The following is a 130,829-nucleotide window of genomic DNA, read 5'->3' as shown; positions in this document are numbered from 1 at the left end:
CCTCCATTTCCCCCTCTCCTTCCTCTCCTTCCTCCACTTCCCCCTCTCCCTCCTCTTCCTCTCCTTCTTTCCCCTCTCCTTGTCCTTCCGCCTCTTTCCTTTCCCCCTCTTCCTTCTCTTCCTCTTCCTCATCTTCCTCCCCTCCGCCCTCTCCCTCCCCTTCCTTCTCACCTCTGTGCTCCTCCCCTTCCCCTTCCTCCATCCTTTCGTTTCTTCCTTCCTGATGGCCTCGTTCCTGTTCCCCCTCCCTTCGCTCCTGGGCCTCCTCCTCTTCTGGGTCTTTCTCTCCCTTACCTAAGCCCTCCATCTCTCCTCCTCCCTTGTCTTTCCCCTCCCCGCCCCCCTCACTCTGCCTCTGTTCCGCTCCTGAACTTCCCTCCCTCTGGACTCGCTCACCTCCACCTCCTGCCTTGCCCTTGCCTCCACTCACCTCCGCTCTGTCTGTCAGGTCATCGGACAGGATCTCTATCTCCTCCTGCTTTCGTGCGGGCACTTGCACATGTTTCCCACTCGCCTCTACCTCTGGCTCCTCTACTCCACTTCCTTCTGAATCCTCTGCTCCTTCCTGCTCTTCAGGGATCTCTGACAAGTGGTCACATTTAAAATCGTATTTTGCCAGGAATTTGGACAGTTTGTGTTCAGTCTCCTCCTCCTGTCCTTGTTCGATAAATTTGCGACTATACCACAAGTTTGGGTCCACTTCCACTTCGTCATCCTCTTTCTCTCCACTACTAAATTCTACTGACTCCGGCTGCTCGAAGCCGTCAGTGGTGCCTTGCTGACTTGCACTTTCGCCTTCCAAGAAACTGTCTGGCTCGTCTAGAGAGTCTCTCTCGCTGTCAAAAATCATATCTCGCTTGTTCCTCTTAGCATCCTCAACAAAATCTTTACTGTCTTCATCATCAATATTTATGTCTCTATTTGGTAAGTTGTCAAAGAACATATTAATATCTCTTAAATTCTCTTCGATTTGTCTCCTAGCCTTCAGACCTGCCATTTCGGCCAGCTCAGTTTCCTTCTCAGAGACTATTTCTTCTGCATCTGGATCCTTCTGCCACTGGCCTGCATCGCTTGCCTTTGCTATGGCCTTACTGTCAGGTGGATAAAGACCATGCTTACTCTCACATCTGAACAGCCCTCTTTGCACACCCTCTGCACGGGTGTCAGCTCGAGGGCCAGGCTGGCCTGGGTCACTACCTATGTCCTCATCTGAAAATGCTTCCGTAGTCATAGCTGCTTGCATCACGTACATTCCTTTTGCCAAAAGTTGTTTATAGACTCTCCCTTCATTCACTGTTTTGGACATCTCTTCACTTGCAAATCCTTTACTATCATCGTTTTCAGAGTGAGCTGTATGCTGCTTCAGTTGCTCAATTGTTTCTTGTTTCTGTAAATTTTTGAAGTAATCGTCATACTACTATTAGTTGACAAAGGGGACTTATCTACTTCAAAACACTGCCCAGATTTTGCATTACTCTAAGTTTCGCTAGCAGAATAAAAATGTCCAATTTTCCCAGACATTTTGCTCAGACTGGCCTCTTGTTGGCGAGGACCGCCACCACTCTCTGAGTCTGCGGCACATGGGACTCCGCCGTGGCACACAGGTAAGCATCTCACTCGCACGCACTCACTACCTACCCTCATGTTGTCTCTATTCACACAAGTCAACTCATGTCAGGATGTCTTCACCCCTTAATTGGAATCAAGTCTCAAAGAGAATACATGTCCATACAGATTGTGCAAAATACCGATAAAAAAAAATGTACACTTCTCTTATGTGAAATCAGGTTCGGTTTCTTTTTTTCCTACCTTCCCTGTTATTTTAATTGTTAGACTTTGATTGCTCTTTGAATTCCGTGAAATTCACAGAATTAAAGAAAATTAATGAAAATATGAAATTGTTTAATATTGGAAAAAATGAATATGCCTTCTTATGCCTAGAAGGAAAATCTGAGATGAAAACTACAAAACTTTTAATCAGTATACTAAAAAATACGTTTCTTTTCAAAACAAATCTTTGAGTTTTCAAATTTTTGACCCTCTTCCTTTTATCTATTGTATTCTTTAATTATAATAACTTACATACATGAAACTAACCACTATGTGGAAAAAATACCTACGGTAAAATGTAAGACTTTTATAAAAACTACGAAATTAAAGACTGCGATTTGAATGATACATTACGAATATGAAATTCATTTCCTGCTGGACAAAATAAGGCAAAAATCAAATCATTGACCTAAATTCTGTAAGCTAATGAACTGAAATATTTGATAAATTTGGGTCTCTGGAGAGTAAAATCTCACTAAATCAAGTGCTACAAATTGTCATGAGTGCTAGGCTTAGGAAGAAGTCATTTTTTGCTCCCCCCAAAATTAAAACAGCACAAGTTAAACATTAATATATGGAAATACTACAATAAATCATTTTTTTAATTCACTAAAATAGGTCTGGTTGAGCCTCTACTTAAAAGGACTATGTCAAGTATAAAATATCAGTTTAAAAGGAAGTGCTTTCCTTCTGCTTGTTCTAGGTCCTACTTTTTAAAAAGTCACAATTCTTTCAAGAGCCCTAAAGAGAGGCAGAGGCCCAGCTGCCAGAAATGATTTCTAAGTGTATGTGCCTTCACTTCCCTAGCATAATCAAACAGCATAGAAGAGGCAGAGCCCTGAGTCTAAGAGAAGAGGAAGGAGAGACAGAGGAACAGATGTCTGCTTGGAAGTGCAGTCAGTCAGTAAAGTCAGTCAACCTTCGCTGAGCTTCCCCCCTGGGTTAGGAGAAGAGTTCTCCCATATTCAAAATGAATGCAGTTACTCACCACGCCTCTGCCTCTCAATAAAACAGAGGTAAGACTTAAAAAAGACTGGCACAAATTTTTAAAAGTCAGCAAGATCCTCTTGCATTTCAGTGACTTTGACTTTGAGGATTTTTTAGTTTAATAATGTGACAAAGGCACTGGAAATATAAATTAAATATTGTCTATAAGCCTTCTTCCTTCAATTTCTATTTCTCCAATTTACTTTTCTAATCTTCAAACCCCTCCTTTCTTTCACCCCACTGGTCCTTAAAGCCAGGAGAAGCAAAGGATTTCAGGTCAGGCCTTTGTCTCTCCAGGGTTGTGAAAACCACCAACTATTCCTTTCTCCTGCTACTCATTTGTTATTCATTAAAAACCTCTCTTTATCACCCATGCATGGTTTCTGATTGATTTCCAAATGTTTAATTTTGTTTTTATGCTATCAATTCCATGACAGATTAAAGCCTATTCCGCACACTGGAAAAGCAATTATCAAATATTTTGACTAAAACCACCAAATTTTAGAGCTCAAGAAGATGTTAATATCATCTTTGAGAACAACATGGTAACTCAACCAAAGTCATGCTTAGCCCAAGTCTGAGAACCATTCTGATAAACAGTAGTAGCTTCTTCCAATGCTTTTGAACTGCCATAATAATCCTTTGCTTTGGTGGTAAGAAAATGTGACTACTACGACTTGTTAGTGACAACAAAAAGCAAATTTCAGCAATGAAATCCTGCCATATATCTGAAATACATACCAACAGAACAAACCCAAATTGAGGCCATCTACAATGTATTCCTCTTTCAAAATCTAAAGTAAACGAATACTTACCTTTCACGTATTCTTTTCAGAAAGCTTTCAAGAAAAAAATATAAACTGTTCTTACCCACCACAGTGAAAAGAACTCTCTATATTATACCTTTTGTTTCTGAATTGGTGATAATTTTAATGACTTCTCATTGGAATTCAGGCTCATCATATGTGTCTGCAAGAAATAAAAAATATGTTCTAAAAAGAATAAAGAGTATATATAATATTATATATTTACGTATTCTTATATAACAGTTCAGACAGTAATATAATCTACACTCAACTGCATAATAATGATACGAAGATCATAATTAATTGTACTGTATGTCATCTATACTTCAATAAAATAATAAACATATAGCATATAAAAATAAACAAAATGGAAGCAAACCCTTTTTAATGCAAGGAACATCACATGTATTCAACACACAAATATGAATACACGATGAACTAAAATCCAAACATATCTATATCGATAAATGAGCAAACCAATACCATATTTAAGACATCAGTAGTTTCTCCAAGGCTTTCTGAATCTCCGGCTGAAGAATTGTCTGCTTCTTTCCCTTTGGCCATTTTATCATGAAAATAATCTGATTAAAAGGGAAAAGAGAAAACCAGCTTTCAGTGGAAAATTGAAAGACACCTGGACAATAAGTTATTCTCTAATATAAAGTGAAGGCATAATTTTACTGAAGTCCTTTAACCTCATGTTAAGGGAACTGAACAGAATTCATTCACAGTGATAAGAGGTTTTAAAGTCTCTTTCTGAAAGTTTAAAGACTTCAGTGCTGGTGAGATAGGAACTGCTTTGTTCATATGAACAGGCAAACCTTTGGGAGAACTGCTACCCAGGTATCAACCACTGTAACAGTGAGTCCCCAAAAAGGGCCCTGGTGACCCACATCCTCCCGAAATGGGGCCCCTTATGTCGTTCCTTTCCACATTTTACCAGGTAGTTCTATATGGCCAACAAAACAAAGCAGCCATAATTGTGATGTTACCACAGTTTATATGTCTGTCTTTCTTGCATCACTTTCTCTGGGGGGAAGCCATGCTAGGAGCATTCCTAGGGAGAAGCCCACGTGCTGAGGAAGTAAAACCTCCTGCCAATGGCCATGCGGGGCAGCACAGAAGAGCATCCTATAGCCCCAGTGGAGCCTTCGGGTGACTCCAGCCCCAACTGACAGCATGATTGCACCTGCATGAAATGCTCTGGGTCAGAACCCCTCAGCTAGGCTGCTCCTCAATTCTTGACCCTCACAAACTCTGTGAGATGAGTTTTAAGGCCACTTGTTACGTGAAAAATCAGATAACTAGTAAAAGCACCTAGAAATGTTCATGGAAAACTACAAGGTTATTATGTCATCGAGCAGGTAACTAAAACTTAACGAGCTCTCCTTGATCTTACATTTTTCTCAATTACTACAACCCCGTTTAGCACCCATATATTTGAGAGGAGCTCCTAAACGAAGTCCTTGCTAAAAATGCCAGTCCCCACTGATCTTGCCGTTGTAAATTCATTCAGTGCAAAGGAGCAAATAATCCATTTGTGCTTATTTCGTGTGCGGCGCTATGTGCAAGATAATCAACTTAATTAACGGCTCACTCTGAATGAGCTTATCATCTAAAGGGAATACACTGGCATGAAAAATCACATCCAAATGCTGCGAATCAGGAAATGTTTCACTAAAGAGGTGCGCGGAAGAGTGAGTAGAATCCTGGGAGGTGGAGGTGGACAGAGAAGAAAGTGAAGCCCCATGCTAACAGAAGCAGCAGCAATGGCTTGTACTAAAGGCTGGCCATGTGCTGGGAATACATGCTTTCGCACATGTCACGTGACCTCCATGACAACAAGAGAGGTAAGCAGAGTGTCCCCATACTTCATAAAGGAATAAATGAAGTGCCAAGTGTCGGTCTCGACACTTGACTTGACTTTACAGCCTTTTCTACCAAGTCTGACTGTGAAGACCTCTGTTTGATCAAAATCAAGAGTTGGGAAACTTTCCCTGTAAGAGGCCATCTAGTAAATATTTCAGGCTTTGTGGCCACACAGTCTCCATCCTAATGACTCAAACTCTGCTGTTGTCGTGTAAGAGCAGCCAAAGGCACTACATAAAGGAATGGCCCGATGGGGCTCCAATAAAACTTTGTATACAAAAACAAGTGGCTGGCTAGACGTGGCTCACTTTACAGACCGGTGACCTGCATTAAGGTTATAAGAAAAAGATTACTATCAAAACCACAATGAGATATCACCTCACACCAGTCAGAATGGCTAAAATAAACAAGTCAGGAAATGACAGATGCTGGCGAGGATGCGGAGAAAGGGGAACCCTCCTACACTGTTGGTGGGAATGCAAGCTGGTGAAGCCACTTTGGAAAACAGCATGGAGGTTCCTCAAAATGTTGAAAATAGAACTGCCCTATGACCCAGCAATTACACTACTGGGTATTTACCCTAAAGATACAAACGTAGTGATCCAAAGGGGCACGTGCACCCGAATGTTTATAGCAGCAATGTCCACAATAGCCAAACTATGGAAAGAACCTAGATGTCCATCAACAGATGAATGGATCAAGAAGATGTGGTATATATACACAATGGAATACTATGCAGCCATCAAAAGAAATGAAATCTTGCCATTTGCGACAACATGGATGGAACTAGAGCGTATCATGCTTAGCGAAATAAGTCAAGCAGAGAAAGACAACTATCATATGATCTCCCTGATATGAGGAAGTGGTGATGCAACATGGGGGCTTAAGTGGGTAGGAGAAGAATAAATGAAACACGATGGGATTGGGAGGGAGACAAACCATAAGTGACTCTTAATCTCACAAAACAAACTGAGGGTTGCTGGGGGGAGGGGGTTTGGGAGAAGGGGGTGGGATTATGGACATTGGGGAGGGTATGTGCTTTGGTGAGTGCTGTGAAGTGTGTAAACCTGGTGATTCACAGACCTGTACCCCTGGGGATAAAAATATATGTTTATAAAAAATAAAAAATTAAAAAAAAAAAAGAAAAAGATTACTGAGAGATGGAGCTACAAAAGCAGGTGGCAGTTACATGGGGAAATTCACATTTATCTTCACAAATATTATGGATATCAGAAGCCACTGGAGCAGAGGAGAACTAAAACTGTGCCTGAGGAAGATTAATGTAGAAAGTTCTAAATGGGATAGACTGGAGAGGGCAGAGAATGGAGGTTTGGAAAAACTGATAGTAGATCACTGAAGCTCACGGGCCTTGCCTTATACTTGACTAAGGAAACAGAAGTCATCAGACCTGATCTGCCTTATCTTCCCCCCAAGAAATGTACACATTTACTTCCATTTTCCTGTTGAAATACAGGATGTGTCTTTCCTCTTACCAAAGACTGCTCTGTATGCCAGCACCACTGTGATGTTCATGTTCATTCTCTCTCTCTCTCGGGCTATAGGTCAGTCTGGGACTACTGGCTCACATCCATTAGCATACAAAAATGTTCTACTATTTCTCATTGACCCCGCATCTCCCTCGAGCTGCCAGCCCTTTTCTCTGCTCCTCTTAATGACCAAAATTGGCAAAGGAATTTTCTACATTCATGCCTCAACTCTTTGCCCTCTGGCTTCTGCTCTTATCTCCCCCTGAAGCTACTCTTGTCAAGATCAAGGACACTCTCCACAAAGCCAAATCCATGGGATGCTTCTTTGAGCTTCCTCCTTGACCTCTGACCAGTACTTGGAATTCACGACCCTACTCTCTCCTGGTTCCCTTCCTCTTACCCTTCTAGCTGGTGGGGCTGAGGAAAGTTTCTTTGCCACCAGCTCTTCCTCCCCTACCCTCAAAATGTTAGATGTTCTTCAGGTCAAACCCTGGGCGCTCTTCTCGTGCTACTCTGCTATCTAACAGGTGCTTTCACCAAGTCCCACAGACTGTAAATACCAATTCTGTGTTGTCGGGTTCCAAATGTATCTCCCTGGTTCAGACCTCTCTTCTGAACTTTAGGCTGGCATCTTCAACTGCCTCCTCCATATTTCTGCTTCGATGTTTCGCAGCAAGCTTGATTTTTTTTTTCCCTCAAGCTTGTCAACCATGCTTTTGCCTAGGAATCATTCTGGATTCTTCCCTTTCCTTCACCTCCATGTGTAAATTCAGGTAGTTCTAGGTCTCAAATGCACTTCCAATCTGCCCCCTTCTCTCCATCTTCACAGCAACCTGGACCACACACCATCCTCTCTTGCAATGGGCTCTTGAGTATGCTTCCTACCTTTAGTCCTTCCTCCCTACAATCCACACAGAGGCAAAAGTGAGCATCTTAAAATGTAAACTGGACTGGAGGACATCACTCCACTGATTAAAAACCTTTAATGACTTTGTATTGCACTTAAGAAAACACTCAAACAGGCTTCTCACTGCCTATAAAATCGTGAATACTTTTTTCACTCTTCTCTCCAACATCTTATCTAGCCTTTTCCTGCACTCTCTAGCTCCAACAGTCTTCTTTCCTTTTCTTATAAACTGCCTCCAAACCTTTGCCTCTATTACTTTCTTTGCCTAGAATGCACATAACCTCTCTCTTCATGTGGCTTTCTTATCCTTTACGTGTTAGCTTAAATGTCACCTTCTCAGCAAGGTCTTCCCTGACCTTCCTCCCTCCACGATAAACACTGAAGTCTGCAAGTAATTTAGAAGAGGTCCTGTTATATGTTAGATATAACTTGCAGCATACTTTTAAGACAGTTTCAGCGAACAGTCACAAAAAGATAAGGAATAGCTTTTCCTTTGGCTCTAGCTATAAAACTCTGTATATGTTCATATTCAGATCTCTTGAAGTGAGAAACAACTTCCTCCAAACCACAAACTTCTCTTTTCCTTGTACAAACTGTTGTCAGACTCCACTTTTTCCATGTACAGGCCTGAAAGGTGTCAGTGACGCTTACCTCAAAGCAAAGCATAAAAAAGTTCTCTGTGAGATGCAAGGATCTGGCTCATTATCAGGGGCGCCTGGGCGGCTCCGTCGGTTAAGTCTCTGACTTGGTTTTGGCTCAGGTCATGACCTCAGGGTCCTGGGATCAGCATGGATCATATTTAAGATTCTCTCCCCCTACCCCTCCCCACACTCACACACACACACCCTCTCTCTCTCTCTCTCAAAATAAATAAAATAAACGTTTGGAAAAAATACAGTAAGAAACTGGCTCATGATCAAGGTTCTAGTTGTAGATAATATTCTATTCCCACGGTGCACACCTACTTCAACACCTGCTTTTACTACTTCAACTTTTGATCCCAAAATACTAAAATTTATCTGTGCCATGGTTCTTAATCACAGGTGCCCAGATCATCTTAATTCCAAACCTACTGTTTATTCTAATCTCTTGACCCTGGCTTCTTGTCCTGCCCCTACTATTCAAGCATGTGCCCTGCAATAATACATACACACTCCTAAGATACACAAATGCCTGTAAACAAAATTCTTTCCAAGAGGTGTATAATAATTGAAGAGCTGGGATTACAATTTAAAATACAATGTGTATCTATAAGGCAGTGAGGTAGAAGTGTTAATAATAACCAACTATAAAGAGCTTCCTAGAAGTGCTAGGCTCAATGGTATTTTATATACCTTATCTCATTTAACCTCAATCACTCTAAAGGAGTATTACTATACCCACTTTAAAGATAGGAAAACTAAGGGTTAGACACAGTTAATAAATGTCAGGGATGGCATCTGACCCCAGCTCTACTTAACTCCATGCCCCATGCTCTTTTTTTCTTTTTTGTCTTCTTTTTCTTGAGAGAGAGAGCACGTGTGTGCATGCATGCATACAGGTGAGGGCAGGGGAGGGTTAGGAGCAGAGGGAGAGGGAGAAAATCTTAAGAGGGCTCCATGCTGGGCAGAGCTCAATCCCACAACCCCAAGATCATGACCTGAGCTGAAATCAAGAGTTAGAAGCTTAACCAACTGAGCCACCCAGGTGCCCCCATGTCCCATGTTCTTGACCACTATGGTATACTGCCTAAATTCAAGACTTCACATAGGTCCAGAAGATCCACATTCAAATCTGACTCTCTTCATTTATAGGCTGAGTGACCTTGGCCAAGTCACTCAGTCTTTTCAAGCCTTGCTTCTCTCATCTACCAAAATGAAGAGTTTAGAACTCCCACGGATTTCACAGAGTTGCTTCAGGTTTAAAGGAGATAAGGTAAGAGAAGGTATTACATATTCTATGCATTGCTCTATAAAAATATGCCGCTATTATTATTATGGGGTTTTTAGGGTCACTAGTGATGCTTTATATTTATAAGAGTAATCTGGACTGGAACTCGAACGAGAGATGTCAGCCTCCAACTAGGAAGAAAACAATTTAATTTGCAAGAACATCCTAACATAAATATGACACTAATAGGCATAAAAGGGACCCTTTTCCTGTGAGCAGACAGGATATCAGCTGTTACCTGGTTCCACTAGTTGCACGGGGTCCTCCTTTTCAAGTATCATTTTCCCTGGCCAATTACCTGCAGACATATAGAAAGGATCTGGGGTGGGGGGAAAGCTAACAGGTGGCACAGAAGTTCCTTCAATTGGAGGTAGTGTTCGTGTCATTTGAAAAGCATCAGGCGATCTCTCCTTAAAATAAACAGGTTAAATAAACTGTTACATGATATTATATGTTTAGTATTGACAGAAACTACCCCCCAGCTACTAAAAATATTTAAGAGACTTCAAAGTTGCCCACTGTCCCACATTCATCTTTAAATTATCACCAAGGACTCAAAAATGTTTTGTTCTGTCATCTCTGTATCTAAGTTGCTCTAAATTGTTAATTTAGAAGCCCGTTTTTCACACGATGGGTAAAAGTGTATGTATATTCTCTCTGCTTTCCTTAGGAAACAAAAAATTAGTCACAAGACCTAAAAAACAATAACTACAAAATACTGCTATTTCTCAGTCTTTCCACATGTACTTTTTCATAACCAAAAGCCAAACTTAACCTTTTTACTTCCAAAGGAATATGTTTTGGAACTTCAAGTAACTTTTTAAAAAAGGGATGTCTCCTTTAAATATTATTTGGCATTTTCTTTTTGTTTTTTTAAATACAAGTGCCATCGAAACAATAATTCTAACGCAGAATGAGAACCTCTAAAATTTAAGCGAGAAAGAACATTCCCTATCTTGAACTGCAGTCCTTATTTCTGTTTCCCACATTTCATTGTTTATAGTGTAGAACCTTACACGGCTCACGAGGTGTAACTAAAAGATAAAAAGCAAAGTAAAAGTCAATCCATATAGAGTTGAGAAAATAATTCAGCATTCAACCTGAAGTATGAAGATAGGCCTCTAAAAGGTTGCTTTGTATCTTTGCTTTGTATCCACTCTCTATTAACTCAAGGTTATCCATGATTATTTGAATTTTCTTACTTGTGTGTTGAACACCTTAACTCTGAATTTGCTTTAAGTTTGTAAGCCTCCAACTCTAACCATTTTATTTAGTCAATCTATCTTAAAAGACCCTTTTTGGTTTAAAAAGAAAATGAATTTTTTCCCATTCTGTTTGAAGGGCCATGATATAGAACTGGCCACAAGCCTATACCCTCTCTCTTCGCCGCACACGTGCTGGTAGAGTTCTGTGCAGTACACTGCCTGGGCTCAGATCGCTGAGGAGCAGAGAAGGCGCTGCAGGAAAGTAAGAATCGTTGCTTTCTTCTAACTCCAATTCTTCTGTCCTGCTGGGTCGCGGAGTGGCAAAAACAAGTGTGTGGCATCCACCACAAGCCACCTGTAGCATTAAACCACAGATTGATTAATCAACATTGGTTTCAAACACAAATAGGTTTTTAAGTTTTCAGCTACAAAACATTTACTTAGTGGTAAACTTCCTAGGTAGTCAGCCATCTCCTCTCCTCTCAAATACATACACACACACACTAATGTGTCTTCTTTAAACACTACAATTGAAAATTAGAACAAGTTTACACACCATTTTCCTTCCAATTCTGTTTCTCCTCATAAAGTTGAGAAAATGCTATTTTAATCTGAGAGTAACATGAACACCTTGAAAAAATCACCCAGAGAAGTTCTACTTGGAAAAAAAGTGATCCAAGAGGAAATCAACCTCTTGGGATAATTATATCTCCAAACCTTTTTCTTTACATGAACACTTTTGAAGTTCAATGCTTTAAAGTTCTTAGAGCAAAATGTAACCATGCATGATGGTGGAACATGAAAATTAAACCAACATTCAAAGAATTTTGAGAAATAAGTGATTTTCAATAAAATGCCTAAAAAACCATTGTGTAGTATTTGTAATACACAGATTTTTTAAAGCAACCTTATAGTGTTCTTCACAGTGATTATAAGAACTCATACTCTGAACCTTTCCTTCATAACATTGTGAAATTATTATTACTATTTTAAATAAGCCTCAGTAATATCTAATTCAACAAATATTTATAGGTGATTGTCAGATACTCTGCTGGCTGCTGGAGGAGACAACAAGCTTTCAGGCATGGCACATTTCTGGTTCTCAAGAGACACAGGGGAGCAAAGCAGGAGAGTCAAGATTAGGGTGAAAAGGACAATGTTCAAAGGAGAATTAGGAAAGGGACAGATTTTCTGAGTGGCATGATGTCTGACATTTGGCTTTTAGGAAATGAGTACACTCATTAGATATAGGCATGATATTCTTTCACACAAACATAAAAGTACCTATTTTCTATGAAATACTGCAAGACTCAAATATAGGAATATGACAATGTAAACAGGGAAATGTGATGTCCTTACCAATTGAACTATAAATCTCAAAAAATTGGAGCACAAAGTGGGAATGAACTGATTGGTAAAATTCTCCAGTCCAAGTCCTAATTTTCCATGTCGACCATCCCCAAAAGTATACATGAGACCTAAATCTAAAATGCAAAAAAAAAAAAAAAAAAAAAAGAGAGAGAGAATTATAAAGACTTACTTGTATGGACCTATTTGTAAATAAATATATCTACTTATTTCTTACGTTTCAATTATAATTTCCCCCTCAAATGCTGCACCAAGTTTACTCTGATCCATTGATATTTCCACACTCTCTATGGTCTCTGTGGTCCTGCACGAAACACTAGGCAATAGATACTCTGAGAATAAATCACTAAGCCGTTGGTGGTTTGTGAATTTGAAGCCCAGTCGTGTGAGGACTGTGTGGAACAGCAGCAACCCAGCACTAGCTATCTCTAGATACGCACCATCTTCTCCGGGGGAAGGAGATTTTTGGAGTCTGACCCTCTATGTCCCAATACAATCTAATGGAAAAACACTCAGGTCTCTCAACCTTGGCACCCTGGACATTTAATGCCAGGTAATTCTCGGTTGTGTGGGTCTGTCCTGTGCCCTGCAGGATGTTCAGCAGCATCCTTGGCTCCTACCTACTAAATGTCCATAAAACACCCTGCCTCTGCAGTTGGGACAATCAAAAAACGTCTCCACTGTTGTGTATCTTGGGGCAACAAGATAGCCACTGGTGGAAAACTAGTGGCTTAGATCAATCCAACTGTCTCTTTCACTAAGTCAGCTCTGGGGCTGTGGAAGCTGCTGAGGGAAGTGCCGTAAAACGACCCCGGTGACTAGCCCCCATAGCAATGGCAAGGCCTCTACGGTCCACAATAATGTAAGGGGTCTTCCTGCTGCTCCCCAGTTCACCCCTCTGCCCACTGCCAGAGCAACTATTCCAAACCTTCAGTACTCTTCTCAGGCCCTCCTTCACCCCCACTCTCTCAATTGGCGGAAAGTGCCATGGAAGCAGAAGAAAGGAAAGGGGGCCAGGATGGTTGCCGAAGAGGCCGAGTTTCCTTCTGGTCTGGGGATTAGGGGAGGCTTTTAAACAGACCTGAAGGATGATTAAGGTTTTAGCTGCAGGAAAACACATACAAATGCTTTGAATCAAGAGAGAACATAACACAGTTAAGAAAGGCAACCAGTGTGCTTGGAGCACAAAGGGGACAGTGGTATGAGAGGAGTTTGAAGAGGTAGGAAAGAACCATACCACAGAGGACCCTGTTGGTTCATATTAAGAATTTCTGAACTCTATCTTAATGGCAATACATTGAATGAATGGTTTTAAACCAGGAAATGGTAAGATCACATCTGGGAACTTCTAGTTTAAGATGGTAAAGTAATCTCATACTAATAAAATCCAAGAGAACCAAAGGAAAAATGCTGAGAAATAATAACATAATTCAGTAAGTGTCAAGCTCAGAAATTAATACAGAGGGGTGAATGGGTGACGTGGTCGGATAAGTGTTTGAGTCTTGGTTTCAGCTCAGGTTGTGATCTCAAAGTTAGATGAGATTAATCCCTGTGTTGGGCTCTGTGCTCGGCATGGAGTCTGCTTTAGATTCTCTCTCCCTCTGCCCCTCCTGCTTATGCACTTGTCCCCTCTCACTCACTGCTCTTTTTCAAATAAAGAAATCTTTAAAAAAAACTAATAGGTAGAAAAGATCCCCTATTAATAAACAATAACCATATTTAACCCCCAAATTTAGACTCTTATAATTCTTATCATCAACTACTTATTTCCCTTCTTTATATACATTCCTTATCATTCTTTTCTCTTCTTCTTCCTCTTTGACCCTTGATTTCTTTACCCGAAGTGCTAATTTGTAGGCTTTGTGTTTTAACTTGATTATCTTTACCAGAAAAGATAAACTCTGATCCAAGCTACCTGATTGCACTTCCAACTTGAAAACTTTTGTAAACCACAAGTCACTGGCTACATAACGCGGAACTGGTAAGAACTTACAGATAACTCACTACACACCTCTCATTAGTCCTGGAAAAAAAATTCATAACACCTTTCTCCTGAGAAAGCTTTATGAGCAAAAAGCAAGCAAAAGTAATGTTCAATTGTTTGTACTATAAGTTCTTTCATCAGGGGAAATAGTAGTATGAAAGTTTAACCAAATAATCTAATTGTGTGTTAGATGAGCCATAAAAAGTATGTATTTCCCATCAAAGGCAATTTAGAGTTGATGAAAAATAGCAGTTTAAGGACAGTGAATTGACATTAGGACTTTGCAGTAAGGGATATAGATCAACAATTCTTCTGGGACTATGAATGAATAATAATTCTCTACATTCTATATAGTTCTATTTCATGCTATATTAACATGGACATTGACACTTGAAAATGGGCAGGTAGTTCTCTCTGAAAGGCTCTTTAGGGAAGGAGGAACAGTGTATGGTAGTATACATTGTATTTGTGGATTACTCGTTGTCCCAACTAGATACCATTAGATGAGTTCCATTTAGCAGTAGCTTTTTTAGAAAGAAGGAAACAAATGAAGAAATATAAGTATATAGTTTATTTCAAAATACTCTATAATCTCTACCTTTTTAATGCTTTACTTCATTTGCAGATAGAAATAGTGAATTACAGGGGCTTTTGTTCCAAAGCAATCACAACTGTGGAGTCTAACAATTACCTACAGGGAAGAGAGTTATTTCTAGAGTAGAATCTTTACTGAGTCCGTAGGTTGAGAAGTAGGCCCAAAGCAGTGTCTCCCTGGATAAAGGAGAAAGTACAGAGCAAAGGGTCTAGGGGAGCCAGGTATCTGCCTAGTGCCCTTTGAGGTGCCTTTCTATCCCTGCGGAGGAAGTAGCGAAGAGTCACTCCTGAAAACGCCTCCTAGTGGCAAAAGCTTCACAGGCATTAACTCAGCCTGTACATAGCTGGGTCAGACTGAATATGGACAACATTTTAAAGTTCTTCTCCGAGTTAAGAGCCTTCAAACTCTTGCAGTTTCAAAAAGATTCCAGCCTTCTGCCAAAGTATAATATGATATTACCTCTGACAACACTGACTTGTTTTGAGGTTCTAATCTTTAGATCATTTATACTGATTTGAAATTGAACTAAAATGTTAAAAAAGAGTTTACAATTTTACACTTTGGCATATTAAACAAGAACTTCCATTTTCTCAGTCACTGATTCCTTTGCTTACGCTAGATACATTCATTCCACACAGTTTGTATTTTGTAGTAAAACATACCCCATTCTAGATATATGTAACAGAAATTCTCATCTATACCTGTTATCAGAGCTGTGTGATTTTCTCCACAGGAAATAGAACTTATTTTCTGATCCGTAATATGCTCAATGACTTTGGGTACTGAAGTTTCAAAAAGAAAGGTACCAAGACCCAGCTGACCAAACTGTCCGAGCCCAAAGGTATACACCGCTCTCTCTGAAAGGGAATGAGCAAATATAAGAAAAAGATTGCAGGGAAGCAGAAACTGTCACCATCATATCTAGAAAACTGTGACATTCAAACTTTCTTAATGAAAGTTAGGTGCCTCTGAAATACCCATGTAAGAATACTGAATACTTAGGTATACATTCTCAATGATGAAGGAGAAGAAAAAAGCTATGGCATGGGCCTGATTTTACCTTTTACATATAACCATAAAAAGAGTTGTTAAAGACACATCAGTCAGTGAACTACCTAACATGTCCCTATAAATTACCACTTAGCTCTTTAAAAATAGCATCAGTTGTCATTAAGCTAATTCCTTTCATTACCTTAAAAAAGTGGGGGGGGGGGCAGTGGGGCACCTGGGTGGCTCAGTCGTTAAGCATCTGCCCCTCAGGTCATGATCCCAGAGTCTTAGGATCCAGGATCCCTGTTCAGTGGGAAGCCTGCTTCTCCTTCTCTCACTTCCCCTGCTTGTGTTCCCTCTCTCGCTGTCTCTGTGTGTGTGTGTCAAATAAATGAATAAAATCTAAAAGAAACAAACAGAGTAGTGTTTCCTACAGAAAAACTCCTACTTCTCAAAAATAGTTTAACAGAACAATCTATTTTGTAAAACAATTTCAGAGGAGAATTTGCATGAGAATTGAAACTTACTATAGATATGCTTGATTAACTCACAGGTAAAGCTCTTTTACTAGGAAGTGCAGTAATAATGAAAGGGGGACAAAAGCTTTTCCTTTACATTAACATTTTTTAAGTGACTCCAAAGGACCTCCAATAACTTATTAAACATTAGCTCACATGTTCTCGAGAGATGGAAAAGCACAAAAACAGGATAAGTGAGTGGTGATGAAAGGGTCCCTTTACACAACTCTGGCTGGCCCTGAGTCAGGAAGCATGATCTCTTCTCCAAAGCCCCACACATCACCTTTCCATGCTACAGAAGGAAGAGGAAGAGCTTTGGTTTCAGGGAGGAGTCCACACCTCCATTATTACTAGAGGGGGAAAGCAGGCCAGTTACCTAAACTCTCTGATGTTATAATTCCTAACAGGGTTGCTGGGAGGCTTACATGAAAAAACATTCAGGCAGATTTTAACACACACTAGGAAATTTTTTTATAAGATTTTATTTATTTATTTGACAGAGAAAGATCACAAGTAGGCAGAGAGGCAGGCAGAGAGAGAGAGGGGAAGCAGGCTCCCCGCTGAGCAGAGAGCCTGATGCGGGACTCGATCCCAGGACCCTGAGATCATGACCTGAGCCGAAGGCAGCAGCTTAACCCACTGAGCCACCCAGGTGCCCCAAGACATTTTGTTTTAAGAACATTTTTCTAAAAACTAACTAATCAACTCATCTCATTTCTGACAGTGGAGGATCCTGAGGAAAACATAACTATCTACTGTCATATGGTTTTACATTCTTCCTGTCTAATAACACTTCACAAATAAGCCAGAGAGCTCATACCTCTTAAAGAAAATAGGCTGTGTCAAGGATATGAAGCCACACTGAGGCTATGGCAAAACATCCTTATTTTAATGTAAAAATTAGTATAATAACCGTATGGCATGTCACCAGTTCCGAATGTCAGATTAATAGTAGAATGTTGGGTAAATGAAAACAAGTGTCCATCTCTAGCTGGCCAATAACCACTTTAGGTTACGTGGGCTATCTGAGATGAGCCTGTGAAATGAGGCCATATAGGCAGCCTGAATCACGTGATAAAAGTTTTGATCCTTACCCTGTTGGGTTTGCTTTCAGGTACTGGGCTGACACTTCTAAAAATTTTTTTAATTATTTTTATTATCATATAATGTATTATTTGCCCCAGGGATACAGGTCTGTGAATCGTCAGGCTTACACATTTCACAGCACTCACCATATCACATGCCCTCCCCAATGTCCATAACCCAACCACCCTCTCCATAACCCCCTCCCCCCAGCAACCCTCAGTTTGTCAGATTATGAGTCTCATGGTTTGTCTCCTCTTTTTTTTTTTTTTAATGACCTAACATTCTTTTTTTTTAAACATGTAACAACTAATATAATTTTTGGTCTCATCACCTTTGTAACATTTAACAATGTAATTCGATGCTAACAAATGATACCCTATTAGGAAAACAGGTTTTAGTAGGTGGCTTCATATGAATACTACTCTAGTTTCTCAGAATACATTTGATTTCATGAACAGTAACTTGTTGCCCTGTAGAGATCATGAGTTTGTCCAAATATAATCTAGAGGGGCGCCTGGGTGGCTCAGTGGGTTAAAGCCTCTGCCTTTAGCTCAGGTCATGATCCCAAGGTCCTGAGATCGAGCCCCGCATCAGGCTCTCTGCTCAGCAGGGAGACTGCTTTCCCCCCACCTCTCTCTGCCTACTTGTGATCTCTGTCAAATAAAATCTTTAAAAATATATATAATCTAGAAAAGCTAAGTTCTTATTTTTCCTTGGGATCCAGACTTCACTGTGGACCCTATCTTACAACCAGGACTTTCTTGGCTTTTGCTAACGCTGACGAAGACATACATCTATCACTCTGCCTCACTTACCCTTTCTCAGGAGTCCACTGTTTCCCTGATTCAAAGGAGAAACTAATCATAGCATCGCCACAACCAGTAGTTTAATTTTCTCACCTCTTATGGTCCCATGGAGTATTACATTTTAAATAAATTCACTGGCAATGAACTAATTTAAATTATCTTTGAAGTATTTTAATGAATGGTACCCCTAAATATTTTAAGATCAGAGTTATAGACAAAAGGAAAAACAATGCTAGGGAAGGCCACCCCATAAAATCATCTAATTCAAACCCTTTCCTTTGGTGAAGGGAAAGCTCTAGAACAGATGGTTAGCTATTCTTTCTTTAAGGTCTTCAAAGTATCCTATAACTCTTAGGTATTCCGTTTAGTACTTAGTCAAACTAATAATCAGTATGTGCTTCAGGTCCACTTCTTCATCAGTTAGGACTAACTATTATATCCATACTGTACTCCAGAACACAGCTTTCTCACCAGGGCTGGCTCATAATAAAGCTCTCACAGGTCCATGGGGAAATGTGAAAAATAGGCAAAGCAGTAAACTTTCCATAGAGATAAGTGAATATAATTTAAGAGGGTGTCTTTTACAATAAAATTGAGAGCTCCTTAATTTTTATTTTGAAATGCCCCTTTATTTATGATATAATGGTGAAAAGGTTGCGTTTGGCCTGCAATACCCTCATTTAGTCAAATGCAAATCAGAAGATCGCAACCATCTGCTGGTCTTCATATTTGTGTCACAAGATTAAAAAACTTAAAATACAATAACTTTACTAGTCTGTGAGATCCCAAAGTCTGCAAAAATCTAGAGAGAATAATTTCTGGCAACATAGTTTTTAACCTCAAAATTAAGTCCACAGAAAGCTAAACGTCTATAATATTGCAAAAAACCCCCACACTTCTGTGTATTTTAAACTTCTAAGCATAATTAAAAGTAACATGGATTATTTGGGTGCTCATTTTATGTAACAATACTTTATACTATATAGTTGAGATGTTATTTTTATATAATCGACATTTGTGTTCTTTAGAATAACCTTCAGTCACCTAATAAATGTTTGTTTAAACTAGAGAAATTATAGAACACATAAAGAATAAGTTGAACTTCTGCCTACCGAATGCATTTTCAGATAATTTATAAAGATTAATTTCTAAGTTTAATTCCTAAAATAAATCTTCTTAAAAATATATGAAAATCCTGGGCGCCTGGGTGGCTCAGTGGGTTAAGCCGCTGCCTTCAGCTCAGGTCATGATCTCAGGGTCCTGGGATCGAGTCCCGCATCGGGCTCTCTGCTCAGCAGGGAGCCTGCTTCCTCCTCTCTCTCTCTCTCTGCCTGCCTCTCTGCCTACTTGTGATCTCTCTCTGTCAAATAAATAAATAAAATCTTAAAAAAATATATATGAAAATCCATTTTGTTAACAGAAATTCAAAGAAATCTTAAACCTCAGAATTATTTCCAAATATAGAATGGAGGCCTTGGAAAAAAATTATTTCTAACTTGGAAACAGATTTCATCTGGGAATTGTAATTCTGGGAAATCACCACTTAAAAAGCATGACTTGGATTAGAACAAAAAGTCAAGGAAAAACAATGTAAGAGAGGAAAATGGAAAGATAAAATATCGCACAATCACCTAGCAACATGAAGCATATCATCTGAGAACTGGATATTATTCAAAATTTGCCTGCAACACTGCTAACTTTCGGTTACTGAAGATTAAGTGGTGACTTCAGAAACTTGTTAATTTCTTTTGGACCAAAAAAAAATATAACAATTCACTAGCTGTATTCCCTGTATGCTACTCAAATTAATGCCGAACAAATCTGGAGGCAGCAATTCGGTAAGCATGTTATCAAGTAGTGTGTATATCTTACCATATTGACTGGAATCCTGAAAAATGAAATGTCATACCAAATATAACATACAGAAATCAAAATTGACATTGCTAATAAGTGTCTAACTTTCTTTTATTATTTGTAATTTAAAATCTTAACACTTTTTGCTAAATTACTATAATAGAACATAAAAATGCAAAATAGATTACCAAGTTTTATATTCTGAACATTAGAAAGAGAAGAATTATCAATGATACATAGAAAATAGCATGAACAGGGGAAAGAAGGTATTTCAGGAAAAATTATACCAATTTTAGAGAAATATAGAATACACACACACACACACACACACACACACGAGGAAAACAGTCTATCCTTGAAAACAAGCTAAGAACAATTATCAGCTGCCAAGAAACATGTGAAGATCATGAAAATGTCCATTATGTTGGCAAAAACAATTCCACAAGATTCATTTTTTTCTACTTACAGTTTTCTTCAATAGGCCAAAGATGTGTAGAAACTATGGAAATCAAAGCTAGAGATTTTAATGAAAAGAGATGCAAGGCCAGTTTGTAAGCTCCTAGAAGCACAGACTAGGATGGTGGCGCCAGGGGCTGGGAGGGGGAAAGGGGTGCCCCTAATCAATGAGTATAAGGTTTCAGCTTTGCAAGGTAAGGTCTAGAGGTCTGCTGTACAACACTGTGCCTATAGATAACAATACTGTATTAAAGACTTAAAAATCTTTGAGGAGATTGGATCAGATGTTAAGTATTTTATCCCAAAAGAAGAAAATGAATGTAATTTTTTTTTATTAGCCACCCCAGAAAGCAGGGAATGGAGCAGCAGGAGCCACACGTACCTGTGAGAACCACGGTGTGCCCTCCACCACAAGCTACTTGGACCACCTTCTCAGGAATTCCAGGCACCGGCTGGGGCATTCTGTGATTGACCAGCAGCTGATTGGGAAGACCTAACTTCCCAGACTCTGGTTCTCCAAATGTGTACAGTTCTCCCTCCGCTGTTGAAGGAAAAGAACAATGATCAAGGATGGCATAATTATGGACAAAATACTAGTGTTTGGGGTACACATTCTCATGTTCAATAAAAAATTTAGAAAATGACAACTTGATCAGTTTACACTTAAGATATTTTTACTGGATGGTAAGGAAATCAAGCTAAGATTTTCTTTTCTCCTTGATTATGCTAATCCAATTTCTTTATGAATTCACGACCATCGCTACTAATGAAGTAGAAAATGATTTTAGCTGTTTCACATAGAAACCATCTTACTTCTACTTCCTTTTACAGTAAAGCAAAAATGACTAGACATTAAGCCTCCATTAGGACATGGATTTTGTCTTGTTCACTTGGGTATTCCAAGAACCTAGCAATGTCTGGTATATGAAATATTCAATGAATGCTTGTGAAATAAAAAATTGCTTTTATGAAACTGGTTTTAAGGAAATGCATTTCTGTGTGAATATGTTGACTGAGCCTTAAAATAGCAGATTTTGTACAATTTAATGGCACTTCCTCCAGATTCTCTTTTATCAAGGAACTCGTGATGTTTAATCACTGTCTTGTCCATACCAACACTACTAACTTGCTCTCTTATTATACTTATCACACTATGACTTGAGCTTCTTGAAAGCAGGAACTTCTTAGAATTCATTTCTATGAACTGAATGGAGTTCTATAAGCAAGAATTTAAAAACCTTTGTAGATATATAACCTAATCGGACACAGAACCTGTTGCCATTCATGTCAGGAGAGAGGTAACACAGTAAATCTGGTTGTTTATTATGTATTTGTTATTTGCATGTCTCTAAGAGAACGATGATTGGTCACTGACCAACCCCTGGGAATGTGGCCCTTGGAGTGTTATGTTAGTGACTGATGATTTTGTTTTGTAACCCAAACAGCAAATTATGCCAACTGGGGTTCGTTCTTAGGGTTGCTTTGAACAACCATCAACACTGATGATGTATCAATGTTAAGGGATCAGAGTTTCAGTCACGGTGAGTAGTTGCTAGCAGGGTATCCCTACATAATCAGCACTCCCACACAGAAGCCAAAGACCCTGAGAAGAGTGGGCTTCTCTGGGCAGGGACATGAGGCACACATCCCTGTAGTTCAAAGCATGTCTTGTGCCGCAAAGAGTAAGGACTAGGAAGTGTATGTGAGACTACCCTGGAGGACACAGATCTCCTTCCAGCCGTTTTTGCTCTGTATCCTTTGCTGTGATAAATCTTAGCTGTGAGTAGAACTCAAGCTATTGCAGCTTGAGAGTTCTCCTAGCAAAACAGAACTTAGGGAAGTTGTGGGACATTCAACACACATAGTATGCACCACTGAAAACTTGGTCAAATACTACAAACCCAGCTCTACTGATTTTCTGGAGTGATCTGCACAGAAAATGAAATTTTTTGAACTACAGCTTTCTAAAAAGTATTTAGCACCAGCACAGAAATGCTCTTCTGGCTCCCTTCCTCTTTTTCCCATGCCTCTTGCCTCTGATATGAAAGGAGTTAGTAGGCCAGATGAGTTTCTTTCCACTTTTGTCTATAAATTCCTGCCGCTCCTCACACCTTAACATGGGTGAATTGTATGGTATGTGAGCTATATATGTCAATAAAGCTGGTCTTGTGTATGTTTTTTTTTTAATTTTTAATATTAGTTTCAGGTGTACTATATGGTGAGTCCACACTTCCATGCACCACCAGGTACTCGTCACGACAAGTGCCCTCCTTAATCCCCATCACCTAGTTCACCCACCCCACCTACCTGCCCCCAACCATCAGATTATTCTCTACAGTTAAGAGTCTGATTCTTAATTTCTCTTTTTTCCCCTTTGCTCGTTTGTCTTCTTTCTTAAATTCCACCCCACAAAGCTGTTTTTTTTTAAAGGCATAAATATAAACAAAACAAAAAAGCCCCGTGTAATGCCTGTTGGCTACAATGAGCAATTCCTTGTTTTCCTACTGGCTGAAAGCAGAGTTTAGTCATAAAATTGAATTTGTCAGTTTTGTTAAAATCTAAATAAGACAATGCTCTTGCTTGGGATTTTTGTGTTTTTCCGTTTGTGTTTTTTGTTTGTCTCATAAACAAAGTGAGCACTACACCAACCCCAGGATCCAGAAAGTTGCCAGTTAGTTGGTAGGTAGCACTGCCCCAAGGAACACAGTTAATTGTTCATTCACTTATTCCCTCATTTGACGATATTTATTATTAGTTTGTCCAAGATACAAGCTGATAGAGTGGCAAACAATGGCAGCTGAGTCAGAGTTTGCCCTCTCTTGGTACCATGGTGCTACCAATTCACCAGTAAATCCGAGGGCCACTGGAATGGGTCAGTCAGCACTTTCTAAATCTGAATCTGAGAAGCACAGAATGGAAAACAAAGACTTAGAGATATCTAAAAGGGGCCAGAAAACTATTTCCTCAGGTGTTTTTGCTGTTAAAAAAACCCCACCAATCGAACGATCACACTTCTACCACTCTCTATATAGACACAGACTCAAATAAACATTTCAAATATTTAACTAAGGCAGATAAAGGTTGCCAGGGAGCCCCAGAAAGGGAGAGATTGGGGATGCTAAGCAAAGTTTGGCAAAGGAAATCCTGTCTCATACTGAGCAATCTTCCCTTTCCACCTACTCTACATCCCTGCTCTCACCATGGAAGTGTATGACTCCCTTACTGAACTGATAAAAGCAAATTAGCAGGACAAAAGTAGACAAGGTCTAAGTACAGAGGCAAGTGCACCCAAGGGAAAGTGGCCCATAGATCTCATTTCCAATGTCAAGCAATCCAAGAAGTTGAGAACCAAGGTTTAGAAGTTTCTAACACACACATTTTGCTTTTCTAATATTCACAAAAAAAGTTAACATCTCAGAGAAAGTAAACTCTCATTAAAATGCAGAAAACACTGTGACCCCAAATGGACCACTATTATTTCATGACAGACTGCCATGGCATTATTTCCACAGTATGGTAGAGAATTAGATTTTATTATCAATTGAGTAAACACTTAGAAATAGGAGGTAACATGATGAATCCAAAATGTTCTGTCTTACTTGTTACAAAAGCTGAGTGATAATATCCACAGGAGATCCAGGAGATAGGTTTCCCAACAGTCACTTGTTGAGGGACACACACATTAGTTATATTTTTTAAACCAATTTGCCCTTCGGAATTGTCACCCCACATAAAAAGCTCTCCATCCTCTACAAAGAAAACACAAGGAGGAAAACAAGGTTTTAGGAGGTAGCAAGGCTATCGAGTTATTATATTTCCAACACAGCACTTATTCTTTAATTCAGAAAAACTATGTGTCTTGATAGAAAAGTGCAACTAAGACATTCACACCAGCTAGCTGCATAAGAGTTCAATTTTAACAGAAAAGGCTTCTAGGATAATAAAAGAGGATAACATGATGTAAATCGTGTCCATATTTTTATCTCAACAGCAAAGACAGAATCTTCTTTCCTTTTCTTAGTTTACCATCTCCGAACAGCAAATGTTTCTTCCTCTCAAGCACTCAGACTGCAAACGAACTGAACAACAGCATAAGCAGCCCTGGACCTTTCCTGGGCAAGTCCCTGGTCAAAACGGCCTGGAGGACCTTACTCTTAAGAACACTATATAAACGTTTTAATGTTTTGAAGAAAAACAAAAAAGAAAAAGAAATGCAGTTCAGGGTGGTTTTTGTTTTGTTTTGTTTTGTTTTACAATTTATCCTTGAAAACACACACTGCAGCTTCAGAGATTAGGGAGCCACCTGAGCACACAGAGCATCTCCAGAATGCAGCAGCTTGTGCTCTTTCTGATTAGGGTTTCAAGGGAAGGAGAAATGAAACTAGGCAAAATATTTTAGGAAGGAAATTATCAAGACTTAGGTCTTTTAATTCATTTAAATTTTTTAAAACTTTGAAGTGGTTTAATAATAAGCCAAATTAAAGGAAAATGGAAAATCAGAACCATAAGGACATCGAGAGGCTAAGTGGACAGTGGATGGTACTGCGGGCACGGTGCTGCCATGTGACTCCAGCCCTCCTGGCAGCTGGAGTGGCACCAGGGGCCACTCAGCTCCCCTACTGGAGCGGAGAAGCCCACTGTAGCTCCTTCACAGACACCGTGGGTACCTTGGCTCCCATGTTAAAGACATTTCTCATATGGGCTTAGAGAGGGAGAGCAGAGAGATGCAATGACCAATACAGACTGTGTAATTTATTTTGTTTTTAAAGTGTATTTATTTAAGTAAACTCTATGCCCAAGGTGGAGCTCAAACTCACAACCCAAGATCAGCCACGCGCTCTTCCAATTGAGCCAGCCAGGCACCCCCCAGACCATATTCTGATAACACATATCCAACCGATTTCTCTGTTTCTGATAGCAACTTATTAGAGCTGCAAATATAATGTCCAGAACACAGGATGAATATTTAGTATCTACAGGAGTAGATGGAAGCATGGCAGCTACGTGTGTTTATGTCTAAACCTAGGTAAGCACAAAACTGGACTATATGTCATGATTCAAAGTTCAATTTTTATGTCTTCTGAAAACACATGGTTAAGGAAAGAAAACGAAACAGACCGCTGGGGTCAGGTGACTCAGTTGGCTTATCCTGGTCTAACGGAAAGGAACGATTCCCAGCCTGATGTGGAACAAATTCTCACCAGTTAGTGCAGCTGAAGTGTTGGATCCAGCAGAGAGCTGTTTAATCTTATGCTGGGAAGTAAAAAAACTAATTAGATGAAAAGAGTTTCTCTCGTCAGTGTCACCAAGTCCCAGCTGTCCTTCATTATTTCCTCCAGCTGCATATACTTTGCCTCCTTCTGCACATGGAAAAGGAAAGAAACATCCATATACTACAGTCACCATCTTTACGAGACAGGCCAGTTTCCAGATATTTCCTCTATTAACAGTGAAGGAAGCCGAAAGCTGACATTATCCCACCATTTGGTGAACAACTCCAATTCGTTGTCAAAAATCAAGCAAAACAAGCAAGGTTATACATTTTTGTGAGATTTTCTAAATTGGTCTAGAGCTTAAGTAGCAACTAAAATGCACAGAACGTGCAGAATATATTTCCTCGCTAATGCAGCGCTTTATTAAATCAGAGCAAAAAGAGAAAAGTAATTTCCAAATTAGTTTATAATCCAAATCAAACTATTTTAAAAGAGATGTGGTTCATTAATTTTAACTTCCATACCCATTAAAGTTGAGATATAATATGTAATGAGTAAAATGAGGCAAATCCAGAAAGAATATAATTAGAAACATGAAAATTCTATATGTATTTTAATTTTCTAGCTAAACAAGAAGGCAATATAGTATTGTGTTTTAGGAGAAAGGACTGAAGAGCCAGATTTCCTGGATGCAAATGCTGGCCTGCCATTCATGAGGTGTGTGACCTAGGCAAGCTGTGCGTCACAGTGGCTCTCATATTCCTCATCTGCAAAATGGGGATAAGAATAGTGCCTACTTCACAGAGTTGTTAATGAAGATCACATTAGTCTACGGCCATACCACCCTGAATGCGCCTGATCTCGTATGAAGATCACATTAGCTGACATTTATAAAATTCTTAGAATGGCATATGTTTGTTGTACACACTATATAAATGTGTGTTAATTACTTTATTAATTAAATATGAAGTATATCATGCCTAGATAATAAAAATTGTCAGTAAGCTCAAAAGTAATGAAGATTTTTAAAAACATACACATATTAAAACTTAGTTTTAGGGACGCCTGGGTGGCTCAGTTGGTTGGACGACTGCCTTCGGCTCAGGTCATGATCCCGGAGTCCCGAGATCGAGTCCCGCATCAGGCTCCCAGCTCCATGGGGAGTCTGCTTCGCTCTCTGACCTTCTCCTCGCTCATGCTCTCACTGTCTCTCTCTCAAATAAATAAATAAAATCTTAAAAAAAAAAAAAAACTTAGTTTTATCTGTCATACAGATGCACACAAAGGTAAAGCCTCACTAAATTATAGGGGAAACTGTGAGCAAAACCAGCCTGAGTCAGTAAAAATTTAAGATATTATTTTAGAAAAGATGAAATCTAATTGAGGAACCAAGACCAGCTTTCCAATGGAACATACGACAAGGCCATGGAATTTAACACATATTGGGTGAACCAGAGTTGGTGGAATGCTAAAGCAGTTCAGAGGATGACATGAGTCAAAGTTGAAGAGCCACAGAAAGCTCCATGGAAGAAGACTTAATACTGGATCTTAAAAGACAGGAATCTGTATAAGAGAAAGACATTTTAGCAAGGCAAACGTATGAATGAGGGGAAAGGGCCAAGGAGGAGCCAGAGATGATGAGAATAACCTGAACACAGAAGAGGCTATGGGGGTGGGCGGCAGGAGGTGGGGGGAAGGAGGTAGGAAAGGTAGCTCAGTGATCAGCGCCTGGATGGCCACTTGTTCCAGGAGCATTTGTTGAAAAGACTACTTTTTCTCCATTGAATTGCCTTGGCACTTTTGCCAAACATTAGTTGGGCATGTATGTGTGTGTCTACTTCTGGACTCTGTTTTGTTCTGATAATCTCTGTCTCTCTTTTTGCCAGTAGCCCAATGTCTTGATTACTGTGGCTTTAGAGGTCTTGAAATCAGTAGTGGTGGTCCTCTGCTTTTGTTTTTTATAAAAACTGTTTTGGCTATTCTGGGTCTTGTCCTTTTCCATACAAACTTTAAAAACACCTTTTGAGTTTCTACACACAGACGTATACAGCCCATTTGGATTTTAATTGGAACTATGTTCACATCAATAGCCTTTTGGGGGTAGGTCCCACTCACCCTCAGAAAAGAGGAAAGCGCAAGACCAGGAGCGGGCGGCCCCTGAGGTGTACACATAGGTAAGGATGGGCTGCCCCTTGACATAATCCAAGATTTTCTGCAGGCATGTAACATTTGTCTATGTATTTTCTTTTAAATTTTTTTAATGATTTTATTTATTTATTTGAGAGAGAGAGAGAGAGAGAGAGCACGTGCCAGCATGAGAGGAGAGAGATCAGCGGGAGGGCTCAGCAGGGAGTCTGATGTGGAACTCGATTCCAGGACTCCAGGATCATGACCTGAGCCGAAGGCAGTCGCTTAACCTACTGAGCCACCCAGGCGCTCCTATCTATGTATTTTCAAAGGCAAACAAGTGTGCTAACCATTTATATTTTTAAAAATCCTAATCTTATTATTGCCAAGGTACCATTTCTATTAATTTTACAAAACCATACTGGAGATCTGTTCTCAAGTTGGGAAGGAAGTCACACAGATTGAATACTATACCTGTTGAAACTAGGGTGTGGTTCCGTCCACAGGCAGCAAATTTCACTTTTTCAGGTTTTAAAGCTAAAAATATTTTAAAAATGACAAAAGATTTTATGTTTACAACAGTGATAAATAACACAGGTCAAATGGTAACTAACCAGTAGAAATGAGATTTTAAACCCAAGCCTGTCTGACTCCAAAGTTCTTAATTAATAAGCCAGAAGTTTTTAGAACTAGCTGTGCATCATAATGACCAGTGGAGCTTTGAGAAAAGTACAGATAGCTCAGCCCTACCCCTGGAGAATCTGAGTCAGCAGGTCTGAGGTAAGGCCTAGGCATCTAAGTGTTTTTAAAATGTCCACAGGTAATGATTATGTACTGAGATTCATGGCACTGTTACACTGCCTCCTCACCAAACTAATCACCTAGTCCCTAATCTGCTATCGCCACTGTCAAGCTCACCTTCTATCTCACACAGCGAAACACTACAAGTCCAAGAGTCACAGGTATAACCTATGGTAAAGCTCTTCACTCATTCATTTACATGTTCAAAAGAGATTTAAAGAACACTGCCTAAGTGCTTACCATAGAGGCTGCAAAAATCACTAAGACAGAGTCTCTGGTGTCAAAGATCTCACAGTCTAGACAATCCTGTTACTTCATCTATTAGATATTTGAGAGTAAAGATCATGTGAATAAACCCAGGGTTTAAAAAAAAAACCCCAGGGTTTAGTAGATTGTGCTCAATAAATACTTTTTGACCAAGTGGAATACTTTGAAAATTCCATAACATTATCTATAAATAGCATGGATATGCTAAACTACACTGACATTTTGAGCTGAAATTACAAATTTGGATAGGAAGATTAAGAATATTGCTCTTGTCACATCCCAAGGAATCTCCATCACCTGTTCACAGGTTACAGCAAAATAGAAGCTTTACACATAATGCCAGGAAAGCTTTGTAAAGGTATTATATATCCCATATTTTCTGGGAGAGTCCGGATTTAAAATATTTTGTCCTGTACTTTTAAGGACACTACTAATCAACCCCTAGTCCAAATGTCTCAGTCAGTACATCTACTCACTATATACAGCAGGGTCAAGTATAATTCATAAAGCCAACAGCTACCTAGAACCATGATGCCAACAACTCTAACAAGTAAAACAAAGCTCAAAATTCTTATATATTGTATTGGTTATTCTTTGTATATATAATAACAGTAATATTTAAGCAGGTTAACAAACAGGCAAAATAAAAGGATATTCAAATGTAATACTGAAGAATCATCACTTCCTTTGTGTTCTTTGGGTTTAAAAGCAATGTGATTTTTAGACCCTAACACATAAAAGTAGTTCTGATTATCATATAAAAAATAAAGTCAGACACCAATAATAGCCAAGTAAATAATGGAAAATAAAGAACTAAGGGCTTTATTATTCCTAATATATTAAAGAACATCACAATCAATACAAAGTACTTTATGAGGTTTAAGTATTTAAAGCAATAAAGAAGAAAAGACCCCAAACCTTTGACACACGTTGGCTTGTTAATAGTTGACTTTGATCCTAATCCTAACTGGCCCCAGTTGTTACTGCCAAACATGTAAAGTTTATTATTTCCTGGTGGGAAGGAAAAAGACATAAGAAATCGAAGCATTTTCAACATAAAGTGATGTGAGATCAAGTCATCACAAAGCAATAAAAAAGGCTACACTTAAAAGTTGTATTGCTTTCCCGTGTTCAAACAGGTTACCTTGCCCAGGTTAAAATGAATTATTTTAACTGTCCATTACAGGTTACCAGATTCTGTTAGGTGTAAAAAGTTTCTAAGATTATGCAGTAGTCAGTTTGATTATATAGATATATTAAAATAAATTTATTCCAAGAAAGTAGCATTTATACAAAATCCTATTTAAATATGCCAAGGGGATTTAAAATTTAAAACACTCCCTTGATGCATCACATTGTCAAGAAATCTCTGATGAAAGAAAGAAAAAACATTATTCTGGTAAAGGAAAGTATATTCAACATGTTTGAAACACAGCACATCTATAATATCTAGGATTCTTTCAGGATTACCATCCTCACTTAGGATTTCAGTACTAACCTGTAACAATAGCAGTATGTTCATCTCCACATGAAAGAAATGTAGGTATGTCATTTTTAAACCAAAATTTGCTGGGAATATTTTCAGCAAATTTAGTTTTTCCAAATGTAAACACAGCACCCGAACCTGCAAATATATGATAGTTTCTATTTTACAACTTTTACTATGTTGTCTGTTACCAAAATTTTTTTTTCGGTAATTTATCTGTACAGATTCCTTGTCTCATGGCAGCTCTGCTCCACTCCAGCACTGTTTACATCCTCCTTCTACCTTAATTCAGTCTTACTGCTCAGACTTTATTCTGGTTTTATTTATGAAATCTACTAAATAAGTATTACTTATTTACTGGAGGAAAGTAGGGGAAAAAAAAAAAAAAAAAGGTAAGGCAGTCCTCCGTTACTGAAAGTCTGTTTCCCCCGATGGACCATCTGCTCCCTGGAATGAGCTGATTGATAACAATCCTGCCCTATTAACACTGGTTTACAACACCTCATGGTCTAGCCTGACTGAAGGCTTTTCTCCACACACGGGACTAGGACAGTATTGAGTTTCATTTTTAGCATCATGTCCATAGAGTATGTTGAGATTTAACACTCTTAAGTCATTAAACACTACCTGATATGAGTAGTAGTCACAAACTATTTTGGTCCAGTACCATTTTAGAGAAAGATCAAAAATCCCTACCAGTTCTCTATAACATTTTAAACACACACACACGCACGCACGCACGCACGCACACGAGGCCAGATCCAACTTTTGAGATAATCTCAAGGAGAATAATCACACAGAAAGAAACTAATGGGTGCCATAAAGTAAATATAGGGAACATAAGTATTAATAATAAATGATAATGTACAAGGGACTAGCCACTATGAAAAACACTTTGAGAACAATTGTGAGGTGTGTCAATTGAAACCAATTACTTAGATTGGAAAGGCCAGGTTCTAGAACACACTTTGGGTATTTCTAGAATGAATAATTTCGTTTTGTTCTATTCTGGCTTCCCAGTTAGCCTGCCCTGATACCCTCACCCCAAGCCAAGGTTTGGTGGCTTGCTCTGTCCCCTAGTAGTTATTATCTATTGTGAAATGGTACTATCATTATGCTTACTTTCTAGTATTTCTCACTAGATTGTGAACTCCAGGAGGTCAGGAATCTAATCATGTTAGAGACAAGAACATGGCAGAAAACGCTACACACACACACTTGATACTGCTGTAATCCAGTACTTTTTTTTTTTTTTTAAATTTTTGGTCTTGACCCATTAGTGGGTGAGAAAATCAATTTAGTAAGTCACGACTATCATTTTCAAAGGAATGTACTATACGACAGACCTGAGAGCAACCAAGTGGTTAGAGTAAGCACCACTTCATGAAACTTGTTACACTATATGTGTGGTACAGCGTCACAATGTCAAACGTATTTCTGCAGCTCAGGGTTAAAGTTTTACAAGAGCGCTCGTTAATGGCTCCCACCGCCCCTTTTCTCTAAGTAGCTTTCCCCTCTCGTCTGTTACCCCACGCCCCCTAGTCACCCACTCTTTACTGCAATCAATACATAACTGGGTCTTGGGGACCTCGAAGGGGGTACTTTGGGAAAGTTTATAGGGAGGTAAAAACTGCCCCTGCGTTCGAGAAACTCATCGAAAGCTTATTTCAAAAGAAAGAGAAAATAAAAAACACAAGCACCACTCCCCCGTGCTCCCCCTGCCCTTCCTTTCTGTTCCTCTCAGACTATCGCCCAGACGCGGCCCGAGCTCCAGACCCCGTCCGGCGGCCGTTGCCTGCGCCTTTCCCTCGATGGGGCGGCCCGGAGGCGGGACCTGGCCGCCTGCCCGCCCGCGGACCCTCCCTCCCGGCCCGCCACCAACCCCGCGGACGCGACTCACCGGGCACCACCTCCTCGGGTTCCCCCATGCCAAGGGGGATGCGGGGAGCCTGCGCCTGACCCGGAAAGGTGGCGGGGGCGACTCGGTGGGGCCTATGGCAGGGCCTCAGTCCCGACGCGGGCCGCGGAAGCCCCCCGGGCCCCCATAGCGACACCCCGGACATCGGCTACTACCGCGTCCCCGGAAGTCAACAAACAGCCGCTAGGGGCAACGGAGGCGGAACGTTGGGGCGCGAGGCGGGGCCGACGACGGGGGAGAGGAGCAGTGGGCCGGGCGGCCGGCACGGCGCGGGCGCAGGCGCAGACGCAGCGGGCGGGGCGGTAGAGGCCGCGCGCCCTCTGGTGGCCGGGAGGAGAGGGGCGGCCACGCCGCGCGCAGGGATGCTTCTGAGGCTGCTCGCTGATCGTGGTGGTTTATCTAGGCCTGGCAGGGACCTCGTAAGCGTAATGACAAACGTCACAAATATCACATACTCTGTCACTCAGACTATGTGACATAGGCAACCCTCGACACATAACCATAACAATACTAGTAATAAGTGACCATCTCTAACTATAAATGAAATAGGGACTCTGCTAAATATCCAAAACGCATTTGTATTCCCAGCATGTAACCGGAGACCTTCCGTATACTAGATGCTCATTAAATCTTTTTCGAATGAATGAATCCTACCGCGATCCTGTAAGGTGGTTCATGTTACTCCCTCGTGGATGTGTTGATTATACAAAGGAGGAGAGCTAGGGTCTAGCTTAGCCAGCCCAGCCTGTCCTTTGGACCTCTCCCTCTGTCCTCCCTGAGAAGGCTGAGGTGTGCCACCCACTACTGACAGGAAATGCACAAAGAGATACACAAACAGCAGACCACCATTGCTTTAGAATTCGTCCAGAGATATTTTTCTACAAACTTTAGTTTCCCATACACCATAATACACAGAGGCAAAAAGCCATCTTCCAGGATGAGGAAATGTATGTACATGTGGTAGTTGTGGGCACCAGCTAGAAGCCGGATTCAGGGACCTTGTGTGGAGAAGAGTGTATTATTGACTTTCTAAGGGAGTTTGGTTAAAACCAGAAGGAGAGATTAAATGAGGCAATACACAAATAATCATTTACTTAAAAAGCAAAGTCGGAGGTACTAAGAAAGTGTTTAATGGGGAGCACTGGCCTGGTGTGAGAGGTTAAGAAATGCTTATCTGAAGAAACATCATTAAATCTAAGAACTGGAAGGAGAAGCTGGGAGAGGTGAGAGCTCTGGGCAGAAAGTAAATCGTGGGCAAAGGCTCATAAAGAACAGAGCTCTTTGCAGGAGCTCAAAGAGGTGACACTAGCTCATGGCAAAGTGGCGGGGTTGTGGACCTGTGAAGGACTGAGATTCCACTCTAAGGACAGTGGGGAGCCATTGAGAGGTTTCAGGTAGTGGAGTGACAGGATCAGCTACGTGTATTCCTGGAATCGTCCTGCCTGGCTGATGTGTGGGGAATAATTTGGAGGAAGGAGGAGGGTTCAGAGGCTACTGCAGATATAACGACAACCAGTCAGTATGGCTTAGAACATAGTGTATTGGGGGCGCCTGGGTGGCTCAATGGGTTAAAGCCTCTGCCTTCAGCTCAGGTCATGATCTCAGGGTCCTGGGATCGAGCCCCACGTTGGGCTCTCAACTCAGTGGGGAGCCTGCTTCCTCCTCTCTCTCTGCCTGCCTCTCAGCCTACTTGTGGTCTCTGTCTGTCAAATAAATAAATAAATAAATATATTTAAAAAAAAAAAAAGAATATAGTGTATTGGCCGATCTGGAGGAGGCCAACCTAAAAATGTCTTAGGAAGCAGAATCACCAGGAATTGGTAACCAACTATGGACTCTTGGGCAGTGCAGGACACTGTGGGAAAAGAAGAATTTTTAAAGACTTCCTTTAGTTATGGTATGCTTTAGGGTTTCTTTTTTGAGATTTTATGTATTTATTTATTTAAGATAGAGAGAGCTAGAGAGCAGGAACAGGAGAGGAGAGGGAGAGAGAGAGAGAAGTAGGCTCCTTCCTGAGCAGGGAGCCCCATGTGGGGCTCGTTCCCAGGACCCCAGGATCATGACCTTAGCTGAAGGCAGATGCTTAACCCACTGAGCCACCTGGGTGCCCCAAGTTAGTTTGTTTGTTTTATTTCAAAAAGAGATAGCATATTTTGCTGCTGAGCGCTCCAGAAGGTACTTATGCAGCTCTACTCCAGGGTTTCCAACATAAGCAAATGGGGGACGGCTGGTGCCACTCACTAAGATCAGGAACACCGTGGAAAGGGAAGGAAGGGTGGAGTTAGGTAGGCAGGGGGAAGAGAACATTACAGTTCAGCGTCAATCCCACTAAGGCATCAAAGTGGAAGTGCTGAGTGGAGCAGCCAATTGGCAAGTAGGAGCCGCAGGTGGAGGGACATATTTGGGGGTGGCTGGGTCTAGGTGCCCTCAGGTAACCCTTCTAGGTGAAAGACTGGAAAGTGACTATAGAATGAAAAGGGAAGAGAGACTGGGATGGGTCGTGCTAAAGGTCAACACTTAATGGCCCAGCAAGAGATGATGAAGCTGAAAAGCAGAGAGTAGCCACAGAGGGAGAGTTCCCAGATTAGGGGTTCAATGGAAGGGTGTGGTCAGTTGTGTCACGTGATGCTGAGAAATGTAAGATGGAAACTGCCCCTTGAATTTCACGATGAAAAGATCATTTATAGTGCTGAAAAGAGGTGTTCGGTAGAGTGATGGAAGAAGAAACATTACTTGAGTAGAAAGTGGGAGAAACTGAGAGCAACAAGTGAGGGTGAACCCTTCAGACATCGGAGACTGAAATGGGATAGGAGGGGACAGGAGATAGTATTTGGAAGGGGAAGGGACATGGACGGAGGGCTTCTGCTAAGTTTGGAGAGACTTGAGGGGCACCTGGGTGGCTCAGTGGGTTAAGCCTCTGCCTTCAGCTCAGGTCATGATCTCAGGATCCTGGGATCCAGCCCCACTTCGGGGGTCTCTGCTCAGTAGGGAGCCTGCTCCCCCCCCCCACCTCTGCCTGCCTCTCTGCCTACTTGTGATCTCTGTCTGTCAAATAAATAAATAAATAAATACATACATAAATAAAATCTTTTAAAAAAGGTTTGGGGAGACTTGAGAATGGTGAGGGGCAAAACACGTAGGAGAGAAAACAGATTTAGGAGAATGAAGGAATAACCAATCCTCTAAGGGTGGAAGAGATGGCATCCAGATCTGTGGAGAGACTAGTCTTAGCTAGAAGGGGAGACACTACTTTTAGCATAACAAGAAGAAAGTAAGAAAACCTCCTTGCACATTATACCCATGATATATATATATATGACATATATATATGATATATAGATATATGTCATATATATCTATATATCATATATATATGTCATATATATCTATATATCATATATACATAAAACTGATATATATGATACAGATGCATATTGCATATGTCATATAACATATGATAATACTATTGTCTATCCCAGAAGCTGAGGGACTAGATCATGCCCGTGGAGCTTACAGCATGGTACCTGGGCTAGAGGGTGTCACTCAACGGTGACGAATAAGGTGCTCACGAATAAGGCAGAGTCAGCTCTGCTCACTGTATCCATGTAACCCAGGCTATGCTTCATTGCAAGCGACACTCAAATCTCAGTGGCTTAACACAAACCGAAGCATTCTTTCCCTCACTCATGCTACATGTCCAATGTGGGTCAGCGGGGGGATCTGCTTTACCTGATCACTCCGGGGCCAGGACCACTGATGGAGGTCTGACGATCTTGTAACTGTACTGTTTGTGACTCCTGACCTCTTTGGTGGCTGCAGCAGGTCTGGGGGGGGCGGTGGGGAATGAAATATTTCCGGCTAGAGGTAACATGTTTCTGCTTCTTACCACCCCGTGGCCAGATCCAGTGCTCTGGGCCCCCGTGCGCTGCAGGCAGGCGGGGAAAGGTGGGAGCATTCCTGACAGTCAGTAAGAAGTACGTGTCTCCACCACATCCCCGTAGCCAGATGGTCTCAACCTGCAGAGTCACGTTCCTCGTGTTGGAGAAGGCAGAGAGTGCTAAGGGATAATTTCATGACTCTTGGCTGCAGTGCTGTGCTCTCACCGTGAGTGCTCCCCTTCCTAGCTGGCCAACCTCGGGAAATCATGTTGATATAGAGAAGTCATCACATGTCTGACAACCTGCACAATTCTGGGCAATTTCCCCCATTAATTCTAGTTGTTATTCAGTTCTGGAGCATTCTGTGTCAACTTAAAAATAGAAGCATGTACAAACAAGGAAGACATTTGGTGGATTATGCTTCCTCACTGAACTAGTTCCTTTCTTGGCAGCAGTCAACAAAACTTCCAAGGCTTGCATTTTGAATTACATTACAATGCAACTGCCAACACCATTTCTTTCTTGGCAATCAGAAAAACAGGTGTATCTCCACTTGGAAAACCCTACTACCAAATCTTGTAGACATCCAGACTCACAAATGAGATTCTTTTTTTAAAAAAATAGATTTAGGATTTATTTATCTGAGAGAGAGCGCACGTGCACACTGGGGGGCAGGGGGAGGCGGAATGAGAGAGAATCTTAGCAGACTCTGTGCTGAGCACAGAGCCAGATGCGGGGCTCTATCTCACAACCCGAAGATCAATAAATCCAATTCTAGTAGCTTCTTTGATTTCTGAACTTTTGTGGTACAGCGCCAGGATATATGAACTGAGGACATACCGGTCCAAAGCTGGGGAGTTTCATTTATAAGAAAGTAGCAGAAATTAGGTGGGGACTACTACGCCATTACCCTAAGGAAGAAAATTTTCACTTTTCTTAATCATTTAATCCAGTATTTAAAAATCTTGAACACACATACAGATCATATAGTGGTCTTGTTAAAATTCAGATTCTGATTTAGCAGATCTCGGGTGGGCCCTATGAATTTGCATTTTTAACAAACTCCCAGCTGATGCTGATCCTCCTGGTCCATGGATCATACTTCATGTAGCAGGAGTTTAACTCCCAGAAAAGCCCAAGAAGTACTTTAGAGAAACAATAAATGAACAGGCTGGCAAATGTGACTATAGATAATTGTCGGATAAAGGATCTCGTATTCAGAATACGTATAGAATACTAATTAGTCAAGAAGAAAAAGACAAAAATGAAAGACATACAAAATAATCAAAGGATATTGCATTCACAGAGATAAAAATCCAAATGGCCAATAAACATGTAAAAAGATCATTAACCTTAATGGAAATAACAAAAATGCAAAATAAGCAATCATGAGAAACACATTATTGGCAAAAATAATATTGTTGACTTTAAGTGTGTTTGAGTATTTAGGGATACAGGAAGCTTGCTAGTGAGAATGCAAATTATTACAATCCCATTATTTAAATAATTTGCTAAAATGAAATAAAAGTGAACAGGTAACTGTGCCCAAAGAGGCGTTCATGAAGTTGTTCACAGCAGCATTGTTTATCCTTGAAAAAAGTGGAAATAACCTACATGTCCATCACTAGAGGAGTGGAAAGACTGTTTATTCACATAGGGATGAATATTGTTTAGCAGTTGTAACAAATGAAACAGTTCTACATGTATAAACATGAAGGAGTTTTAAAAATGTAATGTTGAGAAAAATAAAATTACAAAGTGCACTATACGATGCTATTTTATTGAAAATAATGGAAACATGAAAAACAGAATATTTGTAGGGGCACCTGGGTGGCTCAGTCAGTTAAGCGTCTGCCTTTGGCTCAGGTCATGATCCCTGGGTCCCGGGATCAAGCCCAATGTTGGGCTCCCTGCTCAGTGGGGAGCCTGCTTCCCCCTCTCCCTCTGCTGCTCCCCCTGCACGTGCTCTTTCTCACAAATAAATAAAATCTTTTAAAAAATAAGAAAAAAAACTATTTTTTCTTTTTAAGTCAACTTGATTGGACAACCAAAATAAAATAAATGCACCCGTTGAAGTGTATACTTTGGTGAGCCTTGACAGAGGTTTATACCAGTATACCGTGTGACTACCACCCTAAGCCAGGTAAATATTTCCCCCTTCCATTCCCATCTCCTGGGAAAAAAAAACTCATTCTGATTTTTCATCAGTCATAGATTAGTATTGTCTTTTGTATAATTTCTTTCATGTCTAGTTTCTTTCACTCAGCATAGTGGTTTTTTTTTTTTAAAGATTTTATTTATTTATCTGACACAGAGAGAGAGATCACAAGTAGGCAGAGAGAAAGGGGGGGAAGCAGGCTCCCTGCTGAGCAGAGAGCCTGAGGTGGGGCTCGATTCCAGGATCCTGAGACCTGAGCCGAAGGCAGAGGCTTAACCAACTGAGCCACCCAGGCGCCCCGAGCATAGTGTTTTTAAAATGATTTCATGTTGCTGGTTTTATCAGTAATTTGTTTCTTTTTATGCATCTACCTTAATTTATTTATCCATTTACCTGTTGATGGACCATTAGGTCCTTTCCAGTTTAGTATAGTCATAAATAAAGCAGCTATGGCTATTCATGGGTGTGTGTGTGTGTGTGTGTGTGTGTGTGTGTGTGTGTGTACAAATCTCAAACTTCTTCTTTGGGTAGATACTTAGTATTTGCTCCCAGTTTTATGTTTTGCAAATATTTTTTCCCAGCCTATGGCTTGCTTTTTCCAAATCTTGAAGAGGAGAAAAAGGAAAAAATAAATAAAAAGAACCTAACCAAAAAAAAAAATTCAATGCACAAAAATGGGGAGTATGTACAAAAAGAATTAAACTTTAAACATTTGAACAATGAACTCTAGTATTAAAAGTGCAAATTAAATCATAAAACTTATTTATCTTCTCTACTGAACTGGCAAAGATTAAAAAGATTGCCAGAATATAGTTAGTAGGCAAATAAGCACATTCATTCAGTTTGTGGGAATTTAAAAAATATATATGATCTTTTCAAAAGGTCATTTGGCAATATAAATTACAATAGTTTACGAAAGGCATATCATTCTTACTCATTCTAACCATTTCTGTAGATGAGTTCTTTCAGAAATTTTTCTTGCAGAAATATAGAAATTTGCACCAAGACCATGGGCAAGGATGTGACTGTAGCATTGTTTGTTATAGTAAAAAAGGAAAAATAAAGAATCTAAATGACTTCAATAAGCAACTGAATGAATACACTATTGGGCCTCCATACAATGGGTTACCATGCAATCACGTATAATAGTTTTATGTGAACTTAAATGGAAAAATACTTAAGATAGAATTTTAAGTGATAAAAACGCATTGCAAAATAATATGCAGAGTATTATCCCATTTCATAAAAAGTAAATTACCATATGTGCATACATGAATAGGTGTGATAAACACATAGGTAAAATCTGGAGGAACATTTACTATACTGTTTAATAGTACATCCCTCTCGGATGTGGAATTAGAGAGGACTTCGAATTTCTAAGTCATACATATCTGTATGGGTTTAATTTACTTTTTACAATTAACACCATTTGCTTTTTCAATCAAAAGTGTTCAAAACGAAAAATAAGAAATCAAACAACTAACAGAAGTTAGTCAACAAAAATAGTTCACATTTCATGAGCATTTACTGTGTAGCAGGCGCAGTTCTAAATTCTTTACATACATTAACTGAGTGAATCCTCACAAAACTCTCTTGGGTATATTTTACTGAATCTCCTCATTTTACAGGTAAAGACACTGAACAGAGAGGTTAAGTAACTAGCTCTAGGTCAAACAGTAAGAGGTGGAGCCAAGATTTGAACCCATATCTGTCTGGCTACAGAACCCTAGCTCTCAGGACCATATTATCTGCCTATTGAGGAAAAATTAAAATATGTTAGGAATGAAAAAATAAGTTACAAGATCTTAGTTCATACCAATTCTGAACAAACTGGCCATTCACTGATTGTTGTACAAATTTTGGCATGAAGTAGTAATGATTATGTCCTTTTATTGGTTTTATTGCATAGGAGGCCTTTTAACCTACATTATCCCTTTAAATATATGTTCAGAAAGATGTGGCTTCAAAATATATCTGCAAGCCTAGCATAATACCCTCTAGGTCCATCCATGTTGTCACAAATGGCAAGATCCCATCCTTTCTATGGCTGCATAATATTCGTGTGTGTGTGTGTGTGTGTGAGAGAGAGAGAGAGAGAGAGAGAGAGATTTCTTTATCCATTTATCTATCTATGAACACTTAGGTTGCTTCTAAATCTTGGCTACTGTAAATAATGTTGCAATAATCATAGGGGTATATATATCTTTTTGAATCAGTGTTTTCATGTTCTTTGGGTAAATACCCAGTAATGAAATTATTGGATCATATGATATTTCTATTATTTTTCAGATTTTCTATCAATATATTTATTTATCAAAGCATCAAGTGATTTCAAAATCTTCCTAAAATCCAAATTTTAACATTTTTTAGGTATTTCTATTTCTATTTTTAATTTTCAGACTAAGAAGGATAAATACCAATGATTTCACTGATATTTGAGATCTAAAAAACAAAACAGGGGTGCCTGGGTGGCTCCGTGGGTTAAAGCCTCTGCCTTTGGCTTGGGTCATGATCCCAGGGTCCTGGGATGGAGCCCCATATCGGGCTCTCTGCTCAGCAGGGAGCCTGCTTCCTCTTCTCTGCCTGCCTCTCTGCCTACTTGTGATCGCTGTCTGTCAAATAAATAAACAAAATTAAAAAAAAAACAACAAATGAATAAACAAACTAAAAAGCAGAATCAGACCTATAAATACAGCGAACAGACTGATGGTTGCCAGAGAGACGAGGGATGGGGGATGGGCAAAATAGGTGAAGGGAAGTGGGAGGTACAACCTTCCAGTCATGGAATGAGTAAGTCATGGAAATGAAAGGTACAGCGTAGGAGCAGAGGGAGTATAGTCAATGACATTGTAATAACGTTGTATGTGACAGATAGTAGCTACACTTGTGATGAGCATAGAATAAAGTATGAACTTGTCAAAATTTCAAATACCTGAAACTGATGAGCATAGAATAAAGTATGAACTTGTCAAAATTTCAAATACCTGAAACTAATGTAACATGTGTGTCAACTATGCTCAAATAAAAGAATATATATATATATATATGTATGTATATATGCAAGCTCATTATGTCTAATCGCCTCCACTATCACTTCATCACCTCCCTGTCCCAAAACACCTGGACCATTGCCATCACTTCTTTTTCTTTTTTTAATTTTAATTTATTTTTTAAAATTTCTTTTCAGTGTTCCAGAATTCATTGTGTATGCACCACACCCAGTGCTCCATGCAATATGTGCCCTCCACAATATCCACCACCAGGCTCACCCAAACTCCCACCCCCAAAACCCCTCCAAAACCCTCAGATTGTTTCTCAGAGTCCAGTCTCTCATGGTTCATCTCCCCTTCCAATTTCCCCCAACTCCCTTCTCCTCTCCATCTCCCCATGTCCTCCGTGTTATTCCTTATGCTCCACAAATAAGCGAAACCATATGATAATTGACTTTCTCTGCTTGACTTATTTCACTCAGCATAATCACTTCCAGTCCCGCCCATGTTGATACAAAAGCTGGGTATTTATTCTTTTTTTTTTTTTTAAGATTTTATTTGTTTATTTGACAGACAGAGATCACAAGTAGTCAGAGAGGCAGGCAGAGAGAGAGGAAGGGAAGCAAGCCCCCTGCTGAGCAGAGGGCCCAATGTGGGGCTCGATCCCAGGACCCTGGGATCATGAACTGAGCCAAAAGCAGAGGCTTTAACCCACTGAGCCACCCAGGTGCCCCGGGGTGTCCCTGTCTCCATCCTAACAGTCCTCACAACCCAGGAGTCAGATGGATTCTTTTAAGAGCATGACATACCTTCCTCTTCCTCAAGACGCTCTTATGGCTTCCTTGCTCACTGAAAATAAAAGCCATAACAGTATTCCAAAATATCTGACTCTTCACCTCACTGAGCTCATCTCTCACCCCAAACCTGCAGCAAGGAATTTTTATTTATTTATTTATTTTTAATTTTACTTTTATTTTTTCAGTGTTCCAAGATTCATTGTTTATGCACCACACCCAGTGCTCCATGCAATCTGTGCCCTCCTTAATACCCACCACCAGGCTCACCCATCCCCCCACCCCCCTCCCCTCCAAAACCCTCAGTTTGTTTCTCAGAGTGCACAGTTTTTCATGGTTTATCTCCCCCCTCCGATTTCCCCTAATTCACTTATCCTTTCTTTCTCCTAATGTTCTCCGTGTTATTCCTTATGCTCCACAAGTAAGTGAAACCATATGATAATTGACTCTCTCTGCTTGACTGATTTCACTCAGCATAATCTCCTCCAGTCCCGTACATGTTAATACAAAAGTTGGGTATTCATCCTTTCTGATGGAGGCATAATATTCTATTGCATATGTGGACCATAACCTCTTTTTTTTTAAAGATTTTTAGAATTCATTTATTCAACAGAGAGAGAGATCACAAGTAGGCAGAAAGGCAGGCAGAGAAAGAGGGGGAATCAGGCTCCCCGCTGAGCAGAGTGTCTGATGCGGGGCTCGATCCCAGGACCCTGAGATCATGAACTGAGCTGAAGGCAGAGGCTTAAACCATTGAGCCACCCAGGTGCCCCTAGACCATAACCTCTTTATCCACTCATCTGTTGAAGGGCATCTTGGCTCTTTCCACAAGTTGGTGACTGTGACCATTGCTGCTATGAACATTGGGGTACAGATGGCCCTTCTTTTCACTACACCTGTATCTTTGGGGTAAATACCCAGTAGTGCATTTGCAGGGTCATAAGGTAGCTCTATTTTTAATTTTTAAATCACTTTACAGATGTTAATGATCTGTAAGTGATTCTATTAGCAAATACTGAACCAGAAATCAAACTTAGTTTTATTTGACACTGACAATTGAACTCCTGTATTACACCATGCTCTAATAAAATTATATATATTTTTTGCAGTAAAATAACCATTATTTTTGCTAGACAGCCAGATGAGACATATTCCCTTCTTTGGAGAAATGTCTTCTGCTTAAGTCTAACATCACTGAAATTGTTGAGAATGTGCTTTGACCATCTTGGAAGAAACTCCGGAGCTTGAGGTATGTTTCTGTAAAAAGTTACAGAAATGTAAATCCTTAATCTTTGCATTTGTATTGGGGTTTAGAAAGCAGATTTGTCTTGAGATATAATCTGAAACTTAAGTTGATGTAAAGTATAAAAAATTTTCAGGAAGAAAAATATCCTTTGGGGTGACAAAAAGAGTGTGAGTATTAAGAAATGGGCCTGATGATCTCAGGTGGCTCACAGACTAACTCAGGAGCCAGTTCCTAAAGAACTATAAGGCATATAGGACAGTAGTTGTATGGCAAGGTGCTTTCCTGGTTGATGACTTTGAAGGATCATGTAACGTGATGACAATGGTTTATATTATTATATTCTTATTTTTGCCAGATATTGGTCTAAACACTCTATGTATTAATTATTTAAATCTGCATATTGTAGAAGAGAAAACTGAGGCACAGAAAGGTTAAATTATCCAACATCTCTCAGCTAAAATGGGGTAACTGAGGTTTGAACACATGCAGCCTGGTTCCAGAATCCACGCTCCCAACAACTACACTATAGTATCTTTTGAAAGAGCGGAGAGCAGTGGTCTTCGGATTTTTTGGCTCACCCATCACTTACAACCAACAAGAAGGCAGAAGGGACAAGAGCTCATTGATGGGACCCAGGCAAATCAGTTCTCCTGGGTCTATACCTAGATTATCAGCTGGTGTAGAGGATCAGCGAATAGTTTGAGGGATGAGGCTCAGAAAAAATAAAGACAAATATCGACGAAAAGTACCCAGTAGAAACCATACATGTGCATTTACATATTTACCTGCATGTACTACTGTACGAATATATTACGTATATTATGAAACATGCGCACAAAGATTTCAGATAATCTGACAAAAATTAAAATAACGAAAAGTTCTTCATTTAAAAAAAATTAACTAAAAGTTCTAACGTTGGCTTTGCTCCACCAAAATGGATTGTCCTGAGTACCTCCTGGGGGGGCCCTTGCCTCAATTTTGAGAACAGGTTTGACAGCATGGCCCTGAACTGTGGATTTACCACTTGTTATGTGAGTAATCTGGGAGAGTTGCTTACTCTGCCCCTGATTTTTCACCTGTTAAATCAGGAGAATAACTACAAATTGATAAGACTGTACAGTTTAAATGAGATTATGTGTACAAAATCTGTGGTGCCTGGCTTTTCAGTAGGTTCTTCACATATTGTTTACTTTTTCCCATAGCTGTAATTCCTAGTTTTTGTTTCACGGTCCATGTTTTTAGAATTTCATTACTTTGTACATATCCTTCTAATGAAGCTGAAGGCAGCCCTGCAGTTAGGCTTGGTGCATCTAGATGGAGCTAGATTAATAGCTTTTTCATGCTGCATCGCTCCAAACAGGGTGCAGCTGTGTCTCTCTGACAGCGAAGAAAACCGTAGAGACGTGTGGAAGAACCCATGTGCGTTTTCCTTTGTGTAAAACACCACAGGACTTGAGAGAGAGGGAGGGAGGAATTAATGGCTGTCCAGACACTTAAAAATGAATGGCCCAGCTCTTCAGAAATTGTATGTCTGAGAACAGAAGCTTCATTTTACATCAACTGTTAGCCATTGCCCATTATGATTAGGGGTCAGGTTTGAAGACTTTAAGTGGATTTTGAGCTATATTTATTTATGCCTTTCCATGGGCGACTTTTTCCTAACAGACTCCCTTGGCTACATTCAGACTCATTTATCACTCTTCACTGAAAATTTCACCCTTGATCCCAACTCTGGGCTTTTGCTCCTTCTTCATCCTCCTCTCAGAATGCTAAGTCTGTTGGGTTTCTTTGGCACAAAGTTAACCAGAAAATGAAGGCATATCAGTCAGGTCTCTGACAAACAGAAGACACCCTCTTATTAGAATAATTGGAGAAGGGTTTATTTACAAAGGACCTAATTTAAAAGTGTTGGGAGGGGGTTGGGGCAACCACAAGGCATAGGGCAAGGACCCAGGGCAGACAGCTCTGGCCCCAAAAGACGAAGAGATGGTGAGCTTATCAGAACTTGGAAGGAGAGAGAGAGTTGTGTAGAGTGGGCCACCTTGGGAGGAATAGTGAATTTCTCCTGAGGAACTGCCAACCCAAGGTGACCTCCTGAGAAACCAGAAGGATAAATCTTTTGGCTTCACTTCCCTCCCTTCCTGTATTCTCCAGCTGAGGTTCTAATGGCCAAATCCAACCAGAAGCTAGAAGACAAGAGAGCTCTTTGATATAGCCCATGCAAACCAACTTTCTTTGTTGACATCTAGCACTTGAGGCTATCAACTAAAGCAGAGAATCAGTGAGAAGGTTGGGGAATGGGGCTTGTTTAAAAATAAAAAGGCATAGATCAAGGAAAGCTACACAGCAGGAGCAATCTGGCTAGGTAGGACATCACTGCTAGACAAAGCCACTGCTTTCACCATGCTTCTACTCTCATTGTCCATTTGTCTTTTGGTCACATTCTCAAGAGCGAAGACTTGAGTGGAAGCATCCAGTTGGCTGGGGCTAGTTCACCTACTAGTTCACCCTCTTTGTCAAGGGGAGGGAATAAAAGGCAATATTGCTTCCTTTGGCTTCCTTGATGGGCTGCTGCTTTCTTCTAAAACTCACACATTTTGGGATTTCTAGAAATTTGGCAAGAGCTCAAAACCAAGACAGTTCTGTCTCCTCTTTAAAAAAGACAAATCTCGGGGTGCCTGGGTGGCTCAGAGGGTTAAGCCTCTGCCTTCGGCTCAGGTCATGATCTCAGGGTCCTGGGATTGAGCCCCGTCTCGGGCTCTCTGCTCAGCATGGAGTCTGCTTCTCCCTCTCTCTGTCTACTTGTGATTTCTGTCAAATAAATAAATAAAATCTTTAAAAAAAAAAAAAGACAAATCCCCATTACCAAATGACATCCTAGATATCCTTCATTAATCCGCAACAGTAAAGCTATCAGCAAGAGTACACAGATTTGGTTTTGATTTCTAGTTTGCTGCTTGGTCTCTTTCTCTCTCTCATTTTCTTCCTTCCCACATTTCCCCATCTTAGGAAGTTCCTTTTATGTCTCTATATCTTTAATTAAGAGAGTGGCGATTAGATTTTTTTTAAAGATTTTATTTATTTATTTGACAGACAGAGATCTCAAGTAGGCAGAGATGCAGGCAGAGAGAGAGGAGGAAGCAGGCTCCCTGCTGAGCAGAGAGCCCGATGCGGGACTCGATCCCAGGACCCTGGGATCATGACCTGAGCCAAAGGCAGAGGCTTTAACCCACTGAGCCACCCAGGCACCCCAAGCAATAAGATTTTTAAGTCTAATTGGGGGTTCAAATTCTGGGCAATCAAAAGTATATATGTATTAGCCCACCCAATAAAATGTCCTAATCAGTGTTTTCCTGATAGAACACCTAAATCTCTTGGGCTGTTGATACTTAAACTTCATTGAAAATATATTTCTCTCAATACAATGCTGGTGTTTTTTTTTTTTTTTTTTTTTTTTTTTTTTTAGCAGCAATTCATACAGGAAACAAGTCTCTATGTTTAATCTTGTCCCTTCCATGTCCCTAATCATCTGGCCAAACCATTAACAAATGCTTGTGAATTCCTATAGATCTATGCCTCAGGGCTTCTCTCCCTCCAGGCTGAATGTCTGTCAAGGTACTCTACTTGAAGTTTTGCCCACTAGAAGCATTTCCCTTCTTTACTCCTTGGACTCAATATAGTTACCCAATCTACAGTGAATTTTGAACTGTTGGATCCAGACCAACCCCAGATTACATCTGTGATCCTTGATCAAGCATCCTTTTACTCTATTCTCATACACACTTTACAGAGTACTTCCTTCACTATAAACTCTAAATCCAGCACTTCTTTGGGCTTCCTTGGCTTCTGACTTTATCATTGCGATCCCCTTCCCAGAATTATGAGATCTGACAATCTTGGGAATTGGTGGGGGAGGATGAAGAGAACTGTCTTCATCTTACAAGGTAACTCCCTTTGGTTAAAAAAAAAAATCTTCAACCAAGGGAAGAACAGGGTCATTAGACAAGGTAGGAGAGATTTCTTGAGCTGGCAAGGGAGCATCAATGAGAATGAAGGGTTCGGCATGCTTAGGGTTCTCTAAATCCTCTCATATATTTCCATGTGAATTTTCCAGCTTTCAGTCTAACCCAGATAACGCCACAATATGCACCTTTGAAACCAGGGCTGTGAATACCACTGATATTGTAATTCATCAGCACACAGGATCAAAGCAAAGTCTGAGTTTATCTTTGACCTTCTCAGATCTGCTGAGGCAGATGACTTTTTTCACCTTTACGGTATTCACTATAAGAAGCTGCCATCTCATTGGCTGTCACTGAACTCCTCAATACCCTTCACATGCTTCTCCTTAAATTGTACTCTCAGCCAGCATTCCAGGTGACCATAAACAATTGTTTAATCGGCTGTATTGCCACTGTATTTCTTTCTTTTTTTTTTTAAAGATTTTTATTTATTTATTTGACAGAGATCACAAGTAGGCAGAGAGGCAGGCAGAGAAAGAGGAGGAAGCAGGCTCCCTGCTAAGCAGAGAGCCCGATGTGGGACTCGATCCCAGGACCCTGGGATCATGACCTGAGCCGAAGGCAGAGGCTTTAACCCACTGAGCCACCCAGGCGTCCCTGCCACTGTATTTCTAAGGGGAGGTTTTAAAGTCAGTCAACCAATACTGATTTTATCACTTTTCCCTGAGGGTCAGTTGTCTGTGACTCACTTTGTGGAACCATTTTCTGAATCAGCCAGAGTTCCTGTAGGGGAGTAGAGAAGAGGGTTAGTAGGAAATCATCAGGGAACCCAGAGAATTAACAGATGGTCTGGAGAGGAATAGCCTGAGAAAAGGGGAAGATGAGGGAGACAAGGCAGCCAGAGACTGGGGAAGGATGTTGCTGCTGACTTCGCTGTAGTCCACAGCCATCCCTGGGCCTAGTCACCATGGCAAGAGGGTGTTAGCCACTGGACACAGCCAGAAATGCTGGTAGATCATAGCATCGTAAATCTTATCTCCCTGGCTCTTTTTCTTTACTCTTTCAAGATTCAAAGCCGCAGGTGAGAATGTCTACTGGATTTTTTTTATTTATTTGACAGAGATCACAAGTAGGCAGAGAGGCAGGCAGAGAGAGAGGAGGAAGCAGGCTCCCTGCTAAGCAGAGAGCCCGATGCGGGGCTCCATCCCAGGACCCTGAGATCATGACCTGAGCCGAAGGCAGAGGCTCTAACCCACTAAGCCACCCAGGCGCCCCTGTCTGCTGGATTGATTATGTGTCCATGACCTGGCTTTGCAGGGGGTGGAGGGAGGGAGGGAAGACTTTTACGCTAAGACTCCACTAAAATTCACACAATGAGAATTAGAGGGCATTTCAAATGCTGGGCAGAGAAAACCCCTCCTTTATTGTCAATCAGTAATGGAAAGAGCTTTCCTTAACAGTTGAGAAGCCACTTTGTATTTCTCGCTCTCTCACTTGCTTTTTCTCATTCTCCCTCCATTACCCAACTTTGAGAAAGTCGCTATATTTCCCTGGTCCTCTGGAGAAAAGAATTGGATTAAGATATTCAGGGTCCATCTATGTCTAACTCTCCATGATCTCAGACCTCTCAAGGATCTAGTAAGGAAGATATTATGCTTACATTAAATGTTTAATAACTGCATAGCCTAAAACCTTTCCTTTTTTCTAATGAGTAGTCCTAAACGGCCAGTTTGACCCAGTTTCTCATGGTCTTTGAAGCTTCTACATATATCAGCAAATCATAATATTTGTGGAATTCCTCCTATGACATTAGATATTGAAGCATTCTAACTGTACTTGCCTTTTGATATTTCATGTTGATTTTATTAGATTCCCCAGCAACTGCCATCCAAGTTAAGAGGTGTATAAAAATCAAGGTGAACCTTAGGGAGAACAGTGATAAAGCAAGTTAATATTCCAGGAGGCCTTAGGGTCTTATCAAGGTTGATACATCAGTTTTACTTTAAATCTCTTATCTATCTAATTATTTCACCACTTTGATTAAATGAAGCTAAAATTGGTATTGATGAAAAGAGAAAGCACAATCAAAGAAGCAGATAAGCAAATAATTGAACGTAAATAACTTTTAATTATACTACTTAGTAGAGTTAAGGAAGAGTGTCAGGTGCCAATATTACTTTGTTAAATGAAAGGGTAGTATTGGGATGAAAAAGAAAAAACAGCACAAAATGTTCTGAAAATTGTGATCAATTTCAAAATGGTTAAACACTTTTATATGTGTTGGGTTCCAAAACAACCCTGAATCCTGGGTGGTGAATATGTCCAGAGCCTCTAATGGAAACCCAATTCTTTGGATTCTTCACTATGTCTTAGTCATTTGTAGAATCATACTAAAATTTCCAGGCTTCCCCAAACACCAAGAAGTAGGTGGCCTTCTAGGTGTGGCAGTTACACCTGGCGACTTCAAAATATTGTCCCATTTGGAATTACAATAGGAAAACTAGCAAATAGCTTTCACTTTAAGTTGATCAAACAGTTACTTCTAAACTCAGTAGTGCATTTACTCTTTGCCCCCTACCTAATCTAAGGTTACCTGGATTATTTATCCTCTGTATCCAGTGTCCTGCTCTTATGACGCATTGTGCACAAAAACACCCGGTAGTTTTTACCTGGGTGGCTCAGTCGTTTAAGCATCTGCCTTCAGCTCAGGTCATGATCTCAGGGTCCTGGGATTGAGCCCCACATCAGGCTCCCTGCTCCATGAGGAGTCAGCTTCTCCCTTTCAACCTGCCCCTCCCCCCTGCTCATTCTTTCTCTCTCTCTCTCAAATAAAATAAAATAAAATAACATGAAACACCTGGTAGTGATATAAACTAACTCACACAAGACATGAGATGTGAATGGAACATTCATTGCCAAAAAAGGGCTTGTGGGTGGGGGAAGAGTCAGTCATATCATCTGAAACTGAAGGTGATTATGATGTGTTATTCTCATATGAATTTCACAAAATATATTGCTGATGTCTCCAGACTTTTTGCATTCAGCTGATTAGGGACACCTATTTTGGAAAATTTACTGGACTGTTTTCATGTCCCTCACTGCTTTGAACAAACAGGCAACAACTATAAATTTTAACTGGCAAAAAGAGTAGTGGCTGTGGTATCAAAAAGACTTTATGATCTGTTTTTATTACACTGTTTCATTATACTGGAAAGCAACACTGGCTGTTGGCGTTTTCAGAGCCCTTTGTATTTTCAAAGCACTTAATCATTAATTATTTTATCTTATTTCCATCTCAAATGGGATAGGTTGGTTAGCATGGCAGGGTTCCAGAAGGAAAATACTATGAGGTAATAAAAGACTCTGAATATGGAAAGTTAGTGAAGTTCTGAGGGAGAACAAAGTCCCTGGTTTTCCCATCATTGAGGGGGAAGAGAAACAAGAGAGAAGAAAACATATCATAGGTCCTCACTGAGAAACACTGGTTTTATTTCTTCTTGATTTTCATTAGTTTAGAGGACAATGGTGGGGAAAAAAAGCAGGACGCGCCTCTCTTTTATTTTTAGGAGAGTGACTATAATAAACCAACAACTGGGAGGGGGTGTGGGCTCTCACTGCATGGTCTGATGCCTGTAACTACTAAAAGCTAACATTTATTGAACACCAAGCAAAGTAGACTACTGCAATATAGTATGCATAAAGTAGCATATGGAGTATATCCATCAGTCACTATATCCATCAATCATGTTTCATCTTTACAACAAAGTCATGATATAATACCACCAGTTAACAGAGGATGAAACATGTTTAGTGAGGCTGAGTAATTTGCTCACAATAAAAAGCTCAACTGTAACTGACTCTGAAATCTCTGGATTAAATCTCTTTATATGACTTCCCAGATGATTTGCTCATTTCTTAATGGTAATACACTGGGGAACTATAGAGGTTGACCTGGGAATTCATGAACTCCTTGGTTCTTTGGAAGAAATGATGTTGAATTCCAGTTGAAGAATTCTGGAAGATGGAATTGATCATGTTGGGTGCCTAATCCCCTGTCCCAGACTCCAAACAGTCAACAAAGCTCCAGGGAAAGGGCTTGTTCTCTCTCACTTTAGGGACAAGATACTCATAGTTTATCATCTGGGCCCTGGTTAGGTCCCATCTTTATAGGCCACAAAATCGTTACCAGTAGAGCAGGCTTAAAAGATGAAGGCTGTGTTTAATAGTCACTTAAGGTGAGGGCAGAGCTTAGAAGATGTGGTCAAATAAAACAGTTGTGAGGAGATGAACAGGACTTCACAGAGAGGCAGCAACCACAGAGAGAATTTCATCAAGACCCACAAAGGGGTGGGGAAGGCATTCACCAATCAAATGGTGAATTTTTAGGACATCCAGAAATTGTGTCTTGGGCTCAAGGTGAGAATATTGCTATGGTAATTACTTTTGGGACAGTGCTTCTAGACCAAGTGCTGGGCAGCAGGAAGAACTGCCCATAGCCTCGCAGGGCCCCCACAGCACTCAGACTCTACAAGTATCTGGCCATCCTGGGGAGCATCAGGTATGATTGTTGAGGCCTTTGGTGGACTTTGAATCTCTGTGATGTCCCTGTTTGCTTAATGCCTGATAGCCTTTGGTCTGCTAATAAATCTCCTTTATGCACAGATTGACCTCTGTGCTTTGGAGGGGAGGAATTGGAATCAGCCTATTGGGAAAGAGATGGCTCTAGGATTCTGGGTGGGAGCTTACGCAAATAAAAGGGCACCCATAATAGATAACCTCACCTTTTACATCTCATCTGTCTCTGGCACTAAGGTTGGATCATTAACCATATTTATTTGCCCTTTTCCTACCTCATAAATTGTGTGTGCATTTCCTAATATTGCCTTCTAAAGCCAGAATTTACCAGATCACAAAACAAAGAACACCAGGTAGGAAAACTTGAGATTTCTGTCCCTATCTAAGCTCTGAAAAATTCGAGGTCCTGCTTAAAATCACCAACTGCCAGAGTAAATGATTAACAGATGAGTGACTTCAGTGGAAATGTGATTTTATGACAAGAGAGAAAAGAGATTACACTTGAATTTGATAATCAGCATTTCATGCTCTGGTTCAGAATTTGGGTTTTCATGTAGGACTCTGTCTACCTTCTTCACATGCCTCAATTGAAAGGATATGGTGGGAAAAGAAGTGGAGAGGGGATGAGAGATAATCTTCACTGATTTCACAATTTCCCCTAGGGCCTGCATGTTTGAACAAATACTTAGCAGTGATGCAGCAAGAAAACACCCCTGAATCAATATTTTGAAAAAGTCCTATTACTATCTGTTAATTAAAAGGTAATTTTCAAATTCTCTGTAAAGCAGGAGCTCTGTGGGTGATATATATATACGAGAGAGAAAGACAGTAGCCAGTGGATGGGTGATTTATTTTACAATCATAATTCTAATTTATTTTCTATTGTCAATTCCAATGCATATCCAAGCCACATTAAAATACATTCAATACAGGAGCATGGAGGAGGGGGTTTGGGAGAAGGGGGTGGTATTATGGACATTGGGGAGGGTATGTGTTTTGGTGAGTGCTGTGAAGTGTGTAAACCTGGTGATTCACAGACCTGTACCCCTGGGGATAAAAATATATGTTTATAAAAAATAAAAAATTATATTAAAAAAATACACTCAATACAATAGAACACAGATTTACAGTTTGAAAAGCATCCCAGGGACACTAACATACAAGGATTTTTTGGATTCTTCAGCAAATTGAATGTGACCCAGGACATAGAGGGCTTTTACAGAAAGGGAAAACGAATTCCTGTATGTCCACCCCCCAAACCCCTCAACCTAAATTTCATACCTCAGAAAAAATTTAACTCAGAATGGATCATAGATCTAAATGTAATTTGGAAAGTTATAAAACTTTTAGAAGACAGGAGAAAATCATTGTGACCTTGGCTTAGGCAAAGAGCTCATGGATATAGCATTGACAGCATAGTCCATAAAAAGAAAAAAAAAAGAGTGCAACTTGATCAAAATTTAAAACTTTTGCTCTGCAAAAAACATTATCATGAAAATGAGAAGATAAGCTGCAGACTGAAAGAAAATATTTGCAAACTGCATATCCAATAAAGATCTTGTATCAAGAATATATAAAGAACAACTCAAAACTAAGCGGTAAGAAAACAAATGACTCAATTAAAAAATTAAATAGGCTTGCTGTATGAAATGTAGGAAAGTAATAGTTCTCATCACAAAGAGAAAAATTTTCCCTTTTTATTATTTTTAATGTATGTATATGAGAAGATGGATGTTAGCTACACCTATTGTGGTGATCATTTCCCAACACATACAAATCAAACCATCATGCTGTATGCCTTAAACATGTGCAGTGATGTATGTTAATTATTTCTCAATAAGAATAGACAAAAAATAAAGTAGGCAAAAGATTTGACAGATACTTCATCAAAGAAGATATATGGATGGTAAATAAACACATGGAAAAGATGCTTAACATCATTAGCCTTTAGGGAAATGCAAACTTAAACCACAGTTAGAAACTACTACACACCTATCTAAATGGTAACAGTGAAAAATCTGATAGTACCAAGTGCTGACAAGGACACAGAGCAACTGGAGCTCTCATGCATTACTAGGGAAACTGAAAAATGGTATAGCCACTCTGGAAAATAACTGGGCAGTTTCTTCAAAAGTTAAATGTATGCCTACCACATAATCTAGCCACTCTATTCCTAAATATTTACCCTAGAGAAATAAAACCTATATTCATGCAAAAACCTATATACAAATGTTGCAACAACTCTATTTATAAGTTTTAAAACTAGGAAACAATCCAAATGTGTTTTAATGAATAAACAAACTATCACACACACACACACACACACACACACACACAGGAATACTTCTCAGCAATAAAAAGGAACAAACGAGTGATAAACACAGTATACCATGAATCTTAAAGGTACTACACTGAGTAAAAGAAGCTAATATCAGAAGATTACATACTACATGATTCCATTTATGTTACATTCTGTAAATGGGAAAAGCACAGAAGAGAGAGAAAAATCAGTGTGCCAGGGATTGGGGGTGAGAGGAGGGCATGACTACAAACGAATTTAAAGGGGTATTTGGGGGGCAGATGGAACTGTTCCATGTCTGATTGTGATAGTTGTTACTACACTACAACTCACAGCTCTGTGCACCAAAACAAAAAAAGGTTAAGTTTACTGCAGGCTAATTTAATAATTTTAAATTACACACCATAATAAGTATGTTCATTTAATCAAAATAAAAAGAACGAAGGTGGGACACCTGGGTGACACAGTTGGTTAAGCACTGGACTTTTGGTTTCTGCTCAGTTTGTGATCTTAGGGTCATAAGATTGAGCCCTATATGGGGCTCCCCGCTCAGAGGTGAGTTTGCTTGAGATTCTATTTCGTTCTGCCCTTTCCACTCATGCTCTCTCACACAACTCTCTCTCTAAAATAAATAAATATTTTTCAAAAAAAGAAAAAGAGTGTTGCTTTTGCTTGCAGATAAGGAAACTGACTTGCTTGAGGTCATTCAATAAATAAATGATAGATTCTGAATTAGAACCCGTGTCTTTGAAGGACATTATTCTTTCCCTGCTGTTATATGAGAAATAAACCTTCAAAAACCTAAGCCAAATTATGTATTAGTTAACATGAATTTGGTTGTAAGTGACAAAAACCTCAACCCAAAGTGACTTAAATGAAAAGACATTTATTACTTTATATAATAAGGTGTCTAGTGGTAGGGAGGGTCATGAGGTCGGTTGATTCTGCAACTCAATGATGTCATAAATGTCCAAAATTCCTTCCTTCTTACTTTCTGGCAAAGCACAGCTTCATTCTAAGGCTGCTTCTCCTCACAGCCACAGGATTGCCTCTGATCTTGCTTCTCTTCATGGGTATGGGACGGCTTCTGGTCTCAGATAGGAATATGTGCTTTTTGGGTCCTTATCTAGCCTAAGATAGAGCGGCAGCAACAATCCCATAGAGCTTGTAACTGAAGCATGTGCTGCATGCAAATGCTTTGTGTTTCTTAGGATCCTAAAGATTCCAGACAACCAGCTATAAAAAGTATTCATGTAATTAGTAACACTGAAATAAACAGAGTTTCTCACTGCAGTAACAGCCATATGTCTTATTTGTACAGAGCTGAAATTTGCAATAGATCTTTGGCAATAGCCATGCCAAGGCACTTAGACACTGTACTTCATGTTTGGTTAGCATGTTGAAGTTTCCCAAATAGTGTAATAGCTCACTTTATAAAACCTCTATTTATACAGGTGAGGACTCTGAGGGTCTTAAGGCAACCAAGTGATTTGGCCAAATTCAGTATCTGTTAGGAACCCAGCCAGAGGTCACATGTGATCTTCAAGCATCCTTCCCACAATTCCTTATATCACATTGATTCCCCCTTCAGTGCTTGGACTTCACTAGGGAAACAGTAGCAATTTCAAAGGAATATTGCAAGTTCATACATGATGCTTATAAGCTTTAAATGTCAAGAAACTAACATTCTTGATATCCCCCCCAATGGTAACATTTGGCCATTTGGAATTTTAGACTCAAATGTCAAATGACAGGATAAACTTGAAATCCGGGAGTCTCATTAATTTTATCATCTCCCTTCTGTCATCATACTATCAGTTGTTCTGATAGGATGCAATCCTATCAGATAGGTGGAATCCTTCTGATAGGTGGAATCTAATCGCCAAATCCCTCTTGCATCCATCCTGTTTTCTAGTTCCACATCCCCAGTATGTCCTCATGTCCTTGTTAGAGCACAATAACCTTTGTCTCTTTGCCTCAATTTTCTGTCCACCATACTTCTTACACAATGCTGCTGGGTTGATATTTTCAAAATACAATGCAGATAATAACATATGCCCACCTGTCTGCCCCAGCTCTAAAACTGTAGTAATCTTCCTTTGACTACAGATTAAGTTCTTAACCCCATAATCTGGCTTTCAAGGCCCTCAACAATCTGGCTCCAATATTCCTTTCCAGACCTAGATAGGGTTCTCCTTTCAGGGTGGGAGCTGCTGGCAGTGGTGTGCTCACAATGGCTTGCAAGACCCAGTCTTACCCCTCTCTTCCCGACTCCATGTTCAGTGATGTCACTTTGGTAGCCTGAATCTGGCCACGATGGGAGCATTTACACCACACAGATCAGTCAATGCCACGGATCACAAGGTTTTTTCCTATTCTTCTCTTTTTTTAAGAGCTGGTTGTTAAACATTTACTAGCACACTGCCAGTTTCAAGGTAACCAGGGCTCAATCTGAGAGTGAGTGTTCCATATGGCAGGGGAAGAATGATGACACTGAAAGCCCAGGTACCAAATAAGAGATAAGAGGGTCTGTGGGAAGAGAACACGAGACAGCATGGAAAATTACTGAGAAGGTAGATCTGGGCAAATAGTGAGTTCCCAGAGAAGCAGATTTTGAGAAAGGAATTTGAGGTCAAGTGATTTGTCTGGAAGATGATCCCAGGAAGCACTGGTTAGGGGAATAAGGGAAGAGTGACCATGAAGGGACAGCAGCTAATATGGGATACACTGATGAACAGGTTACAACTACGGGTAATCAATGCTCAGTACTACCAGGGCCCTTTAGGGGATTGTGTAAAATATGCCTCATGGTTGCACACAGGGGTGAGGAGTGTCCTTAGGCAGACAGCTGTGGGTGTTCTCATTAACAAGTGGCAGGTACGTAGGGGGAGACTGAATGCAAAGAGGATACAAACAAGAGATGAACACTCATGGTTTTATGTTTTACATAAATTCCTGAGTGGTAGTGGGGTGTCATTTAAATGGCCAGTGATAGGGCACCTGGGTGGCTCAATTGGTTAAGCATCTGCCTTCACTCAGGTCATGATCTCAGGGCTCTGGGATCGAGTCCCACATCAGGCCCCCTGCTCAGCGGGGAGCCTGCTTCTCCCTAAGCCTCTCCCCTACCAAACTTGTGCTCACTCTCACTCAAATAAATAAATAAAATCTTTAAAAAAATAAAAATGAATGGCTAATGATGAGGCGGATTCATCACTGCGAAAGTTGTTGTTACCCCACACACCCTATTTATTCCTTCCTTTGGGTCTACTCTCCGGTTTCTTCCTTTGCTGTAATATCCTTTGTACCTCCTTCCAGTTTTGACAATTCCATAACTCTTCTCAACTCATCAAGAATCGTTGCCACCTCCTCCAGGAACCCCATCTATTCCCTACCCTACCCCCTGATGTTGGAAGCTGGAAGAAGAGCAAGCCAAGCTGGAGGTCCCATGGGGTCTGATATAAAGAAGCAGAGAACAAACCCCTCTCCCCTGGTTAGGATGCCTGGGGTCAGGGAACAGAGACAAAAGTTGTCCTCCAGAGCCCACCTGGTACAGAGACCCAGCCTGCGAAAGCGGCAACAGCTATTGTTGGTGGAAGAGAAAAATGAGTGACTGGAGGACTGGGGGAACAAAGGGAAGGAGGTCGGGAGCCAAACCAGGCAGTTGACGTAGAATTAGAGGAGTCATGGTGTGGGTCAAGAAAAGCCTCTGGATGAATTCTGAGGGCTAATGTCAAATCCTGTAAGGTGCTTTCCCACATGTTACCTGGATATCTTACCTCTTGAGATTCAGTGAAATTGCCCCAACCTCATCCCACTTGCAGTGCAGCTTCTCTATTCCAACCTCCCTAAGGGTTATGGGTTGTTTCAGTTTTCTGAGTCCCCTCTGGGGGTCTGAGCTCCTACCTCCACAGAATTACAAGGGTTTCTGAGTTGCTTTGGCATCTCAGAAGTGCTGCCCGCTTTCTGTACCACAACATGGAAGACACTTCTTGATTTCTCCCCCAGCATTGCTAATAGGAGTTGTTTGTGGAGGTAGCACACTTGACTAAGATACAGGCTTTACGTTAGCATGCCCTTCTAGCAAGTGCTCACCTGGGTTTGCTAAAGTTGTATCAATTGACCAGAAGAGGCAGCCCCTACCCCTTTCGCTCTTTTCCTGCCTCCCACCCTTCCCAGCGTAGAGTACTTTCTCTTCCCTGTGATATGGCAGCACTTTATCTGGACCTCTCCTATGGGTCTGTATTGTGGTATCTATTTACAGATCATGTACCCTTACTGAACGGTAAACTCTGTGAGAGTGAGAGCATCTTCCTTCACTGAAATTCCAGCCTAGTCCAAAATCCAACACAAAACTGATCTTGAAAATATCTGATTTATAATTGTGGATGAACGAATGAATGTAAAGTATTGGAGGACCACTTAGTGATCTGGAGAGGCGATCAGGGGAGGAGGAGCATGTGCTACTCCATCCCCACTTCTACTGATTGTGGGTTCCTGCTAGAATAGGCAACTACTTGTTTATTGAAGACCTACTATGTGCGAGGAACAATGGGAGGTACAGGACTGAGATCTTTTTATTAGACCTCTATCCCCACTCCAGCTTCTTGCCACCAAAAAATAGCTCTAGGGCTCTTCTTTCTATTTGTTTTTGTGGGAAAGATGAGACTTTGAGTTACAAAAGTAATATCCCTGGAAATACTCAGGGCTGTCATGTCTATCTCTGGGGTTTTGCACCGATGACTCACATTTTCTGAAAGTGTTATTTCTATGTATGCTCGCAGCAGCCAGTACTGCAATGCCCTGCATATATCACGTGCTCAATGAGTTGTCAATTGACTTCATACGAGTATGTGACAGTGCAAATATATTATGAAAAATGAGGAGTCTGTACTCCAAAAGAATCAAGATTCCTGCTACACACAGACACACACACACACACAGACACACACACACACACAGAGTGGTGGAGCTTGGCTTAAAGTTCAAGTGTTCCTGTACCCTGCCCTGCGTATCTCTAACTAGGAGAATTTGATAAGGTAGTTGAAGGGTGATAGTACCTTTGCTCTCTCACTGCAATTGAAATCGTTCTTAGCTTTTAAGTGGACCCCACTGTCTACCTTGGTGAGGCGTTTTCAAGAGCAGAGACTCATCTTTTTCATTATCAAAAGAAGATGCTGCTTAATTTGAGGATCCTGTTGAACAATGCAGTTCTTAGAAATGGTCACAGTTTCATGGTTCGAAATTTTCGGTAAGTGATGGCCAGAGGTTGGGGTCTGACTTAGGAACCATAGTGATAACTGAAGTTCTAGTCTGCAAAGGAGTGCAGCCTGAAAAGTCCTCTTTCTGCAGGGTGTAATGCTGGGTTCTACCCTTATTTGAGCCTGCTGTCTCTAATTCCAGCTGAGCTTTCATTTCTCAGTCCTGTATAATCAAATTTCATAGCAGGCTGGTGTGGCGGGGTGGGGGAGGTGTGTGTGCTAACCTCGGCAGGTGAAATGGACTAAATGTTCTTGACATCTTCTGTTTGTGTACATTTTAAATGGACTACTGCCTGAAGAAAATTAGAATTAATTTATACAGGGCCTCCAGCTTGTATTTGGGTTTGCTTGAAAATAATCTATCATTCTAGGGAGTGGGGATTAATTAGTTCTTTTTTTTTTTTTAAATAAAAAGACCCCAAATAACAACTGGATAAATATTTACGAAGCTGCTGCAAAGGGAAGTTAAGTGTGCTGAGGATAATAATATATTTTTTTAACTAAAATTCACATGGGAAATCCATCCTTGAGATTCTTGGTAGCATGTGAAAGGAGGCCATTTCCAGTGAATTCATTATAAAAGCGACATCTTGCTTACCGCTAGTGAACATGCAATGGAAGGAGGCATGGTGTGTGTCTGTGGGGAAGGGGACAAGGATAATAGGTTAACCAAGGAAGGAAGGCCATGAAATGTGCACATCATTGCCAGAAGGCTTCTAGAATAATTATGTGTTAACAATCCCATAGAATTTTTTCAGAGGCTCTTTACAAGGTACCTCAAAACAACCTCACTGACTTCCTAAAGGGAGAAGCTTCTAGTTTGAAGTTCTCTCCCACTGTTAGGAAGCAGACCTGTGACAGTGGCCTTGAGTCCCTCCTCTGGGCCACCTGGAAGCTCTGTGCTTTCTAGACTCTGCCATAAGCACCATTTCTTTGGTGAAGAGAAGACTCTCGGAAGCCAGATGACATTATAGATGATACTGTAAATTAAACCAGTAGTATTAGACCTAGATGGGACCACAGAGCCATAGAATAATATTAGCCTTCTCTTATTTTACAGATAAGGTCAACGAGGCCTAGGCAGATGATGGCGTTTACTGATTAGTACTAGAGTTAGAGCACACAACCCAAGAATGTGGAGGAAAGCTCAGGTTTTGGAGTCTAAACTAGGTTCAAGGCCTGGTACCACCACTTGCTGGTTATATCGACCTTGAGCAAGTCAATAAAGTTTCCGTAATGTTGCTTCACCTATAAAATGGAAAAAGAGTAATATCTGCTCTGCTTACATCACAAGGTGGTTCAATGATTCATTTAATAAATACTGAAAGTCAAGCAGAGAAAGTCAATTATCATATGGTTTCACTTATTTGTGGAACATAAGGAATAGCATGGAAGACATTAGGAGAGGGAAAGGAAAAAGGAAGGGGGGGGTAATCAGAGGGGAAGATGAACCATGAGACACTATGGACTTCGAGAAACAAACTGAGGGTTTTAGAGGGGAAGGGGCAGGGAATGGGCTGGCCCGGTGATGGGTATTAAGGAAGGCATGGACTGCATGGAGCATTGGGTGTTATACACAATGAATCATGGAATACTACAGCAAAAGCTAATGATGTACTGTGTGGTAACTATCATAACACAATAAAAATCAATAAATCATTAAATACTTGTTGAGCGCCTACTTTGTGCCACACTATCTGTAAGGTGTTGGGGATAGAGTGGCAAAGAAGGTAAGGAAAGTCTCTCATACCAGACACATGAAGTCACAGTCTACTGATAATCAGTGAGATAATGAGTGTGAAAACTGTAAAGTGACAGACGAATGTTTATTATTTTATTATTCCATCCCACTGAGTTATATCAGATAAAAGTATGATGAAATTTTTTTCCATGGTTTCTAATAAAGAATCATCACTGAGCTGAAAATAATCGACTGAATGAATAACCAGAGCTTGGAGCTTAAACTTATACTCTTCTTTGAAAAGTACAGTGATGACTGATTTTTAAAATAATGATAACAAGTTCAAGTTTTTAAAGTAAAACCCCTTCCAAAGAATTGGGCTTCTTTGGTATTTACTAATAATCTATCTTCTATATCCAGTAGCCAATCTGTAATTCACAGAGTTTTGGCAAGCCATCTCTCACAGTGAATGGGGGCTGAGGCAAAAACATGTCTAAATTAGCCCAAATCGATACTTGTTATTTGAAAATATGAAAGCCTTGAATCACCCATGTCATTAGAGACTTAAGAGCATAAGCCTTTCGTGAAAATGGGATAATGTTGAAATGGTGTTGCTCTCCTGTGGCATGGATATTTTTTTTCCAGTTCTTTTATTTAGCTATGCTACCTGTCAGCGAGATGAACTCAGAATTGCTGATCTTCAGTAAGACCTCTGGCTTTTGATGACCTCTCAACAACAGAGAAAACTCCCTATCAACTCTGCCTGTATTGTACTTTTACTTTGATTTTCAGCCTTCCACAGAGATTTGAGCTCTTTATTTCCCCCATATCTCTTGAGAAAGGTGAAGAGACCTTGCTACAGAACATATCACGTGATCTTAACACCATCGAATAATAAGAAATGTGTGGTTAGGGTGTGGCAATGCCACAAAATAGGGACTGCAGAGATTTAAAGTGAGCAGCCATATCGCCATGGACAGGATAAAAATAACAGCTTAAGTGAGGCTGAAGCCATTCATGCAGGTTCCTAAATCAATCATTTTTAGTCAATTATTATTTCTTTTTTCCTCCAAAATCGATAGGATCAGACACCAAGACTGCCGAAAACACCCAATCCATATGCTTTTCATCTCACAAACAAGGCTCTAGAGCCTGGCGGTGTTTGGATAATAGACAGTGTCCCATGATTTGTTGCCTATTAGGGAAACTACTTATAGCTTTTAAAGAAACCACTAAAAAAATCTCTTTCTTTATCAGAGAAGACCAATTTGTAAGTGCAGTTCAATTTCATCTCACAAATAGAAATTTCTTCAGAGAATATTGAGCTAAGCCACCCAATTCTGTGGAGGTTATGGACTGGGGTGGAGGTGACTGGTTTTCAGGTATTTCATTCCAGACCTCTCTTAAGGGCTTACATAACTCATTAGGCTCCCGTCATCCCACACTCATATTATCTCTACAAGCATGGACACACAGATGAAGCAATTATAGGCCATCCATGCTCTTGCCTAGAGGAGAGAAAACAGTCCTTTTTGATTCTTCACACCTTCTGTCATAAGTTAAAATGAACGCCTTTTTAAAAACATCTTTCCTGACTTCAGAAAACTGAAGTCAGTTTCTGAGAAACTTGTCATGATATTTCCCTAGGCCAACAGTAAAATTTAGGTCTATTTCCGGTTTGTTATTTTTAGTAATTTAGTGATTTAACTGAAATAGAAGTAGATAGTTTTTCAGAGTCTGAAAAACTATCTGAGGGGTTTGAAGGGGGGTCGGGGGGGGGGGGGGGGGTTGGGGTACCAGGTGGTGGGTATTATAGAGGGCACAGATTGCATGGAGCACTGGGTGTGGTAAAAAAAAATAATGAATACTGTTATGCTGAAAATAAATAAATTAATAAAAAAAATAAAGTATGTTCCTTGGAGCAGCAAAAAAAAAAAAAAAAGAAAGAAAGAAAAATAAGTAGAGGCAGATACATATTTTCAACAGTTTTGGGGTTCTAGCCCTTTTAATAACATCTGCACAAAGCTAACCCTCTTCAATTTTCAGATGATGGGAAGTCACGCCATTTTGGGTTGACAATATCAGGTTTCTTAGAAACCACTAGTCACCCAGTTACAACAGTGACTTATACCACACATGATCATGCAGCAACAGTGAGAAAGGCTGCAGGTCAATTTTTAGTAAGAGACTATTATTATTATTGTTAAAGAAGTAAAGAAATTTTAATCGGTGCTTTTTTTTTCAGATCAGTAGGATGAGATTCAAGAGTTTTGTGAAAATAAAGTCACTGTCCCTTGCATGCACTGCAGTGTGACTTCTTGAGATGGCAATAAAGGGATGAAATTAAAGGCAGGTCACTGAGAATTCAGATAGCTCCAGTATGGCCCATGGAAAATCTTGTGTTTATAAACTTCACGAGTGTTGTGGAAGACAAAGACAAGAAGGATCACTGATTTTGAGTTGATTTTCTTAATTTTTCAGATCAGGAATTGAGGCCAAGGATGGAAAATGATATTCCCAAGGTCATAGTTGAACTAGGACTAGAATTGGAATAATTAAAACCACTGCCCTTTTTCTTCCACTGCTTTGATTACTTTGATCCTTCCAAACTGATCAAATTGGCCATTCTACCCTTGCACAATCTCCTTTTTAAAAATACAGCCCAAATATCTCAGTAAAGAAAAAAAAAATAAGAAAAAATATGCCTTAATGGTTGCGCCAATCTGGAAGATTAAAGAAACACAAAAATCTCAGCCATAAGGCCCACTGACTCCCTCTTAGGCCTCCAGAAGATAAAGTCTTCATCTAAAATTTTCCATGGGGATCAAGATACCATTTAACACTGAATTTTTTCCTATTCTGGTGAAGTCTATTTCTGACTGACCACATTTTACTCAGATCAAGCACTTTTTCTTCCAACAAAATACAATTATACAAAGGAACACATCCAGATCTCCTCCCGTGCTCCAAACAATTTACCAGAGTTGGAAAACGCAGACTCTTGCAATGAAAGGTTTTATTCTGCCAATACAGAATATGCTTCCATTTTCTAGCTAGGAAGATATTTGGGTAAAACTAACACAAAGGTCTACTATTACCTTGGCTTAACTTCTTAGCATTCAGTGATCTGGGGCTGAGAAATCTCTGTAATTATTTTTTAAGGGATAAAATTAATGCAAGGAACTAGTCTGCTTTTTTCAAAAGTTCAGGCTTTAACCAGACTGTAATGACAGTTTGACAGAAAATCTGTACATGGTTCCCATTGTTTTCTCTAATATTATATCCTCCTTATTATGTGTTGGCTGAAGAATGATAATGTGGTTTAGGTCTGGTTTACCAAGGAGACACACTGAAATATAAGAAAACCAAGTATTTTATGGGAACACTAAAATAGTATTCTGGCCCTGGTTCAGGTGCTCCAGAACCAGAGAAGCCTGCCTCCAACTGAGGCTCAGGGTCTCTATAAGAACTTAGAAGCCATTTTTGCCAGTGGTTTTAGCTGGCTAATTCAAGTATGGATTTATCACGAGAAAGCAAGAAATGTCTGATACAGAAAAAAAGGGGGTCTGTGGCAGAGGCATTTCAACATGGTACAGTTGTGGAACTCTTCTACTTTCCTCGAATTTTTAAATAGCTTAGGAAAGAGGTGTGGCAGCTCCATTTCAGAGCCAAGAGTAGGTCTATGAGGAGACAGTAAACAGGATAGGAACTTAAACTTGAACTATTGTGTTTGCTTTCCTTCCAGTGATAAATTTTCCTGGTTAGTTCTCGATATCTATGAAAAACAGCTATTTTTCCTATGCAAACATTTCCTGCCCCACCTCTTGAATAGAATCAAGAAAGGTGGTGACTACTTTAATGATTTTCCAGTGGTGAACAGTACGACTCCCCTTCACTGATTGAGATGCAATTTAAAAAATTTCCAGGATCTACCTCTCTACCCGTTTTGTCCCCAAGAACCCTAGGGACTTATTCTGTACAAGAGGGGCTTATGGAGAGAGGGAACCAAAGTATTGGTACAGTTCACTGTTCCTGCACTTTGGATTTGGCTCTCATGGTGCTATGGGCAAAAGTTTGTCCCACCAGATCCTCTCATCAGTTTTCCAGGGTTATGGACTTGACTCAGACTGGTGTGCCTGAGCCCCAAGGTTATAATGCTCTTGTTTCACATGCATGTGTCCAACTATTTTTCCCAGGAGTGTAAATACTATGTGAGAGTAGTTGAGCCATGGGGAATTTCAGCATTAGCAAAACACTAGTCCACAATTAGTTTTCCTCCCTGACACTCAATCCTTGTGTTCAACCTGGGCCCTTGCTTTCCCTCAACCTTAATTCTGTTCTGGGGGCTCTTGGTATCTTTATTTTTTGTCATCAGACTTTGATCAGAATATTGAAAATTGATCATGGAAAATTTCTCTACCTTCATTCTCAGAAATATGCTGAATTCATTCTTATACAAATTATTCTACTTCTACCCAGAGACATAATTTCATTCATTCATCCTTTTACCTGAGAAATATTTATTGAATACCTACTCTATCCCAGGCATTGCAATAAGTACTGCCTATATATTAATAAATAAACAGGCAGGATCCCTGCCATCAATCATATAGTTCAATGGGAAGGTAAAAAGTAAGTAATATAAACAGACACATGAATATATATTTAAATATTTTGATAAATATCATGAACAAAATGAATGCAAAATAGAGACTACTTAGTACAGTCAGGGAAGGAATCTCCCGAGAGGTGGTATTTATGCTTAATGGTGAGAAGGAGCCAGGATTACTGAGATAATAGTGTTCTGGATAGAAAGAATGGTATGTGAGAGTCCTACAATGAGAAAGCATTTGGAGCACAGGCAGTCCTACCTTTGCAAGGTCCCAATATACAGGAATTTCAATTAGTGCAGTTGAGTCAAATGCCAGTCTTTCAAGTACACAGTTCAAGTTACAGCTGCCATAGTATTTTAATTGTGAATAGTTGCATAAAGTAAAAACCTCATTGCTGGTGTTATTGTACATAAATTGCTATGTAAATAATAGCTGCACATCATGGTCAGTGACCAATCGCATCAAGTTTTGGTGATTGTTCACTGTGTATCTGTTATTCAGTTTACATATGAACAACGAAGTGTAGAGTTGTGCTGCTTTTTCTCCCAGCGACAAAATGATGTGCCATTTGATAAAAATGAATAACTGAAAGGAGGGACTGCCTGACAGAGACCAAAATGCAGCAGAGAAATAAAAAAAATAACATTGGCAGTTACATTTGAATCAAATGGGAATGCATTTATAGAAGAAATATCTGATGGTGGGATTGTTGACGCTGCTACTGTTTGAGAGGCTCTAGCTATGCAGTCAGAGGTCTTGAGCAAAGACAAACTTACCGACATAAATGAGCAAAGTGGTTGTGACACAAAGTGTAAAGATGTAGGAACTGACACCAGCAAAACACTTATACATTCAAGAAATTATCAGAGATATTTTACATATTTTACACTTTCAGTGCAAAGGATAAAATGTTGGAAGTTGATTCAAACTTAGAAAGCCTGGCAATTCACCAAAGCATAGACAAGATGTTTGCTCTGTAACATATGTAATAAGAGAGCATGCATGGTTCAAACTACTCTTGACAGTTTTTACAAAAAATAAAACACTTTAATTCTCAATATTGCTAATGTTCTAAATTACAGTGTAATAAATATATGTTTTACTATTTTTTTCATTTCCCTACACATTTATAACTGACAATATGAGAGTGTTTAATGTCTTGACAAAAAATTAAAAGTCATGGAAAGATTGTGAATTTTCCAACTTATTATTATGGTTGCTATGCATGGTTGCAGGCTTAATGGTCATTTACAGTGCCACACTACCATGTAAACCAGAACGAACTGTATTTTTTTAAAAAAGAAAAGAAAAGAAAAAGCTTATCTGCTAATACCTATTGAAGGTGCCATCCCAGGGCAAAAGGGAAGGTGATATTATCAGTAACTGCCCTGTGGAGACTGGAGTCACAAAGAGGTATTCTTCTGACTAATTATGGTCTAATAAAAATACTTTGAAATAAGGTTTCTGTTGCTACATAAACTTTAAAATGAAAGGTCTGGACAAAATGGGAAGATTCAAGCAGGATGTTTGTATCTTCTTTTATCTTTAAACTTGAATCTGTCAATGGAGAAATAGCAAGAGCCTCACAAGGCAATCCCAATAGCACGACATTAACCTAACCCTAATCTCAATGTCTTAGAGCATAAGAACAAATCTGAGAAACACCCAGAGACATTTTACTTCTCCCATTCTGTCCCCTGCTTATAAGAGCTGGAAGTTGGAGCTTTTGTGAAGTAGCTGAAGGTGGTGTTGGGTCTCCTTTTTCACCATTATTTTCTTGCTTTCTCTCATGTGAAGGGGGGAGAAAAATTAAGTTCCACGCATCCTTTCCTTTCTTTTTCAACACCAAAACCATCAGCAGCACAATTGCAAGGTCCATGCTATTCTCTCTCTCTTTTTTAAAGATTTTATTTATTTATTTGACAGACAGAGATCACAAGTAGGCAGAGAGGCAGGCAGAGAGAGAGAGAGAGAGAGAGAGAGAGAGAGAGAGAGAAGCAGGCTCCCTGCTGAGCAGAGAGCCCGACGTGGGGATCGATCCCAGGACCCGGGGATCCTGACCTGAGCTGAAGGCAGAGGCTTTAACCCACTGAGCCATCCAGGCGCCCCCATGCTATTTTCTTGAATGAAACTTGTAGTCCTGTGAGTGTTTAGAAGGAACTAGATACAACACAATCCTGCAAGGGCTGAGAGTGTGGGAAGGTTCTTAATTCCTTAAAAGGTGCCCTGATGACTCAGCTTTTGTGGGCTCCAAAATTACCAGGAGAAAGATCTTGAGCTCTGGGCAAAAAAATAAGTCCTCAAAATTAGCATATGAGTGGTTTCTCCTGTTGTCAATGGGAGTTTAACAACCATAGCGATGTTTCACAAATATTATATGTTGGCTAACTGAACATTATAAAAAATTTTCTTAAATCCTGGGGAGCAGGGTTTCCAGCAAAGATTTTTCCCCTTTAAAAAATAATACTGGAGGAAGTCTTAAGCTGTGGAATATTAATGTTTTATTTGAGATACAGAGTCAAGAGAGTTTATCCCCTGTGATTTTATCTTAATTGGACCTTGTTCCAGGAAAAAAAATGTTTGTAAACATGCCCTGTGAATTGGGAAAGTATAAGTTGCAATGCCTCCACTTCACGTCAGACATGATAAACCTGTTTACAAATCCCCAAATCCAACTGACTCTAAAAAATACAATATCAGTCTAAGGGTTTACTTCTCAACAGTATCAGTACTTGTATATTCCAAGTGTTGCTTAATATTATCACTAATTAACATTATCAGAACCAAACACATAACCAAAATACATATGTAAAAGTACATTTTCTGCCTAACTGCCATGTCTTTAAATTTTCAAATTTCTGAATAGTATTATCCAAATCTTGGACACAGTTTTGTGATATTTACTAGGGTTCCATTGGAAGGAAGAAAATAAAGGTCTATTCTAGAAACTTGGTTATCCAGTATATTTTTGTATATTTACAAATTTGTTTTTTAAATATTTGATTCTTTTCAGTCTAAACTTCTGCATTTTTTAATGTTTTGTTTTATACACAGTCTATTAGGGTAGTAACACATATATAAATAAGTAAACATACATTGTAGATCCATATCCAAAAATTTTTTTTTTTAATATTTCATTTATTTGACAGAGATCACAAGTAGGCAGAAAGACAGGCAGAGAGAGAGGGGGAAGCAGGCTCCCCGCTGAGCAGAGAGCCCAATGCAGGGCTCGATCCCAGGACCCTAAGATCATGACCTGGTCCGAAGGCAGAGGCTTATAATCCACTGAGCCACCCAGGCGCCCCCCAAAATTTTTTAATGTTAGAGGTCTGTAATAAAAAATAAATTGTGGACCACTGCTTTAAAGAAAATTCCATTTAGAGAGTAGATGAAGGACATATTTTTAAAAGTTATAAGTGATAAATCACTGACTTCTATTTCTAAAACCAATATTGCTCTGTATGTCAACTAAAGTTTAAAGAAAATTTTAAAGAAAAATTTAAAAAATAATAATAAATAAAATAAAAGTTGAAGGCTATGGTACATCTTTGAAATAGGTATGTTAACCAAAACTTTGATCTACATGTAAACTGAAAACACTAATTTCTATTAGAATTGAATGTCATGGGGTGCCTGGGTGGCTCAGTGGGTTAAAGCCGCTGCCTTCAGCTCAGGTCATGATCCCAGGGTCCTGGGATCGAGCCCTGCATCGGGCTCTCTGCTCGGTGGGGAGCCTGCTTCCTCCTCTCTCTCTCTCAGCCTGCCTCTCTGCCTACTTGTGATCTCTCTCTGTCAAATAAATAAATAAAATCTTTTAAAAAAGAATTAAATGTCATTAGTATCTTTTTTAAAAAGATTATTTATTTATTTGAGAGAGAGAGGGGAAGCAAGAGTGTGAGCAAGGGGAGGGTCAGTGGGAGAGGGAGAAGCAGACTCCCCACTGAGCAGAAAGCCTGACACAGGGCTTGATCCCAGGACCCCACGATCATGACCTGAGCTGAAGACAAATGCTTAAGTGACTGAGCCACCCTGGCGCCCCTGTCATTAGTCTTATATTAAATCAATCAATCAATCAACCATCAGCCAACTAACTCACAAACCCTTGATCTTTATGGAAGTTCCTTTCCTTACTAACTAGAATCTCTGAAGGACCTAACATTACAAAATGTTAACTGAAAACGATCTACTCATCTATCAAAGACTAAATGAACCAATCAACTCTGCCAGAAAGTTGGATGTTTAGTAAAATATTCCTTGGTCTAAGTTATTTGACATCATGCAGTGGAAACAACAAATTGAGTGAATTTGTGATTTTTCCTACCTATCCTCTTGTCATCATTGCAAAACATACATAAATCCCACCAAAGGATTTATTCTTCATCTCAGGTAGCCCAAGCTCTTTTGTTAGGCTGAAATGAAGCATGACCATTTTGTGATGTTGTTTTACTTCTAATAAGATTAATGTTTAGTACCTGTGGTGAACCACAATTTGCCCTTCATTATTCATAATTTCTAATTGTATACAATATAATTATTGTTAAATAGAGGTAACACTGGGAAAATGAAAGAATAAATGTTTTCACTTTTAGATTCTTATTATCCCAAATAATAACTATTGTCATCACAATGTAACCAAATGTTAAAATGGGACTCTTTCCATCTCAGTTTCTGCTCAGGCCCAATAGGTGTTGACTCTTCCCTCATTCCAACATAAAATGCTATGCCACTAAAACAGGAGCAAAGGAGATACACAAGAATTAGTTTTGCAACCCACTTTTTTTTGACCACTTCCAGTTTCTAAAATGGACTACAAAAACCAAGAGATGGGTTGTTGATTAGAAGAGGATTTTTAAAGTGCTACCACTGTGTACGACAGGAAGAGGTACTCTCTCCTCACCTTAAACCTAGGGAAAGTGACTCTAATGGCATCGGTATTTTTAATAGGAGAGCTTGAGGACACCATAGGCCAAATCCAGGCCTCTACCTGGGAAATCTAGAGTAAGAGGGAGGGGTTGACTAGCTGTTTTGATGGCAGAACAATAGAGGAGTCTATACTGGAATGAAACGGACTCTCGTCAGAGCATAGAATATGAAGAGTTTCCCATGAACCAATACAGACGGAGAAAGAGACCTAGCATGGTATTGTTTCACATGGTGGCCAAGAGACCTCCTGAAGGATGGGGAGATCTCTGCAAAAGGAGTCAAGATGCATTCCTTTGGATGGCATGAGAAATGTAATTGTCCACCACCAAAGACTACTGTGAGAAATTCCCAGTGATGGCAGAATTCTCCAAAGGAGCCTCAAAAGCACCCTAGAAGAGAAGGAGACAGCCTCAAGCACCTATACCATTGCTAGATTGCTAGAACAGAACCAGACTTTACCTGACTCTTAACTCCTCACCTTCCCGAGGCTTTACTTGGAGGGACTAAAGGCGGGGAAATAAAGGAGACAGCTCGTGGTCCATCCTCCCTCTAGAGTGGTCCAGCTTGAATTAGGCATGAACTGGAAGGAAAGAGGGTGTTAACTTGCAGTACATTTCTTAAAGTTAAAAAAAATCATTATTATTATTACATATTATTTTAATGAGACTCGTTGTGGAGGAATAAAGTAAGCACAGAGGATTTTTTAAACTTTATTTCCTGAAAGTTACCAGAAAAGCCACAAGGCCCACTGTATTTGACCAGGGACAAGTATAGAACAAATCTCCAAGAACAGCTTTGAAAGGCGGTAGGGGAAAAAGAATGCAAATGTTTTCTATTGTATGGACATTGCAAATTCTGTTTGTCTAATCAATCATATATATAACCAATCAATAACGACAGCTAAAATTTATCAAATGCTTATTATATGGCAGACCCTGTATGATCTCCATGTATTAAATCATTTCATCCTCACAGCCCTATAAGATTATTATACTCATTTTCTAGGTGAGCGAGAAATTCAGGTGCAGAGAGAGATTAGGTAACTTGCCCAAAGTTGCCAGTTAGTAAGGGGCGAAGCCACTGATATGGCTACTCCCAGCAAATAAGAATTCAATTCCTTCCTCAAATGTTTCTTTTCTCTCAATATCCAACATATTGGATATCTAAAATGTAAATTAATGCCATATCAATTTTAATGCTTTAATACTTTGCAGAGATACATGAGGCTCCAGGCGATTTGTTGTTTTGTTTCAAGAATAAAACAACAAATCACCATAGGTCATGCGTTTTTTTCCCTTAAATATATATTTCTCTTTATTTTTCTTTCCTTCTTTTTTTTTTGTAGATGTGGACAACCACTACACAATAAAGTACAGCTGAAGGGTCGTGACCTCCTCACTCTAAAGACCTTTACAGGAGAAGAAATTAAGTATATGTTATGGCTATCAGCAGATCTCAAATTTAGGATAAAGCAGAAAGGAGAGGTATGGAGCATTTTCATCTTACTTTCTGATACTACCATCCAGCCTTTTTAAAGACAGCCTTTCCAAAGAAAGAGGGGAAAGAAAATACATTAAAATTCCTAAACAGTAGCTAAGTAATGAAACCACACAGTCAAGGTAATTGATTATCACGGAGTGTACAGACATATAAAAAGCATAAAAATCAGTTATTCAGTGACAAGTCATTGTACTTCTTTCATGTGGAATGTTGAAATTCATTATTAATTGGATCAGGACCTAAGGAATCATTTCTCTGGAAAGATTTTATTTTTCTACCTTCACTCTTTTCTCGGTGCATTTTCTATCAAGTTAAAAATAAGGATGATACTGGTTTTTTTTTTTTTTTCCTGGCAACCAATTTCAATTAATTAATGCAGCAGCTTCATTTAGGCTGCTTAATTATGAAAGCATATTTGTGTTCCAAGCTGATTCAAAAGCACTTTAAAGAGCTGGTTTCAGGTTGAGGAAGTTTTATACAACCTTGGTTCTCTTATCTATTTCACTAGCTCTCCAAGTTCAGAAAACAGGAGAGTTTCCAACTGCTGTGAGTTGATATTCTCATATAAGACCTGAAATTGGAGAAAAGGTCCCCAAGACCCCAGGCCTAGTCTTCATACTTTGTGTATAAAGAAAGTTAGCTGGCAGGAATCTGTTTGTTCCAGAACTCATCCTATTGAGACTCCATCTCTGAGAAGAGGAAGGAGGAAAGCCCCACCCCACACCCAAACTCTGCAGATTGTTTCCAAATGACTTCCAGAAACAAAGCCTTTGCACTCCCAGGAGGATGTATGATGAAAGCGTAGCTGGGGCTTCATGTTTAGGAGTCTTAATGCCCCATGTTGTGACAGAGTAGCATTGCATCTAGTTGAGAAAACACGTCTGAACCAATCGTTGTCAAGGTCCTTGAACATGGATATGGGTTTCCATGAATTTAGGTAAAAAGATGGTTCCAGTCGGAAATATCAGCATAGTTTGGAACAAGTATTCAGGTTGAACCCAGAGCAACTAATATTTTCTAATTACATGTCAACAAGCTGTAGGAGTTTTCCTGTTCCCTTCCTCTACTTGTAAAGAACATGAAAAGAGGAACACTTTAAATTCACTTTTTAAGTAATATTTTGAATGCTCATTTGGAGGCAGTGATTAATTATTCTACATCTCCTCATACTGTAAAGAATAGATTTTGAAACGTAATCTTTGATATTGGATATAAAATATTTTTCATTTTAATTGTATTCTTGTCCTTAATTTTCAGTATTTGCCCTTATTACAAGGGAAGTCCTTAGGCATGATTTTTGAAAAAAGAAGTACTCGAACAAGACTTTCCACAGAAACAGGTGAGTCCACAGCCAAACTTGCGCTTGTGCTGAGGAGGGGGCCAGAGGGTGAGGATCGGGAGGAGTCGCCCAGTGGGGGAATTTGTCTGTCTTGTTAGCAAGCACAAAGGGAAAACACTGTCACTGGGAGTAGCAGTGTGAGCCTCTGGGTGTTCTTTCCAATTCTCAAAGAAGCTGTAAGCTGAAAGATTAGCGTCATCTGTAGGAATTCCATGAAGACTTGATTACGAGTCCCAAAGAGCTTTTCATGTTCAGTACAAAATGTGAGTGGACACAAAATCTCAGTCCTCAAAGTCATGTGCTCAAGAAATGTGTTTTTTCCTAACAGGTAAAGAGTTTTTTCTTGCTTGTTCTAATTTTGCAGGATGGTGGAAACTGAATCTCCTCAATGTTAGGCATCCTCAACCATTTCAGGGTTTCCTTCATCAATGTAGGCTCTCTTCTCTCTTTCCCCACAGTCATGGGTAAGCCCTAGAGAGTACGTGAAGAAGATCCTGGGCATTGGTAATCAGGGTATCATCAACAGATATCCATACTGGGGTCTGCTGGGACTTCTTTTTTTTTTTTTTAAGATTTTATTTATTTATTTGACAGGTAGAGATCACAAGTAGGCAGAGAGGCAGGCAGAGAGAGAGAGGGAAGCAGGCTCCCCATGAAGCAGAGAGCCTGATGCGGGGCTCGATCCCAGGACCCTGGGACCATGACCTGAGCCTAAGGCAGAGGCTTTAACCCACTGAGCCACCAGGCACCCCTCTGCTGGGACTTCTATATCCCCATTGGACCTTGGCTGCAGTTTGCTTCACTCAGATCACAAGACCTGAAATGTTTCTTGGTTTGACTCTCTCAACCCCCTGAAAACTCTCCATGTCATATTGGGTACAGAGATACTGCAAGGCTTTCTCTCTCCTTCTTTCTTTAGGCTGCGTGCCAGGGAGTTCTAGAACATGTGTTGCCTCCTAGAGCTCTGTCTTAAAAGCGAGACATGGGTGTTATTAGCTTTGGGATTCCCCAGACTCATCTGAAATTTCCAGCATGCTTCCCACACTTCAGTAGCAGGCCTGTGGGATAGACCACAGGATACAGTGTCAAAGGTCCATCAGTTTCTGTTTCTGTTGCTGCTCCTCTCCTGCTCCTCATTTTCTGCTCTCAAGTGCCAGTATCAGGGGCTAGGTGATAAAGCAGGAAGAAAAAACTGTCTCTGACTTTCCAAGATTTCTTTCAAATCTACTGTTTGTGCCTGGAATTGTAAGCTATAGAAACTCAGAATTTCTTTTTTCTCAAACTATTAACTCTGTTATGTTTCCAAAAGTCCATTTTGAAACTCAAAAGCCACATATCACCTCTTTTCTTTCTCTGCATTTCTGCTCTGTCAAATCTCCCTGGAATTAATAACATGACTGCTCAAATGGACAAATGGAGAGGATCAAGGAGGAGGCACCACACACACACAAAAAAAAAACACACTACTTGATTCTTCAAATATCTCATCCTGTCTACAAGCATCAGAGCTTTCTAGGGTTAATTAATTAATTAATTAATTTCAGAGAGAGAGACAGACAGAGAGAGAGAGGAGGGGCAGAGAGCGAATCTTAAGCAGGCTCCACATCCAGGGCAAAGCCCAATGCAGGGCTAGATCTCACAACTCTGAGATCACGACCTTAGCTGAAATCAAGAGTCAGATGATGCTTAACCAACTGAGCCACCCAGGTGCCTCATAAGAACTTTCTAGGGTTTAGAAGCAAACAACTACTTCATGCAGTTCTTGCCTTGTAATAATCAGTAATGAGGTTCATCAAATATATAGCAAAATAGAGTTCAGAGGGATTAAGTGACTTGGTAATACAAATAGCACCAGGATTCAGATCTCGAGTTTACTGTTCTTACTAATGCACTCCCCTTGACCCTGGAGAGAAGAAAGGAGGGTGAGGGGAAACACCCATAATGTGTCACCTTGTCTTTTAGTCCCAGGAAGAAAACATGTGAGAACATACTGCCTTTTTAAAAAAAGATTTTATTTATTTATTTGACACACAGAGAGAGAGAGAGAGAGAGAGAGATCTCAAGTAGGCAGAGCAGCAGGCAAAGAGAGAGAGAAGCAGGCTTCCTACTGAGCAGAAAGCCCGATGCAGGGCTCGATCCCAGGATCCTGAGATCAGGGCCTGAGCCGAAGGCAGAGGCTTAACCCACTGAGCCACCCAGGTGCCCCTACATACTGCTTTTTAAAGATGGCTCCTTTAAGAAATCATGTTGACATTTGAGGAAAAATAAATATTGCATAAACCAGGCAGTAATTCGCAAATTCTGCTCCTTTATAACACTGACCTTCTATGAGTTGGGCAGAATTTTCTTTTATCATTAGTACTTAAGAGAGGTGTTGTTGTTCTGAAGTCATCAAAAGGATGGATGAGTACATAGACATGAGTACATACCTCAATTTTAAGGTTTTTAAAATTAATTTTTCTTCGTTGTTGGTGTTTTCTACAACTTTTCTCTGTACAGATGCTATGCTATTTTTGATGTCAAATATCCCTGAATAACTGATCAGTTTTGCCACTCACATATAATGTGGTAGTTAAGCTATTAATAAAACCAAGAGGGAAGACTTAATAAGCCTTCGGGTGCAGACCCTGTGCCAGGTGTTCCACATTAATTATGGGGATTATCTCACTTAATCCTTATGACAGTTCCATGAGGACAAGACCATTGAGGAAAACAGGCAGAAACGGGTTCAGCAAATGGCCCACAGACACATAGCTAATAAATGGCAGACCCGGGACTGGAAGCTATGATTAAATGTATTTTTTAACTATCTAATTTAATTTGAACAGGTCATAGTCATGTTTTATTCCAGTAAAATTGTTTCCACAGATGGCATTAAACATTTTGTTAGACGGTGGTTTTCTATATTGAAGCTCTCTGAAACAGGTACAAAATTGCAAACTGTAACAATAAATACATGAGAAAAGCAACATCTGACCATAAAAAGTTATGGTTCACAGAGTAGTCACCATTATCTCCAATAAATATCCATGAGTCTAATTGTACATGGCACCCAGTCAAACTCAACAGGAGGAGAATCTGTCAGAGTAAGGAGTTGCTTTAAATGTTTACAGAAACAGTAAACCTCAACCAAAACCACAGCAGAGCATTTCTATAAAGCGCATGTGCCTCATCCGTTGTCCTTCGGCACAATTCTTCATCACAACCTGTTATGTTGGTATTCAGAATGGAAGTAGGATGTAATTAAAACTGTCTTTTCTTGCCTCGGATTTGTGCCAGCCTCCTCATAGGAAAGTCCTGGAGGATTCCATCCCCAGCCTGAGTGGCAGAGATACAACCGTATTTCTACTTATCTCAGAGGACAGAATAAAATTCGCCACTCAACTTAAGCCATACAAATTGCTCATGTAATATTTTCATTAAGGTGCAACATGCCTACCGAAAAGTGCACAAATCCTGAAGTATATAGTTCCATGAATTCTTACAGTAAACATATCCTTGCAATTAACACCCAGAGAGAGAGAGAGAAACAGGACATTAAGAGCACCCAGAAGCCCTCCCTTGTATCTCCTTCTAGTTGCTACTCCCCCTACCAAAGGGTAACCATGATCCTGGTTTCTAACACCACAGATTCCTTTTGCCTGTGATGGAGTCATTCAGCATATGATCTTTTGTGTGGGGTATCTTTTGCTCGGCACTATGTTAGTGAGGTGTGGCGACATCGCTGTGTGTAGCTGTAGATCATTTATTCCTCCCCCACTCTGTGTATACGCCTGCCAGGCAAACTGTGCAATTCTCCTGTGTGTCTACCGATGATTATATTCTTTTATTGCAAATTAATTGAGCAGATAGAGGGATACATTTATTAATCTTGGTAAGTGCAGTAGCTGATAGAAAAAATGCACAAGGCATCCTAAGAGAGGGTTCTTTTCATTATTTAACTTTGGCATTTCACTTTCAAGGAGACAGGGAAGCTGATGCTTTCCAAGCTATTTCAAATGTATCATCTTTACGAAGGTGACAATATAAAAAATCGTGATGCTGTTCTGCAGGTATGAAAAAGAAGCACAGGGAGGCTCATGGCTGCCTTAGTTCTACCACCAAGAGCCCTCAGAGCCCTCACATTTCTAGTGCATGAATTCTATTTATACCTCTCCTTCCAAAGCTTGCACAGATCTGTGAGGGAAAGAGCAAAATCAGATGTACACTTATCTTCCCAGGCAGAAACCAAGATATTAACAGAAGAAAATCTTTGTTCAAAAATATCCCCCACAAATGCATAAACAGATGACAGATAAAAGCAGACCTCTATGGATGAAGGGTGAAGAGAGAGGCGAGCCCCATCCCTCTGCCCCCTTCTCCTCGGCCATGGTGGTTCCTGGAGGCTTCTCCAAATCCCTGATGCTCTCCAGAAGCACTTATTACCAGCCAGGTCCGGTAAGCTGGCAAATGCTTGACCTGTGCTTTTAAACTGGGGTCTGAGGCTCCTTTCTGACCAGTGACCACAATTGCAGAGGAAATTCCTTCTCAGAGGCAATGTCCCCCTATCTTATCTCCTTCGAGAACTGCCGAAGTCTTGGACTCCCACTTCTTAACATTTCTATAACTGCTCTCCCTACTCCTATCTCATAAGTCCAGGCTTGATGTGAATCTTCTTTGTAGCTCAAAGAGGAAAGTGAAAAGGCAGCACCCTAATCCTGCATTGTTATAGCAAAATAACTTTTAGTCAAAGAAAGAGTATGACTTGGAGCAGACCTGCCTGCCGAGAGATCTTAAACTGTTTCAAACCTCCCTCCATAGTTTCCAACCCTCAATGACATTCAGTTCTGTACTAGGCATACAGTAGGTGCACAATAAATACTTTCTTGGTAAATGTGCAGTATTCACATTTGTGTAGGTGATGTTCCCCGTTTAGAAACAGATTAAATACTCAAGAGTGATTATGGACTATAATCACTAAATTCCCATCAGTCCACTTCTCACATAATAGAAAATTCTGTTCTTTCTGCTAATAACACTAGGAGACGTTTGCAAGTGAAAAGAATGGGTCCCCTCCCTAGAGTCAAACCCTCCCGCTTTCATTCAATAAGGATTTGTTGAGTCCTTACTATGTACAGTATGTATTCTAGGTTCTTGAGAGTGATAAATCAATGAACAAAACAGAGGAACTTTCCTGCCTTCATTGAGCTTATGTTCTAGTGGGTACACAGACAATAAACAATAGACATAATAAATAAGTGGATGATACAGTATGTTGGAAACAAGGAGAAGAATGTTCCTGGAGCTGAGGGCAAAACATCTACTCCATTATTTGAACTTGGCTTTTGCTCTGAGTGAAATGGAGAATCTTTGGAGGGTTTTTTTTTTTAAAGACTTTATTTATGTATTTGACAAGAGGGAGAGTACAAGCAGGGGGAGAAATCACAGGTAGGCAGAGAGGCAGGCAGAGATGGGGGGATGCAGAGGGACAGAGAGCTAGATGCAGGGCTCAATCCCAGGACCCTGAGATCATGACCTGAGTCAAAGGCAGAGGCTTAACCCACTGAGCCACTCAGGCACCCCTCTTTGGAGGGTTTTGAGCAGAGGGATATGATCTAAGTTCCATTTTAAAAAGCTCTCTAGGACGGCTCTGTTGAAAATAAACTGCAGGGATTGGGGGTGGAGACAAGATAGAAGCAGTGAGATCCATCAGTAGGTAGCATAATACATGGAGGCAAGGGCAGAGTGGTAGCAGTGGGAGGGGGAAGTGAGAGGGGTTGTGGATATGTTTTAAAGGGACAGCCAAAAGATTTCTGATGTATTGGGTAAGAGAAGAGACCTTAAGGATGACTTCAAGGTTTCTACCTGAGCAACTGTAAGCAGGATGGACCAGGTGGAGCAGGATGGAAAGGAAGATCAAGGGTTCAGCTTGGGAAGTATTGAGTTTAAGAAGTCTGTTAGATACACCAGCAAAGATGTTGAGAAGGCAGTTGGCTATTAGTTTGGGGTATGGGAGTGAGATTTATCCTAGAGATATTTGGGAGTCATCACCATATAGATGGCATTTTAGGCCATGAGTCTGGATATGATTAGAAAGGGAATGAGTATGGATGGAGAGAAGAAGATGAAGGACTGGGCCTGGGGGACATCAAAATTATAAAGATTCTCCTGGGCAATGTGTGAGGAAGTGTATCAAGGAGAAGATGGTGAACAGCTTTGTTAAATGCTGCTAACCCAAGAAAACTGAGAACTGAAATGGCCATTAGATGTATCATTGGCAACTGATGAAAGGAGTTTTGGTGCGGTGTTGGGGGTGGGCAAAGTCTTATGGGGATAGGTTTGAGGGAAATGAGAAAAGAATAACTCAAGAGAGAAAGAAAAAACAAGGTTTTGCTGCAGAGGGAGCAAAGAGTTAAAGGGTTACTTAGCAGGGAAAATAGGGACAAGAGAAAATTTGCATTTGTTTTTTATTAATGAGTGAAAAAATGAGAAGAGAATTTTTATGATGAAGGTAATGTAAGGGAGGAAGGAAAAAATTGCTAGAGCAATGTTCTTGAGTATGCAAGGAGGCATGGTTTCTAGTACACACATGGGACATAAAAAGATCATCTATTCTTAATAGGAAGGAAAGCAGACTATATGGGTACTGATGCTGGCAAATGGGGAAATGGGTGGTGGAATCTGGAAGTTCTCTGATGGCTACTGTTTTTTTAGTGCCCCATGAAGCAAGGTCCCCAGCTGAGTGCTGGCTCTACTTTCCAAAACATATCAAGACCCCAATAACTTTGTCATCATTTCAGGGGCTACCATCCTGGTCCAAGCTATCAACTCTCACACAAAGTTTTGCAAATAGGTCTAGGAACTGGTCTCCCTGCTTCTTCCCTTGCCCCACTACAGATGTTGTATTAAAACATAAGTCTACCATGTGACTCTTCTGCTCCAACCCTCTAAGGGCTTTCTGTCTTACTCAGACAAAAGTCAAAGTTGTTGCTTCCTCTCTACCTACCTTCTGCAACCTCACCTCCTAGTACTGTCCTCCTCACATACGCTGCACCTTTTGCCCTACCAATCTTCTTGTGCCTTGAACCCACCAGTCATGTTCCTTTCTAAGGATCTCAGGACATTCTCTTTCCACCATCTGGTATGTTTCAGTGTGGCTTCCTTGACCACATTCAAATTACAACTCATATTCCTGACATTCCCTATCCCCACCCCCCACTCTATTTTTCTTACAGCACCTATCAACATCTAACATACAACATATTTCATTAACTCATGTCTCTCCCCATTGGAATGTAAGTTCTATGTAAGCAGGGACTTGTACCCTGTTGTTTATAATGCTTTCCCCAGTGCATAGAGTATCACCAAACACATGCTTTTAGAATGAATGAATAAATTTCAGAACCATGCTGTGATGCCAAGGCCTATTATGATCACGCTACAGAGATGAAATGTGCCTTCCACCAAATTTTGGTTTGATTGTTGATGGTGAGGATGCTACACATATACCAGAAGGGTATGAACAGGTTTGTTACTCACATAATGTGGCTTCCTGGGTAGGGTAGGACTGTGTCCCATGTTGGCCTTAGAGTGGCATTAGAGAGTGGAGAAATGATATTGGCCTGGATGTGGATAGGAGGTAAGGTTGGGGTGAAGATTCCCATGCTCAGAGCAGGCCTTGTTTAGTTTGAACCTCCTGCTAGTGCCAAAGGAAGGAGCATGTGCACTTTCTTACTAGCTTGCCCAGATACAGGGTAGAAAGAGAAGGAAGTGTGTGATGGTTGGCTTTACAACTGGTAGTAGTTAAACATCATAAATGGACAGACTCTTTACTACAGGACCCATTACAAGTAGGATCATTACTGTGTTTCATGTTGTCTGACTCTACCTGGGATGTAGCACAGCACATCTGCAAGGGATCTTAGGGCTCTAGGCCAGTTGCCTGATTTTCCAGATGAAGACTGAGTCCAGTTCCACTATATTGTCCTGTCTTTGCAAATTCCAATGTAAGTCGGCTCAGGGCATGGCTCCCCTGTGGTAAACCCTAGGGGCTACAAGTTCTTAAAAACAGTCTTGAACAAGGTTTTAAGCTCTTGACTCTCAGAATCCTTGTCTCTAAAATTCTTATATAGAATATCTTCTGTACTTTTGTTAGAGTGAAGATTTCAATGGAAGAATGTTTATTAAGTGTCAGCTTATGGTAGTGTTCTGTTAATAGTCATTGCTAGAGTCGGAACATCGTACCCTCTAGCTAAAAACCATTTGGTTTGGACATATTTAAGCCAACACTCTTAAGCAGTATAAGATAGGTAGGATATAATTATTTCATTCCATTTCAGAAGGAACTACTTACTTCCTCTTTTTTTTTTTTTTTGACCTACAAATTCTATCAAGGTATAAAATAGTCCCATTACCCTAGAAAGTTCACCAATGCTCCTTCCCAGCTACTCACCCTCTCCAGAAGCAACTGAATTTTAAAATTTCTGTCACTGTCTGGCAGTTTTGCCTGTTCTAGAACTTCATATAAATGGAATTATAGGGGTGCCTGGGTAGCTTAGTGGGTTAAAGCCTCTGCCTTCGGCTCAGGTCATGATCTCAGGGTCCTGGGATCGAGCTCCACATCAGGCTCTCTGTTTGGCGGGGAGCCTGCTTCCCCCTCTCTCTCTGCTTGCCTCTCTGCTTACTTGTGATCTCTCTCTGTTAAATAAATAAAATATTTAAAAAAATAAATGGAATTTTACATCATCTACTCTTTTGTATGTAGCTTCTTTCATCTAGCCTAATGTTTGTGAGATTGATCCATCTTGTATGTATTAGTAGCTCATTCCTTTTTATTACTGAGTAGTATTTCACTGTAAGCCACAATATCCCACACTATAGTTTATCTTCCCATTTTCTGGGATGAATATCATCATATATTTTAAAGAACCAAAACCAGGCATGGCCTCCAAAAGAGAATGATGCCCCATTATTGTCAGGTTCTTAACAATAGGGAGAAGTGGGTACATATCTGAAGGAGAGTTGAGGGTACAGAATTCCCTAGCAGAGACAATAGAGAGCTTTAATGATTTTGACTTTTCAATTGAGATAGTGCCAATTCCTCATAATTTTGTTTTCTACTTTGGTTCGTTTTTTTTTTTTTTAAGACTATTTTTTTTCTTTTTATTTTATTACAGGCTTTGCACTTCTGGGAGGACACCCTTGTTTTCTTACCACACAAGACATTCATCTGGGTGTGAATGAAAGTCTCACAGACACAGCCCGGTTGGTAAATCTTCTCTTCAAAGCTTATTTCAGAAGTGGTGAATTTCAAAAAGAAAATATACTTCTCTTTAAATAACTCCCCTCCCCCCCCCCCGCCCTGCTCAGCATTGTTTTGTACTGTTCTCTGTTTCCTCCCTTCTCTCTTTGCCTGATGTTCCGAATGTTTCTCCCTTCATCCTCTGGTCACTTTCCGTGGTTTAAGATAATTTTCTTCTTAGCAATTTGAAGAGATTACTGATTATAAAATTTCAAACTCAGGGAAACTTAGAAAGTGTCAAGTGTAACTCATATTTTACAGTTGAAGAAATAGATGTCCAGGGAAACTGACATGGTCAAAGACTCATAACTAGTTAGCATCAGAGCAAGTAATACTATTAATAGCTAACATTTATTGAGCATTTAATATGTGTTAGGCATTGTTCTAACTCATTTAATCCTATAACAGCCCAAATAGATTGACATAAAGAGGTGAAACAACTTAATTAGGAATGTACTAGCTACTATAATATAAAATCTCGAAATGTTGGTGGCTAACATAGTGTGGATATTCCTGATTGGTAAGACAAAAGAATTTATCTACCCCATTTGAATTGCTAAAGAGATTTGAAATAACTCATCTTTAAGCCTTTTAGTGACATTATTTCAGATGGGACAATGTTAGTATTAAGAAGTGCTGTGTTCATCTTCTGGATGCATGGAACTAAAAGAATAAGTAAACATGAATGAGTTTTTCTTCCAACTATGCTGCCACTGACTGGGATTACATTTGCCTAATAATTCTGGTTCCACGAAAGTAAACTAAACTTTACTCAAAAGCAAATATTACAAGCAGGTTAAGGGATGAAGCCCAGGGCACATCCAGGAGAGAAGTTTTAGTGGAGATTCGCCACAGAGAACCAAGAGAACGATGGTGAATAAGTCCCGTGTGAAGTAGTGGCTGGAAAAGAATAAAGCTAGAGGAATAGCTGAGCATCCAATAAAGGGTTACTGAGTGCAGACTGGCTGTGAGAAAGAGGTCAGGACCCAGAAATCAGTGGAGTGGGCAGGACCCTAAAAACAACAGACAAATAACCAAGCATGGGTTGAAAGCTGAGAATGAGTATAAATGTGTTCTTTCTGTGCTCGCTCTCCACACAATTCCCACTGCAAGTCCTTAGTTAGAGGAGCTCTATGCAGATACTAAGAAAAACAATCTGCTCACAAGTTCCAACATAATTGGAACCTTTTAGTCTATATAATTAGTTCCACTGCTACATGGATATATGGATAAATAAATGTGGATCCATAGAATTAATTCTGATCATTCCATCTTATCCAAGAGTCTGAATAAAAATAATTGCTCTTCTCTAGAAGGTGGATGTCTTGTACTATTATATCAAAATCTTTGTAAAAACCTTAAAAATTACATATTATTGGCCTAGTTTTATCGACAACAAAACCATGACTCAGAAAAGTAATGGAGCTTAGCAACTAAGTCAGCATTTAGATCATGCTCTTTTTTTTCTTTAAGGTGATGCTGTTTTGACTATTCCTACTACCTCTTATGGATAGCCCATAAGAGTGGCAGTGAAATACATTATGGAAAGCATTGGCTTGCATGTCATGAGGCCCCCAAGACCACCCCATGTTTGATGATTCACTAGGAGGATTCATGGATTCATGGACTTAGCATACAGTCATAATATTCACAGCTGTGATTTATTACAGTGAAAGTATACCAAGCACAATCAATGAAGGGAAAAGGCACACGTAGCAAAGGCCAAGGAAAACCAGGTGCAAGATTCCAAGAGTCCTTTCCCGGTAGAGTCATTCAGGACACCTTTAATTCCCTTAGTAACAAGTTGTGACAATGCCTGTGAAATGCTGCCAACCAGGGAAGCTCTTTAGAGACTCAGTACTCAGGGTTTTTATTGGGGGCTGTTCACATAGCATCCTCTGTTTGACATGTACCCAAATGCAGACTCTCAGAAGGAAAGCTGGTGTTCACTTTAAACCATATTTTTTTAAAGATTTTTTTTATTTATTTGACAGAGAGAGATCACAAGTAGATGGAGAGGCAAGCAGAGAGAGAGAGAGAGAGAGAGAAGCAGGCTCCCTGCTGAGCAGAGAGCCCGATGCGGGACTCGATCCCAGGACCCTGAGATCATGACCTGAGCTGAAGGCAGCGGCTTAACCCACTGAGCCACCCAGGTGCCCTAAACCATATTTTTTTAAGAAAAAAAAATTAGGCACAATAAGCCACTGTTATCAGTCCTGGAAACCTTCTTCAAATCAAAGTTCCCAGATGCCATCCAAAGGCCAACATTATATGCAGGCCTTTCTTTTAAAAAAAAAAAAATTTATTTTATTTATTTATTTGAGAGAAAGAGAGTGAGAAGGTGGGAATATCAAGAGGGTCTCAAGCAGGCTCTGCTCCACCCTGAGCACTAAGCCTGACATGGGGATTGATCTCGCAACCCTGAGATCATAACCTGAACCAAAATCAAGAATCATGTGCTTAACCGACTGAGATACCCAGGTACCCCCATGCAGACTTTTAAAAGGCTATCAGTCAGGCATGGCTTGAAAATTATAAGGCTTGAGATCTAGTCCAAGCTTTGCCACTTACCTATCACTGTGACTCATAAGTGAAAACTTCCCTGGATCTTAGTTTCCTTTTCTATAAAATGAGGGCTTCTATAAAATGAGACCCTTAAGGTGCAATTTATACTCTCCATTGCATGTGAATGGATTAGGTATCAAGTGGTGGTGCTTACACAGAGGTGTATCTCAAGGCAGAACTCTAGGCCCCACACTCAGAAATTTTAATTCTGCAGTGAGAGCTCAGATCGTTTTCAGGAATCTATAACAAGCTCTTCAAATGATTCTGTTGCCCGGGTGGCCAGACCATAATTTGCGAAACCCTGAATTAGAAGGCTCTGTAGTAATCTTGGGGTATTGTGCTGTCAATCTATGCTAGAGTGTGAGTGAAGGGAACGGTAAAGAAGGGATAGCTAATAAAATATGTATATGGTTTCAAGATAACTTATTGTGAAGGGTACATTGATAGTGGAGAAAGAATGATTTCAGATTTGTTATTCTTTTTTAAAATATTTTATTTATTTATTTGACAGACAGAGATCACAGGTAGGCAGAGAGGCAGGCAGAGAGAGAGAGAGAGAGAGAGAGAGAGGAGGAGGAAGCAGGCTCCCCACTGAGCAGAGAGCTTGATCCCAGGACCCAGAGATCATGACCTGAGCCAAAGGCAGAGGCTTTAACCCTCTGAGCCACCCAGGCACCCCCAGATTTGTTATTCTTAAAATATATGTGGGTACATTAGCAGAAGCAGAAAACTGAAAGGAGTTTCTGCTTTGGAGAGTAGGTGCTAGATTAGGTATTAGACATATTGCATTAAAGGCTGAACCTCCGATGCAAATGTCCACTAGCCACTGGAGATAGACCTTGGATGAAGCTGAGAGCTGGATAAATAGAACCATAAACTCGGTGGTAGAAAATGAGCTCCAGAATTTCCTTGTGGGAGAATTGCAGAAGGCTGAACCTTAAGGACAGGTGCAGTTAGGGAAGGCAGAAGGAAATACTTAGGGTACAAGGAGAATAAGCATAGTGCACTAACAGAAGAGGCTGAAATGAGCAATGGAGACGTCAGAAAGAGGGGCACAGTAGCTTCTGTGGAATCTGACTTTCTTCTATGTACCCCATTACTGCTTAATCTGCCAAAATATCTGACAAACAAGATATGGCTGAAATTCAGAAATTCAATAAATCTAAATTGAAGAAGGCAAGAGAAATCCACCGCCTTTCACAGAAGCAATTGAATTGGAGAAGCAAGGAAGTGAATCTTAATGACATCTACCCTGCCAATATGCAGCGTACAATCCATAGCAATTGCCTCCTTGCTTTTTGTGGAAATCCAACTTTGTAAGATGCAAAGAGATTGGATGATGTTTAAATGACAGTGCTGGCCTTTTCAAATCAAGAAGATGGTGCACACCTGACACTGATTGATGGTGTTGCTTCTCCATCTGCCTGTCTGGCTACTTTGGGGGTCCGGTGAAATGAAAACAGTAACTGCCCATTGATGAAAGGAGAATGTAAGGGGGAATACAGTGAATATGGCAACAAGAAAAAAAAAAAAAGGCAAAACTGGGCTAGTCTCCTAAAAGCTGTTAAGTGCAATTTCCAAATTGTTAATTATTTAGTCAAATGATTTAATTATTTGTGTATTCAAAAATATTTATTGAATGCCTAGCTTTTCTTCCAGGAATTGTTTTAGCACAGAATAAAATGCTGATCAAATCAAACAAAATCCTTGTTGGAAATTATATTTCAGTGGGAGGAGGCTTTCACTTAACAAAGCATGAATAGAACAGCAGGTTGGGATATGTGCTATGATGCAGCAAAAGCAAGGTGATCTGTGGGTCGGGTGGGGCTGACTTTAGATAGTGTGGTCAGGAAAGGCCTCTCTCCAGGGAGATGACAGTTGAGAACAGACTGAAAAGGCAGAGGCAGGTATGCAAACCTGTGGGAAAAAGCACTACAGATAGGAAAAGCTGCTACAAAAGCTTAAGGCAAGAACAAGTTTAATGTATTCAGGAACAGAAGGACGGCAAGCAGTATTTTAAAATTTGCAAACAAACATATTTTAGATATTCAAATAATTTAAGAGGTACCCTTACAAGTTAGTCCTGTTTCAGCCACCAAAGGAAAGATCAACCAGACCAAGAAGTACCCAAATACACATCCAAAATAAAACGTGTTGCTCTTTCTTGACTACAAGAATAAAACCTGTCCACTCTTCAAAATATCATGGGTAAATTCTCCTTAGCTAAGTCTGAGTTCAGTATTGTGTAATCTGGGGGTGCTAATGGGGAATAGGGGCACACTGAGATGGAACTGTTGGCTGATATTGTGGAAGAGCTGGTGTGTCAGGGTCACCCAAATCACCCGCAGTTTCAAGAATTCATTAGGAGGACTTACTCATAGGACACAACAAATGGTCATACGAATGGCTAAGATCCATAACAAAACAAAACAAAAACAAAAACAAACAAATAAAAACCTATAAAACAAAACCAGCAAAGGGAAATGTACTTGGGGCCAAGTCCAGGGTAGACCAGGCACAAGCTTCCAAGGGTCCTCTCCCTGTAGAGCCACACAGGACATGTTTAATTCCCCCCCAGCAATGAGTTGTGTCAACACATGCTAAATGTTGTGTATCAGGAAAGCTTGTTAGAGACACAGTTCCCAAGACTTTTATTGACAGCTGGTGACCTGGGCACCCTCAGCCTATTATAAACCCAAATTCTAGAATCCCAGAAGGAAGGGAAGTGTTCGGTATAATCCATAGTGTTTATACAATTTAGGCAGTGAGCCATCCTTACTATATCCATGAATGGTGGAAACCCTCCAAAAGTCCAAGTTCCCAGATGCCTGCCAAAGGCCAACCCTGGAAATGGGCATTTCAAAGACAGCCATCTCAGGACTGTTGTGTTAACTCATGTTTTGCACCACTGGGCTCTCATCTCTTATGGATTTTGCTAAATGTCCTTTACCTAGATACACTCTAACTGGTAAGGGAGAATATATTGTACCCATGGAAGGATAGCCTCAAGATTCAAACTGTTTCCTCAGTTCAGTGTGGATCCCTATAGGGCCAAGCTCCCAATAGAATCAATCATCGCTCACTTCCCTCTTTTGAAAAATCTCTCTTAGTAATTCTTTTCCATCCCCTAACATATCACAAGACACACAAAATACATATTCTTTCATCTAAACTTGCTTCAGACTTGAGGGTGTTTTCAGATTTTGTCAATTCTCTGGTACTCTACTGGGGTTAAGAGTTGGGCAGTCTATTTTTGCCTTCACTCTGGCCTTATCCTTTTAGATATAACACCAGAAGTGACACCTTAGCATGACTGAGATCATGGATTCCTTGGAAGTTTAAAATTGGATGGAACTTCACCACGAGAGTAGGACGTTATCTCTCCAGGTTCAAGGCTTTCTGTGTCTTCCATCATGACGACTTGTTGGTGCCTAAACTCTGAGTCCACAGTTGAAAGGAGGCATAATAGCTTTACCCTCATTTTCGCTTTATACAGCACCTAGTGATGCAGCTTCAGGAACGATGTGTATGAAAGGCTCCCCGGAAAACCAGTGTAACCTTGTTCTACTCTAACTACTTTCCCTATAGGTGTAATTTACTTATGGTGGAGATTACTAAAATGTGTTCCACCAATGTAAAACTAGTAGAAAAGAAAATCAGCAGAAACCACTATATTCGTTTCTTAGAGCTGCCATACAAATGACCACAAACTTGGTGGCTTAAAACAATAGAGATTATTTTATTTGCTCACAGTTCTGGAGGCTAGAAGTCCAAAATCAAGGTGTCAGCAAAGACATGCTGTGTCTGAAGGCTCTGGGTAGAATCCTTCCTTGCCTTGCCTAACTTCTGAAGGCTTTTGGCAATCCTTGGTGTTCCTTGGCTTGTAGCTACATCCCTCCAAATTCTGCCTCCATGTTCAACTGGGCATCTTCTCTGTATGTCTGTGTAACCCCTCCCCTTCTTATGAGGACATTGGTTGTTGGATGTAAGGCTCACCCTATTCCAGTGTGACCTCATCTTAACTCATTACTTCTATGAAGACCCTATTTCCAAAAAAGGAACCATTTTGAGTTTCCAAGTGGATATGAATTTAGGGGACACCATTCAACCCACTACACACACATCCACATGCCCCTGCAACAGCATGGAAAGGTCTCAAATCCTTGTCATTCTGACAGCTCAAATAATGGAAGTTACAGAGGGATTTGTGGATGGGACACAGTCCTCAAATAATGGAGTGAACCACTACCATGTTGAAAGGAATGTTTTTAAAAAGCTGGAAAACTCATATTGAAGGTATTTATATGAGTGATATTAAGACCGAAAAAGGCAATCTTTCTTAGGTTTCTTACTAAAATGTTCTAAAATATTACACCAAATTAGGTACTAATAAATTGATGTATTTATAAATTGAAAATATGATATTTCCATGAATCTTTACAGAGGTCACCAAAAAGCTAGCAGTCATGGCTGTTGTATGTCCTTGGGTAAATTGTGACAAAATTCAGTCCTTCACACCATGAAGTATGACTCTTTATAGTATAGAGGCAGTTTGCCACAGTGGAAATTGCAGGGGCTATGAAACAGGGTTGGGGTTCGGTTGAAGTCACAACTCATACCACACTGGACTAGTTGCTTCTGAGTCAGGTTCCTCAGCTGTAGAGTGGAGATACAAATACTTATCTCAATGAATTACATGAGGATTAATGAGATAATGCTTATAAAGCACAGGTACACAGAATAAATTCAAGTAATATTGATTGAACCAAGTTATGGCCTGATTCAATCTCAGGAAAGTTCTGATTTAATTTGAGACATCACTGTGGTCTCCTAGTCAGCTTACAGTGACCCAAGGCTGAAATTCCTATGACACATTTTGAGGAGGTCATTCTCAATGCCATTATGCCCTACCCATTTATCCCCGAGGACCTCAAAACTAGGCACTAATACCCAAGTCAAAGTAATCTGGCCATTATAAAAGCTTTCATGAATAAATCGCATGTAGCAATTATTCAGCATCCCTGGATTTCTTCCAACACCAGCCCATTTGAGAGGAGACCATCTGGCTTTGTTAAAGGTATTGTTTTGTGTCCTCATTATTCTTATATTGATATAACTAAAAAAATCTGGCTGTCACTGATAACAAACTGGAATTTAGGGGGCACACAATCTGATTCAAGGCAGGATAAGGACAAAAGGAAGAATGTGGGGGCAGGACCCCATGAGAATACAAGTTCTGTTTGCCTTTGGCTTTTGCAACACATTCACCACGCTCCAGTAAGTTTAGGAACAACTCAACTTCTAACAGCATCAGGATTATTGTATGATTGTCCATCTCACCAATATCCATGCTTGCTCATAAGATCTGGCCCAGGACACTCCTGGTGTTTTCTTTTCTGTTGTGTTGGTTGTTTTGTTTTGTTTTGTTTTAGCGTCTGTTCACCCAAGCACAAAGACTCTGCAGGGGCTTTCCTGAGACCATGGGGAACTTTGCTTATGGTATTTTTTTGTTTTTGTTTTGTTTTGTTTTGGTCTTCTGAGGGTTTTAATTAATTCCTAAAAAAAAGTTTTGATCTTATACCAAAGGATAAAATATCAACGAATCATAAAAATTCAAGGTTAGAAAGGTCTTTATGGGTTCTTTAGATCATCCATCCTTTTCATGCCTCCTCCACACCATTTCTTCAGAATTGGCCTGAAGTTTGCATGAAATTATCCACTATCAGGGCATGCTACATACCGTGCAATCTTGTTTCATTTTTATGCAGTCTGACTGTTCTGATGAGAGTTTATACAAACTGCCTGAGAGTTCCCTTCTACATTAACTTGAAATTGTTCTTGTTATGACTCTTGTCAATGTTCTTCTGTTCTTTCATCTCTCTATAAACTCGTGTATTTTAACATATTTAAAGGCTTCAATTCATTGCAGTTATTATTCTTATTGTTGTTCAAATTACCCATATTTGGACAGTGTGATCTGTCCTCCAGCTGGCTACTGGGTCGTTTTGACCTAACTCTCTCAGGCTTTGATAACTCCCTTGCTTTTTGATATGGCAAAATGTTCCAGGCTCATCCTGTACATTTTACTTACCAAGACCACGAATTAGCCATTGCTCTAAAGAGCCTTAATTTGTTCTCAATTACTTTCAAAATCATGTTTGGAAGAAATTTCTTTTTTTGAATGGTATGAGGTATTTTTTTCCTGGTTATTACAGTAATCATCTTTTTTGTAGAAAATACTAAAAGAGTTATAAAAATATAGACAGAACCACCAATACTGCCATCATCCTAAAATAATCAATGTTAATATTTTATCTTCTGAACCATCTCTCCACTTAAAGTCCTATGTCTCTTTTCCTAGGGGAAGAAGTGATGGGGGTAATTATAGGGGGAATAGACCACCTTTTAAACATTCAAGTAAAATCAAGTTGAATAAATGTTTTAACTTATGGATTATTTTTTCTAAACCTTAATTGGCCATCAAACATCCAGAAGAAACTGATGCATGTGAGAAACTTTAAATTTGGGTAATTTGGATTTTGTAAAAGTTGTTTTGTTACCATCAGTGACAGAGGCCCAAGATTGTCTACAAAGCTGAAGAAATCCACCAGATGGCAAACAGAATTCTATATATTCAATGGAAATGAAAACTGACAAAAATCAAGTCATTATAGAGCTAGAGAGAGTATTTTAACTTGTCAGTCTTTCATTTGTAGCACATATAACTCGGCTCTTACAATACTTAAAGCTGGGTAAAAATTGATAGAGAGGCATAGAAAGCTCAAATTACTGTTAATGGCTCTGCAAGTCCAGCTCCAGTTACAGCTTTGCCATTGTTTCCAGTGAAAAGGTTATTTTGTTTTGTTTTGTTCTTTAAAGATCTTTAGTAACCTGGAAGAAGAAAAATAAGAGTGGTAATTTCTTTATGATTTATGGCAACTTTAAAACGTTAAGTAGAACGAAGCATTATTGACAAAAAAACAGATAAGTAACTAAAGGTCTTTAATATCTTTGTTTCCATAAGTGATTCCAGTGTGAAAACAGCCTGGAGACTGTTCCTTTCCCCCTTCTATCATTAATTCTACTTCATCTTCAGCTTCTGTGGTAGAAGAATCAAAGTGGCATTTTCTATCAAGCTTCATCATACTCCCTTTTGCCCATAGATGCTTTAATCTCCAAGGGGCTTTCTGAGCCTAAAGCCATAAACCCTAGTTTTTGTACTTTGTTGACATCCCAAAATATTAATCTTATGAATTTATCAAGCACTTAGCATTCCTTTAAACATAAAATAGCTAACATTCCTTGGTGGTTCTCAAAGTGTGGTCCCCAAGCCAGCAGAATAAGCTGTACCTGGGAGTTTGTTGGAAATGCAAGTTCTTTGGGGACCCAACCCACACTTACTAAATCAGAAACCCAACTGACTGTATTTCAACAAGCCCACTTGGTGATTCTGATGTGTGTTCAAATTTCAGAACAACTGCTTTAAACAGTCACATACTACTTAACCAATAAGTCAAATACATATTAACTGAACAAAACAAGTCTCCTCAACCATTTAAACACTGATTGCAAACTTAATTCAAATGCTCTTAAACATTTAACTTAATCACAAGCCTAGTGTTTTGGATTTCCTTGGATGCTCTAAACATTTTGAAAAAGGAAAAGATACAAAAAAAATGGCCCATTGATTTACAGAGCTGATTAATATTTTAACAACAGAACTGGGCACCATGCTATTAATATCATAGATGTTGCTCTACATCTTTTTTTTTTTTTAAAGATTTTATTTATTTATTTGTCAGAGAGAGAGCGAGCGAGAGCAAGCATAGGCAGACACAGTGGAAGGCAGAGTCAGAGGGAGAAGCAGGCTCCCTGCGGAGCAAGGAGCCCGATGTGGGACTCGATCCCAGGACGCTGGGATCATGACCTGAGCTGAAGGCATCTGTTTAACCAACTGAGCCACCCAGGCGTCCCAGTTGCTCTACATCTTTATCCCTACTTTTATTCTTATCTTTTATGACCCTGGAATTGAAACTTCTCTACATTGCTGGTTTGTAAGGAATTCTACAAAAGACTACTTTGATACCTTTTCAGAACTTACCTTTGTAATTCTACCAAATCGGAAAGCCGGGGGGCGGAGGGAAGAGAACCTCAAGAGGCTAGTAATGCAGGTTAAGTGGATTGCTGAACACTCAGTTTTGGTTGGGTTGTGGGAACTGGTTGCTAAGGTCATGATGAACTAAACTCACATGGCTGGCCACTAGGCTGAATATATTTTTAGAACATCACTTTCACTTTTTATCATGGATCTATATTGGTTTCCTATTGGTGCCTTAACAAATTACCATACACTGTGATTTCAAACAACACAAATTTATTATCTTACACTTCCGGAGGTCAGATGTCTAAAATGAGTCCACAGTTGTGTTCCTTTTGGAGGCTCCAGGGGAGAAAGAATCCAAGTCCTCACCCTTTCCAACCTTCCTCCCTTTTCAAGAAGCTAGCATCTTCTCTCTTTCCTGATCTCTTGCCTCTCTTATGAGGACCCTTGTTATTACATTGGGCCCATCCCAGGATAATCTCTCTGTCTCAAGATCCTTAATTAATCCTATCTACAAAATTCCTTTTGCTATCTAAGGTAACTTAATCACAGGTTCTGGGTACCGGGACATGGGCATGTTTGGGCGGGGAGCATTACTGTATATACCATAGGACCCTAATTTTAGTTTTTTCATATAGATTCTGACTTTTTACAGAAATTAAAAGATAAGGTATCTTTTAAGTTTTATTTTCTTTGTTTTTCATATCTGGCAGACCCACTGTAATGTCTTCATGATATATTAACCTGGCCTGGTTTGGATATTTTAAAATATATGACATTGTTTTATAATTAGTCAGGTCATTAAGAAGTTTTATTCCCAGGGAGGCAGGAAGGTGAGGCTGAAAATTTAGATTCTTCTTCAGGACCATTAACTAAGTTATTTTGGAATAAATGGTCATGTCATCTTTCTAATTGGAAATTGTATATGGCAACTGGTGCTAGTTAACTGCTACACTCCTTTTCTACTTCACTTTCTATAAAACCACAAATGCTGACAGCATCTGCCCATTTGTGTTACGGTTTCTACCATTTCTAGGAATTTGGCTTCTAAGTTAATGTAATACTTTGTGATTTATACACATTATAAATGGTATGTATCTATGCTTTATAAACAGAAATATACTAATGAATCATTGAACACTATATAAAAAACTCATGATGTACTATACAGTGGCTAACTGAACATAATAAAAAAGAGAAATATACTTAACAAAAACCCACAAAAGATCTATCTGTAAATGTAGATATATATAAATACTTTCTTACTTAGTAAATAAATTCAAATGTACATGGTAATAGCCATTCTTCACTGATGCTACAATTATGTTTTTATACATTTTCTTTGCATTAACTCTTTCTTTATTAGCATGATGGACTTTTAGAGGCACAAATTATTTTATTTGATGATTTTTGGTACTATAAGTGACCACAACTTGACAAATGGGAGCTCTTCAAGTTGATTTTTTTTTTCCTTTTAGCACTGCCTCTGCCATTTTAAAATCGCTTTTGCTTCCTGGAAACCACAGGGTGTTATAGACCTGTACTGATTTAGTCCAGCCCAAGGACATGGAATCAACAATCCTGTAATAGTTTCTCTTTCCCCCTTCTTTTTAAAAGAAGATTTCATGTATTTATTTGACACAGAGATACAGTGAGAGAGGGAACAGAAGCAGGGGGAGTGGGAGAGGGAGAAGCAGGTTTCCTGCTGAGCGAGGAGCCTGATTAGGTGCTGGATCCCAGGACCCTGGGATAATGACCTGAGCTGAAGGCAGACACTCTTTTTCTTCTTCTTCTTTTTAATATAACAATATTAAGACCAAATGCTGGGCACTCGTTTTCTTCTTCTTCTTTTTAATATAAAAATATTAAGACCAAATTCTGGGTACTAGGGATACTTATAAGTGCTGAAAGGGAAAAGATTAGTTATTGCAGCTGCCATTGAACTGTTCCTGGTAGTGACTGAGCTGAAAGGAAAATAAATATGTCTTCTTTTTTTTTTAAGGTTTTATCCATTTATTTGTTTAGAGAGAAAGAGAGCAAGTTGGGGGGGGGGTATAAAGAGAGAGAATCTCAAGCAGATTCCACACTATGTGTGGAGCCTGAGGCAGGGCTTGATCTCACAACCCCGAGATCACGACCTGACCCAAAATAAAGAGTCAGCCACTCAACCAACTGAGCCACCCATGCACCCCCAAAATGCCTCTTTTATAAGTCTATAAGATCTTGTTCTTTCCAGTATAGCACATCATGTTTTTAGCTCTTATTTTTCTTCTACTATAGGATTCTGAGACTACTGAGACTTTCTGCCTCTCCATTGTTCCATCCCACAGCAGAAGATCCCACTCTCTTCCCACATCCTCTTTCTATTTTTGAGAACAACTGTTCTCAGTCTTGTTGTCTTCATATTGGAATAACTTGGTAAGCTTTAAAAATATCGATGTGAATCTTCCACCATATCTCTGCTTTCATTTTCCAAAGGGCAGAATATGGCATCAGGATTTTTACAGCTCCATAGGTGATCCTAATGGGCAGCCAAGGTCAAGAACCTCTGTCCTAGGAGGTGTTGTGCAATCTCAGTAAAGCAGGCCAGGTACTCTCTCGTTAAGATTCTACCATATAGGTTCCTGAGGCATCAACTTCACATTATAAAAAGGTCAAGTAAATGCATGTTTGTCTTTTGGCTGCTTTGCTTCGAGAGCTCTTGGAATTGTTCAAGGGAGGGAACCACAACTGCCCTTTTTCAAGCATCTTGAAATCTTCATGTCCATAGGGCACTGACTTCTCCAGCTGCTCCCCTCATGTCTCCCTCTTTCAGCTTCATCATTCTTCATTCTTTCTAACCTTGTTCTAATTACTTCAAGGTTTGCAAGGCCTTGGTTTCCTCATCTATGAGGTTAAGATAACATTTATATATAACACACATTAAATCTAGCAAAACTCAACAATACATTGTAAAATTCTTGAAACCTTAAGAGGTTGGAAGGGTGCCTTGGTGGCTCAGTGGATTAAAGCCTCTGCCTTCAGCTCAGGTCACAATCCCTTTGGGCTCTCTGCTCAGCAGGAAGCCTGCTTCCCCCTCTATCTGCCTGCTTCTCTGTCTACTTGTGATCTCTGTCTGTCAAAAAAATAAATAAGATCTAAAAAAAAAAAAAAACCCTTAAGAGGCTGGAGACCTATGGTTCTAGCTCACTAAGATTATTTGAGAAGCTACAATATAAGTAAAATAAGGTCAACTGCAATGGTTAATCCAGATTGTTTTTTTTATCCTATTTGTACACACTTTAGGAAGTGATGCATATTTCAAGAAGTCCTTTCCAGTCAAACACTCCTCCACCTCTCTCTCTCAGAATTTTAGGTATCATAAAATTAACCAGTTCTTCTGAAATAGGAAACTGATAAGTGATTACATTTACAAACCTTAGTGGGATATCTACCTCCATCTAAATGACTTCATCATGATAGAGTTAAAAGCCTGCATTCCATACCATGAAGCATCAGTATATCTGTACTGGGGAGGGAATTTTTATTAAGATCTTGAAGAAAGGAAGAAGATTTAAAATTCTTTTAACATAAAGCTTATGCCTTAGGACAGTGGTTCTCAACATTTGTAAGGTTATCTGAGTTACCTGGGAAACCTGGTAATAGTACAAAGACCCAGATTTCTCCCCTATTTCAGGAGCTTGGGGCTCCGTAGTTTATTAGTTCTTTATTTAGTTCTGATACACACCAAAGTTTGGGAACCATTGCCATAGGTCATCGGATGGCCCAGGGCACCTGGTTATTCTAACAAGGGAGGCCTTAATGGAGTGGATTATTCATTTCTTAGGATTTGAGATGCCTTTTTCCTTCAATTGAACTAGAAAGCACTCTCTGCCAGAGATTATGGACAAAATCCTATTTTGCCAGGTTAGGGTTCTAAGAAATGAATGGATGGTACTTTTAAAAATTTAATGGCCTCAATTATGTCTCTGTTAGTGATCTCAAACTTTAATATGCAAATTAATAACCTGGAAACCTTATTAAAATGCAGCTTCTGATTCAGTAAATTTGAGTAGGGCCTGTGATTTGGAAATTCATCCATCCTTCCTCTCTTTCCCTTTCTTTTTTCCTTTTCTCTTTCTTTCTTTCTTTCTTTCTCTCTCTCTCTTTCTCTTTCTTGAGTTGGTGTGTTTGGTTTTGATTTTAGCCATTTGAATGGGCGTAAATTGATACTTCATTGTGGTTTTAATTTTTTGCATTTCCCTAATGATGAGTGATACTGAGCATCTTTTCATGTGTCTTTTGGCCATCTGTATGTCTTTAGAAAAATGTCTATTCGGGTCCTTTGCCCATTTTTTAATTGGATTCTTTGTTTTTTGTTTTTGTTGTTGTTGTTGTTGAGTTGCAATTTCTTTTGACATGGTAATAATATCTACTACTTACTGATCTCTTACTATGAATAAGACATCATACTATTCCCTTTAAATAGGTAATCTCATGTAATCCTCACAACTCAATAGGATAGATATTACTGTTGTTGTTTTAGAGATGAAGAAAATAAGTCACAGAGAAATCATATAACATTTCCAAGGTCACACAGCTCGTAAGTTACAGAACCAGAACAAGAACCCCAATGGGTACTTTATAATCACAATTATATTTACTCTAACTACTACTATGAGTGGCTTTCCAAATTCATTTGTCATTAAAAAAAAGATTCTTTAAAACCAAAATGGTAGAAGCCTCTATTGTAGAGGTTTCCCTTTAAATAATAAGAAAATGAGATTTTAAACCAAAGGCCATCCTTGCTAGTTTTGTAAGGCTGAAGCTTTAGTTGAGGAAACACCATCACTCTGATTCATGGAAAAAAATTAAAATATGGATCCCAGACTTTCCTTCCAGATATTTACACGTGCAAAGTTGAGGAAATGTGTTTTAACAGTAAGAACATGGACTTTTTAAAAGATTTATTTATTTTTAAAAAAATTATTTTTATTTTTATCAAGTTTAATTAGCCAACATATAGTACATCATTAGTTTTTGATATAGTGTTCAATGATTCATCAGTTGGGTATAACACCCAGTGTTCATCACATCACTAGCCCTCCTTAATACCCATCACCTGGTTACTCCATTCCCCCACCCACCTCCTTTCTGCAATACTGTTTGTTTCCCTGAGTTCAGAGTCTTTCATGGTTGTCTCCCTCTCTGATTTCTTCCCATTCAGCTTTGCCTCCCTAGGAACAACAAATGTTGGCGAGGATGTGGAGAAAGGGGAACACTCTTATACTCTTGGTAGATTGATTTATTTATTAGAGAGAGAGAAAGGGAGAGAAACAAGTGGGGAAGAGTCAGAGGGAGAAAATCTTCAAGCAGACTCCCTGTGGAGCAGAAAACCTAACACAGGGCTCAATCTCATGACCCTGAAATCATGACCTGAAGGGAAAGCAAGAGTCACTCAATCAACTGAGCCACCTAGGGGCCCCAAGAACATGGAGTTTTTTGTTTTTTGTTTTTTTCTTTTCAGCGTAACAGTATTCATTGTTTTTGCACCACACCCAGTGCTCCATGCAATATGTACCCTCCTTAATACCCACCACCTGGCTCCTCTAACCTCCCACCCCACCCCGCCCCTGCAAAACCCTTAGGTTGTTTTTCAGAGTCCATAGTCTCTCGTGGTTCACTTCCCCTTCCAATTTCCCTCAATTCCCTTCTCTCCATCTCTCCACATCCTCCATGTTATTTGTTAAGCTCTGCAAATAAGTAAAACAATATGATAATTGACTCTCTGTTTGATTTATCTCACTCAGCACAAACTCTTCCAGTCCCGTCCATGTTGCTACAAAAGTTGGGTATTCATCCTTTCTGATGGAGGCATAATACTCCATAGTGAACATGGAGTTTTGACTTAAATTGACTTCGGTTTGAATAGGAGCTCCTCCAGCTTACTCAGCTGTGGGGTCTGGGGCAAGTTACTTAACCTCTTTGTGTCTTAGGTCCTTCAGCTATGAAATGAAAATAATAACATTCACCTTTCTCTGTGCTATTCGAATTCATGGCCATGATTTGGTTTGCCTTGCCTTTTTGGTGGATTTTTGTGTTTATGATGTCGAACACTTTCTGTCTTTTTTCAGAGATGCTGATAGCTATGTAGGGTACAGAGACAAGGGCTGAATGCCCTCTCAGGCTCAGCCCCTACAGAAGTTTATTGTGGATTATGTCATTCAAGTTCATGCAGAAGCAGACTCCATAATGAAATTAGACTTGCAAGAGATTGATGGGGGAAACAACTGTGAAGGATGAAGGAAGGAGGAAGCAGAAGTAGGCAGGGAAAGCCTTCAGACCACAGTGCAGGTCCTACCATATTGAAGGAAGAAGAGGGAGGAAGGAATAGGGTAAAAAGAACCTGAGACTGCAGCAGAGGTCTGAGAAAGTCTTGGCCAGGACAATGGGGAACCTCAGAGCAAAGACTGCCCATTGGAGCAGTCCCATGTCAGGCAGACTAACTCAGCTCTCGTGCCCCCACTCTGCTCAGCCATTGGCTGGGAATATAGTACGGAGGCCTTAGTGGAAACACTACAGTGTATCCCAAAAGTGCAGCAGCTGGGGGTTGTCGGCTAATGAGACTCCTCCCAGAAGGTTCTTTCTTGTGCGGCAACCTGGGTGTGCAACCATGGCTGCCACACACGTACTTTCAATTTTACATTGAAAATGTATATATGTCTGTGGGATGACATTAAAGAAAATGAGCCACATGCCAGACCATTAATGTCACTCTGTATACCTTGTTTTGGTCTTGTTCCTTTTAACTTTACCAACTGCCCCTTATCAGTTATAATTCATTGTCATAACTTGCTAGGCCCACAATTGATTTCTTACCCCTGTAAAAAAACAGTAAAATCAGTGGTCACTGGATGAGATCAGTGGAACAACATCTGGCTCCTATAATGACTACATGTTTAATGTTAGCTTTTATTTTTTTAGATTTTATTTATTTATTTGAGAGAGAAAGGGGTGGTATGAGAGAGAGAACATGAGCAGTAGGAGGGGCAGAGGGACAGGGACAAGCAGACTCCCCAGTGAACGGGGAGCCTGAGGTGGGGCTGGATCTCAGGACCCTGGGATCATGACCTTAGCCAAAGGCAGATGCTTAACTGACTGAGCCCCCCAGGTGCCATAATATTAGCTTTAAAATCTGTCATGTTACATAGCTGTAACTTTGTAACAATTCTAATTTATTAGCATTTCTTATTCCTGTTTAAGATCATGTCTAAAGAAGGAATTATTAAGCATAATTAACTTAGATTATCTTTTCTTGGTCTCCTGCAGTGTGTTGTCTAGCATGACAGATGCAGTGCTGGCTCGAGTGTACAAACAATCAGATCTAGATATTCTGGCTAAAGAAGCATCCATCCCAATCATCAATGGGCTGTCAGATTTGTACCATCCTATCCAGATCCTGGCTGATTACCTCACGCTCCAGGTTGGCTTATTTCTTTGCCTTACATAAAAGCAAAATAAATAAATTGTTCCCAACTAGCTCTAAATGGAACCATTTAAATCATGGTATTGGTGTTTTGTTTTCAAATATCACTTTGGCAAAGAACTATAGCATATGTGTGAATGCTAGATCTCCAAAGGAGACAGGGCATTGTTAAAAACAGATCATCAGATCCTTCTATTCTCAACTCAATTCACAACCTCTTTTATTCCCACCCCCCCCCCCATGCCCTCTTCTTTCAATCACTGTTTTCTGGGGACATATTTAACAGAGAGGATGACAGAGAATTTTGGAGCATACAGAATGGAAATGTTTTATGTAATCCTACATACATCCGGCTCTGTGGCTTGGGAATGAAGACTGGTTGAGTATGCTTTGAATATTCAAAATGGTCCACTACCAAATCACTTTCTGAGAGGGAGGCCATTTTCTATCACTTTAATAAACTGACTGCTTGAGACTGGAGTTAAGAACACATAGAATTTATAGAACCGAGGCAAAATTAGCCATGTCCCCTTAAATTAGAAACTTGAATAACTTTGAAAAGATTCATCTCATTTGGCTTGCCACAGCCAATCTACATGGTCTTGCCATCGGGAATCCTGACAATCATGGTTTCTCTGTGGATGGACTGTTCTGGAAGACAGGGAGAAGTGATGGGTCCATATTCCTCCTTATTTCAATAAGCCACACACATATGAATGTGAAGTTAAACTCAAAATGAAATAGAACTCTTTGGTGATGAGGATAGGATTCATGCAGAGAAGATGATACAACAATGTTAGATACCAAGTGGCTGCTGGCAGGTGTGGCTTTACATATATGCCAGATAATTTAATGCCCCCCCTCTGGGGCTTCATCATTACTAGATTACAGATTTATTGAAGGACAATAAAATTTCCTATTCATCATATTGTCTGCTGCATGGCCTGGTGCAATGCCTTCATATAGAAGATACTTAAAGCAGGAGTTGAGTGAATAAATAGCAGCTTATTAAAAACATGGCATTTAAATCAGATGGACTTGGATTTAAATCCTAGATTCACCATGTAGTAGTTCTGCGATCTCAAAGTTGTTTAGCTTTTCTATTTTTAAAATATTATCTTTATGAATATATAAAATCTGTGAAGCCTACAGACACTTCAAGAAAAATAAAACAAATGCCCTGAAGCCTATTACATAGTTTTGTCAAATCTTACTTTAGAAATTTTTTGTTTTTAAATAATAGAAAGAGTTGCAGCCTACTGGGAAACTCTCCCTGATCCCATTTCCTTTCACCCCACAAAGAAATTATTTTCCTCATGTTTGTATTTATAATTCCCAGGCATGTGTTTATATTTTGACTACACATCTATATCTGTAAACAACCAAAAATATTAATGAGCATGTTTTTGAATTTTATATAAATGCAAACATAGACACCATGTTCCACTATTCCAGATGCACTGTGTTTCCCCATTCTAATACCAATGAATGTAAGCTCCATAAAGGTAGTGATTATTTTTTCCTCTCCTTTCTTCGTTGTTCTATCTCCAGGACCAAGGAAAGCCTCTGGACATTGATGGCACTCAATTTGTTGAGTGAATGAATGAATGAACGAACGAATGAATGAATCCAACAAAGATTCAGATTTTAAATGTATGAAACTATGAGTCTCTGTATGAGTTCATATGATGTCATGGTTTAAGACATTAAGTCATTTTGCTATTTATTGTGACTGTACATTCATATTATTGAATTGCTCTATATAATGCAAAAACAAAAAACTAGAAGTTTATTCATTCCAACAAAGCTATAAAAAATGAGGTGAAGGCTGACTCTTTCCTTTATTTTAGCTCTAATAATTGTTTCACACAATGGCTTTCCTCCTGGATGTAATCTCCTCCTCCCTTGGCTTTTAGGAACACTATGGCTCTCTGAAAGGCCTTACCCTCAGCTGGATTGGGGATGGGAACAACATTCTGCATTCCATCATGATGAGTGCTGCAAAATTCGGGATGCACCTTCAGGCAGCTACTCCAACGGTAGGGGAACTTTCTGCCTTGAGACTAAGCCCCTCTTAAATCATCCCAGATACAACTACCAGTGAAAACAAACCAGTCTTCCATTCAAGGAAGGTACAGGTGAGGCCACAAACTTAAGGCTATGTAACTAGGATTACTATTACATTTATGTGGCCTCTTGAGTGCCCATTTCCCATGTACAAGAGACTCATACACAAACCAGTACTGAAGAATCCCCACAGAACCTTTTAAATATTCCATCACTGGGGCACCTGGATGGCTCAGTGGGTTAAGCCTCTGCCTTTGGCTCAGGTCATGATCTCAAGGTCCTGGGATCAAGCCCCACATTGGGGGGGGGGGGGTCTCTGCTCAGCAGGGAGCCTGCTTCCCCCTCACTCTCTGCCTTCCTCTCTGTCTACTTGTGATCTCTGTCTGTCAAATAAATAAATAAAATCTTTTAAACAATCCCATCACTGCTGAATATTTTCCCCATTATGTTTCTGATTGGCTAATGATATCCAATTAGGAGTCTCTTTTTTTAATCGATTTTTTAAAAGATTTATTTATTTATTTGACAGAGAGAGAGATCACAAGTAGGCAGAGAGGCAGGCAGAGAGAGAGGGGGAAGCAGGCTCCCTGCTGAGCAGAGAACCTGATGCAGGGCTCAATCCCAGGACCCTGAGACCATGATCTGAACCAAAGGCAGAGGCTTAACCCACTGAGCCACTCAGGCGCCCCTCCAATCAGGAGTCTTTAAAGGGAAAACTCCCCTAAACAGAGACTGTTTCAGAAACAAAGTGAAAGATAAAATCGGCCCTGTCATTAAGAGCAACTATTCACAATTACTGTGGACTAGTGTGTTTCTGACCAGGCATCTGTTTGCTGCTATTTCAGAAGTGAGTGCGAGGGTTCCCTCTAACAAACTAAGACATCCAGAGGCATCTTAAAATTACTAAGGCCTAAAATTACTCCCTGCTTCTGCTTCTTGAGTTTGAGATGTTTATTTGCCAATCACCAGGAACATGAATTTCACAATATGGGTTAATGACTGAATTTCTCTAATAGGAAATTCCCCAGTCCCCCAGGCTTTCATGCACTCTTCATCCCTTCCTGCACCAGTGTCTCAGGCTGAGTTCCCCACAAGGGATTTAGTGAGGATTTGTGTACAGGTATTAAAGGAGTACTTCTAAGGAAGACCTGTAGGAGAGTAGGAGAAGGACAGAGAGAGGGAAGAACCTAAGCAAGAGGGCCATTTAGAGTCACTAACCATCCCGGTTTGCCTCAGACGGAGGGATTTCCAGGGACATCGGACTATCGGTGCTAAAAGTGGGATACTCCCAGGCAAAGGGCATGATTTGGTCACTCTAGTGCCATGTCAGGCATCATCCTACAGAAGGAAGCTACAGCCTGATCCCACAGGTGAACTCAGAAGTGTAACTTATGCCCCAGAGTTGTCTCAAGCTGAGGCAAGGAAGGTGGGCTTGCTTCCTCTTTTTTTAAGATTTTATTTATTTTAAAGAGAGAGAGAGAGAGAGAGAGAGAGAGAGAAAGCGCACAAGTGAGGGGAGGGGCAGAGAGAGAATCCCAAGAGGACTCCGCACTGGGAGCCAATGCGGGGCTCTGTCCCAGGACTCTGAGATCATGAACTGAGCCAAAATCTAAAGTCGGATGCTTAATCAACTGTGTCAGCCACACACCCCAGTAGGTGGGCTTTCATCCTTTGAACAGTCATTGGTCAAAGGCAGCAAGGGGAGGTGGGGTAGTAAATCCCCTGGCACTTTTGGCAGGAAAAGCAGCTGGGTAGCCAGAGAGCTGTCTTCCCAGGAAGAGCTGTAAGTGCTGTTAAAAGCCCATTGAAATGGGGAGAGGGAGCAAAAGCTGTGAAAAGAAATCCTACGATGGCATCTGTGTAGAGCACCGGCATTGTCCACTGTCTCCTGCCAAAGAAAAAGAAAACAAAATGCTTTTCACTAGTGCTCTTGCTGAACCAGTTTGAGTCAATGTGCCATCTGTTATAACAAAGTACCACACACTGGGTGGCTTCAAATGATAGAAATTTATTATTTACAGTTCTGGAGACTAGAATTCCAAAATCAAGATGGCGGCAGGGCCATGCTCTCTCTGAAATCTCTAGGAAAGAATCCTCATCTCTCTCCACAGCCCCAAGCTTCCTGGGCTTGTGGCTGCAACCTTCCAGTCTCGTCCTCCATATTCTTGCCTTTATGTCTCTGTTTCTCTGTAGGAGAACATCAGTCATGTTAAAAGTAGGCCCGCACTGGGGCGCTTGGGTGGCTCAGTGGTTTAAAGCCTCTGCCTTTGGCTCAGGTCATGATCTCAAGGTCCTGGGATCAAGCCCCACATCAGTCTCTCTGCTCAGCAGGGAGCCTGCTTCCCCCTCTCTCTCTGCCTGCCTCTCTGCCTACTTGTGATCTCTGTCTGTCAAATAAATAAATAAAATCTTTAAAAAAAAAAGTAGGCCCACATTAATCCAGTATGTGATTACATCTTAACTCCTTACATCTGTCAAGACCCTCCTAGATAAGGTTACATTCTGGGGTTCTGGCTGAAAATGAATTTTGGGAGGATACTCTTCTACCTAATACACTTGCCATAGAAGAAATGGCAGACACAGACAACAGCATGTATTAGAAGCCACCCTATTATAGTAAACTGTGGGGACTCAGAGAGAGAATTCTTTTTTTTTTAAGGATTTTATTTATTTATTTGACAGAGAGAAAGAGGTCACAGGTAGGCAGAGAGGCAGGCAGAGAGAGAAAGAGGGGGAAGCAGGCTCCCCGCTGAGCAGAGAGTCTGATGCGGGGCTCAATCCCTGGATCCTAGGATCATGACCTGAGCCGAAGGCAGAGGCTTTAATCCACTGAGCCACCCAGGTGCCCCTCAGAGAGAGAATTCTTACAGCAGATAATTCTCTTTCTTTTAGCATAAATGGAAATGAAGGGTCAGATCCGACTTGTGCTTAAGGTGGTTGTCCTTCACTTTATGGGAAGAGTTAACACACCGTCACCCAAATCTAGTTGGAAGAAAAGCTCTGTATTAATGCAAACTGTGATTGCATTTAGTTTTTACAGTGACAACATTTATTGACAGTAACTGTTCCCTGATAGAAGATGCTCCTGGAGAGGCTTTATTCTGCTGGAAAAAAATAGAGGATTTAAACATTTTATGGTGTATCAGAGATGTTTTATTACCACCAAAGGGAAAAATTTGAATCTTACAAAGTAATTTCAATATTGTTCTTAGGCAAAAACTCATTTAAATGACAGACAGCGTTAAAACTTTGTCAAATCTTGGTGGGAGTGAGAGTTTTAAAAAGTCTTTGGGAAAGCGTGATAGTGCAGAAGTTGTTCAGTTAATTTATAAGTAGGCCTATTTCCTTTCAAGATAAAGCTAGGAGATTTATTGTAAATTTAAGAAGCCCTGAAGTCTCCAAGGCCATAATTAATCTATTTCCCCATTATTCAACTGGGAATAACTTACATGTTCAAGAAAACATAATTTTGTCCTTGATTGTAAAATTGCTCCATAAACTATTGATGGTAATGATTTTAACATTGTTCTAAGTGAATATTTAGACTGAACTGGGTTTGTTAATCACCTTCTTCCTCTGGTTTTAAGATTTATGTAAAAGCCAATGAGTGATTTAGTATTGAAAGCTGAGCTGTGAGTAAAGAATTCCTCTTTGTATTCTCAGTCATGGCCCAGTGCATGCAAGGTTGGGTGATTTTCTAATTTCCAAACCTCTCTGTTGGTTCTCTAAGTACTTATTGATTCCTTCTGTAAGAATGATTATATGTAGGGAGTATAAAACCTGCTCTCTAGAGGGAAGGCTAAATTTTCAGGGCAGGAGGCACATGGGGTAATGGCCAAGCCTCTTCATTTATGTTTACTGGTATGAATGGTCACATTAGTTACTAAATTAGCAAAGCTTTATTAATTACCTTCTCCACATCCCGATAAAAGAGCTCTAGAACTTACGGCTATTTGAGGGCGGTCTAAAATGTCTGTGTCACCATCATCAGCGTCACGTGTAGTTTCTTTCAAGAATTCTGTTATGAGAAGGAACTACGGTAGACACTCATGTGCAAATAGACAGTTTCAAAGGAATGAACCTGAACATGCCTGTGACAGGCTGAGGTTCCTAGGAGTAGACTCTGAGACAGAGTTTGGTGTGCAGGATGCTTATTAGGGCACGCCCTTGAGACCAACACCTGTGGAAGGGAAGGGAGGAAAGCAGGAGTGGGCAGAGGAAGAAGCCGAGCTGCACTGCAGGTCGAACAACAGCCTCGTCTGACCTTACAGAGACTTCTAGATCCGAGATGGCCATTTAGAGCTGTTCCAAGTTGGGAGGAGGGAGTCAAGTTTCCAACCCCTTCTGTCAGTCAGTCATTGAATGTAGGTCGCCCCAGAAGGGGATGTGACCTTGGATGAGTCAGCTCTCTGCAGCTGAGGCAGTGCCCAAAGAGGGCTGGCGGCTGAAAGCCATCTTCTGGCAGCACGCCCAGCAGCTGGGGGAATAAGTTCTTTATTCATGAAGGGGGGATGTGAGTGGCATATCACAGTGTGTATCACAATGCTCCACTGAGAATTTCTAAAACCCAACTTCTAATAAATGCTAAGAATTCGGGAAAATGAGAAGGATGGAGGAAGGTGAGAATAACTGCGCTGTTTGGACTGACAAGACCTCCATATGGAAGGTCCAGAGGTGAGGCTGGGCTAAAGTCTGACAAAAGAAGAGCTGACATGTTCCAACAAAGACCCCCAGGAGGGGACAGGAGGAGGTGTTCAAGGGTAAAAGGCTGAGATGGCAGAAAGGGGCAAGACATAGTACGGAGATAACAAGAAGATTGCCTTTCCTACAGCAAGATGTTGAGAAGAATTAAGAGAGACAGAAACAGGGAATGTGGGGGTAGGGGGAAGCCTTGATACTCTTAATCAGCTTGGACTTAAGGAACAAGTGGTAAACATTGCAGGCTTCAGAGAAAACAATCCTTGCTGCTGTTGACAGAACAGATTGGAGGGGGAGAGGGGAGGTGCAGGGCTACCTGAGGCATCTGGAATAGCTTGGGGGTGGGGGAGGCTTTAGTGCCCTCGAATGTCCCCTCACCCAGAGCTGAGACTCGGCCAAGCAAGCGAGGCCCCTCTGGTGTGCCATTTGTGCTCACAAAGACTCCGACAGTTCTGCTTAAACTGTCTCAGCGCCTCGCTTACTTCACCCAAGCCCTGACCCTGCTCTCACCAAATGATCCCAAACAAATACATTTGAGCGAAAGCAGGGTGCTTGTGGTGTAAATGGCATTTCAAAGCATGAGTCCTGCACTCAGAACACTGGCACGTGGCCTGTGCGTATTTAGCTGGGGTGCTTGGGGAAGGTTCTTCTGCGGAGGAGACATTTGAGCTGAGACTTGAAAACATTAGCCACATGAAGCAAGCGGAGAAAAGCATCCCAGACAAAAACAAAAACAAAAACACAAACAAAACATTGCAAAAAAAAAAAAAAAACCCACACAGCTCGTGGAAAGATGGAGACAAAATGGCATCTGCTTGTAGAATTACGTATGTAATCCTCTTAACACTATTAGAGGAAGGAGAAGGGGCCCTACTGAGAGCTGCAAAGCACCACGCCCTGTTTATCTGATAATTAAAGAGGTCAAGGATAATAAGAGAAAGATGGGGCAGCTGGTTACCTTGTTAAATTCCCAAAAGCCCTATGAAGGTTTGGAATTTAGATGTCAATACCATATCCCACTTGAAGCAGCAAAGGGAAGGATAGCGGGCTTGCTATTGAGAGGAAAATAACGAATATATAAGACAGCCTAATACAAAACAATTGCCTAAATAACAGTTGACTTCTTCCCCCTGCAGGGTTATGAGCCAGATCCCAGTGTGACCAAGGTGGCAGAGCAGTATGCCAAGGAGGTATGCTCCTTATATGTAAACTTACAATGGCCTTTCTCTGTCCCATGAACTTGTTTAACGGCCATGCTTGTGTATGCTAGAACGGCACCAAGCTGTCACTGACAAATGATCCATTGGAAGCGGCTCGTGGAGGCAATGTGTTAATTACAGACACGTGGATAAGCATGGGACAAGAAGAGGAGAAGAAAAAGCGGCTCCAGGCTTTCCAAGGTTACCAGGTTACAATGAAGGTACAAAGTGATGCCTCTCTGAAGGTTCATTAATTCCATTCACAAAGGGCCGAACCATCTGATCACTCATTCGCTTTAGGGACAGTAGACTGTCCTCCCTTCCCTATAAAGGACTCGCTGACTGCATCCTCCAGGGATTTCTCTCCTCCTGAAGCTTAGCTATGGATGTTCTTTGGAAAGACTCTTTTGTCCTGGATGCAGGCATTTGCACTCAGGCAGAAGAGAGAAGCAAGCTTTTCCCTCTCACAGCGATGGAGGCAGGGAGGCATCAGAATGCTTTGCTGTGTGTGTGTCTAGAGACACTGTTACTTCTGTTGCATGCAGTTTCTTCTGATTTCTCCTCTAAGAAAAGCTGCATAATTAGGTTCTTCAGGCTAGTCCTTGCCTCTAGTTGTTCAGGACACTCGAGTCCAGTTTAGCTTTGCTTATGGCTTCCAGGGCATTCCCAGGGGAATCCCATCTACTCTGATGCCTTTCATTAAGATCTGAAGCAAGTCTTCTCAGTGCTGAGCATGCCTCTGAATTGCCTGGAGCTCTTAATACATAGCTGGCAGGACCCCACTCCCCCAGGGTTCTGAATTAGTAGATTAGAGGTGGGACCCAAGAACTGGCATTTATACCAAGTTCCCAGGTGATGCAATGCTGCTGCTCCAGGGTCACACTTTGAGAACTGCTCTTCTGGAAGAATACTCTACCAGGCAAGTATACATTGGGATTTTGTCAGCAGAGCAGCTAGTCTGTTTTGGTGGAGAAAGAGACTGAGCAAACACAACAGATATTTCATTGATAAAGCAATATGTAAATACTAGCTCCTTATTTATCCATGTGAATAGAATGAAGTTTGGAAAATAAAAAGTGGAAGTGTCTTTCCTATATCCTTTCATCAGTGACTATTCCCAGAGGGAGCCATGGTTCGACAATTTGATGCATCTCTTTGCAGACCTTTTCTGTGTATTTATATATGACTTCATACACACACACACACACAACTATTAATGTCTCGTAAATGGCATATCGGACATATTATTCTGACTTACTTTTCCCACTTAACAAATCTTAGATTTTCTTGTCCATTTATTTAGATATTTTTCATTATTTTAAATGGTTGCATAAAATTCCAAGGTCTGGGGGAACTATGATTTATGTTGATAAATCAGGCTTTTTTAATGATCCCAATTACAAAAAATGCCGTGATGAATATCCTTATACGTATTTCTCTGTGCAAGTATTACTGGAGAATAGATCCATGGAAAAAGAAGTTTTGTGTAAAGTGGTATATACTTTTTAAAATAGGTAAATGCTGCTAAATAGCCATCCAAAAAGAATTGATAATTTCTACTCTCTCCATACTCTTTCTACTCTTAGTTGTTATTTACATTTTTAATTTTTAAAATCTGTATCTCATGCTTTTTAAATTTTGCATTTCCTTGATTACTAATGAAGCTAAACATCGTTTCATGTTTACTGGCCATTTCCATGTGTCTTTTTCTAAAATGCTATCGTATCCTTTGCCCATTTTCTATTTTTTTTTTTTTTTGCCATTATTGGTTATAGAAGTTATTTATACATTATGGCTAATCTGTTGGCATATATGTGGAAATACGTTCATGGAGAAATTCTAAATTCCTTGTGGCTTACCTCGTCCTTGCCTTGACCAGCCTTAGGCATTTTTGTGTTGCTAGGACTGCAGGCTTGAAGAACATTCATCACACTGATGTATGACTGACTCGAATGTTATTCCTTTCCCATGTAACTTTGCCATTATTTTAGAAATTCAGAAGTTTCTGAACCTCGAACAAGTACGGGAAGTAAAAATTTTAGTAAAAGGCAGTAATTTTGAGGTAAGAAATTATGAGGTACTGCAGTTTTGACTCTGTAAGCGAACAATGGAAATGGATGGGAAAATGTAGCTTTCAGGACTTAATGGCTGGAGAAAATCACAACTGTTAGGGACTTTTGCATTAAGAGGGAAACCTCTTGTGTATAGTGCCCATAATCCTGTTTAATGCACTCCTATCTCAGCACACTCTCTTTCAAAAGTGTTTTAATTAGTGACGAGGTATGCTTCAACTGCTAAAAACCGTAACTTGTAGATAAGCTCAAAATGTAACATAACCTCATAAAAGCAACTTTTAAAATATATTGGGGCATAATGGGTAACTTTTGCTATCAGCCACGCATTACATCCATGGAACTCTTTACTGAAATATTCACAATCCCTCTAGACAGAGAACCAGAAAACTGAATTAGTGGTTTAATTTGGAGTAACATTCTCCCAAATTAAAAAAAAAAGACTATAAAATTCCATAAGTTGAAAGTACCATTCATGTTTCCTTTTGGTGCCTTGAATTTAAACCACTGCTCTCCCTCATCATCTCTCAATTTGCATTTGGTCTCTGACTCCACACCATATGTGTGTTTTAATATTGAAGAAGACAAAAGTAATAGCCGTATATACTAGCCAAAACACAGATGCATCCTATTTCTTCTTTAGACTGCTAAAGTTGCTGCCTCTGACTGGACATTTTTACACTGCTTGCCCAGAAAGCCAGAAGAAGTGGATGATGAAGTGTTTTATTCTCCACGATCACTAGTATTCCCAGAGGCTGAAAACAGGAAGTGGACAATCATGGTAAGCAAGAAATGGGGAATGGAAGCTAAGAAGAGGTTCTCTGTGTGGTCCTAACTTGGTCATTCATGCCTTTTGGTAAATAATAAGCAACTGAGATTATCTACCTATATGACTTACTCATAAGGCATCTATTTTTTCCCAGAAAGTTCATAATAGAGTATTATTGTTTCTTAGCATTTATATTGTATTTTTAATGGCATAAAATTGATGTCCTTCCAAATATATCTATTTTATTTTATTGCCTTTTTTTTTTTTAAGAAAGAGAAAGAGTGGGTCAGGGGGTGGGGCAGAGGGAGAGGAAGAGAGAATCCCAAGCAGGTCCCATGCCAAGTGTGGAGCCCCAGGCTGGGCTCAGTCTTATGACCCTGAGATCATGACCTGAGCTGAAATCAAGATTTGGGTGCTCATCCGAATGAGCCACCTAGGTGCCCCCAAATATATCTATTTTAATAAAAATTGAGGCTGCTCTTAATCAGCCTGAACACCAGCCACCATTGCCTGCCAACCATTATATTGTATAATTCTTATTTTACAGTCCCCTTGTTAATATTTATAGATTCCAAATTCAGTGCCTGGCACAAAATGAGTATTTAAAGAAATCTTATTTCCTTTCTCTTTTCTTCCTTTTATGACTTACCTAGATCATTGTTTTGGTTCTCTACTTGACTTTGGCTCTATAGATATATCTGCTTTAGGTACTAAACATTTCCAGAACTGCAACAAAACAAATTTAACAAAATACTTCTCCACTTAACATAAGTTTCATCTTTATCACTGCTATTCTAGGAAATATTAACCTTACATCTGTGTGTTACAATAGTCCAAGCATCACCTTCTTCTCTGAAAAACTGAGAATCATGTATCATAATTTAGTACCACTGTGGGTTTTTTGTTTTTGTTTTTGTTTTTAGTTTTTTAGTTTTTAGTGGTTTAACTGATTTCAATTACTGTACCAGCTGGGGTCTTACTAGCAAACAGAGGCCACTCTAGGAAAGATAAAAAGATAATATAAGAATTTATTAAGAGACATTTAGCAGTGCCCAGAATCTCTGGGGAAAGAAGGTGCAGCAAGTCATTCCTGGATACCACATATTCAGAAACAACACACACAGGAAAATCGCCCAACAACATCGTGGTTTTTTAGTAGCCAAACAGCACTGACACAGCTATGCAAAGCCTGGTACCTAAGACCCCTGAAACTAAATGCCAGATACTCCATTATTGCTGCCCCAGCTGAACCAGATACCCCACATCTGCTTAGACCAGAAGATCTAATCTCTCAGACGATGGCTTTCAATGCACATTGTTCGCTTATGACTCTAAGACTTGAGTACCTACAATTGAGTGTCATGTCTGCACTGTAGCTTTTGGGAAAAGTAGTTTATAACTTTCAAATTCTGGAGTACAGAAAAATGAGCTGGAAAGGACTCTGGTAATTTTTTTAATCTAATGGGAATTCATTTTATCTAAATGGGAATAGATAGGGTTATTTTATCTAAATGGGAATAGATAGGGTTATTGTGAGCATTAAAATAATACACGTAAGCATTTAGTATGGTATCTAATACACTGTAAGTATTGTGATAATTATTATCACTGACATCTTCTTCATTGTTGACCTAATACAGTGACCAGGGGGGTTTTGAGCTCCACTATGGCTGCTTGAAAGCCAATCATGGTTTCCTTTCCAATGGAAAGTTATATGTCAGGTCTAAATTTGTCATATATAATAGGAGGGATGGTTTTGTTTTTACTGTACCTTCCAGCTGGCCACCTCAGGACACTAGCTTTGGCCAAAATGGCAACTGCCATGTTATCTAGACCAGTGCTTCCAAAGCTTTTAAAAAAAATTTTTTTTATTATGTTACATTAGTCACCATACAGTACTTCATTAGTTTTTGATGATGTATTGTTACATGATTCATTGTTTGCATATAACACCCAGTGCCCTACCACCATCTCTCCATACCCTACCTTCCTGAAGTGCCCACTATTAATAGGGGAAAAATATTTCAAGGCAAACAAGAGGCATAGCCATGTTAAAATGAAGGTAGAGCATCTAAAATAGAAAGAATATTGCCTGGGAGTGAGAAGACTTGCACCCTAGATGCATTCTTTATATATTGCATACTTTATATACTTTTTTTTAATCTTCAGTTAGCCATCATATACTTTATATATTTTATATAGTCTTTAATGCTCGTCAACTCTGCCACCTTGGATAAGTATTACCTCCCTGGGTCCTGGTTTCCTCACAGATAAGATCAACAGATCAAACTATACAGATGGCAAATGATTTTTAATCATAGGGCCCTCAGTCTCAGCAACAGGCTACTTAAGTTATCTATGTTCAGAAGGTTCTAAGCCTGCCTGTGGTCTCAGAAAGAAAGTGGCATAACTGACTAGTGACACCTGACATGGATTCTGGAAGAGAGGTGGTGACACACATGCTACATTCTTCAATTCTCTGAGTTAGAGACTAGAGGTCCCATTGAGTGAAGTTCATGTTGGCAGTCGTATACTATGCATCTACTGGGTGCTGGTCCCTCTGCCAGGCATTTGGAGATTAAAAAAAAAAAAAAGAACAGTATGTAGTCCCCACTTAGCCTGTACAATTCATAGGAATATGATATTTTCAGGGGAGATGAGACCCTAGAGATTGTCTAGTCTAAATTCCTATTTTACATGGAAAGAAATGATTCTTAGGTAACTTATTTAGAATGGCATTTAGGCTCAACACTACTGAGATACATTTCTCTGGGATGTTCTAAAGGCACAATACTTGTTTTCCTCTAGAAATTCCCTAGCCAGTGCAATAGCTACTAGGCACTTGTGGCTATTTCTATTTAAATTTAAACTATTTAAAATTAAAATATAATGAAATGTAAGAGTGTATTCCTCAGACATACTAAGCACATTTTAAGTGCTCAATAGCTACACATGGCTGGTGGCTACATTATTTGTATCTGACAGCACAGACATAGAACATTTTGATAATTGCAGAATGTTTTACTGGACAGGACTACTGTCTAGAGAACGATTTCCACACATAATTTCATTTAAAATCAGGATGGAAGAAGAAAAGAAAAATACAATCTAGCCTCAAGTTCTAACATGTCCATAATGACTAATGTCAAATACATAACTAAATAGGGTGTGGCTTGCTCCAAAAGCATATAACATTTTTATTAACATATAATGTATTATTTGCTTCAGGGGTACAGGTCTATGATTCATCAGTCTTACACAATTCAAAGGGCTCACCGTAGCACATGCCTTCCCCAGCAAATGCATATTCTTTCAGTACTTAGAGGAGCTTTTCAAGGCCTCCATGTTGGGTGAATTCTAGCTGTGCTCTTTAGAACACTCTAGTAATCATATCATTCTCTCCATAGTGCACAAGGGACAAGCCTTTGGATGCCTTTGTTTTATTTTGTTTTTTTATTTTTTTTCATTTTTTAAAAATTTATTTTCAGCATAAGAGTATTCATTGTTTTTGCACCACACCCAGTTCTCCATGCAATCCGTGCCCTCTCTAATACCCACCACCTGGTACCCCGACCTCCCACCCTCCGCCACTTCAAACCCCTCAGATTGTTTTTCAGAGTCCATAGTCTCTCATGGTTCACTCCCCTTCCAATTTCCCTCAACTCCCTTCTCCTCTCCATCTCCCCTTGTCCTCCATGCTATTTGTTATGCTCCACAAATAAGTGAAACCATATGATAATTGACGCTCTCTGCTTGACTTATTTCACTCAGCATAATCTCTTCCAGTCCCATCCATGTTGCTACAAAAGTTGGATAATCATTCTTTCTGATGGAGGCATAATACTCCATAGTGTATATGGACCACATCTTCCTTATCCATTTGTCCATTGAAGGGCATCTTGGTTCTTTCCACAGTTTGGCGACCGTGGCCATTGCTGCTATAAACAGTGGAATACAGATGGCCCTTCCTTTCACCACATCTATATCTTTGGGGTAAATACCTAGTAGTGCAATTGTAGGGTCATAGGGAAGCTCTATTTTTAGTTTTTTAGGAATCTCCACACTGCTCTCCAAAGTGGCTGCACCAAATTGCATTCCCACCAACAGTGTAAGAGGGTTCCCCTTTCTCCACATCCCCTCCAACACATGTTGTTTCCTGTCTTGCTAATTTTGGCCATTCTAACTGGTGTAAGGTGGTATCTCAATGTGGTTTTAATTTGAATCTCCCTGATGGCTAGTGATGATGAGCATTTTTTCATGTGTCTAATAGCCTCTTCACTGGAGAAGTGTCTGTTCATACCTTAAAGAACTAGAGAATCAACAACAAATCAAACCAACTCCACACATAAGTAGGGAAATTATCAAGATTAGAGCTGAGATCAATGAGGTAGAAACCAGAGATACAGTAGAACGTATCAATGAAACTAGAAGCTGGTTTTTTGAAAGAATCAATAAGATCAATAAACCATTGGCCACACTAATACAAAAGAAAAGAGAGAAAGCCCAAATTCATAAAATTATGAATGAAAAGGGAAAGACCACAACTAACACCAAGGAAGTAGAAACAATCATCAGAAGTTATTATCAACAGTTATATGCCAATAAGCTAAGCAACCTAGATGAAATGGATGCATTCCTGGAAAACTATAAACTCCCAAAATTGAACCAGGAAGAAATTGACAACCTGAATAGACCAATATCTAGTAACGAGATTGAAGCAGTGATCAAAAACCTTCCAAAATTTGGTGAGTGATGTGAAGTGTGTAAACCTGGTGATTCACAGACCTGTACCCCTTGGGAAAAAAATATATGTTTATAAAAAATAAAAAATTTTTAAAAACCCTCCCAAAAAACAAGAGCCCAGGACCTGATGGATTCCCTGGGGAATTTATCAAACTTTCAAAGAAGAAATAACACCTATTCTCTTGAAGCTGTTTCAAAAAATTGAAGCAGATGGAAAATTTCCAGACTCTTTCTATGAAACCAGCATTACTCTGATCCCCAAACCAGGCAAAGACCCTATCAAAAAGAATAATTTCAGGCCAATATCACTGATGAATATGGATGCTAAGATTCTCAACAAGATCCTAGCAAACAGGATCCAATAGCACATTAAGAAGATTATCCACCATGGTGGGATTCATTCCTGGGCTACAAGGATGGTTCAACATTCACAAATCAATCAATGTAATAGAACAAATTAATATGAGAAGAGAGAAGAACCACATGGTCCTCTCAATTGATGCAGAAAAAGCATTTGACAAAATCCAGCATCCGTTCCTGATTAAAACGCTTCAAAGTATAGGGATAGAGGGAACATTCCTGAACTTCATAAAATCTATCTATGAAAGACCCACAACAATTATCATCCTCAATGGGAAAAAGCTTGCAGCCTTCCTGTTGAGATCAGGAACACGACAAGGATGCCCACTCTCACCACTCTTGTTCAACATAGTATTAGAAGTCCTAGCAACAGCAATCAGACAACAAAGAGAAATAAAAGGTATCCAAATTGGCAATGAAGAAGTCAAACTCTCTCTCTTCACAGATGACATGATTCTTTATATGGAAAACGCAAAAGACTCCACCCCCAAACTACTAGAACTCATACAACAATTTATTTTGTTTTTAAAATATACCCTCTCCTCCCCACGAAGTTTGTTTTTGTATTTTTCAGTAATTAGGAAGGCTGTAGAACTCATAAAATGTCAGGTACATTTCTTCCTCTGCCTACAGTTTTTACTGTGGACCTGAAGTAACCTAAAGAGACTGCGCAGTAGAGCTGATACTTCAAAGCACTGCTATCAGAATGGTCCTTAGATATGCAACACCACTGCAAATTTAATTCACAGTATTTTTGTACTTTATTTCTCTCCAAATTAGGGGTGACAGATCAAATACAGGATACCCAGTTAAATTGGAATTTTAGCTAAACAACAAATAATTGTTTAGTATAGGTATGTCCGATGCAATATTTGGAACATACTTACAGTTTAAAAAAAACTGTTGCTTTCTTAAATGCCAATTTAACTGTATTTATTTATTCATTTAACCAAATCTGGCAACTCTACTCCAAGTTGACTTTATAAGACTTAACATTTGAAAATAAATTTGACACTTGCAATGACCATTAACAATAAAAAAAAAAAAAAAACTGAAATGTGATCCTAAAAACCCATAAAGAAGCTTAAAATATTTTACCTGGAAGGTGTTCTTATCCTAGAGTTTGGCCTTCCTAGTTTCTTCTTGTCATTCAAATCTCAAATGTTATTCCTTTAACAAGGCCTTCACTGGCCACCCACTCTTTTTTCTTAAATTTTATTTTATTTTTTCAGTGTTCCAAGATTCATTGTTTATGAATCACACCTAGTGCTCCACGCAATACATGCCCTCCTTGATCCCCAGCACCAGGCTCACCCAACCCCTACCCCCTTTCCCCTCCAAAACCCTCAGTTTGTTTCTCAAAGTCCACAGTCTCTCATGGTTTTTCTCCCTCTACAATTTCCCCCCAACAATTTCTCCCTCTACAACTTCCCCCAACGATCTCCGTGTAATTCCTTATACCCCACAAGTAAATGAAACTATATGATAATTGACTCTCTCTGCTTGACTTATTTCACTCAGCTTAATCTCCTCCAGTCCCATCCATGTTTATACAAAAGTTGGGTATTCATCCTTTCTGATGCAGGTATAATATTCCATTGTATATATGGACCATATCTTCTTTTTTAATTAGTTTTTTTATTTTTTAAAAACATATAATATATTTTTATCCCCAGGGGTACAGGTCTGTGAATCACCACGTTTACACACTTCTCATGGTGGGTGAAGGGGGTAGGAGAAGAATAAATGAAACCAGATGGGATTGGGTGGACCATATCTTCTTTATCCATTCATCTGTTGAAGGGCATCTTGGCTCTTTCCACAGTTTGGTGACTGTGGCCATTGCTGCTATGAATATTGGGGTACAGATGGCCCTTCTGTTCACTACATCTGTATCTTTGGGGTAAATATTCTGTATCTTTGGGGTAAATATCCAGTAGTGCAATTGCAGGATTATAGGGTAGCTCTATTTTTAATTTATTAAGGAATCTCCACGCTGTTTTCCAAAGTGACTGCACAACTTGCATTCCCACCAAGAGTGTAAGAGGGTTCCCCATTCTCCACATCCTCTCCAACATTTGTTTCCTGTACTGTTGATTTTGACCATTCTAACTGGTGTGAGGTGCTATCTCAATATGGTTTTGATTTGGATCTCCCTGATACTAATGATGATGAAAATTTTTTCATGTGTCTGTTAGCCATTTGTATGTCTTCTTCGGAGAAGTGTCTGTTCATGTCTTCTGCCCATTTTTTGATGTGATTACCTGTTTTGTGGGTGTTGAGTTTGAGGAGTTTTTCATAGATCTTGGATATCAGCCCTTTGTCTGTAGTATAATTTTGTGAATATCTTCTCCCATTCCGTGGGCTGCCTCTTTGTTTTGTTAACTATTTCCTTTGCTACCCACTCTTAAAGAGGTTCTTCATCCTCCTTTATCACATTATTTTATTTTTATTTTATTTTATTTAAATGTTTTAAAAATTTATTTATTTGAGAGAGACATAGGGCTCGATCCCAGGACCCCAGGATCATGACCTGAGCCAAAATCAGACACTTGGTCCATTGAGGCACCCAGGGGCCCCTCCATTTTTTATTTTACTTATTTTTTTTTAATTTTTAATTTTTAATTTTTTATAAACATATATTTTTATCCCCATGGGTACAGGTCTGTGAATCACCAGGTTTATACACTTCACAGCACTCACCAAAGCACATACCCTCCCCAATGTCCATAATCCCACCCCCTTCTCCCAAACCTCTAATGACATTTATCCCGACTTGGTATTTTTCTGTTTGTTGCCTGTCCCCCTACTATAATGAAAACGCCTTCATAAGAGCATCGATCTTGTCTATAATGCTCTTTGTTATACCTGGAAGGGAGCACGACACCCTATATTTGTGCTCAAAACATTTTTTGTAGCCTACTGGTGATATAGGGTATTGCTTCCAGAATACAGACTTTGGAAATTAAGTTAAAATTCTGACTCTCTATGTGATCCTGAGCAAGTCCTGTTTATTCATATGATAATGGAGATAAAAATAGAAATAACTTCATAAGTTTATGAGGATTAAATGAGGTAAGAGTCATCTAAGCGTAGTGATTAAAATCTTAGGGACAGGCAGATGTAAATCCATCCCCTACTACTACCACTCAGGAAATACCTACACCTTCCTCTCTCTTACCACTTCACACAAGTAGGGAAGGATATGAAGTGTTATGGTGCACATAAAGCACTCAATACAGGGCCGAACACATGGTTACTGTTCAGTAAATACATTCAATGAATACCTATGAAATAGAAAACTTGCATTTCTGGTATAGGCTAGGGACACATGTACAGTATGGTCAAAAGGAGACAGTAAGAACATGTAAGGCAGTAAAACCACCTCCTAAGGGTGAAGTCAGAGAAACCTGAGTCTAAACCCAGTTGTTTACTATCTGCTTTTTCCAGGATCTTCCCATATATAAATGATAGTAACAGAAGTTACCTTAGAAGCTTATTGCATTAAATGAGATAATGGATAGACATTTCTACCTAGTAGCACCTAGCACAGTGCCTGGCAAATATTTCTTAAGTGACCAACATATGATAAGGCATTTAGTCCGGTACACAGTAAGCACTCAGTAAGCATTTGTTGTGGTTGTTTCTGATATTATTACTATTGTCATTATTGTGGAAGCTGGGAAGAGTAAAAGTGCAAATTACCATTTGTGGGTAAATTATAAATATTCCTTCATGAGGACCCAGATTCAGGCAGACATTATTTGTTAGCCCAAATAATTTACTTTTCTTATTCTACATCTGATTGATTCTAAACTTCTCTAGGTTATAAGTGACCAAACCACAGCATAAACATCAGGATGAGAGGGATTATATTTCTCTAAAACCAACCAATACCTAGGTTTCACTTATGACTGGAAAATCCAATAATGGTTACCACCATGGTATCTCATTTTAACTCTCTTATCCACTAGTTCTGGAATGAGGCCTAAGTAAGCATGGCGTTTCTGCATTTATTTGGGTCGGTCTGATCCTTCCAGACCTTCCTCTATCCAAATAAAAATGATATTAATTTAGAACTGTCCCCTTATCATTTCCTTCGGAAAACACATTTTAACTACAGGCCTTCAAAGCAGCAATCCATTTCCTCTTCCTTAGATCCCTAAGCAGAGTCTTGCTAATATTTGCCCATTTCTTTCTGTCTCTTTCTTTGTTGTGTCATCCCAGGCTGTCATGGTGTCCCTGCTGACAGATTATTCACCTCAGCTTCAGAAACCAAAGTTTTGATGCAGTGATGTTTGTCAAGAGAGAAACAATGTTCTTCAGTACCTGAAAAAGCCAACGTATGGAGGAAGGAGAAGAGAATCTAAGAAATAAACAAATCTTGACACACAGTATAGGTGAATGATGTGATACTGCTTTACCATTGTGAAACCTTCCTGAAGGCCTTAATTTAAGTGCCGATGCACTACAATACATGGCTTGACTTGGTTTAAACTCTCTAATGCACAATTTCGAGTTACATTTGGGTATTATATTAATAGTCGTGTACACTTGCTTCAACTAAACATAAAATACTGTGTTCATAATGCATAATGTCTAAGCCATTAAATATAATCTATGCTTATTACCTTAATAAATTATCACTTGTGCTAATTTGTAAGTAAACATTTACCAGGCAGTCAGCTGCTGGTAGATCTGTGGGCTGTGTTCATATCCCCCAGGACCAACAAGGAAGCCAAATGATCCATCTTGCTGATGTAGTAGTTTTCAGGCAAATGAGGTGGACAGACATTTACTTATGCATGGAGGAAATGATGAAATTCTCGGAAAACAGCTATAACAGTGCCCAAATTCTAGTTTTTTCTGGTTATATGTGGGAAGGATTTTTCAAAAGCACACACCTCTTCTCCGTAATGAACATTTAATGTCAAAAGCCTAAAGAAGCCTTTGTGAACAAGTGGCAAAACCATGGAAACCTAGGTGGGAACATAAGATCTGTTGCAGAGTGATATTTTCGTAGGTTCAAATTCTCTAGCAGAAGCAATTTAATTTTTTCATGTTTGTGCTTATTGTGCATCTACTCACACCCCACACCGGATGTGTCTATAAATGCACTACTTGCCACATTTTAGCCCATTCTCTTCTCTACAATTTCTAACCAGGATAACAAAAATTTGCATCACTGGATTATTATAATTAAGGCTACATGCTTTTGTGGGTGATCAAAATTTGTATTGTTGTATTATTATGGTACAAATTAAACATTTTTAGTCAAAATATTAAATAACATAAGTGGAACTTTAAGAAAATAATGTATTTCACAGGGGACAAAAAAAAAAATAACCATCTTTATGTTCTGCCTCTACTATTAGAAGAATGTTTCCAGGCTGGTTGACAGATATTCTTTAGCAGATAACTATGGCTTAAGTGAGTAAGAGATGAATTACAAATTAGATTTGCAATGAATATGCAATAAAATATATTTTTAGGGAGGAAAAGGCAGATAATGTTATAAGAGAAAAATCCATTTTTTCTAGTAAATATCAAAGTTGACTTTCTTGTCTATGGTAATTTCTTAGGACCACTCAAGAAAGAAAGAATGGAGTTTAACAGACTATCTTCTTTCAGTAGAGAGTATAGAATGATTTAACCAGAAGGTGCCATATACACTGTGGAAGCTCTCCCTCACACTACCTATATATAAAGGACATAATCCTAAGTATACTTCTACTATCTAAATGGTAGCCCATGGTAATGACCTTTCTTTACGGGTTACTCTCTGAACCAAATGGAAGGTATATTCTTCACTCAATCAAAAATAACTTCTAGGGCACCTGGATGGCTCAGTGGGTTGAGCCGCTGCCTTCGGCTGGGGTCATGGTCTCGGAGTCCTGGGATCGAGTCCCGCATCGGGCTCTCTGCTCGGCGGGGGGGCCTGCTTCCTCCTCTCTCTCTGCCTGCTTCTCTGCCTACTTGTGATCTCTCTCTGTCAAATAAATAAATAGAATCTTTAAAAAAAATAACTTCTAATCATTTTCTTGTCATAATGTAATCACTTTATCTCAATAAGCCCCGAAATTTTCTTTTTATGTATACACCAATTTAATATCTTTCTCAACATAAAACTATAGGAATTTATTTGCTTTCTTAACTTTTCATCTTACAAAGACATTATTTATAACATTAGGAATAAAGAAAACAAGGGAGGAAGATATAGCCTTAATTTTTCCAAAGCTATTTTTAATCTCCTATTTTTACTTTTTATGTTTTCTTCCCTCATCACCTTTTCTTTATATCTACTGCATCAGCAAAGATTAACAAAAACTCCAGCAATGACCCTTGGGTCTCTGGTGTACATAATAGATCCTAACCATTTAATATAACTTGCCAAAGATTTCCTTTTTTCCAGGCTTTCTTCACACAATATTGGAAGTAAAACATCAAGTAATTACACTGCGATGATTTCAGCGTTGGAGAAGAATCAACAGGTTTCTTTCCCCCCAATTTTAAGTTTCTAGGAACTTAAGTAATTCATTGTCAAATATTTCTAACTGATATTGCATTAATGACTTAACTATAGTAAAATACCCAGGCAAATCTGCACAGATTAGCATGGCAATGCTATGTTAGACCTCCTACACAAGCAAGTGACCCTAGAACCTCAGTTAAAATGGCGGGGACCCCTTAGTCCAATGCCAAAGTGTCAAGGCAAGTATCCTCATGTGATAAAAATGAACAAAGAATACATACAGAGAAGGTATATACAGAATATATTTGGGGGAGGGGGTTTCTGTTTTAGAAGCTCTCCTCAACATCTATATTATGGAGGTGGTTGAAGTACATCTTGAGGCATGGCACCACTCAGCAATTTTGTAGCCTTTATGTCTTTTGACAGATATAAAAGGTTATATCAAAAAATGGAAAACCAGTTTAGTCACAATGATCAGACTCTTACAACTGGGAACACATCATTGATGGTGTTCCACATCACATTACTGATGTGAAACTTGTGCTCTGTGCCAAAGTCTCAGGCAAAAGGTGTGAGTAGGACTGAAACCTGGATTGCACTTCAGTTAGCAACTCTTGTGCTTCCTTCAGGCCTTACAGCCAGGAGAAAAGAGTGACTTTTTAATAGTCACCCCTACCCAGGGGGCACATTTTTCAGCATTTCATAAGCCTGAATAGGTGTTTTATTTTAAGTCACACAAAGGGCCAGTATCTGGCAGGGGTGGCCCTACCATCAATTATTTACATTTAGAATTTTTTTCAATACCATCTTATACTTGATTGAAATAAGACACATAGAGACACTTCAGTGTCTTGCCTCAGTTTCTGCCACAGTTTCATTAAGACTTCACAATGGAAGTGAAAGTGTCTGTTTATTTTTGTATGGCAAATACATGACTGATCATTGAAGCAGAACTTTGAGATCAACTCTGCCATTCTTTGATCTTTTGAAGAAATTCATCCCTTGTCCTGAAAATTTAATATCAATTAAAGGTAAAAGAATCATGGTCAATAATGAAGCTGAAAAGAAGAGGGAAAGAAAGGTAATGGATCACAAAGGTAGACTTAGGGAACTCAGCAGCTTATTAAAATGTAGTAACATTTGTATCATAGGAGCCCCAGAAGATGAAGAGGGAGAAAAGGGGGCAAAAGTTTTATTCAAACAAATTATAGATAAAAACTTCCCTGATCTGGGGAAGGACACAGATGTCAAAATCCAAGGAGCACAGAGAACTCACATTAAATTCAACAAAGGTTGATCATTGCCAAGGCATATCATAGTCAAATTCACAAAATACACAAAGAATCTTGAAGCTACAAGGGGAAAAAAGCCCTTAACCTATAAGAGAAGATGGATCAGGTTCATGGCAGATTTATTCACAGAAACCCAGAAGGCCAGAAAAAAAGTGGCAGGATAAATTCAAGGGGCTGCATGGGAAAAATATGCAGCCAAAAAAAAAATGAATACTGTTAGGCTGAAAATAAATAAATAAGTAAATAAGGGAAAAAAATTAAATTAAATCTTTAAAAAAAGTTTAAAATACACAATTTTATATATATGCCAAATGTGAATGAAATCTACTTTATCTCCATCCACTGAAATATGCATATGTGTGCACTGACACCAATAAAAAGATGATATATCAAAAAAAAAGAATTCAATTTTTTAAGACTGATTTATTTATTTGAGAGAGAGAGAGAGAGAGCATAAGCAGGAGAGGCAAAAAGAGAAAGAATCCCAAGCAGACTGCATACTGATCATAGAGCCTGATGCAGGGCTCAATCTCACAACCATGAGATTACAGCCTGAGCCAAAACCAAGAGTCAGACACTTAACCAATTGTGCCACTCAGGCACTCCCGCAACCAAGAATTCTGTATCCAGAAGGCTGTCATTCGAATAGGAGAAATGAAGAATTTCCCAGACAAACAAAAATGAAGGGAGTTTGTGACTACTAAACCACCTCTGAAAGAAATTAAAAGGGGGACTCTTCGAGTGGGAAGTAAAAGACCAAAAGCAACCAAGATTAGAAAGGGCCAGAGAACATCACCAGAAACACTAACTCTATGGGTAACACAATGACATTAAATTCATATCTTTCAAAAATCACTCTCTGAATGTAAATGGACCAAATGCTCCAATCAAAAGACATAGGGTACCAGAATGGGTAAAAAAACAAGATCCATCTATATGCTTTCTATAAGAGTCTCATTTTAGACCCAACAAAACATGCAGATTGAAAGAAAGGGGATGGAGAACCATCTATCAGGCTAATGGACATCTAAAGAAAGCCAAAGTAGCCATACTTATATTAGACAAACTAGATATATTTATTTAATTTTTAAAGATCTTCTTTGAGAAAGAAAGAGTGTAAGCAGGGGGGGGAGCAGAGGGAGAGGGAGGTAATCGGTAGACTTCATGCTGAGTGCAGAATCCAACATGGGGCTTGATCCCACAACTCTGAGATCATGAACTGAGTCAAAATATAAGAGTTGGTGCTTAACCGACTAAGATACTTAGGCACCCCCAAACTAGATTTTAAAACAAGAATTGTAACAAGAGATGAAGAAGGGCATTATATCATAATTAAGGGGTCTATCCATCAAGACGATCTAACAATTGGGGGCACCTGGGTGGCTCAGTGGGTAAGCTTCTCCCTTCTGCTCAGGTCATGATCTCAGGGTCTTGGGACCAAGCCTCGCATCAGGCTCTCTGCTCAGCAGGGAACCTGCTTCCCTCTCTCTGCCTGCCTGTCTGTCTACTTGTGATCTCTCTGTCAAATAAATAAAATCTTAAAAAAGAAAACACTTAAAAAAAGGGAAGATCTAACAATTGTAAATATTTATGACCCCAACTTCAGAGCACCCAAATACATAAATCAATTAATAATAAACATAAAGAAACTCATTGATAATAACATAATAATAGTAGGGGACTCTAACACCTCACTTAGAGCAATGGACAGATCCTCTAATCCGATCAACAAGGAAACAATGGGTTTGAATGACACACTGGACTGGACAGACTTAACAGATATATTCAGAACATTTCATCCTAAAGTAGCAGAATACACATTCTTTTCGAGTGCACATGGAACACTCTCCAGAAGAGATCACATACTGGGTCACAAATCAGCCCTCAACAAGTACAAAAAGACTGAGACTATACCATGCTTATTTTCAGACCACAACGCTATGAAACTTGAAGTAACTTGAAGTCAACCACATGAAAAAAAAATGGGAAAGACCTCAAATACATGGAGGTTAAAGAACATCCTACTAAAGAATAAATGGATTAACCAGGAAATTAAAGAAGAAATTTAAAAATCCATGGAAGCAAATGAAAATGAAAACACAACAGTCCAAAACTTTGGGATGTAGCAAAGGCAATCCTAAGAGGGATATATATTGCAGTACAGGCCTTCCTCAAAAAGTAAGAAAAGTCTCAAATACACAACCTGACTTTATACCTGAAACAGCTAGAAAACGGACAGCAAATAAAGCCTACAGACAGCAGAAGGGAAATAATGAAGATTAGAGCAGAAAAAAATGTTATAAAACAACAACAACAAAACCAGTAGAACAGATTAATGAAATTAAGAGCTGGTTCTTTGAAAGAATTAATAAAATTGATAAACCCTTTGCCAGACTTACCAAAAAGAAAAGAGAAAGGACTCAAGTAAATAAAATCACAAATGAAAGACAAGAGATCACAACCAACACCACAGAAATACAATTATAAAGGAATATTATGAAAAATTATATACAACTAATGAATCATTAAAATTAATGATGTACTATATGTTGGTTAAAAAAAGGTAAAAATCAAGAAGTCAATTTCCATAAATAAGAAAGAAGTCATAACGTCATCAAATGAAAAGACAGTTTATTTAGTGAATCAAATAAATACTATAAAACAAGGGAAAAAAGAAGAAATTATATGCCAACAAACTGGGCAATCAGAAAGAAATGGACAAATTCTTAGAAACTTACAATCCATCAAAACTAAAACAGAAAGAAATAGAAAACTTGAACATGCCCATAACCAGTAAAGAAATTGAATCAGTAATCAAAAATCTCCCAAAAAACAAGAGTCCTGGGTCAGGCAGCTTCCCAGGGGAATTCTACCAAATACTGAAGAAGAATTAATACCTATTCTTCTAAAACTGTTCCCAAAAATACCAATGGATGGAAAACTTGCAAACTCATTCTATAAAGCCAGCATTACCTTGATTCCAAAACCAGACAAACACCCCACTAAAAAGGAGAGTTACAAGCCAATACCCCTGATGAACATGTATGCAAAAATTCTCAATAAAATACTAGCAAATCAGATTCAACAGTACATTAAAAAAATTGTTCACCTCTGTCAAGTGGAATTTATTCCTGGGCTGCAGGGGTGGTGCAGTATTTACAAATCAATCAATGTGATACACCATGTTGGTTAAAAAAAAAAGAGCCATATGATCATGTCAATAGATGCAGAAAAAGCATTTGAGAAAATACAGTGTTCTTTCCTGATAAAATCCTCAACAAAGTAGGGATAGATGGAACATACCTCAACATCATAAAGGCCATATACAAATGACCCAGAGCTAATATCATCCTCAATGGGGAGAAACAGATCCTTTCACCTAGGATAGGGAACAAGGATCATCATAAACAATGACAAGGATCATCTTTGTCAGGAACAAGACAAGGATGGCTACTCTCACCATTACTACTTAACATAGTATTGGAAGTCCTAGCCTCAGCAATCAGACAGCAAAAATAAATAAAAGGCATCCAAATAGGCAAGGAAGAAGTCAAACATCCACTATTTGCAGATGACATGATACCCTATGTGGAAGACCCAAAAGACTCCACCAAAAAATTGCTAGAACTCACACAAATTCAGGTAAGTTGAAGGATATAAAATCAATGTGCAGATATCTGTTGCATTTCTATACACCAATAACAGAGCAGCAGGAGAAGAAATCAAGGAATCAATCCTATTTGCAATTGCACCAAAAACAATAAGGGGGCACCTGGGTGGCTCAGTGGGTTAAGCCTCTGCTTTCAGCTCAGGTCATGATCCCAGGATCCTGGGATCGAGTCCCACATCAGGCTCTCTGCTCAGCGGGGAGCCTGCTTCTTCCTCTCTCTCTTTCAGCCTGCCTCTCTGCCTACTTGTGATCTCTGTCTGTCAAATAAATAAATAAAATCTTTAAAAAAAATAAGATATCTAGGAATAAACCTAGGAATGAACTAAAGAGGTAAAATATCTATACTATAGAACACTTATGAAAGAAATTGAAAAGGACACAAAGAAACAGAAAAGCATTCCATGCCCATAGATTAGAAGAACAAACACGGTTGAAATGTCTATTCTGCCCAAAACAATCTACACATTTAATGCAATCCCAATGAAAATACCACCAGCATTTTTCACAGAGCTAGAACAAACAATCCTAAAATTTCTAAATTTAGAAATTTAGAAATGAACCACAAAAGACCCTGAATAGCCAAAGCAATTCTGAAAGAGAAGAACAAAACTGGAGGCACAGTGATTCCAGATTTCAAGCTATATTATGGTTTATATTACAAAGCTGTAGTCATCAAGACAGCATGGTACTAGCACAAAACCAGACACATAGATCAATGCAACAGAATAGAGAACACAGAAATGGACCTACAACTATATGGTCAACTAATCTTTGACAAGGAAGGAACGAATATCCAATGGAAAAAAGACAGTCTCTTCAACAAATGATATTGGGAAAACTGGACAGCAACATGAAGAATGAAACTGGATCACTTTCTTACATCAAACACAACAATAAATTCAAAATGGATGAAAGAGCTACACATGAGATAGGAAACCATCAAAATCCTAGAGGAGAATTCAGGTAGTAACCTCTTTGACTTCAGCCATAATAACTTCTTACAAGAGAAACAAAAGCAAAAATGAACTATTGGGACTTCATCAAGATAAAAATCTGCACAGTGAAGGAAACAATCAACAAAACTAAAAGTCAGCCTGCAGAATGGGAGAAGATATTTGCAAATGACATATCTGATAAAGTATCTAAAATCTCTAAAGAACTTATCAAACATCACCCAAAAACCAAATAACCCAGTTAAGAAATGGGTAAAAGACATGAATAGACACTTTCCAAAGAAGAAATCCTGATGGCCAACAGACTGATGAAAAGATGCTCAACATCACTCATCATCAGGAAAATACAAATCAAAGCCACAATGAGAGACTACTTCACACCTGTCAAAATGGCTAAAATTAACTTCACAAGCAACAACATGTGTTGGTGAGGATGCAGAGAAACGGAAACACTCTTGCACTGTTGGCAGGAGTGCAAAATGCTGCAGCCACTTCGGAGAAAAGTTTGGAAGTTCCTCAAAAAGTTAAAAACAGAACTACCCTATGATCCAGCAATTTCACTGCTAGGTATTTACCCAAAGGAGACAAAAATACAGATTCAAAGTGTATACATGCATCCTGATGTTTAATGCAACATTATCAACAATAGCTAAACCATGGAGAGAGCCCAAATGTCCATGGACTGATGAATGGGTAAAGAAAATGAGGGTGTGTCTGTGTGTGTATAATATGTGTAGATATAGTATGTGTGCATATATATGTATATATAATATGTATATAATATGTATATATATATATATATATATATAATGTCATATTACTCAGCTATCAAGGAAGAATGAAATCTTGTTATTTGCAATGACATGGATGGAACTAGAGTGTATTATGCTAGGTGAAATAAGTCAGTCAGGGAAAGACAAATACCATATGATCTCACACATTTGTGGAATTTAAGAAAGAAGACAGGTGAATATATGGGAAGGGGGAAAAGAAAAAAAGGAGAGAGGGAAACAAATCATAAGAGACTCTTAATGGTAGAGAGCAAACTGAGGGTTGATGGGTACGGGATGGGCTAGATGGGTGGTGGGTATTAAAGAGGGCACTTGTGAGGAGCACTGGGTAGTGTATGTAAGTGAATTCTACACCAGGAACCAATATTGCACTGTATGTTAACTCAAATTTTTAAAAAAGAAGGGTACCTGGGTAGCTCAGTCGTTTAAGCATCTGCCTTCAGCTCAAGTCATGATCCCAGGGTCCTGCTTAGCAAGGAGTCCGCTTCTCCCTTTCCCTCTGACCCCTGCCTCACTCATGCTCTCTTTCTCTCTCAAATAAATAAAATCAAGTAAATAAAATCTTCTTTAAAAAAAGAATCTTGATGTCCATCAACAGATGAATGGATAAAGAAGATGTGGTATATA

General features: G+C 39.6%; 2 protein-coding genes and 1 pseudogene across 2 annotated transcripts in view; 2 read left to right on the top strand and 1 right to left on the bottom strand.

The window, feature by feature from the left end:
- The window catches only part of RPGR (retinitis pigmentosa GTPase regulator), an 84,449-nt gene extending 51,718 nt beyond the window's left edge, over positions 1-32,731 (bottom strand). Inside the window, exons 1-14 of the mRNA XM_059385267.1 lie at positions 32,472-32,731; positions 30,584-30,709; positions 30,004-30,096; positions 28,492-28,554; positions 25,879-26,037; positions 24,277-24,426; positions 21,060-21,218; positions 15,669-15,824; positions 12,380-12,504; positions 11,190-11,375; positions 10,054-10,225; positions 4,107-4,204; positions 3,721-3,786; positions 431-1,387 (exon numbers count right to left, since the gene is read on the bottom strand). Coding sequence (XP_059241250.1) covers positions 431-1,387; positions 3,721-3,786; positions 4,107-4,204; positions 10,054-10,225; positions 11,190-11,375; positions 12,380-12,504; positions 15,669-15,824; positions 21,060-21,218; positions 24,277-24,426; positions 25,879-26,037; positions 28,492-28,554; positions 30,004-30,096; positions 30,584-30,709; positions 32,472-32,634 — 2,673 coding nt within the window. The 5' untranslated portion in view covers positions 32,635-32,731. The remainder of the gene's footprint in view (positions 1-430; positions 1,388-3,720; positions 3,787-4,106; positions 4,205-10,053; positions 10,226-11,189; positions 11,376-12,379; positions 12,505-15,668; positions 15,825-21,059; positions 21,219-24,276; positions 24,427-25,878; positions 26,038-28,491; positions 28,555-30,003; positions 30,097-30,583; positions 30,710-32,471) is intronic.
- Positions 32,732-59,393: 26,662 nt separating this feature from the next.
- OTC (ornithine transcarbamylase) lies at positions 59,394-122,580 on the top strand. The gene is made up of 10 exons (XM_059386278.1): positions 59,394-59,639; positions 72,212-72,350; positions 73,624-73,705; positions 82,861-82,948; positions 100,960-101,113; positions 103,033-103,155; positions 109,018-109,071; positions 109,152-109,301; positions 111,796-111,933; positions 121,252-122,580. Exons 1-10 carry the CDS (start codon positions 59,563-59,565, stop codon positions 121,309-121,311), a joined length of 1,065 nt encoding a protein of 354 aa, XP_059242261.1. The 5' UTR covers positions 59,394-59,562; the 3' UTR covers positions 121,312-122,580.
- On the top strand, positions 83,469-86,791 carry LOC132007653 (thymosin beta-4-like; annotated as a pseudogene).
- Positions 122,581-130,829: the final 8,249 nt, after the last annotated feature.

The sequence above is a fragment of the Mustela nigripes genome, chromosome X (assembly GCF_022355385.1).
Source record: "Mustela nigripes isolate SB6536 chromosome X, MUSNIG.SB6536, whole genome shotgun sequence".
In the NCBI taxonomy this organism is placed as follows: Eukaryota; Metazoa; Chordata; class Mammalia; order Carnivora; family Mustelidae; genus Mustela; species Mustela nigripes.
Note: the sequence above shows the minus strand (reverse complement) of the source record. Positions and strands in the feature narration are given on the sequence as shown.

Bases quoted from the DNA above. Each gene is read 5' to 3' on its own strand.
- OTC (XM_059386278.1), top strand. From the start codon at position 59,563: ATGCTGCTTAATTTGAGGATCCTGTTGAACAATGCAGTTCTTAGAAAT. The intron at 72,351-73,623 runs GTATGGAGCATT...CTTAATTTTCAG, and splicing joins GGATAAAGCAGAAAGGAGAG to TATTTGCCCTTATTACAAGG. The intron at 73,706-82,860 runs GTGAGTCCACAG...ATTTTATTACAG, and splicing joins AAGACTTTCCACAGAAACAG to GCTTTGCACTTCTGGGAGGA.